The following is a 144179-nucleotide window of genomic DNA, read 5'->3' as shown; positions in this document are numbered from 1 at the left end:
GAAAAGACTGGAGGATCCATGTTGTATTCTGCTGAAATTGCTGATGCATGAATCTTAATGGAGGAGTAAGACAGACCATTGTGGAAAAGCTCTGCTAAATATTCCAGGATGTTAGCTATGTTTGCCAATGATGCATCTACTCCTTTTGTTGCATTCCAAATGAGATATCTTTTCCATTTTGCTGAATAAGTTTTTCTTGTTGAGGGTCTGCGAGCCTCCAAGATAATGTCTTTAACCCTTTGAGATAAATCTGGGTTATTTTGTCTTATGCAATGTTCCAGGCAGCCAGCTGTAGTATTTTCAGGTTTGGATGCAGGGTTTTGAAGTTGTTCTGTGTTAACAGTAAGGGAACTAGGGGCAGAGGCCATATTTGTTCCCGAGACATGCTCCTCAGTAATGGGTACCAATGCTGCCTCGGCCAGTCTGGAGCTATCAGGATGATCCTTGGACGGTCTTCTTTGATCTTCAATAGCACCTTGTGCATCAAAGGAAGTGGTGGGAATGCATATGCTGTCAGGTTTTTCCAGCTGAAAGATAGGGAGTCCACCTTCCAAGCAAGTGGGTGGTATGCCCTTGTGCAGAATTTTTTCAATTGGTGGTTGTGTGGGGATGCGAATAAGTCTATTTCTGGTAGTCCCCATTTCCCTGTAATGGATTTGAAGATGTCTGGATGTAGCATCCATTCGTGGGCATCCGTAGTAGTTCTGCTTAGGATGTCTGCTAGTATATTTTCTTTTCCTGGTACAAATATTGCTTGTAACTGAATGTTGAAGCTCAGGGCCACATTCCAGAGGTCCATTGCCATCCGGCATAGAGGGTATGAATGTGTGCCTCCCTGTTTGTTGATGTACCACATAACTGTGGTGTTGTCCGTCCTTATCAGCAATTGACCCTGTCGAAGAAATGGTCTGAATGTCTGAATTGCCAGTTTTACTGCCAGCATCTCCTTTTGATTTATGTGTAGGTTCAGCTGGTCTTGAGTCCATAAGCCTTGTATGCACTTGTCCAGCATGTGTGCCCCCAACCGAGGTTTGAGGCGTCCGTGGTGATAGTCTGGCTTGGTTGAGGGCTGTGGAAGGGCAGTCCTTTGTTCAATTGACAGGCCTGAGCCCACCATTGGAATTCTTGCTTCAGGCATGGAATTATTGGAATTTGGGTTTCTAGGCTGTGCTTGTGCTGAGACCATAAATTCCTTAGGTACCATTGCAACTTCCTCATATGTAGTCTGGCATGTGGAATCAATATTATGCAGGATGCCATGTAACCCAGGGCTTGCAGGACTTTCCTTGCTGTTAGCTGGTTCTGCGTTGTTAATGCCATGAAATAGAGAGGAAGGTGCTTTTGTTTTTCTGCTGTGAGGGATGCCATTTGATTTGATGTGTCCAGCTCTGCACCCAAGAAAGTTATCCTTTGGGATGGTATCAGCCTTGACTTTTTTATATTGACTGTGTATCCCAGGGCTTGCAGTAAATGAATGACCTTTTTCAAATCTTTTTCTAATTTGTTTTTGTTGTCCGCTTGTAACAGGCAGTTGTCCAGGTAAGGGTAAATTTGAATTCCCTGAAGCCTGCAATGAGCAATTACTGATGCCAGGCATTTTGTGAATACTCTGGGCACAGTAGATAAGCCAAAGGGCAATGCTGAGAATTGATAATGCTCTGATCCTGCAAGAAATCTGAGGTATCTTCTGCAATTTGGTCATATGGGGACGTGCAGGTATGCCTCCTTGAGATCTAGAGTTACCAGCCAAGACTCCTTGCCCAGCATGGGAAGAAGCTGCTGTAGGGTCAGCATTTTGAATTTTGGAACAATGAGGTATGTGTTTAGAGCGGACAGGTCGAGAATAGGTCTCCATTGGTTTTCTTTTCTTGGCACCAGGAAAAGTCTGGAGTAAAATCTTTGCCCTTGTTCCATAGATGGTACCCTTTCTATAGCTCTCATCCTTAGTAAGTGGTGTATTTGTTCTAGAGCTTTTGTCTTCTGATTTGGAGGTAGGTTTGGCATTCCTCTCTTCCTTGGTAGAGTATGGAAGTGAAACCTGTAACCTTGGTCTATTGTCTGTAAAATCCATTTGTTTCCTGTGATGTGATGCCAGTTTACTGAAAATAAGGCTAGCTTTCCGCCTAAGGGTGCTTCTAGTTGTTCCCTGGTAGGCGGTCTCAGAGCCAAGTCACTGTGATTGTCCTGTGGAAGTGGTGGTGGCTGGATCTGTGGCAGTACTTCGCTGGTTGTTAGGCTGCCACTGACGTCCCCTGTAGGCACCTCTGGATTGACCCCTGCCTCTTGGGCGCCTATTCCTGCTTCTCTGAGCTCTGGAGGTGTCTGGAAAGGACCAATTCTTGGAAGGCCAGTTCCTACTAAACCTTGGAGGCTGGACCTGTAAGAAATCCTTGACTGTTTGGACAGATTTTGCTTTCTCTTCCACCTTCTTCAGCACCTGATGTGCAGGGGAGCCAAACAAATTGAGCTTATCCATGGGAGCATCTAGGAGCTTCGATTTAACATGGTCTGGTAAGGACTGCTCTTTTAACCATGCATGCCTTCTGATCACTGTACCAGTCATAGCGGATCTAAAGGAAGCCTCCAGTGCATCATAGCCGCATTTTAAGGAATGATTACTGACCTGCTGAATGTTATGTACCATTTCCTGAACAGATTTTTTGTCTAATGGTTCAGACGAGGACAGTTTTTTAGTTAACTGATCTAACATAAATTCCTGATACTGAATCATGTGGAATTGACAGCTTAAGGCCCTAGCCGAAAGAGTAGCAGAAGTGTAAACTTTTTTACCCCATCTCTAAGGCCCTAGATTCCCTTTCAGAGGGGAGGGGGGTTTTGGCAGAGGTAGCTGCTACAGCCTTGGGTCCCTGAGAGATAGTTTCAGGATCTGCAAAAGGAGCCTTATACAAATGATAATGTGTGTCCGGAACCCTGTAGTACCTGTCGGGCTTAGCAGGGGCCGGAGGAAGAGAATCAGGAGCAGTACAAGCATCATTAAATGCATCATCCACAACAGTGAGTACTGGAGGAATGGCTAAAGGCCTATGCTGTGGCAAATGCAAAAAGGTCCTAAGCCTTTTCCTAGAGTCTGAAAAATCCTGGCCCTGCCATTGAAATTTTTCCCTCATAGCATGCAAGGTTTCCCCAAAAGAAAATCCTCAGGCGGAGAGGCAGAAGGAATGGAGTCTTCTGCATCAGAGTCCTCATAAGGAGAATAAGGGCCCTCTGGAGGGTTTGTATTATCTGAATCATCAGAGGAGTAATCTGAAGAAACTAGCTCAGGGGGCTCTGCTCTAGGCCTCTTCTCTGGAGGTGGGTGAGAGGCCCTGTCAGGGTGAGGTTGGGATCCCCGGATCAAAGAAATGAGATCCTCTGCTAGACTAAGCATTTGAGAACTAGAGCTAGGCCTGTGAGAGGGGGTCTTAGCAGGCACAGTTTTGGTAGATTTTGCTGCTTTAGCCCTGGCAAAAGCCTTAATCGACATGGATGCAGGGGGCCTAGCAGCTCCACGTGCAGGAGTAGATATATCTAAAGATATAGTATCAGATAAATCCTGTGAACCTGCAAGAGCAGGTGGGATTTCAGTAGCAGATTCAGCCATACTGGATGAGGCCTCGGTAGGAGGCAAGCTTTCGGCCGAAAGAAGAACCGTGGACTCGGTTTCAGCTGAAACCGAGACACTCGCGGTTGACTTAACCGCGGTTTCGGCCAAGACCGCAGACCGCGAGTGTCGGTCCTTTTCCTTGCGCTTTTTAGTTAATTGCGAAGTCGGAGTTTCCGACGGCATACTGTAAGCAAAAGTGGAGCCAAAAAACTCCTCAGCAAATTCCGACCGACGTCTAAGCGTCCGTCAGTTGAAAGAAGCACAGGCTAGACAAGCTGCTACGTCGTGGTCTGGGCCTAAACAAGGTAGGCAGTAAAAGTGGAAATCTTTATGAGGTATTTGTTTCCCAAAAGTTAAACAGTTATTCACTTTTTCTGACATCGGCTGAGGCAAGAAAGAGTCCCCAACGGGGTATTTAGCTTTATAGAAGTCTTCGGTAGTAGTAATCTCTGGTTCTGACCGACCGGCACTTGCGAACAGCTTCTGCTTCGGGCGCCACGCGGCAAGAAAGACTGAGGAAAATGGCGTTGGTTGATGCCTTTATACCCGCTGAACTGCAGCTATGATGTCGGGTGAAGTGCGACATCAGCCGAGGCCAGACCCAGACTTTGGAATCCGGCCGACCGAAGGGCTGCCTGAGACCAGGACAACCCATTTGTAAGGACTGCAGATGCATCCTTGAAGGACATCTACTTTTCCTCCAATTCTGTGGGCAGGTGAAAGGGGCATGCAAATTATAAGGAAGACTAACACCTCTGAAATGTTTATATTGAGACACAACCATTTAGCCCCACTTTTTGTCTCTGCTGTTAATAAATCCTGGAATATATGTTTTGAGCACCAAACAAAAGAAAAATCGGGGAATAAGCCCAAGGTTGTGTACAGCAGAGGCAAAAATATAAAGAACATCCTAGAGGGTCCTAACATCAAAAGATACAACTCTTTAATGTATAAATATGGTGCGTGCAAATATTGCAAATTTGTAATTGATGGACCATATGTTTCAGTATTGAATTATGAATATGCCCTTTCTTGCCATGGAAGATGCAGTTGTAACACTACAATATTAGTCTATGTAGCTACATGCACAAGCTGCCAGGGGTTTTATGTGGGCAAAACTATATGTAGGCTTTGCGATAGAATTGCTGAACAGATGAGGGCAATTAAGAATCAAAACAAGCACAATGCACTGTTTATAAACAGCACTAGATGCACCAACTTTAAAAGGTTTATTTTCTTTGTCATTGACCAAGTTTTTCATAATGATAAAGGGGGTGATGACAAGTTGGAAGTTGAGATCAAAGTGTATATGTGGCAGTTAAGGCTAAATGCCATGTTTCCTTATCATTGGTTCCTGTGTTGAAGCAAAGGTCAAACATTATTTAATTATTCTGTTTTTTTAACTTGAATATCCTTGGTACAATATTTAGATGGAAAATTTAATTTTCATAAGCAGCTTTTAAACACTGATTTTTTACAAAGATATTTTTTATATAAAATTTTTTAGATAGTTTGCTAATATGGTTTATGGTAGATTGAGCCTCTTATTTGAGAAGGCTTAATTATGGTGTAATGTTTTTTAACCATTTTGATTGGTTATAGAGTTACAAGATCACTGTATTTAAATACTTTTTTTTGTTTCCAAATGACTCTGATTTTATTTATTTATTATTTAACATTTGTTAACCGGGAAAGTCCGACTTGGAACAAAGCCAATTTTCAGCAGTGGCTCGGGGAGAAATGCTCCAGATGCATGTCTTTTTGTAAAGTGGGAGGAAACCGGAGGACCCAGAGGAAACCTACACGAATGCAGGGAGGACATGCAGACTCTACACAGAAGGTACCCCAGCTGAGAATCAAACCGGAGAACTTCTTGCTGTGAGGTGACAATGCTACCGCTGCACCACTATGCCATCTAAAGCCTAATGAAGCCATAATACTCACTGGTGAAAGCGCTCAGTCATTTGGGACTTTACCTCATTATTAAAGTGGAGTTTTTCTTTCCGTGGTTTGGTTTTTATTTTTACATCTCCTTTTTATATTATCTGGTTCCACCAACATACAAACATTAACAGCCTCAGTACTGTCTGTGTTTTTCAGTTTCTGCTTCATTGTTACTATGATTCAGCTAAAATGAAACCTTGATAAGCAGCCATGAGGAGCAGAGGGATAAATCCTTTACTGCTCTCCAGATGACCTGTAATTGATTACCGGCACTGGCTCCGGGGGGGGGGGGGCAACTTAGGCTCACTGTAATGAGTAATGTTAAGACCCTGGTTACTTCTGGGTTGCATATGTGGTCAGTCACTTAGGAGGACGTGCATGCACCTCCCAAAGGCAGCAGTTGTACAGCTCACAAGTTTGCCATTGGGGTGGCCGAAACCAGGGCACACTCCCTGGTAACAGTATGATGTTACACTAGTGTTCTTGAGCTCCACAATGGTCCTGGATGTGGGTCGACTTGAGCCCGGTGGAGCCTAAGGCAGGTCCATTAAACCCAGTGAAGAAGGAGAAGAGCTGGTGACAGCAGATGATCAGCTGCAGGGAGGAAAAACAAAAGTAAAGCATAATAATGTTTTAAACTACAATGAGGTGATGCTTTTGTATGCATGATCTGAAAAACATTCCATAAACTGATATAATACTGATTCACTGTGAATTAAAAAAAAACAGGATCAGCTTGTTTACCAATATAGTGTCAGGGTTTCCACTATGATCCCTGTGAATAAACTTGGGAGCAGATAAGAGCTGTTGGGGACACTGAGCACAGAGGAGGAGTCAGACAACAGTTCTGGTTTTATGTGGGGAAGCTACTGAGTGCATTCATCAGAGGTGTGTAGACACAAAGCAATTTTAACACAACTTGCTGAGGATGGACCACTGAATGAGGTACAGCAAAGGCCAATGCTGCATTTTGTCTTCCAAATTCTACTTGCTCAGAGTATTACATGTTTTACTGATCACTGTATGATATTTTGCAATCACCCTAATGGTTATGGACATCAGATGGGTACGACAACCCTGTGTTTCCAAAGGTTAGCCAAACAGTCCACTTATGCTGTGCTGACGAGGCCATAAGAAGTTTGAAACATGCATGTCCACAGCTAGTGGGGTTTGGTTTTATTGGCCTGAATTTGTCCGTAACAGACTTAAAAAAGAAAAAAAATCACGTACATTCAGAACTGTCATATAGCTGAAACACCTGATGTCCTTAAGGGGTTATTTGCATTGATCCCATATTACCTCTAATACCAAGAGGTTTCAAGGAATTAAACAGTGAAAAGTCTAGCATGATTAGATTTTTCTTTTAGTTTTTATTGATTTTTTTTTCTGTTTGACATTGGTACTCATTATTTTTTGTTTTACTGATCACTGAATGTAGTCAGTATATTTACAGGTATTGTAGCCATTCATACATCTCTACTGCAAAGTCTGTAGTGTGTTTTATTCCTGACTGCTTTTCTTCTCTTTTTCTTAGATCAAAGTACTACATTTGTAAGAGCAACTGCTTAATGACTTTAGATATATTTAAAACTGTTGTATAGGTATCTAATATTGATTTTGCTAGTTATGTATTACTAACGCATGGCAGCACACCATACCTGTTTCTGAAAATGTTCCAATACACTGTACAACTCATGGCTTCACAGTAATGTCATACCATCAGTCTAATGTGAATGTTTAATGTTTTTATCATAACATTGCCTTGGACCCGTATCATGTTTTCAAAAGAATCTATTGAATCAGACCACTAGTCCAGTTAATAAATAATACATACATCCATAAATAAAATGATTTTCAGCTAAATGAAAACAGTCAAAAGTCAAATCACCAACATAAAACTCATGCTGTGACCTTTGCCATCTTAAAATACAATACATAAATATATAAATAAAATGGTATTTGGTTAAATGAAAACAGTCAAAAGTCAAGTAACTAACATAAAAGTCCTGCTGTGACCTTTGTCATCTATATCATTCCCTTGGGGAGGAGTTTCACCAGACTTGCCACCTTCTTCTTCTTTCGGCTTACTACAAAGTCACATTAGACCCTAATGGAAAAGAAATACTATTTTACTTATCAGTGGTGACTGATTTTTTTTACATTTTCACGTAGCCGCACCACTGAACATCAACATAATTTCCTTTGCAGTCACGTGGGTTCTGGCTTGGTGCAATTAAAAGTTAGGCCTCCATTTAGAACATTTTGGCTGTACTGGTACATAACACTATTTGGGGAAGCACCTTTATCACTTACATTTCACCCCGGCTGGTATGTATCAGTTGATCAGGAGAAAACTGCTGAGTAACTGAAAGATGGGTTTGGTAATAGGTGTGGTACAATGGCATGCCTGGTAGCCATTTGAGAAGTAGCAGTCAAGAAAGAGGGAAAATAGCTACAAATATGACCTAGGGGTGGAGGGTATTTAAGACCTCATACAAGGCATGCAAAATTTTAGTTACATGGGATATGCTACCATAGTACCCAAGAAATAAAAGTCAGCTTCAGAAAATGCAAACAAATTAAAACAGTGAGCAAAAATAGAGTTCCATAAAAATCTTTGACTGTAGTTACTATAACACAGGAAAGAAAGTAGTAGGTACTAGCTACCTACCAACGTCTCCACTCTAACCTTTGCCGAAGTACATGCAAAGCATTTTAGCTCTCAAGATCCCATATCATTATGAAAGGAATCAGTGAGTTTAGCAGTCACTTTGTGTTAATGCTAATGTTAATTCCTGTTATCCGTGTTTACTCCCATTAACAGTCATTTGCAAGCAGAAGCAATAAAACCATCAGAGTCTTTGCTGTAAATGCTCTTTGAACAGTAACCTTCACTGAGAGCACACACAATCATGGGGGCAGGTTAATGGAAACTCATGTTATACAGGAAAAGTGACTTTTAGGTGACCTTTTCTCAGCTAGACTTTAAAAGGAAAATAAATTGTTTTAGTGCACTATGTTAATAATAACATAAACATTGCACATGTTCTCAGACTGTGTTGCTCTATTAGAACAGAATACAACAGTTCTAAAAAGTCTTATCTATGGCATTACATTTAGGCATGCCTTCCCCACCCCAAAATAAAATCATATTGTTTCCTTGAAGCAGTTAAGAGGAGGAGAACACTATTGTTCTGGGATGAAATAATGCCTGCAGAGTTTTATTGTTTGGTCAATGCCTACTTACTAGCATTAGAATACTGAAATAGAAACAGATGTATGGAATCTCTTCTAATTGTCTCCTCAGCAAAAGACAAAACAATTTAATTAGAAATGAATGTGACAAAAAAAAAAATAATTAGAAATGAATGTGTACTCATCTCCTTTGTGAGTATACAAAAGGAAAAAGAATGAATGGAATATTACAGTCATAAAGCTAAAACCTAAGTTAAAACAAATCAGCTTGTTTATTGCTACATTTATTACCATAATAATAATAACATATGATTACTTTGTAACTGCTTGATTATCATCTTCCATTGTCACATATCAATGGAGGGGAGATAAAAATGCACTGCCAGCTGTGTGATAGCCTTATATTTCTCTCTCAGGATATGACAGAGGGGTTTTATGGCAACAATAACCTGGGGGTTATTAAAAATAGAACAATGTACTTCTCTAAAACATGATGTGACTGGACTCAGTATGTTATTAGTGCTAATGCACCTGATATGCTGTTCATATACACTTTGATTTTTATAGGTTTGACGTAAAAGCAGCAAACCACAAAAAAATCTAAATAAAAAGGAGATGGGCACACACATGCATTATTGTGCTCACTGTTACATGCACTGTTAAATTTAAAACTCAGGCCATTTATTTGTCATTTGTTCCCCTGTACAGTATGTGAACAGACACTACATACACATGGTTCAGTGTCAGACCCATTACCTGCATCTAGTTCTCCAAACTCTTAACCTTTGAAAACAGCAATATTAACATTATCTCCACAGTTTTATATGAAAATAACAGCATAGACTGGGGTACAGCCTTTAAACTGGACCAGAGTGACAAATGTGAGGTTCATAATTGTGAATCCTGCAACTTCAAAAATTAAAGTGCAACTGCTTAAGAAATACAGTGCATTTTAAAAGTCCTCACTGTAATGCAGTCTAAACATGTTTTATCAGAGCTGCCTGCCCCTCCACCCCCATACACACACACTAGCATTACTTAAATATCTCAAACTCATAGGAACTTTGTGTAGTGGGAATACTCAGACATGTCACAATATCAGAGTTAGTATATAGTTCCACAAATATGCACTTTCAGTCAGGGCCAGTGACAGCATTTTGGCGGCCCCCAGCAAATGTCAACTTGAGGGCCCTTGGGCACTTCCAGACTAAGTATCACCTTATCACTGTCATCCCTCCTAAGCAACCTTTTACTTTGTGCTGCAAAGTGTTAGGAGTAGTACGCACAAACAATGACCTGTAGCTACAATGCACTTACATTAAAACAGGCCTGTGCACTACGCTATGTTGGCCCATCTCACAAAGGAACATTCAACGTTACTGGCATTTAGTTGCAATGAAGATACATTATGATAGTTCTATGCAAAGGGCTGGACTTAGGTGAAAAGGCACCATAGGCATTGCATACTGTTTCATCCCTCATACACTTAAACACATCCACCAGTGCTCTCCTCCGTTACCCCCATCATGGGTTCTCCACACGATGTACATTGCTTTTTTTCTTATTTTTCTCAGATTTTGCCTTACTCTTCAGCTTTTTAAAGAAACCATAACTTTTCTATATACCATGAACTACATTTTAAACTTTTTTTTTTACACATCCTTTTCATCCACTGATGGCTTGAACAGAAATTATGATTAAGGAAAGAAATTCAGTGTTGCTGTTCAGCTTTAGCTTTCCTTGCATCAGCACACCTTTTCTGACCAAAACAGTATAAAAATAACCATTTAGGAAATAACTCAGTTAAGCAGGTGCCCCCCCCCCCCCCAAGAAGCCATAGGGTTAAAGATGCTCTGAGATGCATTTTTCCAATGTTTTAATCCAACAGTGGCCTAAAAAAATCATTTGTAAGAAAATAATTGCAGTCTTATTTTTTTCTTTCAAGGAAGACACAAGATGCCCCCATGGCTTAATCAAAGCTGACAAAAGAGTAGCTCACAATAAACTAACAAGCCAATTGTGGGAATACAGAGACCAAATCTGGGAATACTGCCTGCCTCCCTAAACCAAATAAAAACAAAATTCACTGCTTGTGCAGGCCTCTGGTTCAAATGGTCACAGTCATCTATATCAAGTGACTGCTGACATACATATACAAAGCATGCCTCCTCACAACTCAGCTCTAATCCTAAAAAGGCAGCCTCCTATATACATGCCTGATGTGTGATTGTCAGGAAAGTGAAAAATAATGATTACAGTAATGTATTTTACTTTGTTGATCTTAGACAGTACACTGTCCCTACACAAGCTATAGTAACCTTCTTTGTACACATCTGAGGTCTGTGAGAAAAGTAAAATAAACAATGACTACACTGTCCTCAGCACAAATATATAATGATTTCCTGTACACACATCTAAGGTTTGACTGTGATGAAAATTAAAGAGGTAATGACCACACAATTGCCAGCCCCCCACATGACCTACAGCAACATTTTTATACACACACATCCGAGGAGGGTTGGTTTTAGAATGGGTGTGGTTGAGTGTAGATGCCACCATTAAGTCCAAGTCACAATCCATTTATACAGCCTGGGAAGTGGGGGCACCAAACTCCTAGAAGATCAAAGTGCCTGAATGTTCTATGATGTATTTTATGCCTTACTTTAGAAGCATAATCACTTGTTAACTGCATTTATTCTGATATCCAGAAGAGTAATGTAGGTGTCCTGGCATTATTGGGTGTGTGACACACACACACACACACACACACACACACACACACACACACACACACACACACACACACACACACATACACTATAGCAATACTAATTTTGTATTTATTTCAACAAATATCAAAACATTGTGCAACACTTGTACTACCACATAACATCAGTAACTGACGTTTAGCAGTCTTCAACCAGCAGCAGAGGTAAGTAACCTTTATTTACTTCAGTGAGGGGTAATGCACACCTGTCACTGTTCCTGAATGCATGGACCATCCCTGATTTTGTCTCATCATTTGCTCTGTCTTTCATAAAAAGTTTGATTTGCTGGTTAATCATTCAGAATTACAGGCAGTAAGTAAATCTACACATCAAAGTTTTACACTACTTATTATTGTTCAAAAAATGCAGGTTGATGAAAAATGTGTTATTCTGTTAACTTTTTAAAAGAAAACTCCACCTTAAAACTAAAAAAAAAAAAAAAAAAAGACGTTTTACCATTGCATCTTTGTTTTATTGAGCTATTTTAATGCCTCAAAATCAATCCAAGTGCTACTTTTACAATTTTAATGTACTTCCCACAAAATGGTGGCTGATGTAATCTAATATTGTTTTCTTGCTTTCCTTCCTTCTCCCCAGAATAATTTCAAGTCCTCCTTATGTAGGGTTGCCACCTTTTCAAATGCCCAAAGTGGGACTTTTTTTATAGAAACGTCAGATTTTGCAGGGCAAAACATACCCACGGCCAGTATAAAGGACAGAACTTCAGATTTTTGCCAAATTAAAAGCTTATTCTTGTAGCATTTGAGTTGCTTATTCTGTTCCTTATAACATTTAGGTGTTTCAGATACAAAATAACTGTTTTGTGCAAGTATTAAAGAAAATATAGGAAATATTTTTGTCCTAAAATCTCAGGACATTTGCCATTTTCTCAATTTTTTTTGCAGGACACAACTGCCCAAAGAGGAACTGTCCCTTGCAAAGTGGGACAGGTGGTAACCCTACCCTTATGTGAGTCATGCTAGACATAAAGACGTGGTGGTTTCTCATGTCATTAGAAGGAGGAGTGTGAAGCATTGTCACCAAACACACTTTCTGTAAGAGAACTGATACCATGTTTCTCTGACTGAGCCTCATTTATGTGTCTGCCAGAACTTGTTCTATGCTACAAACAGCTGTTTGGTACTTCCTGCAAAATAAAGTAGGTAAATAGCAGGCTTTTGTAAAGGGATTATTTTGTAGTTCTAAAGGAATTGACAGACCTTCCCCCACACTCTCATGCTGAGGTGTGAAAACTCTCACTGCAGTAAATCATTCTTGCTGTATATGTACAGGTGAAAACTACTACTGGAAAGGATCCAAAGTAAGTCTGTCCCCTATTTCCCATTGCCTACACTGGGAATTTTTTCTCTCTTTCTCTCATGAATGATGCAGAATTGAAATGTGTTTTACTAGCTCATTCATTATTTCTGTCATGTTCACCCTCCTTTTTTCTATTTTTTATTTATTTAGTTATACTTTGTTGACCAGGAAAGTGAACTGGACTCAGGACCCTTTCTAGCCATGACCTGGGTTACATTGGCAAAGATAATAACAAATAATAAATGCACTTAACAATACATAGAAAAAAAAAATATTGCCACAAAGACATTTGACAAAGATTGCATGTACAACACATAGCCATGGTGTGACAGTGAATAAGTAAAACATTAAACAACATTTACTAGAATGTATACATTAATAATGCTTAACTTGACTATGTTAACTCTACTATAAATAACAAATTGTATGCAACCCATATTGCACAACTCACAGCCCTGTAAGATGATAGTGCTCTCTAAATGACTAGGAATCAGCAAGTTAATATTTTATGGTTTGACAAATGAAAAGGGTAAGGGATAATTATATCTGCATCACTTTTGTTGTCCTAAGATAGTATGAAAACATACTAAACTTACAAAGTTTGGAATGGAACAACCATTATAGTGGAACCTAATAACCGGTAAGGTGAAAAAGATTTGGGATACGTAGAACGTAGGAAAAAGGAGGTTGATTAGGATGATGACAATTATATAATATGCAAATGCATGCACACACCACATTTGTGTGCATCTGTATATATATATATATATATATATATATATATATATGTGTGTGTGTGTGTGTGTGTGTGTGTGTGTGTGTATGTTATGTATGCACACACACATGCACACACATACACGCACATCTATCTATATGTCAGTGCATGTGTGGCTACTTACAAAAATATCTATTGCATATTGCATATTTCTCTAGATATATTCACATGGTACTGCATCCCACATATAGTATTGCACACACTATATAAATAGAGTTAATACATACATACATATATAAAAAAAAAAATATATATATATATATATATATATATATATATATATATATATATATATATATATATAATCTGTGTGTATTTATGTGTATGCAAACATATACAGTTACACAAAATTTCCATTATGAATTACACACACATAGGCATAAAATTTATTTTTATGTTACACACACACACACACACTCTCATATATTTTTGTACATATATGTAAGATGTGTGCTACACACGTACAATGTATATACACATTCATACACAAAACAGAGACAGTCAGACATGCATTTAAACGCAATTAAAGTACTTCTGATTTTGTTTTCTTAATGTTTTAATACAAGGGTACAAATATATGTTAAAGTAAATTCAGCTGTATTTTATGGTTGCCATCAATGCTCACATTTCCTTTGTGGACTGAAAAATGCCCTTGCACTCTACTACTGTAAGAACTATCTCATAGTCAGTGGAATCTGTGTACCAAATATGCATCACATATGTCACAAAGAAGCATAAAAGACATTTTTATAAGCAGTATCAGTGCACCTAGTTGATAGGGTTGCCACCTGTCTCTGTTTCTGCACTTCTGTCTTGTGCGTGGTGGGGGGGGGGGCTTGAAAATGGTAAATGTGTTGATACTTTACATGAAAAAATATTTTTTGACTTTTCTCTAAATGTCACAGAAATCTTTGATTCTACATTTAAGTTACCTTAACATATAAACTAAATAACCAATATTTAAAGCTTAGAATTTCAATATTGTAATGCTGCTTATGTTAATTTGTCAGAAGAGGTGACAACTGCCTTTAAACCCCTGACTGATCTAATTGCTTTGTTTTGCTATGGATGGGGAATGTTAAGTTCTCCTCTTCTCTGCAGTAAAAACAGTGGAAAACAGTTTCACAGTTTTCTGCCTATTTATAGTAACTGCTCTGCTCCTGATATTAGTAGGATTAATTGTCCATCTAAGATTGACAGCAGTACCTGACAGGGCGAACTACAGATTTAACTGTCTATAGTATGTCATGTAGGTGGAGACACATTCCCCTGCAAAGTATGGGAGAAGTTAAGCTTAAAAAGTAGGTGGGCTTTCCCTTCCCTTGATTCCAAGGCAAGAAAATTAAAGTTTGGAAAAGTACAAGCAGGTTTTTTTGTACTTGCAGAATACTGGAACAATATTGTAGGGAGAAGCAACCTAAGGATAGAGTTAAACTCTGTTAAGGATGGAGTTTTCCTTTAAGTGAATTAGAGTAACATTAAAAACATGTTCCTGATTTTGAGCCTTTATTCTGCTATCATTTTTAGCATTGCCAAGCATTCTTGAGCAAACAAGTTGATAGTTTTAACATCTGGTATTTTGACAGTATTTATAAAACTCCCTGAAAGAGAAAACCATACATGAAGATTGGAAGCATTAGGTCTTCTTAAAATCCAAGGTGTGCACTGACATCAATCAGCTCGGTTGCTGATCTCTCTCTAGTGCTTACCTTGCTCATATTCATTATCAGGTCATATCACAGCTCTGTTCAGGTTAAATAACATAATCAGAAAATTAATACATTTTTTCTCCTGAATTTCCCTCAACCAGTAGCAGCTTTTGTGGGGCTGATAAGCCAACTAGGCACAATTGCCTCTTTTCATGGGCAACATGGGCACTGTCTGGTTAAGTAACTTGCTTGAGTTACTCAGTTTACAAGAGGAGACTGAGGGGTGAAGATCAAAATCAGGACTAGAGGATTAAGTCTGTTAGCAGCTCATAGTTCACATTAGTTAAAGAATACCACTTTTCTAATAATCACTTTTATATTATATGTTATTCTAAATTTATACTAGCCTGTTATATCTTTGGACGTGCATGCATTCTCTGTATGGAAGATATTTATTAAGTAGAGAGAATGGACATATTCCCTAATGCAGAAATGTTTTCAGTGATTTGAAATTCATACAAAAAATCTTACTTTTGGTATTGTCACTGTGCCTTTCTGTTAGACACATCCATATAATCATCTGTTCTGTCTGTTTCATATATAAATTTAACTACAAGTATTGTTAAGAGATTAAAAAAAACAAACTTCTTTGTCTAGGACTTTTAGAAATGCATAAAAGACACCAATGAAACAAATACAAACTGCAATGCCTTTTTGAAAAGTGTGGCACTGTAAACAAATACGTGCACAAACTTTTGGAGCAAATCATATGCCCACTGTTGACTTTACCTGTAAATGATAACTATAACTAAAGAAACATAATATGTGTTAAACAAATTTACAATGGGCAAGAAAAACTGAGCAGTCATATTTCCAGCTATGTGTGCATTAAATGTTTTCGATGTACCAAAGAAGGCTAGTGAAGTCACATACACTTCACATTCAGTCACAGATCCCTACTCCCATACAGACTTCAAAATCCAACATCCCAACACCATCCTGATATTCTTTCCACTATCTGGAAGAGTCATTTAATAGGAAAAACTGTCAAACACATAAATGCTCCTTAAAAAAAGAAAAACAGTAAATCAATAAAAAAAAAATCAAACACCAAAAACACACATCTCCAACTCAAACACTTACTATTTCTGCATAATAATAATAGAAACAGAGCAAAAGAACCATGAATGTAACACAAATTAAACACACTCTACAGTAATAAAAGCACTAAAACTCAGATTTAAACATTACATATTACAGGTAGTAAAATACATTAAAAATATTCTATAGAAAGTGAAAGAATAAACTCCTCAAACTGAAAATTGTGTAGTCTAGTAAGAGACAGAAAAGTGAATCTCATGAAGAAAAAACAGTCACTACGGCAAAAGAAAATACCACTACAACTTAGGAGTGAAACTACATACACACACAAATCCAGTAGTAAAATGTGTCAAGCATTGTTTGACCTAAGAAGTACAAGACACAGTACACAAAAGTAAAACAGCACATGAATAGAAATATTTTATTTATTTATTTTATTTTACATTTGTTGACTGGGAAAGTCCGATTGGACACAGGTCCATTTTCAGCAGAGGCCCGGGGAGAAAAGCTCCAAAAGAAACACAAACATTTGAGTGTAATACAGTACAAAACAGAAACAGAAACAATATTATACAATGCATTATAATATAGGAGAGAGCATTAATAGCTTTTACATACATCAGTGAAAAACAATGTAGCAGAGATTATCACGTTATACAGTAATCCATGTGATACTATGTAATAACTTTTACATACATCAGTGCAAACAATGTAGCAGAGATTAACAAGTTATGCAGTAAACCATATAATATATATTTTTTTTTTTGTTCAGTAAGGTATATATCAGTGGGCTGGCTAGCTTTCAGGAGAAAACTGTCTATACATAGCTGAAGTTCTGAAACAATTTCTTGGTGTGGATTATCCTGGGGAGTTGCATGGACATAGCCAGTTATTTAGATTGGGAGTTTTTTGAAATGCGAAGTGGAGGTGGTAGAAGTTATTTCATTTGGTAGTGAGTTCCAATTGTTGGCAATGGTACTGGCAAAAAGGGATTTCCCAGCATCGTTTTTGTGTTTGATGACAGTTTTGAAGTACTGATTACTAGAGCGTAAGGCTCTAGAAGGAAAGTTGTCGAAGTGCTGGGGTTCTATCAGGAAAGCAGTAAAGTTTATGTGCTATATATAGTTGATTGAGTACTAGGATGTGAGGCAATTCCAGCCAGTTCAGCTGCTTAAGGGATAGACAGTAGTGGAACCTATATGAGGCATCAATAACAAACTTGGCGATCTTGTTATAGCAAGATTTCATTTTATTTAGATCATTAGTCGGAGATTAGCCAAGATGGGAGAAGCATATAGGAGGATGGATAGAAGATGAGCTCTTGCAATGGTTGCTTTGGTAGATTTAGTAATGAAGTGTTTGCTCCTGTAAAGGAGTCCGAGTTTTTTGTTTACTTTTTTTTTATGGTTTGTGCAATGTGGATGTCGAATCTCAGGTTATTGTCTATTACTACCCCTAGCAGTTTGGTGTGTGTGGTTGGACTGATTTGAATGTTATCTTTGGAGTTGATATGAATATTATTATTAAGGGGAGGTGGTCTGCCTGGGCCAAAAAGAATGAGTTTTTTTTTTTTTTGGGATTAAGAAGAAGTTTGATGTTTCTGAACCAAGTTTCAGCTAGGGTGAAGTTATTTTGGGTTAGGGATTGCAGTTCATCTAGAGTGGGGGGGCGGCACAAATAAGGGTGGTGTCATCTGCATATTGTACTACTGATGCAGAGGGTGAGGATAAGGAGATCTGGTTAGTAAATAGAAAGAATAGCAAAAAGCCAAGAATAGACCCTTGAGGGACTTCTATGGTTACTGGTAACAGGGGGGACAGCTGGTCATGCCAGAGAACTGCTTGCTGATGGTCTGATTAGCTGTTGAACCATGATATAGAGGGGGAACTTATGTTTAGGGTAGTTAGAGTTTCAAGTAGTATACTGTGATTTACCATATCAAAGGCTTTTGATAAGTCTTAAGACTATAGAAGATACGAACAGACCCTTGTTTCTGTGGTGGTTGACTGTGTTGGTGAATGATAGTAGTGCTGTAGTGGTGCTGTGGGAAGGTCGAAATCCATGTTGTGATATGGAGAGAAGGTTGTTAATTTGGAGGTATTGCATTAGTTGAGTGTGAACAACTCTTTCTAATATTTTGGACAAAGGTGATAGGATTGTTATTGGATGATAATTGGTGAGCTCTAAGTAGTTACCACCTTTGTGCAGTGGAATGATATGTGATGTTTTCCAAGATTTGGGTACTCTACATTCTGATAAAGATCTATTTATGAGAATAGAAACTGGATAGACTATGGTATCAGCAGATATCTGAAGGAACTCTGCTGGTAGGTTGTTTGCTGCCAGTGTGGTTGGTTTAAGTTTTTTAAGGAGTTTGTTAATTACTTTGGCAGACACTGAATGAAGGTTGAACTTGGGGGTATTATCTTGAGTATTGGGGTGGGTTGGGGTATGTATTTATATTAAAATATAAATAAAACGCATATGAAAGACTATAAAACCCAGTTAAACAAAAGCAACAAGCACACCATCAGCTAAACCAACTTAAGAAAAATGACAGCGGTGGGAAGCATTACTGTTTAGGATTTTTTTTACTTCTTGGGAAATGCCATCAAAATAATTATCCTTGTAAGTATCATCAGATAAATTAAATCAACTTGAAATAATGGGGGAGCATTACTACTTGCATATATGTTTTTCAGTTCTTGGAGTTGCCAATAAAATGAATATTTTTGAGGCTGTGTTATCTGGGAAACAGTATATATATATATATATATATATATATATATATATATATATATATATATATATATATATATATATATATATATATATATAGGTCTAGGACTTATGAACGAATGGCCGTTTAACCGAATCCTAAATGGCCAGGCATACTTCTGCGAAAGTGCTTTTCACTGAAGAAGCACTTTTGCGGAAGTATGCCTGCAGGTAGAGGGAGTTGTGGGCGAGTGACTGTTGCGGACATCGTACTACGGTGCGGATAAGGGAATTTTTTCCTTTTCTCCACTGCAGTGCGATCTCGGAGTGAGAATATTAAAGTAGGGGGGTCTGGAGGGCACAGCCCCTCACATGGGGGGTGCAGGGGGGGCTTGTCCCCCTGCATAAATGCTTTATTCTTGTTTATTTATTTTTAACATACTTTAGCGAAAGTGCTTTTTCAGTAAAAGTACTTTCGTTAAAGTGTGTTCGGTGAAGTTGGATTTGGACTGTTGAAGTTTCGTTCAACAGTCCTAGATCCATATATATATATATATATATATATATATATATATATATATATATATATAGATATGATACAAAACGTTCCTCAACTGGACTGCCAGAATTCAGGTGAGGTATTGCATAGTGTTGACATCTGTTTATGAACTGCACTGTGCAATAGCCCACAGCAGTTCAACACAAGAGTCCCTTAAATGACTAGTCTGAACATTCTAGCCTACATTCTCTACAGTTCAAAAGTTATAACCCTGCACAGCTATCACTTTGTTAAAATGAGTGGAGGAACTACTTTACATTAAAGTACAGTAAAAAAACATTATCACACATAAATTACTAAATGTAAGTGTAGTATGTCACTTGTGGTGTGCATGCTATAGATGTTACTACATACCCAGACATTGTAAAGGCTTTTTGCTTATGGCTCACAATATCTGTAATATCTGTACTGTGCACACCCTCAAGTGTTTTACTGCATACATATAGCAATGTAATTATGCCGCTGATTTTGGGACCTGAAAACACAAAGTATTCAGTCATATGCAAGTTTATTATATGACAATCACTTACTCTTCCCCCTGATGACACCATCACTGTTTTCAGTTGAGTAAAACAAGTTCTAATCATTTTCTTTACTTTGTCAAATAAGACAAAGTTTATAATCATGTCCATACCTCATAATATTTGGGGCGTACTATATCTTATTTACCATTAATGCTTTGTTCTTCTACAGGTGTTTTTTTAAGATGTCCTCATCCTTAATGAAGCTTGACTGCAGAAAGGCTTGTTGTTTTGTACTTGATTTTTTTATTTTGTTTTTTTTATTATACTGGTTCTAAACTTAGTTAAAGCTGGGATGACTGTCAAAATGATACTGAAAGAATGATTAGATATGATATAGTGGTATACCTCCACAGGGTAATCAACAAGATAATACACTCTGTTTATAGCATTGTGTTGTTATGATTATCAATTTGATCATTACAAAGTCCAGTGTGCATTCTCTGGTTAAGCCTGCAGGTGGAATGCCTAAGCATGAGATGAAAGAGAATTACAGAAATCAAAAAATGATCCAGAAATATCAATAAATAAAATTACAGAAATCAAAAAATGATCCAGAAATATCAATAAAGAAAATTAGAGAAATCAAAAAAAGATCCAGAAATATCAATAAAGAAAATTACAGAAATCAAAAAAAAAAAAGATCCAGAAATATCAATAAAGAAAATTACAGAAATCAAAAAATGATCCAGAAATATCAATAAAGAAAATTACAAAAATCAAAAAATGATCCAGAAATATCAATAAAGAAAATTACAGAAATCAAAAAATGATCCAGAAATATCAATAAAGAAAATTACAAAAATCAAAAAATGATCCAGAAATAGCAATCTTACATGCTGAACGAAGCTCTTCCAGTGACTCTTTAGAAATTTATATTTAGGTACTGATATGCATTTAGCTACAAAACATGCAGGAAATTGTACAGATTTCTAGCTGTGTTTTTTCAGGAGGAATTCATGTTTGTATTATACCAACTTACTTTTAATTTCTCCATAAACTGGGTACAATTTCTCTAATTATTAAATTATCATAGAACTTATATATATATTCTTAACAAATGTTTTCATATTATGTCTAATTTGGTATAATTATTTAAATTGTAGTTGTTTTTTGTATTATTTTTAAAGACTGTAAAATTATTGTTCTTAAAATGTTTTGTAATCCTTGGGAGCCTTTCTCCATGGGCGTCAGCTGAACATGGGCTCCTAACCAAGTCGGACATTCCTTGCAATCAAATGTCAATAAAGAAATAAATTAATAAATTTAAAAAGACTTCTTACTTTAATTCATGGATACTGATCAATAAGCAATAATTGCTCATAAATCCACTTCCATTGTATATGGAATATCTCAGAGGCTTGAAGACAGACTCCCTAGTTCTAAGGTAGATTCTTCCTGAGCAGAGCCTGGTCAGCTTCTTTCACTACAACTACAGGCAAATATTTTTCATACTGTACTGCTGCCATTATGTCACCTGTTAAAGACAAGCTTTCATCTATTTAAGCATTAGGATTCTTGGTATCATTTTTATAACCACTCCTTTGGGAATAATGACTGGGACATAATAGTTATTTCTGCAACTGCATCAATCACCACGCTCACTTTTCATTGATCAGAATGCTAAACACAACCAATTCCTTTCTTTCCTAATTACTTATGAAGCATTGACAGTTCAGTTTTATTTTCACATGCTTTTACTTTCCCTAAATATTTAATATTTTGCCACAAAAATCTGGTTTACTCATCTTAAAATTGTACTTTGCTATGACATGCTCTTTTTGTATGTCCCACTTTTCTTTAACTACGGCATTAGCCTCTTTATAATTATGGACTTGTCAGAGGTAGGTTTTAAAAATAGCTGTTATTTTTTAATCAAGTCTGGCTCTTTTGACCTCAAGTACTTCAGCACACCAGGCTTTTCTGTCAGCATCAATAACTGTTTCTTTAAGTTCTTGCAAAATTATGTTCATTACTTTACCAGTGCTTTCGTCTTCCATGGTGGTGCAGTGGTAGCGTTGTTGCCTCACAGCAAGAGGTTCTCCCGTTTGATTCTCGGCTTGAGTTGGGAGTGCCTTCTGTGTGGAGTCTGCATGTCCTCCCCGCAGTTGAGTGGGCGTTCGAAAGACATGCGTTGAATGGGCATGCCTTCATTGAAGGTTGGGCATCGGGCTGGCAACTCGACGCCATAAAAACTAACTGTCAATCATTAGCGGACAGGAGTTCCACTGTGGCGACCCCTAACCGGGAAAAGCCAAAAGACAAACAACAACAACTTTACCAGTGCTTTCAATCTAGCTTAGCCTCTGCTGTTCCCTTCTTCTTTTGCCTTCAATCTTGCCTGGCATGAATGTCTTCTCTAATGCATCCTGACTTCACATTATGTGGCCAAACTATTTGAGATTTAGTTTTACTGTCAGACCTTCCAGTGAGCGGTCTTGGTTGATTTCTTTAAGTATTGGCTGGCTTGATCGTTTTACAGTCAAAGCAATTCTCAAAAGTTTTCTTCAACACCACAGTTCAAAAGCATCAATATTCCCAATGAATAGCCTTACACATAGTCCAAATCTCAAAGCCATATGTTATTGCTAGGAAAACCATAGCTTTGACTGCATGGACATTTACTGACAATATGATACATTTGCTCTTTAAATAGTATATGGATTTGTAATACATTTCCTTCCAAGAAGGAAGCACCTTTTGCTTTCCACATCCACTTGCAAAGAAAGGATGAGGAGTGATGACTTAATTATGTATTATTTTTAATGTGTTGGCACAACAAGCCAGCTTTGTGAGATCTACTTTCACCTCTATCAATAGCCTCTTCAGTTCTTCCTTACTTTCAGCCGAGTGGTATCATCTGCATAGCTGAGGCTGTTAAGATTTCTGCCAACAATTTTGACTCCATCTGATTTGTTTAGCTCAGCATTTCACATGATTTACTTAACATATACATTAAATAAATGCAATCACAATATATAGCTTTATCACACTCCTTTCTCAATTTTTGGACTAGTCAGTGAATTCATATTTGGTCCTAACTGTTGCTTTATGTTCTGCATACATATTTCTCAGGAAGCTTTAGAGAAGTTATAAAGCAGAGATAAATATTTTTTTGCAGTTCCTTTGCTTTCTCTGTTACCAAATGTATGTGGGTAATTTGGGGTTTTTTTATGCCTCTAACCCTTCATAAAGCAGCCACATCTGTCAGTTCTCAGTCCATACATTGCTGGACTTCAGCTTGCAAGATCTGGGGTATTGCCTTCCTAGCATGTGAAACATTTACTATTTTATCAGTATTAATTTCAGATTCATGTACCATGCCGACAGGTATACTATGCTTCATTGACTGTTACATATTTCTGTCTATGGTCGGCATACTTACTGCAATTTCAAATCCATTTGAAACATTAAAGCAATTATTCTGAAATAAGCATTCTCTTACATCCTTCACTGCAAATACAAGTGATGAATCTATCCCTTAGTGCTCTGTCGAAAGGTGTAGCCATTCACAGTTTGCAGTACATGGTTTCAGTTCAGCAGTATCCTTTACCACGTCTTAGTGATCTAGCTGCAGTGATTAAAATAAAATCTGCAGTTGTCAAGGGTTTTTCTCAAGTATATTCCTTTAATATTTCTGTTACTTCTGCAGAGGTTTTATGTTTAGCATTTTTGTAAACAAACTAGATTCCAAACTAAACCATATATGGCTGCACCCATAACACTGAGTAATGTTACTACGTGGTCATCTGAAGGAATACTGTTTATAAAAATGTATTTTTCTATATATGCAGACTATGCTTGGTGCCAAGGTTCATTTATTTTCTTCACTTCTTCCCTGGTTAGTCATTTTTCTAATAGGTTAGCATTTTTTTTAAATGTCAAAAACCTATTTGCCACTATTTAATTTTCATAGGTAGTATTCTGAAGAAAAACACGACAACATACTTAACACAAGGATAGACTTGCAATAGTTGGCAGGCTGATAGCCTAGTATTTACCTATTTATCTATGACACCAAGCATCGAGTCTGAACCACTTCACCATTTGAGCACATTCTTTACATGTAGTATCCTTCTATAGTCATGTAAAGACTTGCTTATATGCAGCCCAATGCTTTATGCTCTCATTGCTCTGTAGGAACTTCCATGCACTGAAGACCACTATGACTCCTACTGTTTAATGATTAGTGTATATAACTTCAAACTCCAAGTCTTACTCAAGGTCTTCTAGAAGCTTGCTATCTAAGAAAGATGGATCATATGCCCTAATTCCAATAACCCCATCCAATATCCTTTTAAATATTTGTAAACTGTCTGCGTTTCTGATTCTCAGTGGAAAAGCCTTCCATAAATACACTGATCTTATATGAAAGCACTTCTTCCTTAACATATTCCTGGCAGTTTGACAAATACACCATAATTCCTTGTATTCTGATGATGATTATTGAATAATATGCTCATTGTCACTGCCATATTAGGTTTTTCCTTACATTTATAAATCAAAATGAGGTCCCCTCTTTCCAGCCTATAACATATTATAAATAGACTTGAAGTCTATTTTATAACATAAATGCCTTATTTTGTTTGTTGAACTCTACAACATATCGATAACTATCAATAATCAGTAGTACAGCTGTCTTCTTGTGCAATAGCTACATCAAGCTGCTTTAAATGTGCAATCAGTAGTGACTGAACATTCCGTGCAATATACTTGTGCTAGTCAGTATATTCTGTATACTCTGTGCAATAACTGCTTTTGCACATGTGCAGTATTTGATGAAGGCTGCTACCGGTGTTATACAGATATATCAGATGTTGTCAGTCTTGTTTAGTGTATGTATATGTTACTGTACTGTTATATGTCCTTGTTATTCTCTGTAGTTGTATGTGATATATGCACTTGGTACCAGTGTTATAGGGCTATCTCAGACCTTGTCAGTCTTGTTTAGTGTATGTATATGTTACTGTACTGTTATATGTCCTTGTTATTCTCTGTAGCTGTATGTGATATATGCACTTGGTACCAGTGTTATAGGGGTATCTCAGATGTGTCAGTCTTGTTTAGTATATGTGTATGTTACTGAACTGTTATATGTCCTTCTTATTCTCTGTAGTTGTACGTGATATATGCACTTGGTACCAGTGTTATAGAGGTATCTCAGACCTTGTCAGTCTTGTTTAGTATATGTGTATGTTACTGTACTGTTATAAGTCCTTGTTATTCTCTGTAGCTGTATGTGATATATGCACTTGGTACCAGTGTTATAGAGGTATCTCAGATCCTGTCAGTCTTGTTTAGTATATGTGTATGTTACTGTACTGTTATATGTCCTTCTTATTCTCTGTAGTTGTACGTGATATATGCACTTGGTACCAGTGTTATAGAGGTATCTCAGACCTTGTCAGTCTTGTTTAGTGTATGTATATGTTACTGTACTGTTATATGTCCTTGTTATTCTCTGCAGCTGTATGTGATATATGCACTTGGTACCAGTGTTATAGGGGTATCTCAGACCTTGTCAGTCTTGTTTAGTGTATGTGTATGTTACTGTACTGTTATATGTCCTTGTTATTCTCTGTAGTTGTATGTGATATATGCACTTGGTACCAGTGTTATAGTGGTATCTCAGACCTTGTCAGTCTTGTTTAGTGTATGTATAAGTTACTGTACTGTTATATGTCCTTGTTATTCTCTGTAGCTGTATGTGATATATGCACTTGGTACCAGTTTTATAGGGGTATCTCAGACCTTGTCAGTCTTGTTTAGTGTATGTATATGTTACTGTACTATTATAGCCCTTGTTATTCTCTGTAGTTGTATGTGATATATGCACTTGGTACCAGTGTTATAGAGGTATCTCAGATGTGTCAGTCTTGTTTAGTATATGTGTATGTTACTGTACTGTTATATGTCCTTGTTATTCTCTGTAGTTGTATGTGATATATGCACTTGGTACCAGTGTTATAGGGCTATCTCAGACCTTGTCAGTCTTGTTTAGTGTATGTATATGTTACTGTACTGGTATACATCCTTGTTATTCTCTGTAGTTGTATGTGATATATGCACTTGGTACCAGTGTTATAGGGCTATCTCAGACCTTGTCAGTCTTGTTTACTGTATGTATATGTAACTGCACTGTTATATGTCCTTGTTATTCTCTGTAGTTGTATGTGACATATGCACTTGGTACCAGTGTTATAGGGCTATCTCAGACCTTGTCAGTCTTGTTTAGTGTATGTATATGTTACTGTACTGTTATTCGTCCTTGTTATTCTCTGTAGTTATATGTGATATATGCACTTGGTACCAGTGTTATAGGGGTATCTCAGATGTTGTCAGTCTTGCTTAGTATATGTGTATGTTACTGTACTGTTATATGTCCTTGTTATTCTCTGTAGTTGTATGTGATATATGCACTTGGTACCAGTGTTATAGGGGTATCTCAGACCTTGTCAGTCTTGTTTAGTATATGTATATGTTACTGTACTGTTATATGTCCTTGTTATTCTCTGTAGTTGTATGTGATATATGCACTTGGTACCAGTGTTATAGGGGTATCTCAGACCTTGTCAGTCTTGTTTAGTATATGTGTATGTTAATGTACTGTTATATGTCCTTGTTATTCTCTGTAGCTGTATGTGATATATGCACTTGGTACCAGTGTTATAGAGGTATCTCAGACCTTGTCAGTCTGGTTTAGTATATGTATATGTTACTGTACTGTTATATGTCCTTGTTATTCTCTGTAGCTGTATGTGATATATGCAATTGGTACCAGTGTTATAGAGGTATCTCAGATGTGTCAGTCTTGCTTATTATATGTGTATGTTACTGTACTGTTATAAGTCCTTGTTATTCTCTGTAGTTGTATGTGATATATGCACTTCGTACCAGTGTTATAGAGGTATCTCAGACCTTGTCAGTCTTGTTTAGTATATGTGTATTTTACTGTACTGTTATATGTCCTTGTTGTTGTATGTGATATATGCACTTGGTACCAGTGTTATAGGGCTATCTCAGACCTTGTCAGTCTTGTTTAGTGTATGTATATGTTACTGTACTGTTAAATGTCCTTGTTATTCTCTGTAGTTGTACGTGATATATGCACTTGGTACCAGTGTTATAGCGGTATCTCAGATGTGTCAGTCTTGTTTAGTGTATGTATATGTTACTGTACTGTTATATGTCCTTGTTATTCTCTGTAGCTGTATGTGATATATGCACTTGGTACCAGTGTTATAGGGGTATCTCAGACCTTGTCAGTCATGTTTAGTATATGTGTATGTTACTGTACTGTTATATGTCCTTGTTATTCTCTGTAGTTGTATGTGATATATGCACTTGGTACCAGTGTTATAGGGGTATCTCAGACCTTGTCAGTCATGTTTAGTAAATGTGTATGTTACTGTACTGTTATATGTTCTTGTTATTCTCTGTAGTTGTATGTGATATAAGCACTTGGTACCAGTGTTATAGGGGTATCTCAGACCTTGTCAGTCTTGTTTAGTGTATGTATATCTTACTGTACTGTTATATGTCCTTGTTATTCTCTGTAGTTGTACGTGATATATGCACTTGGTACCAGTGTTATAGAGGTATCTCAGATGTGTCAGTCTTGTTTAGTATATGTGTATGTTACTGTACTGTTATATGTCCTTGTTATTCTCTGTAGCTGTACGTGATATAAGCACTTGGTACCAGTGTTATAGAGGTATCTCAGATGTGTCAGTCTTGTTTAGTATATGTGTATGTTACTGTACTGCTATATGTCCTTGTTATTCTCTGTAGTTGTACGTGATATATGCACTTGGTACCAGTGTTATAGGGGTATCTCAGACCTTGTCATATTGTTTAGTATATGTGTATGTTACTGTACTGTTATATGTCCTTGTTATTCTCTGTGGTTGTATGTGATATATGCACTTGGTATCACTGTTATAGCGGTATCTCAGACCCTGTCAGTCTTGTTTAGTATATGTGCATGTTACTGTACTGTTATATGTCCTTGTTATTCTCTGTAGTTGTATGTGATATATGCGCTTGGTACCAGTGTTATAGAGGTATCTCAGATGTGTCAGTCTTGTTTAGTATATATGTATGTTACTGTACTGTTATATGTCCTTATTATTCTCTGTAGTTGTATGCGATATATGCACATGGTACCATTGTTATAGGGGTATCTCAGACCTTGTCAGTCATGTTTAGTATATGTGTATGTTACTGTACTGTTATATGTCCTTTTCATTCTCTGTAGTTGTATGTGATATATGCACTTGGTACCAGTGTTATAGCGGTATCTCAGACCTTGTCAGTCTTGTTTAGTGTATGTATGTTACTGTACTGTTATATGTCCTTGTTATTCTCTGTAGTTGTACGTGATATATGCACTTGGTACCAGTATTATAGAGGTATCTCAGACCTTGTCAGTCTTGTTTAGTATATGTATATGTTACTGAACTGTTATATGTCCTTGTTATTCTCTGTGGTTGTATGTGATATATGCACTTGGTACCAGTGTTATAGGGGTATCTCAGACCTTGTCAGTCTTGTTTAGTATATGTGTATGTTACTGTACTGTTATATGTCCTTGTTATTCTCTGTAGTTGTATGTGATATATACACTTGGTACCAGTGTTATAGCCGTATCTCAGACCTTGTCAGTCTTGTTTAGTGTATGTATATGTTACTGTACTGTTATATGTTCTTGTTATTCTCTGTAGTTGTATGTGATATATGCACTTGGTACCAGTGTTATAGCGGTATCTCAGACCTTGTCAGTCATGTTTAGTATATGTGTATGTTACTGTACTGTTATATGTCCTTTTCATTCTCTGTAGTTGTATGTGATATATGCACTTGGTACCAGTGTTATAGCGGTATCTCAGACCTTGTCAGTCTTGTTTAGTGTATGTATGTTACTGTACTGTTATATGTCCTTGTTATTCTCTGTAGTTGTACGTGATATATGCACTTGGTACCAGTATTATAGAGGTATCTCAGACCTTGTCAGTCTTATTTAGTATATGTATATGTTACTGAACTGTTATATGTCCTTGTTATTCTCTGTGGTTGTATGTGATATATGCACTTGGTACCAGTGTTATAGGGGTATCTCAGACCTTGTCAGTCTTGTTTAGTATATGTGTATGTTACTGTACTGTTATATGTCCTTGTTATTCTCTGTAGTTGTATGTGATATATGCACTTGGCACCAGTGTTATAGCGGTATCTCAGACCTTGTCAGTCTTGATTAGTGATTGTGTATGTTACTGTACTGTTATATGTCCTTGTTATTCTCTGTAGTTGTGTGTGATATATGCATTTGGTACCAGTGTTATAGAGGTATCTCAGATCCTGTCAGTCTTGTTTAGTATATGTGTATAATAGTGTACTGTTATACATCCTTGTTATTCTCTGTAGTTGTATGTGATATATGCACTTGGTACCAGTGTTATAGAGGTATCTCAGATGTTGCCAGTCTTGTTTAGTATATGTATATGTTACTGTACTGTTATATGTCCTTGTTATTCTCTGTAGCTGTATGTGATATATACACTTGGTACCAGTGTTATAGAGGTATTTCAGATGTTGTCAGTCTTGTTTAGTGTATGTATATGTTACTGTACTGTTATATGTCCTTGTTATTCTCTGCAGTTGTATGTGATATATGCACTTGGTACCAGTGTTATAGAGGTATCTCAGCTGTTGTCAGTCTTGTTTAGTGTATGTGTATGTTACTGTATGTTATATATCCTTGTTATTCTCTGTAGTTGTATGTGATATATGCACTTGGTACCAGTGTTATACAGGTATCTCATATGTGTCAGTCTTGTTTAGTGTATGTGTATGTTACTTTACTGTTATATGTCCTTGTTATTCTCTGTGGTTGTATGTGATATATGCACTTGGTACCAGTGTTATAGGGGTATCTCAGACCTTGTCAGTCTTGTTTAGTGTATGTATATGTTACTGTACTGTTATATGTCCTTGTTATTCTCTGTGGTTGTATGTGATATATGCACTTGGTACCAGTGTTATAGGGGTATCTCAGACCTTGTCAGTCTTGTTTAGTATATGTGTATGTTACTGTACTGTTATTTGTCCTTGTTATTCTCTGTAGTTGTATGTGATATATGCACTTGGTACCAGTGTTATAGCGGTATCTCAGACCTTGTCAGTCTTGTTTAGTGTATGTGTATGTTACTGTACTGTTATATGGCCTTGTTATTCTCTGTAGTTGTATGTGATATATGCACTTGGTACCAGTGTTATAGAGGTATCTCAGACCTTGTCAGCCTTGTTTAGTATATGTATATGTTACTGTACTGTTATATGTCCTTGTTATTCTCTCTGGTTTTATGTGATATATGCACTTGGTACCAATGTTATAGAGGTATCTCAGACCTTGTCAGCCTTGTTTAGTATATGTATATGTTACTGTACTGTTATATGTACTTGTTATTCTCTGTAGTTGTATGTGACATATGCACTTGGTACCAGTGTTATAGAGGTATCTCAGACCTTGTCAGCCTTGTTTAGTATATGTGTATGTTACTGTACTGTTATATGTCCTTGTTATTCTCTGTAGTTGTATGTGATATATGCACTTGGTACCAGTGTTATAGGGGTATCTCACACCTTGTCAGTCTTGTTTAGTGTATGTATATGTTACTGTACTGTTATATGTCCTTGTTATTCTCTGTAGTTGAATGTGATATATGCACTTGGTACCAGTGTTATAGGGCTATCTCAGACCTTGTCAGTCTTGTTTAGTGTATGTATATGTTACTGTACTGTTATATGTCCTTGTTATTCTCTGTAGTTGTATGTGATATATGCACTTGGTACCAGTGTTACAGGGGTATCTCAGACCTTGTCAGTCTTGTTTAGTATATGTATATGTTACTGTACTGTTATATGTCCTTGTTATTCTCTGTAGTTGTGTGTGATATATGCCCTTGGTACCAGTGTTATAGGGGTATCTCAGACCTTGTCAGTCTTGTTTAGTATATGTATATGTTACTGCACTGTTACATGTCCTTGTTATTCTCTGTAGCTGTATGTGATATATGCACTTGGTACCAGTGTTATAGAGGTATCTCACACCTTGTCAGCCTTGTTTAGTATATGTATATGTTACTGTACTGTTATATGTCCTTGTTATTCTCTGTAGTTGTATGTGATATATGCACTTGGTACCAGTGTTATAGAGGTATCTCAGACCTTGTCAGTCTTGTTTAGTATATGTGTATGTTACTGAACTGTTATATGTCCTTGTTATTCTTTGTAGTTGTATGTGATATATGCACTTGGTACCAGTGTTATAAAGGTATCTCAGAATTGTCAGTCTTGTTTAGTATATGTGTATGTTACTGTACTGTTATATGTCCTTGTTATTCTCTGTAGCTGTCTGTGATATTTGCATTAGGTACCAGTGTTATAGAGGTATCTCAGACCTTGTCAGTCTTGTTTAGTATATGTATATGTTACTGTACTGTTATATGTCCTTGTTATTCTCTGTAGTTGTACGTGATATATGCACTTGGTACCAGTGTTATGGCGGTATCTCAGACCTTGTCAGTCTTGTTTAGTATATGTATATGTTACTGCACTGTTACATGTCCTTGTTATTCTCTGTAGCTGCATGTGATATGTGTACTTGGTACCAGTGTTATAGAGGTATCTCAGACCTTGTCACTCATGTTTAGTATATGTGTATGTTACTGTACTGTTATATGACCTTGTTTTTCTCTGTGGTTGTATGTGATATATGCACTTGGTACCAGTGTTATAGGGGTATCTCACACCTTGTCAGTCTTGTTTAGTGTATGTATATGTTACTGCACTGTTATACGTCCTTGTTATTCTCTGTAGTTGTATGTGATATATGCACTTGGTACCAGTGTTATAGCGGTATCTCAGACGTTGTCAGTCTTGTTTAGTATATGTATATGTTACTGTACTGTTATATGTCCTTGTTATTCTCTGTAGTTGTATCTGATATATGCACTTGGTACCAGTGTTATAGAGGTATCTCAGATGTGTCAGTCTTGCTTAGTATATGTGTATGTTACTGTACTGTTATAAGTCCTTGTTATTCTCTGTAGTTGTATGTGATATATGCACTTGGTACCAGTGTTATAGCGGTATCTCAGACCTTGTCAGTCTTGTTTAGTGTATGTGTATGTTACTGTACTGTTATATGTCCTTGTTATTCTCTGTAGTTGTGTGTGATATATGCACTTGGTACCAGTGTTATAGGGGTATCTCAGACCTTGTCAGTCTTGTTTAGTATATGTGTATGTTACTGTACTGTTATATGGCCTTGTTATTCTCTGTAGTTGTATGTGATATATGCACTTGGTACCAGTGTTATAGAGGTATCTCAGACCTTGTCAGCCTTGTTTAGTATATGTATATGTTACTGTACTGTTATATGTCCTTGTTATTCTCTCTGGTTTTATGTGATATATGCACTTGGTACCAATGTTATAGAGGTATCTGAGACCTTGTCAGCCTTGTTTAGTATATGTATATGTTACTGTACTGTTATATGTACTTGTTATTCTCTGTAGTTGTATGTGACATATGCACTTGGTACCAGTGTTATAGAGGTATCTCAGACCTTGTCAGCCTTGTTTAGTATATGTGTATGTTACTGTACTGTTAGATGTCCTTGTTATTCTCTGTAGTTGTATGTGATATATGCACTTGGTACCAGTGTTATAGGGGTATCTCACACCTTGTCAGTCTTGTTTAGTGTATGTATATGTTACTGTACTGTTATATGTCCTTGTTATTCTCTGTAGTTGAATGTGATATATGCACTTGGTACCAGTGTTATAGGGCTATCTCAGACCTTGTCAGTCTTGTTTAGTGTATGTATATGTTACTGTACTGTTATATGTCCTTGTTATTCTCTGTAGTTGTATGTGATATATGCACTTGGTACCAGTGTTACAGGGGTATCTCAGACCTTGTCAGTCTTGTTTAGTATATGTATCTGTTACTGTACTGTTATATGTCCTTGTTATTCTCTGTAGTTGTGTGTGATATATGCCCTTGGTACCAGTGTTATAGGGGTATCTCAGACCTTGTCAGTCTTGTTTAGTATATGTATATGTTACTGCACTGTTACATGTCCTTGTTATTCTCTGTAGCTGTATGTGATATATGCACTTGGTACCAGTGTTATAGATGTATCTCACACCTTGTCAGCCTTGTTTAGTATATGTATATGTTACTGTACTGTTATATGTCCTTGTTATTCTCTGTAGTTGTATGTGATATATGCACTTGGTACCAGTGTTATAGAGGTATCTCAGACCTTGTCAGTCTTGTTTAGTGTATGTGTATGTTACTGTACTGTTATATGTCCTTGTTATTCCCTGTAGTTGTATGTGATATATGCACTTGGTACCAGTGTTATAGAGGTATCTCAGACCTTGTCAGTCTTGTTTAGTATATGTATATGTTACTGAACTGTTATATGTCCTTGTTATTCTTTGTAGTTGTATGTGATATATGCACTTGGTACCAGTGTTATAAAGGTATCTCAGAATTGTCAGTCTTGTTTAGTATATGTGTATGTTACTGTACTGTTATATGTCCTTGTTATTCTCTGTAGCTGTCTGTGATATTTGCATTAGGTACCAGTGTTATAGAGGTATCTCAGACCTTGTCAGTCTTGTTTAGTATATGTATATGTTACTGTACTGTTATATGTCCTTGTTATTCTCTGTAGTTGTACGTGATATATGCACTTAGTACCAGTGTTATGGCGGTATCTCAGACCTTGTCAGTCTTGTTTAGTATATGTATATGTTACTGCACTGTTACATGTCCTTGTTATTCTCTGTAGCTGCATGTGATATGTGTACTTGGTACCAGTGTTATAGAGGTATCTCAGACCTTGTCAGTCATGTTTAGTATATGTGTATGTTACTGTACTGTTATATGACCTTGTTTTTCTCTGTGGTTGTATGTGATATATGCACTTGGTACCAGTGTTATAGGGTATCTCACACCTTGTCAGTCTTGTTTAGTGTATGTATATGTTACTGCACTGTTATACGTCCTTGTTATTCTCTGTAGTTGTATGTGATATATGCACTTGGTACCAGTGTTATAGCGGTATCTCAGACGTTGTCAGTCTTGTTTAGTATATGTATATGTTACTGTACTGTTATATGTCCTTGTTATTCTCTGTAGTTGTATCTGATATATGCACTTGGTACCAGTGTTATAGAGGTATCTCAGATGTGTCAGTCTTGCTTAGTATATGTGTATGTTACTGTACTGTTATAAGTCCTTGTTATTCTCTGTAGTTGTATGTGATATATGCACTTGGTACCAGTTTTACAGGGGTATCTCAGACCTTGTCAGTCTTGTTTAGTGTATGTGTATGTTACTGAACTGTTATATGTCCCTGCTATTCTCTGTAGTTGTATGTGATATATGCACTTGGTACCAGTGTTATAGGGGTATCTCAGACCTTGTCAGTCTTGTTTAGTATATGTGTATGTTACTGTACTGTTATATGTCCTTGTTATTCTCTGTAGTTGTATGTGATATATGCACTTGGTACCAGTGTTATAGCGGTATCTCAGACCTTGTCAGTCTTGTTTAGTGTATGTGTATGTTACTGTACTGTTATATGTCCTTGTTATTCTCTGTAGTTGTGTGTGATATATGCACTTGGTACCAGTGTTATAGGGGTATCTCAGACCTTGTCAGTCTTGTTTAGTATATGTGTATGTTACTGTACTGTTATATGGCCTTGTTATTCTCTGTAGTTGTATGTGATATATGCACTTGGTACCAGTGTTATAGAGGTATCTCAGACCTTGTCAGCCTTGTTTAGTATATGTATATGTTACTGTACTGTTATATGTCCTTGTTATTCTCTCTGGTTTTATGTGATATATGCACTTGGTACCAATGTTATAGAGGTATCTCAGACCTTGTCAGCCTTGTTTAGTATATGTATATGTTACTGTACTGTTATATGTACTTGTTATTCTCTGTAGTTGTATGTGACATATGCACTTGGTACCAGTGTTATAGAGGTATCTCAAACCTTGTCAGCCTTGTTTAGTATATGTGTATGTTACTGTACTGTTAGATGTCCTTGTTATTCTCTGTAGTTGTATGTGATATATGCACTTGGTACCAGTGTTATAGGGGTATCTCACACCTTGTCAGTCTTGTTTAGTGTATGTATATGTTACTGTACTGTTATATGTCCTTGTTATTCTCTGTAGTTGAATGTGATATATGCACTTGGTACCAGTGTTATAGGGCTATCTCAGACCTTGTCAGTCTTGTTTAGTGTATGTATATGTTACTGTACTGTTATATGTCCTTGTTATTCTCTGTAGTTGTATGTGATATATGCACTTGGTACCAGTGTTACAGGGGTATCTCAGACCTTGTCAGTCTTGTTATTATATGTATATGTTACTGTACTGTTATATGTCCTTGTTATTCTCTGTAGTTGTGTGTGATATATGCCCTTGGTACCAGTGTTATAGGGGTATCTCAGACCTTGTCAGTCTTGTTTAGTATATGTATATGTTACTGCACTGTTACATGTCCTTGTTATTCTCTGTAGCTGTATGTGATATATGCACTTGGTACCAGTGTTATAGAGGTATCTCACACCTTGTCAGCCTTGTTTAGTATATGTATATGTTACTGTACTGTTATATGTCCTTGTTATTCCCTGTAGTTGTATGTGATATATGCACTTGGTACCAGTGTTATAGAGGTATCTCAGACCTTGTCAGTCTTGTTTAGTATATGTATAAGTTACTGAACTGTTATATGTCCTTGTTATTCTTTGTAGTTGTATGTGATATATGCACTTGGTACCAGTGTTATAAAGGTATCTCAGAATTGTCAGTCTTGTTTAGTATATGTGTATGTTACTGTACTGTTATATGTCCTTGTTATTCTCTGTAGCTGTATGTGATATTTGCATTAGGTACCAGTGTTATAGAGGTATCTCAGACCTTGTCAGTCTTGTTTAGTATATGTATATGTTACTGTCCTGTTATATGTCCTTGTTATTCTCTGTAGTTATACGTGATATATGCACTTGGTACCAGTGTTATGGCGGTATCTCAGACCTTGCCAGTCTTGTTTAGTATATGTATATGTTACTGCACTGTTACATGTCCTTGTTATTCTCTGTAGCTGCATGTGATATGTGCACTTGGTACCAGTGTTATAGAGGTATCTCAGACCTTGTCAGTCATGTTTAGTATATGTGTATGTTACTGTACTGTTATATGACCTTGTTTTTCTCTGTGGTTGTATGTGATATATGCACTTGGTACCAGTGTTATAGGGGTATCTCACACCTTGTCAGTCTTGTTTAGTGTATGTATATGCTACTGCACTGTTATACGTCCTTGTTATTCTCTGTAGTTGTATGTGATATATGCACTTGGTACCAGTGTTATAGCGGTATCTCAGACGTTGTCAGTCTTGTTTAGTATATGTATATGTTACTGTATTGTTATATGTCCTTGTTATTCTCTGTAGTTGTATCTGATATATGCACTTGGTACCAGTGTTATAGAGGTATCTCAGATGTGTCAGTCTTGCTTAGTATATGTGTATGTTACTGTACTGTTATAAGTCCTTGTTATTCTCTGTAGTTGTATGTGATATATGCACTTGGTACCAGTTTTACAGGGGTATCTCAGACCTTGTCAGTCTTGTTTAGTGTATGTGTATGTTACTGAACTGTTATATGTCCCTGCTATTCTCTGTAGTTGTATGTGATATATGCACTTGGTACCAGTGTTATAGAGGTATCTCAGATGTGTCAGTCTTGTTTAGTGTATGTGTATGTTACTGTACTGTTATATGTCCTTGTTATTCTCTGTAGTTGTATGTGATATATGCACTTGGTACCAGTGTTATAGAGGTATCTCAGATGTGTCAGTCTTGTTTAGTATATGTGTATGTTACTGTACTGTTATATGTCCTTGTTATTCTCTGTAGTTGTATGTGATATATGCACTTGGTACCAGTGTTATAGGGGTATCTCAGACCTTGTCAGTCTTGTTTAGTATATGTGTATATTACTGTACTGTTATAAGTCCTTGTTATTCTCTGTAGCTGTATGTGATATATGCACTTGGTACCAGTGTTATAGAGGTATCTCAGACCTTGTCAGTCTTGTTTAGTATATGCATATGTTACTGTTCTGTTATATGTCCTTGTTATTCTCTGTAGTTGTACGTGATATATGCACTTGGTACCAGTGTTATAGAGGTATCTCAGATGTGTCAGTCTTGTTTAGTATATGTGTATGTTACTGTACTGTTATATGTCCTTGTTATTCTCTCTAGTTGTACGTGATATATGCACTTGGTACCAGTGTTATAGAGGTATCTCAGATGTGTCAGTCTTGTTTAGTATATGTGTATTTTACTGTACTGTTATATGTCCTTGTTATTCTCTGTGGTTGTATGTGATATATGCACTTGGTACCAGTGTTATAGCGGTATCTCAGACCTTGTCAGTCTTGTTTAGTGTATGTATATGTTACTGTACTGTTATATGTCCTTGTTATTCTCTGTAGCTGTATGTGATATATGCACTTGGTACCAGTGTTATAGCGGTATCTCAGACCTTGTCAGTCTTGTTTAGTATATGTGTATGTTACGGTACTGTTATATGTACTTGTTATTCTCTGCAGTTGTATGTGATATATGCACTTGGTACCAGTGTTATAGCGGTATCTCAGACCTTGTCAGTCTTGTTTAGTATATGTTCCGGCCCCAAAATCTGGACAATACCAAGAAAGGAGGGGGGTATCCATATTCATCAAGGACACCCACACCTCAAGACTGGTGGCAACGCACGATGCATCGGAGACCATCCAGGTGCAATTAACCATAGGCAAGACTGCTCTGCAAATTGTAGCATGTTACAGGTCACCCTCACAAACTCAGGAACCTCACATGGCCTTCCTGAAAACACTAGAGGGGATAAATGTATCACCAAACACCATCATACTTGGTGACTTCAATTACCCTAATATAGACTGGGAACACTACTCAAGCCCAAACACCCTAGCCCAAAAGTTCCTGGAATTCATAAACTCAAATGCCATGGAACAACTAGTCACCATCCCCACAAGAGGAGATAACATACTTGATCTCATCATCACGAACATGGGAGCACAATGTTCAACACCGGAGGTGTACCCCTCACTGGTGAGATCAGACCACAAACTAATCTCGCTGGAGGTCCGCATCCCACCCGCACCTGGAATAGAAAAGACCACAGTAAAGAACTTCTCAAAAGCCGACTTCACACTTCTAAAGACTAGTGTGGTCTCCTTTAAGGCCCCCGAGCCGGTGGAAAACAGTACTCAAGCCGCTGAATCACTTACAAATGCCTTCTACCAGCACCTGCAGGACTGCATGGATAAGGCAATCCCAAGCAAAACAAAGACTCTTTGTACCAAAGGCAAGCGTCCAGTCTGGTGGACCCCAGCCATAAACAAACTCTACAACAAAAGGAGGAAGCTACTACAAGATAGAGCAAAATCCTTAAAAGGTAAGACACCCTTGATCACTATAAGTAAAAAACTAAGAGCTCTCATAAAATCATCCAAAGCAAATTTCGAGAAAAATAGCTAAAGACTCAAAAGACAATCATAAGGCCTTCTTTAGCTATGTTAGAAACCTGGGAGGAAACTCCCAGATATGCTCAAAGCTAGTTCAAAATGATGTGAAGATTACTGATCCTACAGACATTGCCAACATACTGGCTGACAGGTTCAGTGCAAACTTCCCTCCCCCAAAAGGAGAGATATCTATACCAAACGATTGCAGCCCCCAAACATCTCCAGCCCAAGTGAGAACTGCTCTCCAAAGCAAAAAACACAGCATCCATGGGACCTGATGGTGTCCCCGGCTGTGTGCTCCATGAACTCAATGAGGAATTAAACCCACAGCTAGGACAGCTGTTTAATCAAAGTCTTACCTCTGGATACGCACTCCAGGGAGTGGCACACTGCAACTGTGGTACCACTTCACAAAGGCGGTGCCTCCACCGACCCTGGAAATTACCGCCCATTAGCTTGACAAGCCTTATCTGCAAAGCCATGGAGAGGATCATAATGGACCTCATAAATAAAGACATAGGGAATTTGCAGACTTTGGATCCAACCCAGTTTGGCTTTGTCAAAGGCAGATCATGCCTTTTAAACTTGGTTGACTTTTTCAAACAGTCACCAAAGCCATTGATGAGGGAAAGGCAGTCCATACAGCCTACCTCGATCTGGCTAAGGCCTTCGATACAATACCCCATTCGGGTATCATTGAAAAACTCATCAGCTTAAATGTCAACCCATACATCACAAGATGGGTTGCAAACTGGCTGAGTGACAGAACCCACAGGGTCAGAGCTGCTGGCGCCATGTCAGACTCAAAGCCTGTCACAAGTGGTGTCCCACAGGGCTCAGTCCTGGGCCCACTCTTGTTTGGCATCTACTTTTCAAGTACAAGCAAACACAGGAGGGTTATGGCTGACAAAGTTTGCAGATGACTGCAAACTGGGGCCATAGTAGAAAACACATCTGACACAGATATCCTTCAGAAGGGTCTCACAGAAACGGATAACTGGTGCCAGAGCCACGGCCTAAAGTTAAATGCCAAAAATGCATAGTCATACCCTTCGGGAAAAAACAAGGTTACCCCTAGCTACCAAATAGGTGGCAATCCACTGAGCACAGAAGAAGTTATCAGGGACCTGGGGACCCAGGTTGATAGTAGTCTGTCATTCGACACCCATGTAGCTAAAGTAGTTAGGAAGACTTTCTACATTGCCCACCTTATCATGAAGGGATTCTCATCTAGATCAAGGGAGGTCATAGTCTCCCTTTACTCATCACTCATCAGACCAATGATTAAGTACAATGCCCCATTGAATGTATCTGACCCGACACTTGCAGCAGCTGGAGAGGCCACAAAAGTTCCTCACCAAAAGGATAAAGGGTCTCAAAAATCTGTCCTATGCTGCCCGACTGAAAGAACTCCAGCTCTATTCAGTCGCACCGCTTGCTCAGAGGTGACCTTTGCCTAACATACAAGGCCATGTCAAACCCAGATTTGATGAATATGCTTCACCTCAAAAATCTAGATCCATCAGAGCCACAAGGGCGGGAGACTTAAACCTTGACACGGCTATTAATAGGACGTGCTGGAGGGATAGATTCATCACCCAAAGGCTCCCTATGCTGTGGAACAAAATCCCGGTACATGTGAGGCAGAGCACCTCGCTGGCCTTGTTCAAGAGAAATCTTGACCAATGGATGGGAGATCGCAGATATACCCCAGGGATTACCTCAGTGTCACTGCTCGACAGAGGCACAGCAAAATAATGGGTATAGTTCCCCATACTAAAGGGGTGGCGTAAGCCACAAAACGATGGGCTAGGCTTGTAAATGCCCTCGGGCAGATAGCCTAGTATGAACCTATGAACCTATGAACCTATGTATATGTTACTGTCCTGTTATATGTCCTTGTTATTCTCTGTAGTTGTATGTGATATATGCACTTGGTACCAGTGTTATAGAGGTATCTCAGACCTTGTCAGTCTTGTTTAGTATATGTATATGTTATTGTAGTGTTATATGTCCTTGTTATTCTCTGTAGTTGTATGTGATATATGCACTTGGTACCAGTGTTATAGAGGTATCTCAGACCTTGTCAGTCTTGTTTAGTATATGTATATGTTATTGTAGTGTTATATGTCCTTGTTATTCTCTGTAGTTGTATGTGATATATGCACTTGGTACCAGTGTTATAGAGGTATCTCAGACCTTGTCAGTCTTGTTTAGTATATGTATATGTTATTGTAGTGTTATATGTCCTTGTTATTCTCTGTAGTTGTATGTGATATATGCACTTGGTACCAGTGTTATAGAGGTATCTCAGACCTTGTCAGTCTTGTTTAGTATATGTATATGTTATTGTAGTGTTATATGTCCTTGTTATTCTCTGTAGTTGTATGTGATATATGCACTTGGTACCAGTGTTATAGAGGTATCTCAGACCTTGTCAGTCTTGTTTAGTATATGTATATGTTATTGTACTGTTATATGTCCTTGTTATTCTCTGTAGTTGTATGTGATATATGCACTTGGTACCAGTGTTATAGAGGTATCTCAGACCTTGTCAGTCTTGTTTAGTATATGTATATGTTACAGTACTGTTATATGTCCTTGTTATTCTCTGTAGTTGTATGTGATATATGCACTTGGTACCAGTGTTATAGAGGTATCTCAGACCTTGTCAGTCTTGTTTAGTATATGTATATGTTACAGTACTGTTATATGTCCTTGTTATTCTCTGTAGTTGTATGTGATATATGCACTTGGTACCAGTGTTATAGAGGTATCTCAGACCTTGTCAGTCTTGTTTAGTATATGTATATGTTATTGTACTGTTATATGTCCTTGTTATTCTCTGTAGTTGTATGTGATATATGCACTTGGTACCAGTGTTATAGAGGTATCTCAGACCTTGTCAGTCTTGTTTAGTATATGTATATGTTATTGTAGTGTTATATGTCCTTGTTATTCTCTGTAGTTGTATGTGATATATGCACTTGGTACCAGTGTTATAGAGGTATCTCAGACCTTGTCAGTCTTGTTTAGTATATGTATATGTTATTGTACTGTTATATGTCCTTGTTATTCTCTGTAGTTGTATGTGATATATGCACTTGGTACCAGTGTTATAGAGGTATCTCAGACCTTGTCAGTCTTGTTTAGTATATGTATATGTTATTGTACTGTTATATGTCCTTGTTATTCTCTGTAGTTGTATGTGATATATGCACTTGGTACCAGTGTTATAGAGGTATCTCAGACCTTGTCAGTCTTGTTTAGTATATGTATATGTTATTGTACTGTTATATGTCCTTGTTATTCTCTGTAGTTGTATGTGATATATGCACTTGGTACCAGTGTTATAGAGGTATCTCAGACCTTGTCAGTCTTGTTTAGTATATGTATATGTTATTGTAGTGTTATATGTCCTTGTTATTCTCTGTAGTTGTATGTGATATATGCACTTGGTACCAGTGTTATAGAGGTATCTCAGACCTTGTCAGTCTTGTTTAGTATATGTATATGTTATTGTAGTGTTATATGTCCTTGTTATTCTCTGTAGTTGTATGTGATATATGCACTTGGTACCAGTGTTATAGAGGTATCTCAGACCTTGTCAGTCAGTCTTGTTTAGTATATGTATATGTTATTGTACTGTTATATGTCCTTGTTATTCTCTGTAGTTGTATGTGATATATGCACTTGGTACCAGTGTTATAGAGGTATCTCAGACCTTGTCAGTCTTGTTTAGTATATGTATATGTTACAGTACTGTTATATGTCCTTGTTATTCTCTGTAGTTGTATGTGATATATGCAATTGGTACCAGTGTTATAGAGGTATCTCAGACCTTGTCAGTCTTGTTTAGTATATGTATATGTTACAGTACTGTTATATGTCCTTGTTATTCTCTGTAGTTGTATGTGATATATGCAATTGGAACCAGTGTTATAGAGGTATCTCAGACCTTGTCAGTCTTGTTTAGTATATGTATATGTTATTGTAGTGTTATATGTCCTTGTTATTCTCTGTAGTTGTATGTGATATATGCAATTGGAACCAGTGTTATAGAGGTATCTCAGACCTTGTCAGTCTTGTTTAGTATATGTATATGTTACAGTACTGTTATATGTCCTTGTTATTCTCTGTAGTTGTATGTGATATATGCACTTGGTACCAGTGTTATAGAGGTATCTCAGACCTTGTCAGTCTTGTTTAGTATATGTATATGTTATTGTACTGTTATATGTCCTTGTTATTCTCTGTAGTTATATGTGATATATGCACTTGGTACCAGTGTTATAGAGGTATCTCAGACCTTGTCAGTCTTGTTTAGTATATGTATATGTTATTGTAGTGTTATATGTCCTTGTTATTCTCTGTAGTTGTATGTGATATATGCACTTGGTACCAGTGTTATAGAGGTATCTCAGACCTTGTCAGTCTTGTTTAGTATATGTATATGTTATTGTACTGTTATATGTCCTTGTTATTCTCTGTAGTTGTATGTGATATATGCACTTGGTACCAGTGTTATAGAGGTATCTCAGACCTTGTCAGTCTTGTTTAGTATATGTATATGTTACAGTACTGTTATATGTCCTTGTTATTCTCTGTAGTTGTATGTGATATATGCACTTGGTACCAGTGTTATAGAGGTATCTCAGACCTTGTCAGTCTTGTTTAGTATATGTATATGTTATTGTACTGTTATATGTCCTTGTTATTCTCTGTAGTTGTATGTGATATATGCACTTGGTACCAGTGTTATAGAGGTATCTCAGACCTTGTCAGTCTTGTTTAGTATATGTATATGTTACAGTACTGTTATATGTCCTTGTTATTCTCTGTAGTTGTATGTGATATATGCACTTGGTACCAGTGTTATAGAGGTATCTCAGACCTTGTCAGTCTTGTTTAGTATATGTATATGTTATTGTAGTGTTATATGTCCTTGTTATTCTCTGTAGTTGTATGTGATATATGCACTTGGTACCAGTGTTATAGAGGTATCTCAGACCTTGTCAGTCTTGTTTAGTATATGTATATGTTATTGTAGTGTTATATGTCCTTGTTATTCTCTGTAGTTGTATGTGATATATGCACTTGGTACCAGTGTTATAGAGGTATCTCAGACCTTGTCAGTCTTGTTTAGTATATGTATATGTTATTGTAGTGTTATATGTCCTTGTTATTCTCTGTAGTTGTATGTGATATATGCACTTGGTACCAGTGTTATAGAGGTATCTCAGACCTTGTCAGTCTTGTTTAGTATATGTATATGTTATTGTACTGTTATATGTCCTTGTTATTCTCTGTAGTTGTATGTGATATATGCACTTGGTACCAGTGTTATAGAGGTATCTCAGACCTTGTCAGTCTTGTTTAGTATATGTATATGTTATTGTACTGTTATATGTCCTTGTTATTCTCTGTAGTTGTATGTGATATATGCACTTGGTACCAGTGTTATAGAGGTATCTCAGACCTTGTCAGTCTTGTTTAGTATATGTATATGTTATTGTAGTGTTATATGTCCTTGTTATTCTCTGTAGTTGTATGTGATATATGCACTTGGTACCAGTGTTATAGAGGTATCTCAGACCTTGTCAGTCTTGTTTAGTATATGTATATGTTATTGTACTGTTATATGTCCTTGTTATTCTCTGTAGTTGTATGTGATATATGCACTTGGTACCAGTGTTATAGAGGTATCTCAGACCTTGTCAGTCTTGTTTAGTATATGTATATGTTATTGTAGTGTTATATGTCCTTGTTATTCTCTGTAGTTGTATGTGATATATGCACTTGGTACCAGTGTTATAGAGGTATCTCAGACCTTGTCAGTCTTGTTTAGTATATGTATATGTTACAGTACTGTTATATGTCCTTGTTATTCTCTGTAGTTGTATGTGATATATGCACTTGGTACCAGTGTTATAGAGGTATCTCAGACCTTGTCAGTCTTGTTTAGTATATGTATATGTTATTGTAGTGTTATATGTCCTTGTTATTCTCTGTAGTTGTATGTGATATATGCACTTGGTACCAGTGTTATAGAGGTATCTCAGACCTTGTCAGTCTTGTTTAGTATATGTATATGTTACAGTACTGTTATATGTCCTTGTTATTCTCTGTAGTTGTATGTGATATATGCACTTGGTACCAGTGTTATAGAGGTATCTCAGACCTTGTCAGTCTTGTTTAGTATATGTATATGTTATTGTAGTGTTATATGTCCTTGTTATTCTCTGTAGTTGTATGTGATATATGCACTTGGTACCAGTGTTATAGAGGTATCTCAGACCTTGTCAGTCTTGTTTAGTATATGTATATGTTACAGTACTGTTATATGTCCTTGTTATTCTCTGTAGTTGTATGTGATATATGCACTTGGTACCAGTGTTATAGAGGTATCTCAGACCTTGTCAGTCTTGTTTAGTATATGTATATGTTATTGTAGTGTTATATGTCCTTGTTATTCTCTGTAGTTGTATGTGATATATGCACTTGGTACCAGTGTTATAGAGGTATCTCAGACCTTGTCAGTCTTGTTTAGTATATGTATATGTTATTGTACTGTTATATGTCCTTGTTATTCTCTGTAGTTGTATGTGATATATGCACTTGGTACCAGTGTTATAGAGGTATCTCAGACCTTGTCAGTCTTGTTTAGTATATGTATATGTTATTGTAGTGTTATATGTCCTTGTTATTCTCTGTAGTTGTATGTGATATATGCACTTGGTACCAGTGTTATAGAGGTATCTCAGACCTTGTCAGTCTTGTTTAGTATATGTATATGTTATTGTACTGTTATATGTCCTTGTTATTCTCTGTAGTTATATGTGATATATGCAATTGGTACCAGTGTTATAGAGGTATCTCAGACCTTGTCAGTCTTGTTTAGTATATGTATATGTTACAGTACTGTTATATGTCCTTGTTATTCTCTGTAGTTGTATGTGATATATGCACTTGGTACCAGTGTTATAGAGGTATCTCAGACCTTGTCAGTCTTGTTTAGTATATGTATATGTTATTGTAGTGTTATATGTCCTTGTTATTCTCTGTAGTTGTATGTGATATATGCACTTGGTACCAGTGTTATAGAGGTATCTCAGACCTTGTCAGTCTTGTTTAGTATATGTATATGTTACAGTACTGTTATATGTCCTTGTTATTCTCTGTAGTTGTATGTGATATATGCACTTGGTACCAGTGTTATAGAGGTATCTCAGACCTTGTCAGTCTTGTTTAGTATATGTATATGTTACAGTACTGTTATATGTCCTTGTTATTCTCTGTAGCTGTATGTGATATATGCACTTGGTACCAGTGTTATAGAGGTATCTCAGACCTTGTCAGTCTTGTTTAGTATATGTATATGTTATTGTAGTGTTATATGTCCTTGTTATTCTCTGTAGTTGTATGTGATATATGCACTTGGTACCAGTGTTATAGAGGTATCTCAGACCTTGTCAGTCTTGTTTAGTATATGTATATGTTATTGTACTGTTATATGTCCTTGTTATTCTCTGTAGTTGTATGTGATATATGCACTTGGTACCAGTGTTATAGAGGTATCTCAGACCTTGTCAGTCTTGTTTAGTATATGTATATGTTACAGTACTGTTATATGTCCTTGTTATTCTCTGTAGTTGTATGTGATATATGCACTTGGTACCAGTGTTATAGAGGTATCTCAGACCTTGTCAGTCTTGTTTAGTATATGTATATGTTATTGTAGTGTTATATGTCCTTGTTATTCTCTGTAGTTGTATGTGATATATGCACTTGGTACCAGTGTTATAGAGGTATCTCAGACCTTGTCAGTCTTGTTTAGTATATGTATATGTTATTGTAGTGTTATATGTCCTTGTTATTCTCTGTAGTTGTATGTGATATATGCACTTGGTACCAGTGTTATAGAGGTATCTCAGACCTTGTCAGTCTTGTTTAGTATATGTATATGTTACAGTACTGTTATATGTCCTTGTTATTCTCTGTAGTTGTATGTGATATATGCACTTGGTACCAGTGTTATAGAGGTATCTCAGACCTTGTCAGTCTTGTTTAGTATATGTATATGTTATTGTAATGTTATATGTCCTTGTTATTCTCTGTAGTTGTATGTGATATATGCACTTGGTACCAGTGTTATAGAGGTATCTCAGACCTTGTCAGTCTTGTTTAGTATATGTATATGTTATTGTACTGTTATATGTCCTTGTTATTCTCTGTAGTTGTATGTGATATATGCACTTGGTACCAGTGTTATAGAGGTATCTCAGACCTTGTCAGTCTTGTTTAGTATATGTATATGTTATTGTAGTGTTATATGTCCTTGTTATTCTCTGTAGTTGTATGTGATATATGCACTTGGTACCAGTGTTATAGAGGTATCTCAGACCTTGTCAGTCTTGTTTAGTATATGTATATGTTACAGTAGTGTTATATGTCCTTGTTATTCTCTGTAGTTGTATGTGATATATGCACTTGGTACCAGTGTTATAGAGGTATCTCAGACCTTGTCAGTCTTGTTTAGTATATGTATATGTTATTGTACTGTTATATGTCCTTGTTTTTCTCTGTAGTTGTATGTGATATATGCACTTGGTACCAGTGTTATAGAGGTATCTCAGACCTTGTCAGTCTTGTTTAGTATATGTATATGTTATTGTACTGTTATATGTCCTTGTTATTCTCTGTAGTTGTATGTGATATATGCACTTGGTACCAGTGTTATAGAGGTATCTCAGACCTTGTCAGTCTTGTTTAGTATATGTATATGTTATTGTACTGTTATATGTCCTTGTTATTCTCTGTAGTTGTATGTGATATATGCACTTGGTACCAGTGTTATAGAGGTATCTCAGACCTTGTCAGTCTTGTTTAGTATATGTATATGTTATTGTAGTGTTATATGTCCTTGTTATTCTCTGTAGTTGTATGTGATATATGCACTTGGTACCAGTGTTATAGAGGTATCTCAGACCTTGTCAGTCTTGTTTAGTATATGTATATGTTACAGTACTGTTATATGTCCTTGTTATTCTCTGTAGTTGTATGTGATATATGCACTTGGTACCAGTGTTATAGAGGTATCTCAGACCTTGTCAGTCTTGTTTAGTATATGTATATGTTACAGTACTGTTATATGTCCTTGTTATTCTCTGTAGCTGTATGTGATATATGCACTTGGTACCAGTGTTATAGAGGTATCTCAGACCTTGTCAGTCTTGTTTAGTATATGTATATGTTATTGTAGTGTTATATGTCCTTGTTATTCTCTGTAGTTGTATGTGATATATGCACTTGGTACCAGTGTTATAGAGGTATCTCAGACCTTGTCAGTCTTGTTTAGTATATGTATATGTTATTGTACTGTTATATGTCCTTGTTATTCTCTGTAGTTGTATGTGATATATGCACTTGGTACCAGTGTTATAGAGGTATCTCAGACCTTGTCAGTCTTGTTTAGTATATGTATATGTTACAGTACTGTTATATGTCCTTGTTATTCTCTGTAGTTGTATGTGATATATGCACTTGGTACCAGTGTTATAGAGGTATCTCAGACCTTGTCAGTCTTGTTTAGTATATGTATATGTTATTGTACTGTTATATGTCCTTGTTATTCTCTGTAGTTGTATGTGATATATGCACTTGGTACCAGTGTTATAGAGGTATCTCAGACCTTGTCAGTCTTGTTTAGTATATGTATATGTTACAGTACTGTTATATGTCCTTGTTATTCTCTGTAGTTGTATGTGATATATGCACTTGGTACCAGTGTTATAGAGGTATCTCAGACCTTGTCAGTCTTGTTTAGTATATGTATATGTTATTGTACTGTTATATGTCCTTGTTATTCTCTGTAGTTGTATGTGATATATGCACTTGGTACCAGTGTTATAGAGGTATCTCAGACCTTGTCAGTCTTGTTTAGTATATGTATATGTTATTGTAGTGTTATATGTCCTTGTTATTCTCTGTAGTTGTATGTGATATATGCACTTGGTACCAGTGTTATAGAGGTATCTCAGACCTTGTCAGTCTTGTTTAGTATATGTATATGTTATTGTACTGTTATATGTCCTTGTTATTCTCTGTAGTTGTATGTGATATATGCACTTGGTACCAGTGTTATAGAGGTATCTCAGACCTTGTCAGTCTTGTTTAGTATATGTATATGTTATTGTAGTGTTATATGTCCTTGTTATTCTCTGTAGTTGTATGTGATATATGCACTTGGTACCAGTGTTATAGAGGTATCTCAGACCTTGTCAGTCTTGTTTAGTATATGTATATGTTACAGTACTGTTATATGTCCTTGTTATTCTCTGTAGTTGTATGTGATATATGCACTTGGTACCAGTGTTATAGAGGTATCTCAGACCTTGTCAGTCTTGTTTAGTATATGTATATGTTACAGTACTGTTATATGTCCTTGTTATTCTCTGTAGTTGTATGTGATATATGCACTTGGTACCAGTGTTATAGAGGTATCTCAGACCTTGTCAGTCTTGTTTAGTATATGTATATGTTATTGTAGTGTTATATGTCCTTGTTATTCTCTGTAGTTGTATGTGATATATGCACTTGGTACCAGTGTTATAGAGGTATCTCAGACCTTGTCAGTCTTGTTTAGTATATGTATATGTTATTGTACTGTTATATGTCCTTGTTATTCTCTGTAGTTGTATGTGATATATGCACTTGGTACCAGTGTTATAGAGGTATCTCAGACCTTGTCAGTCTTGTTTAGTATATGTATATGTTATTGTACTGTTATATGTCCTTGTTATTCTCTGTAGTTGTATGTGATATATGCACTTGGTACCAGTGTTATAGAGGTATCTCAGACCTTGTCAGTCTTGTTTAGTATATGTATATGTTATTGTAGTGTTATATGTCCTTGTTATTCTCTGTAGTTGTATGTGATATATGCACTTGGTACCAGTGTTATAGAGGTATCTCAGACCTTGTCAGTCTTGTTTAGTATATGTATATGTTATTGTACTGTTATATGTCCTTGTTATTCTCTGTAGTTGTATGTGATATATGCACTTGGTACCAGTGTTATAGAGGTATCTCAGACCTTGTCAGTCTTGTTTAGTATATGTATATGTTACAGTACTGTTATATGTCCTTGTTATTCTCTGTAGTTGTATGTGATATATGCACTTGGTACCAGTGTTATAGAGGTATCTCAGACCTTGTCAGTCTTGTTTAGTATATGTATATGTTATTGTAGTGTTATATGTCCTTGTTATTCTCTGTAGTTGTATGTGATATATGCACTTGGTACCAGTGTTATAGAGGTATCTCAGACCTTGTCAGTCTTGTTTAGTATATGTATATGTTATTGTACTGTTATATGTCCTTGTTATTCTCTGTAGTTGTATGTGATATATGCACTTGGTACCAGTGTTATAGAGGTATCTCAGACCTTGTCAGTCTTGTTTAGTATATGTATATGTTATTGTAGTGTTATATGTCCTTGTTATTCTCTGTAGTTGTATGTGATATATGCACTTGGTACCAGTGTTATAGAGGTATCTCAGACCTTGTCAGTCTTGTTTAGTATATGTATATGTTATTGTACTGTTATATGTCCTTGTTATTCTCTGTAGTTGTATGTGATATATGCACTTGGTACCAGTGTTATAGAGGTATCTCAGACCTTGTCAGTCTTGTTTAGTATATGTATATGTTATTGTACTGTTATATGTCCTTGTTATTCTCTGTAGTTGTATGTGATATATGCACTTGGTACCAGTGTTATAGAGGTATCTCAGACCTTGTCAGTCTTGTTTAGTATATGTATATGTTATTGTAGTGTTATATGTCCTTGTTATTCTCTGTAGTTGTATGTGATATATGCACTTGGTACCAGTGTTATAGAGGTATCTCAGACCTTGTCAGTCTTGTTTAGTATATGTATATGTTATTGTACTGTTATATGTCCTTGTTATTCTCTGTAGTTGTATGTGATATATGCACTTGGTACCAGTGTTATAGAGGTATCTCAGACCTTGTCAGTCTTGTTTAGTATATGTATATGTTATTGTAGTGTTATATGTCCTTGTTATTCTCTGTAGTTGTATGTGATATATGCACTTGGTACCAGTGTTATAGAGGTATCTCAGACCTTGTCAGTCTTGTTTAGTATATGTATATGTTATTGTAGTGTTATATGTCCTTGTTATTCTCTGTAGTTGTATGTGATATATGCACTTGGTACCAGTGTTATAGAGGTATCTCAGACCTTGTCAGTCTTGTTTAGTATATGTATATGTTATTGTACTGTTATATGTCCTTGTTATTCTCTGTAGTTGTATGTGATATATGCACTTGGTACCAGTGTTATAGAGGTATCTCAGACCTTGTCAGTCTTGTTTAGTATATGTATATGTTATTGTAGTGTTATATGTCCTTGTTATTCTCTGTAGTTGTATGTGATATATGCACTTGGTACCAGTGTTATAGAGGTATCTCAGACCTTGTCAGTCTTGTTTAGTATATGTATATGTTATTGTAGTGTTATATGTCCTTGTTATTCTCTGTAGTTGTATGTGATATATGCACTTGGTACCAGTGTTATAGAGGTATCTCAGACCTTGTCAGTCTTGTTTAGTATATGTATATGTTATTGTAGTGTTATATGTCCTTGTTATTCTCTGTAGTTGTATGTGATATATGCACTTGGTACCAGTGTTATAGAGGTATCTCAGACCTTGTCAGTCTTGTTTAGTATATGTATATGTTACAGTACTGTTATATGTCCTTGTTATTCTCTGTAGTTGTATGTGATATATGCACTTGGTACCAGTGTTATAGAGGTATCTCAGACCTTGTCAGTCTTGTTTAGTATATGTATATGTTATTGTAGTGTTATATGTCCTTGTTATTCTCTGTAGTTGTATGTGATATATGCACTTGGTACCAGTGTTATAGAGGTATCTCAGACCTTGTCAGTCTTGTTTAGTATATGTATATGTTATTGTACTGTTATATGTCCTTGTTATTCTCTGTAGTTGTATGTGATATATGCACTTGGTACCAGTGTTATAGAGGTATCTCAGACCTTGTCAGTCTTGTTTAGTATATGTATATGTTATTGTAGTGTTATATGTCCTTGTTATTCTCTGTAGTTGTATGTGATATATGCACTTGGTACCAGTGTTATAGAGGTATCTCAGACCTTGTCAGTCTTGTTTAGTATATGTATATGTTATTGTAGTGTTATATGTCCTTGTTATTCTCTGTAGTTGTATGTGATATATGCACTTGGTACCAGTGTTATAGAGGTATCTCAGACCTTGTCAGTCTTGTTTAGTATATGTATATGTTATTGTACTGTTATATGTCCTTGTTATTCTCTGTAGTTGTATGTGATATATGCACTTGGTACCAGTGTTATAGAGGTATCTCAGACCTTGTCAGTCTTGTTTAGTATATGTATATGTTATTGTACTGTTATATGTCCTTGTTATTCTCTGTAGTTGTATGTGATATATGCACTTGGTACCAGTGTTATAGAGGTATCTCAGACCTTGTCAGTCTTGTTTAGTGTATGTATATGTTACTGTACTGTTATATGTCCTTGTTATTCTCTGTAGTTGTATGTGATATATGCACTTGGTACCAGTGTTATAGAGGTATCTCAGACCTTGTCAGTCTTGTTTAGTATATGTATATGTTACTGTACTGTTATATGTCCTTGTTATTCTCTGTAGTTGTATGTGATATATGCACTTGGTACCAGTGTTATAGAGGTATCTCAGACCTTGTCAGTCTTGTTTAGTATATGTATATGTTATTGTACTGTTATATGTCCTTGTTATTCTCTGTAGTTGTATGTGATATATGCACTTGGTACCAGTGTTATAGAGGTATCTCAGACCTTGTCAGTCTTGTTTAGTATATGTATATGTTATTGTACTGTTATATGTCCTTGTTATTCTCTGTAGTTGTATGTGATATATGCACTTGGTACCAGTGTTATAGAGGTATCTCAGACCTTGTCAGTCTTGTTTAGTATATGTATATGTTACAGTACTGTTATATGTCCTTGTTATTCTCTGTAGTTGTATGTGATATATGCAATTGGAACCAGTGTTATAGAGGTATCTCAGACCTTGTCAGTCTTGTTTAGTATATGTATATGTTACAGTACTGTTATATGTCCTTGTTATTCTCTGTAGCTGTATGTGATATATGCACTTGGTACCAGTGTTATAGGGGTATCTCAGACCTTGTCAGTCTTGTTTAGTATATGTGTATGTTACTGCACTGTTATATGTACTTGTTATTCTCTGTGGTTGTATGTGATATATGCACTTGGTACCAGTGTTATAGAGGTATCTCAGACCTTGTCAGCCTTGTTTAGTATATGTATATGTTACTGAACTGTTATATATCCTTGTTTTTCTTTGTAGTTGTATGTGATATATGCACTTGGAACCCTAGCATTGTAATGTCATTTGACTCGCACTGTCTGGGGGTCTGAATGACAATAAAGTTTACTTTGACTTTGACTTATAATACGTTTGAATTCTCTCTAACCTTTGTATCTGAGTCACCTTGTAATTGCATACTGCCATCAGTTTTCGATGTTTGGTCTCACCACTGCTTCTGTTATAATGCCAGATGTAGGGGATTCAGGAATTCATGATTAATCGAAAATATCAACCTGTGAGACTATTTCAGCATAATTTTACACAAATACATTATGAATGCTGCACAATACAAGAAGTAAAAGCAAAGCACACCTTTGTCAGAGCTGCCAGTATAAACTAGTACCGGGTGTTTTTCATAAAAAACAAAGTATTTTGCCAGCTGGTGCCCTTTCTGCTGGGTTTAGCTACTTTGTATCATGCAGTTTCTATTTTTTTTTTTTTTGGAAATGTATTATTCTCTAAAAATAAAGATTTGTCAGACCTGATTTTTGGTAGTATGCATTGAGGAAGTAAGTTAGCATTCTGATCTGAAGATATGTAGGACATGTCACAGAAAAGTGTCCTCAACTACTTTAAATAAGAAAGGTGCATTGTATTACAGAGACTGACTTTTTTTCCAGTTCTGTAAAGGAAAACTCAGTTTTGTTTCACATAAATTTAAGTATACTGCAAGTGATTAAGGCTATTAGCTGCAAACGATCTTAACTGTCTAGTCTTCAATTTGATTTCTTCTTATTTAGTTTGTCTACTGTGCAACTCTGCCCTAGTCATTTAACCAGTGCTCCTAGGTCACCCTTAAAACTGAAAGTTATACATAGTGTGTTTAACCACTTAACCAATAAATAAAAACAGGTTAGCTCCATGATATGGAGTACACTATTTTTTTGTCCACCATGCATACTCAGGAAGAACTTTATTCTTTCATTCACATTTCTTCTGAATCACCTTCTCTTGCATCTTCACACCATGGCTTTTATATCATATATCAGTTTTGTGACACCCATGCCCTGGCCCAGCAATAAAGGAGCCTCAGTTCCCACCACTAACACCAGAGAGGGCATCTCATATATGAGGAAAGGATAACAAATAAACAGAGTAAAGTGCAATTTCCCTTAAGAGCACACAGAGATCACAGTCAGTCTGGGCCTGGTCACTCCCTTGCTCTCCAGGTCCCCAATAAGACTCCCCACTGGCACAGCTATAGGGTTCAGATCTCAGCCTAGTGGGCAAGCTAAAGTCTTTAGCACCCTCTCTGTCCAACCAGTGCTTTGTGTCCCTGCCCAAGTAGCTGACACACACACACACACACTTTGAGAAGTGTTTATACAACCACACAGACACTCCTGGGGAAGGCTAGCACAGGTTCTCCAGCTGTGCCCCTTTTTCCCAGACCATACAGTAGTACCAGCTGCCACCACCCACTAATAATTATCAGCTACTCAAAGGCCCTTAAAAGGGTGTCCAATTATTACTGTGCAATATTATTATTCAATTGGTAAGTGTGACTAAACAGTCAAAGCTTATTTGGAGTGACTTGGACAGTAAACTCTATAAATATGCAATGTACTCTAGAGCTTAAATTATCTCTACACAAACCAGCCACAGTTAAAAGGTTTTAAAATATTTAATAATAAATAATTAAAACCACAAGACAATACTTTCTACTACACAGACAGTGCTAGTCAAGAGTTCAGAGATCACACAGAAATACTTAAAATAAATCAGTAGTACAGTTCTGACATCACAGAAAAACACTTAGTCTAATCTTTCTAGTTCCTAGCTATTTCTAAAAGAAAACACAAATCTAAGATAACCTACTTATAGAGCAAGAAAGTGCTGTGAGTTGGATGATCAAGACAAAAATGCTTAATGCCTTCTGATTCTGTCTGTTTAAATTGGTATTTTCAGTCCTGATTCTCATTACATCATTTTTTTACACTTTCCTGGTGTTCCCAGGCTAACAGAAACTACATAATTGTTATCTTGCAGCTGCAGGAAACTGCAGCCATAAAATACATTCCATATGTAAACTCTAGTAATTATTCATTAAGTTAAAACAATAGGCAGGAAGCCTTCATCTAGCCTGGCCGGAGCTGATTTGCAAACATCAAAGACAGCCATGAAATAATTTGAACTTCAAAGGACAAACAAGAAATAGGTTCATAGGTTCATAGGTTCATAGGTTCATACTAGGCTATCTGCCCTAGGGCATTTATAAGCCTAGCCAGAATGTGTTTGGCTTTCGCCACCCATTTTAAATTTATTTTGCTATGCCCTTTTTCGAGGTTAGTATACTGTGCCTCTGTCTAACATTGACACAGAAGTGATACCCAGGTTAAACCTACTATCTCCCATCCACTCATCAAGATTCCTCTTGAAGACAGTCAATGAGGGACTCTGCCTAACCTGGACTGGGATTTTATTCCAGAGTGAAGGGAGCCTCTGGGTTATGAATCTGTCCTTCCAGCATGTCCTATTTATTTCAGTGCTGAGGTTCAAGTCTCTCGAGTGCGTAGCTCGATGGGATTTGGATTTTCTGAGGTGCAGCATATCCATTAATTCTGGGTTGGACATGGCTTTATACGTCAGGCACAGATCACCTCTGAACAGGCGGTATGCCACTGAGTAGAGCTGGAGTTTCTTTAACCGGGCAGCATATGGCATCTGTTTAAGCCCTTTGATCCTCTTGGTGAGGTACTTTTGGGGTCTTTCCAGTTGCTGCAGTTGTCTGGTAAAGTACATCCCAAAAGGGGCATTGTACTCAATTATGGGCCTGATGAGGGATGAGTAAAGTGGCACGATGACCTCCCCTGATCTAGATGTGAATCCCTTCATGATTAGGTGGGCTATATAAAATGTTTTTCTAACCACTTTGGCCATGTGGTTGTCAAATGAGAGATTGCTATCAACTTGGGTCCCCAGGTCCCTAATTACTTCTTCTGTACTTAATGGATTACCACCTATGTGGTAATTTGTGGGCACTTTGTTTTTGCCAAAGGGGATGACTATACACTTTTTGGCATCTAGCTTGAGGCCATGGCTCTGGCACCAGTTGTCTGTTTCTATGAGGCCCTTTTGGAGGATGCTTGTGTCGGCTGGAGAGTCGATTATGGCGCCCAGTTTGCAGTCATCTGCGAACTTAGTCAGCCACAGTCCTTCCGTGTTGGCCTGTACCTCTGAGAAATATATACCGAACAAGAGAGGTCCCAGGACTGAGCCTTGTGGGACACCACTTGTAACTGGTTTGGAGTCTGACATGGCTCCAGCAGTTCTAACCATGTGGGTTCTGTCCTTGAGCCAGTTTGCAATCCATCTAGTGACATAGGGGTTTATATTTAAGCTGGTGAGCTTATCTATAATGACTGAGTGGGGTATTGTATCGAAGGCTTTTGCGAGGTCCAGGTAGGCTGTGTGGACCACCTACCCCTCGTCAATGGCCTTGGTGACTGTTTCAAAGAAATCAATCAGGTTTAAGAGGCAGGATCTGCCCTTAACAAAGCCAAACTGGGTAGGATCCAGTGTCTGTAGGTCCCCAATATCTTTATTTATGAGGTCCATGATGATCCTTTCCATAGCTTTGCAGACCAAGCTAGTCAGGCTTATGGGGCGATAGTTTCCAGGATCCGTTGAGGCACCACCTTTATGGAGAGGGACCACTGTTGCTGTACGCCACTCTTTGGGTACATATCCCGTAGTAAGGCTGAGATTGAACAGTAGTTTTATGTTTGGGTTTAGCTCTTCTTGGAGTTCATGTAGGACGCAGCCCGGGACACAGTCTGGTCCCATTGATGCTGTGTTTTTTGCTTTGGAGAGGGCGGCTCTTACCTGAGCATCTGAGATGTCAGGGGGGCAGCACTCTGCTGGGACAGATATTTGCCCTTTTGGTGGGGAGGGGAGTTTGTGCTGAACCTGTCAGCTAGGATGTTGGCAATGTCTGTGGGTTCAGTGTATTTTTTGTCATTTTGGACTAATTCTGAGCATATCTGGGAATTACCACCCAGGTTCCTAACATAACTAAAGAAAGCCTTGTGATTATCCTTAGTGTCCTGTGCAATTTTTCTCTCGAAGCTAGCCTTAGGCAATTTTATGAGTGCCCGTAGTTTTTTGCTAATACTGATCAGTGATGCCTTCCCTTTTTGGGATTTTGCTCTATCATTTAGTAGCTTCCTCCTTCTATTGTATAGTTTGTTTATGGCTGGGGTCCACCAGACAGGATGTCTGCCTTTGGAGGATTGGATCTTGGTTTTATTTGGGATCGCATGACCCATGCATTCCTGAAGGTGTTCATGGAATGCGTTTATAAAGGATTCTGCGGTCTGGGCCATATTTTCCACAGGCCTGGGGGCTTTGAAGGATTCCACCTCGGTTTTGAGGAGTGTGAAATTTGCTTTAGAGAAGTTTTTCACTCTGGTTTTCTGGGCAGGGGGTGGGGTCAGGATGTGAGTATCCAGTGAGATTAGTTTATGGTCTGATCTTACCAGTGAGGGATACACTTCTGGTCTGGAGCATAGAGTCCCCATGTTGGTGATGATCAAGTCCAGTATGTTTTTCCCTCTTGTGGGAGTGGTAACAAGTTGTTCCATAGCATTTGAGTTTATAAATTCTAGGAACCTTTGGGCTAGGGTGTTGGAGCTAGAGTAATGCTCCCAGTCTATGTTTGGGTAGTTGAAGTCGCCCAATATAATGGTGTTTGGAGAGACCTTCATTTTTTCCAGTGTTCTCAGGAAGGCTGAGTGGGGTTCCTGGGTTTGGGAGGGTGGTCTGTAGCAGGCTATAAACTGGAAGGCAGTTTTACCCACTGTTAGTTGCACATGGATAGTCTCTGATGCTTCGTGCTTTGCCACAACCTGGAGGTGTGGGTATCTTTGATGAATATCGATACTCCCCCTCCTTTTGTGGTTCGGTCCAAGTTTTGGGGCTGAAAAGCATGGTATGAGGTATAACCTGGTAGTGCTGGGGTGCTCTCGGGAGCCCTGAACTAGGTTTCTGTTACTGCACAGATATCGATGTTCTCCATGCTAAGGAGAGTTTTGAGTGTGTGCATCTTGAGGTTTAGACTTCTGGCGTTGTGTAGCATTACTCTTAGTTTCTTATCCCTTGTGATACCTATGGAGGTGGGTTTGTCTTTTGAGCCTTGCCTAAAAAAGGCACTATGGGGGTAGCAAGAGCCTTTGCCAATATCCGAAAGCCCAGGGGTGACAGGTGCAAGCCGTCCTAGTGAAGCATTGTGGCTTGTCGAGCATGTCATCCCAAGCTGACAGGCATTGGATCCCCTTTGAATGACACCAGTACTTAAGCCAATTGTTGAAATTGATCATCTTGTCTTCATATTGTGGCATCATTCTTGGTGAGGGTAAGATGCTACTCAAGGTCAGGGTCATACCGGCCTGGGCTACATTCCCAGAGAGCTCCTTTATGTCTCTTTTCATGTAGTCCAGGGAGATACGTCTCAGGTCATTCACACTAGCATGGACAATGACTGAGTCATATTTGTACTTGCCTTGGAGTGACCTGAGTGCTTGTGTTATGTGGCGGATCCTAGCGCCTGACAGGCTGCTCACCGTGACCCTCTCCTTGTTCAGCCTGGTGAGCGGGACGTCAGTGTGCCTGATGATAGAGTCACCTATTACAAGTGTATCAGGTGTGTTGTTTAGTATTAAGGGCTGTGACTGTTCGGCACACTGGCTTTGTGAGATATGTGTTGCACGTGTTTTGTTTTGGGGTAGCGGTTGCTTGGGTGTCTGCTTTGGAGGTCTCTGCTGCTTAGGCAGATCTTTATTTAGAGCCTTGTCTTAGCTTTCTTTACAGCAGAGGGCAATGTTGTTATATTGTTTTAAGTTAACATTTCACAGCATATTCTTTCATTTAAGAAAACAGGTCTGTAGTTCAACATTCATATTTACAAATGATAGAATTATCTGCACAATTCTATCTGGCTAGGCTGGCAGCCTTCACAAGTTTCATTAGAAACAGTGCTTTCCTGACCCCTACTCCTTATTGCATGGCAACTATATTGATTGGTCATATTTGGTTAGTTCCTTTGTTCATCTTCTCCATAAACTACATGTTCAGATCCTACAACATGTCATCATATAATTTGTAATATAATAAATTTACCAGCTTTGTTGCCCACCTCTGGACATTCTTTTATCCAGTTAATGACATTGTGAAAGTAAGCTTTCTTTTCAGAGAATGGCTTCATCATTAATACCTGTAAGAGGAATGGTGGACTCAATTTTTCTACCAGCAAGGCCCTTACCTATGCATCCCAACATCATAACTGCGTAAATACTTGTCTTGCTAAACACTAGCAGCTACAGCTGGATCATGGTCCAATGGGGCCCTAGGCATGGTAATGGACCAGACTCCCCCCTATGCAGCCATTTCAGTGTCACATTACTAGATTTTCTCTCCCAAATGACCTTAAACACAGTTCAAACTAGTCAGAGTGCATATTTTCTTATGAATTTTTACAATTATTACAGAAGTTTGGATTTAATTTAAAACTTATTCCAAATTTTATAACACAGACATGGATTGTCATTTGGAAAACAAGACAGTCTCACACTGAAAGCAGACTTAGCATGAGCAAAAGTAAACTTCTCTTACTTTGAAATTCACATTCATTGAAAATACATTTGGTCACAAGGGCACCAGAACCATAGAGTAAGGGGGTGGGAGTGCCCCCCCACTTTTACAGCTACAAGACCTGCCTCTTGGGAAAAAAATTAATCAACATGGATTGCGTGCATCGCACGCTAATGTGGAAACTGCACAGAAGGTAATACTCGTTGTGTTCAGTAAGTATTCTGCTGACCCCCCTCCTGAGTGCTGATCATTGCTGGAGTTATGCTGACCCCCCCCCAAGTGCTGATCATTGCTGCCATACTTCCTACGGTATGGAGAGTTTTGCTTTACTGATTTGTTCACAAGTGGCTCATTTGGTACAGTTGCTTCCTCATTGAGTGGTTTGTTTAGTACAGTTGCTTCCTTACGTTTAGGTACAGTTTCAGTTTTTCAGGAAAGTTGTGTGTGTCATCAGTTTTATTACTCTGGTTCCCAAGTAGTGTGAGTCAGTTTTTAAGGAGAGGTGTGTGCAATTCAGTTTTTAAGGAGAGGTAGGTGTGTGTGTATGTGTGTGTGAGATTCAGTTTTTAAGGAGAGGTGTGTGTGTGTGTGTGTGTGTGTGTGTGTGTGTGTGTGTGTGTGTGTGTGTGTGTGTGTGTGTGCGTGTGATTCAGTTTCTAAGGAGAGGTAGGTGTATGTCATTCAGTTTTTAAGGAGAGGTTTTGTGTGTGTGTGTGTGTGTGTGTGTGTGTGTGTGTGTGTGTGTGTGTGTGTGTGTGTGTGCGTGAAATGCCCCATTTAGATATACCTTAGTGGTTAGTGTTAGTCAAACTCAAACCCTGGTATAAGAAACAAGAGCCTGAATTCTCTACCCATACCACCACTTGTGATTCAGTGAGTTGTGTCCATAGGTCTCAACTGTCCAGATTTTTACAGAATATTTGTCTCGTACCTTTGTTCTGTTCCTCGTAAGATTCATGTTTTTTTGGCAAATCAGTGAGAACTGAATTCACTAAATAGTGATAGCCCTTTATGTTTGAGTCTTCCTGTCTTTCAGGAAACACATGGTAACACAAAACACTTTATTTTAGCAACTTTCTAAGATTATACAAGCAATATTTAAAATGTGTCCCTGGTTTTGCCCCCCCCCCCCCCCCCACACACACACATATACATTTTCGCTTTTTCCAGATTTCTTGTATTGCTAAGTTGAGAGATTTAGTTGAGTGTCAAGTGGACTTTACAAGGAGTTCAGAGCTTCAGGGGAAGAGTAGTGTTGCTTATACTAAGTTGTTTACATTGTTAATAGCACAACAGGTAGTATACTTGCCTTTGATGCAGAAGGCTGTGGGTTCTACTCCCACAGTATGCAGATGGATCGCTGATACAGAACTGTGTTGTACTTTAAAGGGGTTGATGCTGCAATCCTGTGAATGTCCTCCTTTGGAGGAGTTACCTAGTAACTATGAACCTGCTATCAGTTTACCATCCATTCCCTATTGCAATATTACTAGCTTACCATTTTTTAATGTAACATAGGCAATTTATTCTTCAAGGTCAACAGGCACTTTATTTGTAGATGTTTGCTAGCAGCAACCTCTTCATTAGTTACAGATCCCTTTAATGTGGAATTATTTATAGGACTTACTTCTGCAGAGATTTTGCATATTTACTAATAATGGTGGATTGTAATGACAGAAATTTGAGTGGCCTTTTATGGTTGAAATTTTCTGAAATGGGTAGTTTTGTCATTATTGGTTCATACATTTTTCATTGTTCTAACAAGTGGTGCTGTATTATAAAAGGAATATAATTTAATGAGTCTAATTCACATCACTGAAATCCCATTTCACTGACTTTCATTTCACCGAGACCAAATCATCTAAATTTCACAATATTGACAACTCATTTCACTGAACCTTATTTCACCGATTTCAGCTTACTATACTAAATTTCAAAAGACTAAACGGGAAACCATAGACAAACACACTCACAACACTAATGACTACCTTCCTGCACAACTTATAAACTACTTACTTATCCTCTTAACAAAAGCCAGACAATATAAAACCAAACTAAGTGGGGGGCTACACCACCCACACCCCCCAACATGGGGGGCTGTGCCCCCCCCAACTATATATACTAACTACAGGATCAAACTACAGTGGGTAAAAGTGCATATATATACCTTTTACTTGCCTCACAGTACTTTACACGCTGCCACTACTGCTGGGAACGCACAAAACATCCGCCATATTACTTTAAATACTTCCCATACAAATGTAAAGAGACATACCCACATTTAAAAACACTACAACACCACTTTCTACATTACTATCAGTATTCTGACTCAGCACTGTAAGTTACAGAAATTCTTTCTATTACAAGCAGTTTAAAGGTGAATAGAAACCCATATCAGGTCTATACCTTACAATGCAGCGAAATGAGATTCAGTCAAATTAATTTTCAGTATTTTGAAAATTAGGTGATTTGGTCTCGGTGAAATGAATTTCAGTGAAATGGGATTTCAGTGATCTAAATTACATCCAGTTTAATACAATCAGGAAGGTGAATTAAGGAACGCATACATGTATGCATGGCCCTAAAAATGTGTAAGAAGCCTATGGTTTGAAAATAGCCCAGAGGTAAGCTTAGTCTTCCACTGGCCAGATGCAAAATGAATGGGTTTTCATGTTGTTTTAATGACTGTGAGTTTTAATGGCAGTGAAGTTTACTGCTCATGCAAAGTCTGATTTCATTGTGAGACAGTATTGTTTGTTTAGCAAATGGCTCAGTGTTTGTCTGAATCTCAAGTGTCTGTCATTATTTAAGTTTTACAGTCCTCATAAATTTGCCAGAAAATCACACATATGAGGAACAGACCAAAAATATGCCACAAAATTAGGGGCAGTCAAACATATGCTCTGAGTTCTCGACCTCTTAGGGCAATAATCGGGAGAAAGTGTGAAAGGTTCAAAATCATGGGTAAATTTTAAGCTTTACTCTTGTCACCAAAGCAATGGATGAAGGTAAAAAAAAAGTAAAAGGAAATACCAAAGAGCTTTGGCCAACTAAGTTTGAGATGACTGCAAGCTAGGAGCAATTATTGAATCCCCAAATGACTTAACCATCATGCAGGAAGGTTTGTCCCAAACAATAACTGGTGCCAGAATCATGAATTGAAACTAAACTTCAAAAAATACATTATCGTATCCTTTGGGAAGTCATCTATTTCAGGGAACTGCCACATTCACAATGCCCCCTGAGAAATGACCCAATTGTTTGGCATTTGGGAACTTTTGTGTACAGTGACCTAACATTTGACCAACATTTACCCAGAGTCATAAGAAAGTCTTTCTATATTGCACAGCTTATAAACAAATCGATTGTGACTAGATCTAGAGATGTTATTGTCCCCCTTTACAAAGCCCTCATTAGGTCAATTATTTTTATACAACGCCCACTTGCCTATGAACAACTGGAAAACCCACAGAGATGCTTTACTAAAAGGATAAAAGTCCTAAACAATAGGTCTTGCATGGACAACCTCAAATATTTATCACTACACTCAGTACCCTACAGAATGCTTAGAGGTGATGTGTCTGGCATACGAGGCATCCTCCGAACTAATACAGATGGACCTACTGAACATCAGCAAGTCAAATGGCATCAAAATAATCAGTCCAGAGATCTAAACTGAATGTTGTGGAGAGATGGATATATATATATATATATATATATATATATATATATATATATATATATATATATGTATATATATATATATATCAATCACAGAGACTACCACTGTTCCAGAACAGACTATCCATCCAAGTAAAACAAAGCTCATCCCTGTCTGTATTCAAATGCAACTTGGATCTACGGATGAGCAATAGAAAATGTACTCCAGGACTGCACCTTGTGCCACTAATGGATAGAGGCAGTTCCTAAATGCTGCATCCCTTACATGGGTCCCCTCAAATTACCCATGCTATGATCACAGTTATTCTCACTAGGACTAATATACAATTATCAGCCATGGGATAGGTAAGACCAATCAGGAAATGTTAACTGAAGCACCAAAAGGGAAATTGGCTAAGCTTAAAATGCCCTCCAAGTGAACACATGTTGTGGTAATAAATAGTTTTAAAAAAATGCCCTTTTTAGATCACTAAGTGCCCCTCTAAACCACTGCTCCCCCAGTCTTCAACAGCTTCTGGTGCCTCTGTTTGGCCAGTTGCAGATTAACTGTACCCTGTGCCCCAGGCTGTTTTCAAACAATAGGCCCCCCCACACACATTTTTAGGACCATGCATAAATGCACTTTTTCTCTGATTTACATTCCTGATGGTTTTAACTTATAGTTCTTGTTTAATGCAGTGACATTTGTTACAGTGTGTTTTAATTTTTTTAGTTTTGAACATTTTTTCTCTGGTAAGCAGTGAAACAAAATGTATGAACCAATGACAAAAGTGCCCATTTCAGAAAACAAAATGTATGAACCAATGACAAAAGTGCCCATTTCAGAACATTTCATAGGTAAATACTTGGCTATCAGTCTGCACACTGTTATAAGGTTAGTCAATAACCAGAGGTCAGAATCAAACTCTGTACTTTGTATCTGTGAGGTAAGGACCTTAACTATCATGTCACCCCCCTTAAAGGTCAAGCAGAAATCTTGATGAGATATGAATTCACGACCCCTGGTTTACTAGACCAATGTTCTAACCCTTGAGCTATAAGGCCACAAAATAAATTTTAAGCAATCAGTCCGCAGACTATTGCATGCTTAGCTATTATTCAGACTGTGATCAAGGGTAAGAATCAAATGCTGTACCTTGTGTCTGTGAGGTAAATACCTTAACCATTATAACAACCCCTAAACCTGAAGTGCAATCATTCAAGACCACTTAAACTGCCATCATTATAATCCACCACCATCCATCGTTGACAATTATGGCCATTTTATCCACTGTGTGCACATCACATCGCACCCCCCTCCCTCAATAGCAGTTATTGCCATTTATTTGACTGTGTACAGCCCTTATTATTATAAAGAAATACATTTCATGCACTTTATTGATAACTTTGGATAAACTACATGAAATTGTATAAAGATAGCTAGCATCATACCATAAGATCCATCTACATGTAACACAGTTTAAACAAAAGAGTATTTATGAGAGGATAAAAATATTAACCAACTGATAAAATATGCTAAGTCAATATGTACAAACTCTGCAGAAGTAAAAGTCACCTGAAGAATTCCATATTAAGTTGTACTATTACTAATGCAGAGGTTGCTGCTGGCAAATAACTTTGCATTTCATTGCTTCATCTACAAATGCAGTACCTACTGCCCTGGGAAGAATAAATTACCTATGCCATATTAAAAAATCGGTGTATTGATGATATTCATGACATTTCTTGAACTAGATCAGCTATGCAATAAGGAATGGAAGCCATTGAAGAACCTAGCCCCAAATTCCCAGTTGCTCCAAAGCCCTGCTGTGATTTGTTCAATGTCACACAGTAGGTAAATGAAGGTAGAAAGATTCAAACCCTGCATCCTTGTCACAATAAACAGCTCATTAACAAGGCAGAACTTTAGTCCTCTGCACTAACTGTCAGAGTTAACAGTTTAAATACGGAATTCCTTTACAATCTGCTGTTGTAGAGAGGATAAAGACAAAAACACAGGTACCAGATGAACAGCTCGGTCTTCACCTCAGAGCCAGTAGTATGTATAAAAAGTTGAACTGCCACAATAGAAGGAAAATTCTTTATTGCAAGGACAAAGTGAGTGCTTTCACGACCTTCCAGGTCACTTCATCAGACTTAATAAATCATCCCATGCCTTCCTTGATATATATACTTTCAAAGTGACCAATCAGTTAAGACAAACAATTAAATATTTATATCAGGCTCAATTAATTTAAAAATAGTAGAAAAAAACATAAATAAACATAAAACTATTAAAAACAGTATGCATGTTCAAATGTGAATGCCTATAGAACCATGTAGAAGGAAATTAGTGCTTTAAGGCTCTTGCCTTTAAAAATGGTTTCAAAGAAACAGTTTCATTAATGCCTGGGGGTTTGTCTACATTTAGTTGCAGAATCCATTTTTGCTCAGCCTCTTCTGTTCTATTTCTAATGTCACCACCTCTGATATTTTCTTCCAGAACTTTTAAAACTAAGAATTTAAAAACATGGTGCATCCCTTCAGCTTCCACATGTTTAGCTAGAGCACTACTCTCCTTTTTGTTTACTATGTCTCTCATTTGTTCTAAAATGTGTTCTTTGAGCATTCTATTAGTCTTGCCCACATTAAAAAAACTTTACAATATTGGCAAAAACTAAGATACACTATATTTCTAGTCCTGCTGTCTGAATAGAAATTAAATTCAATTCTAAACTTTTGCTGTGGATGTACAAAAGTGCTACATGAGAAAATGTACTTACAAGCTCTGCAGTTCCTGCACATATATGTCCCTAGCCTATCTGATGTGTTCAGGGACTTATGTGTTTGGGTTTTATAACATAGCTGCCTTTTAAGTGATTTTTGTTTATAAATGAGAAGTGAGGTCCAGAGTCTACGACGCCTTCAAGTTCTTTAGTGGCTAACGTTATGTTCCAGTTCTTCCTAAATATATCACAAAATTGACTGACACCACTTGCATATGTAATGGGGAACTTGAGTCTCTCATCCCTGGAGTTGGGTTCAGGGTTATCTCTTGGAGTTTGTTCTGAGAAGTAAGGTCTACCCTTCTCTTGACGTCCTTGATATACTCCTCCTATGTTGGTGTCTCTTTCTGTCTGGTTATATCCTCTATCAAGTAGTTCTCCTCTTAACACTTCCATGGATCTCTCCAGCTCATCGTTTTTACTATGTAATCTTAAGGCTCTCAGGAACTGCCCTTTCATAATGTTTTTGCTAACATGTCTTGGATGCATGCTGTTTTTATGTAATATGGAATTCTTTCTACTTGGTTTTCTATACAGGTTAGTAGCCGTCTACCCCATTTCTGATTTTTTTCACTAGAACATCAAGAAATTCTGTCTGTTCATTTGAGTATTTACAGGTAATTTTTAAAAATGATGGGATAAACTGGGGATAGTAGTGGGGCCAGTTGCATTAAGTACTGATCTCTAGTCTACTGAATTGAGATTAAGGATTAATATATTCTCTGAATATTTAGTTACTTTCCTGCTGAAATGTAAGCAGGAAGAAAACTGACAGATTTTAATGACCATGTGGAGAATATTGGATGGTGGTCATTTAGGGCATAAGGAAGTAGAGAAGCTATTTGCATATGGTCAGTTATATTGGCAAGTAGTATAAATGGAGAGAGAAATCTGTAGGTGATTAGATTTCAGCTATCAGTGTATTGATAGGATAAGGTTAAAAGCTGCTACTCAATTCTTTAGTTTTGGCTTTAATTTGCTGCTCTGGTCCTGATTAATGTCTCTTACAACAATTAATTTATGATGCTTATCTATTTATAAAAACTCTATAAGTGTATTTAATAAGCTTAAAGGGGGTATGTATATAGATGCCAGTAACAATTTTAAATGGTTTCAGAGGTGTATGTCTCTTAACTGCCTATTGGGATCTTTATCAATGAGGGAATTATTTGTATTGAGTAGTTTTAGTGATTGATTACAGCTTTTATATACAACTTGTCTGTTTCCTGGTTTGTCGTCTTTCAATAAATTATTATTTTGAATGACTGATGCAGAGCTTCAGGACAGTTCATTTATCCATGATTCTGCATTGCTCATAATTTATAGCTGATACTATCGGAGACATATTTTGATTAAATATCATTTATTCTTATTAATGCCAATATTTAGGCATCTAATTGATAGGTGTTTCTAATTTATAATGTGGTTATGTGGAACTGATGGTGATATTTTGGGCAAGCTCAGGGCTGAGATGAATACTTGTTGTGTCTTTCAGCTTTTCCCAGTTAGGGGTCACCACAGCAGAACTCCGGTCCGCTAATGATTGGCAGTAGATTTTTACGTACCGAGTTGCAGGCTCTGACGCACAACCTTCAACGAAGGTACGCCCATTCACGCATGTCTCCACACAGAAGACGCTCTAGCTGAGAATCAAACAGGACAATGTCTTCCTGTGAGGCGACAACGCTACCGCAGCACCACCACCGCAGTAGAATTCATGATAATGGTATAACAACCAGAAAGGTTTTATGGATTTTGTACATGGTAGCAATGGTGAGTACATTTGAAATAGATAGCTTGCTATTATTGGATATTTTATATTTATGCAGATAAAATTTTGTACTTTTTCCATCAAATGAAATAATTGCACAGATATAAAGTGATTTGAAGTGAGCATTGGTTACAGGTATATTCAACTTTGTTTCATTCTTACTGGTATTCAAAGGAATGTTTAAGATTAAGAGAATTAGTGCATGACGTAGTGTGTGTGTGTGTGTGTGTGTGTGTGTGTGTGTGTGTGTGTGTGTGTGTGTGTGTGTGTGTGTGTGTGTGTGTGTGTGTGTAAAATGCCCCAGTTTTGGTGGGTAGAGAATACCTCAGGCTTGAACCCTGTACCTTGGGTGCAGGTAACAAGAGCTTGAATTCTCTACCCACCACTTGTAAATAAATTTGCAGATTTTTGCCTCATATTTGTTCTGTACCTCATAAAATCTGTGGTTTCTGTATTTTGTTTTTTTTACATAGTTGATGGGAAACAATGCTACCACTGCACTAACAGCTGCAGGTTCTCTGGGTTGTTTCTTGGCTGGGGTGCCTTCTGTGTGGAGTCTGCCAGTCCTCCCTGTGTTTGTGTGGGTTTCCTCTGGGTGCTCTGGTGTCCTCCCATGTTACAAAGGCATGTGTCTGGAGTGATTCTCCCTGGGGCTCTGCTGAAAATTGGCTTTTGTTGCAAGTCAGACTTTCCTGGTTAACAAATGTTAAATAAAAATGAAAGGCATTTGAATTTCAGATTTCATATTCTTCAGAAAGTACATGATAACCCAAAACCTTTTATTCTAGCAATTTTCATAGTTTATAAGATGGATATTTGAAATTTGTCCTTATTTTGGGACTGTATTCCCCAATTATTGGCTTTGTCCAGGTTTTATGTGCTAAGGTTGAAAGCTACGGTGAGAACTGAATTCACTGAATATGTTTGGGGGCTGTATTCCCCCATTATTGGTTTTGCTCATGTGTTTTGTGCTAACAGGTTGACAGCTATGGTGAGAACTGAATTCACTAAATGGTAGCCATTTAAATTTCAGTCTTCCTCTCTTTCACAAAACAGTTGATTTGGCATAGTGATATGTTGCTCTAACTGTTTTGCACAGGGTCCTGGGTTCAAGACTTGGCAATGAAATATATGGTGGTAACACAGCATTTTATTCTAGCAACTTTCCAACATTATACAAGCAATGTTTAAAATGTGTCCCTGATTTTTTGGGCTTTTGCCCCCCCCCAATAAATTTTGACTTTTTCCAAATTTCTTGTGCTGTAAAGCTCAGAGATACAGCTGTGTCGAGTAGATTTTACAAGGAGCTGAGAGCTGCCGGGGAACAGAAGTTTAGTGGTGCTTATGCTGAGTCTGCTTGCATTATTAATAACACAAGTAGTGTACTTGCTTTTGATGCAGAAGGCTGTGGGTTTTACTCCCACAGTATGGAGATGCATTGCTGATACTGTACTGTGTTGTAAAGGGGGTAGATGCTGCAGTCCTTTTTGGCAAAGATGTCTAGTAACTATGAACCTGTTATCAGTTTGCCATCCATTCCCTACTGCAGTATTACTAGCTTATCATTTTTAAATGTAATATAGGCAATTTATTCCTCAAGGGCAGCAGGCACGTTATTTGTAGATGAAACAATTAAATATAAAGTTGTTTGCTAGCAGCCACCTCTTCATTAGTTACAGATCTCTTTAATGTGGAATTATTTAGATGACTTTTACTTCTTCAGAGATTGTGCATATTTATTGATACTGGTGGACTGTAGAAGTTTGAGTAGACTTTTATGATGGAAATGTTCTGAACTGGGCAGTTTTGTCATTATTGGTGCATGCATTTTGTTTCATTGTTTACTGGGAAAATGTTCAAAACAATAAATTTAAAATTCCTTCTAACAACTGTACTATAATGTACAAGGAATATCATTTAATACAATCAGGAAGGTGTATCAAAGAGCATATGCATGTTTCACGTGCAAGGGGCCTATGATTTGAAAACAGCCCAAAGTTAATCTTATCTGCCACTGGCAAAATGTATTTTCTTTGAATGTGGGTTTCAATGCTGTTTCAATAAATGTGAGTTTCAAGGGCAGAGAAGTTTTAATGCTGTCTATTTTCACTGTGAGACTGCATTGCTTTGTTTAGCAGATGTCTATTAGTGTTTGTGCTGTAAAATGCAAAATAAAATTGTCAAATGAAATCCAAATCATCGCAGAAGTAAAGCAGTATGCACATTACAGTGTTTGTGGTAAATGGTGTAAAATAACCAAGGAGTGGGACATTGGAATGGCTGCAGGGGGAAGGCTCCATTCGACCATGATTTTGTGAGGGGGAGGGCAGCAAACTCAGCCCCGGCTGAACTATACCTTTCAACTGTCCAGTCTTTTGCAGAATTAATAGATTTTTTGCTTATTTTTGGTTTGTTCCTCATAAAAGGTGTGGTTTCCTGGCAAATCATTTAGGAATGAAGTCACTAAATAATGGCAGACATTGAGTTTCAGACTTCATAACCTTCAGAAAAATGCATGCTAAAGCAAGACCTGTTTTTCTATCAACTGTCTAAGGTTATACAAGAGCAATTTTTAGTACTATTTGTATGTTCCCCCAATATATTTGGCCTTGTCCAAATTTCCTGCATTAAGAGGTTGAGAGGTATGTGCAAATAAATTGCTTTATATAGTTAGGAATAACTCTCCCCAAAACTGTCCCCAATTTTGGTTCAAAATGTTGCTCTCCCCCAATAATCCCTCTGCAAAATGGCAATTTTGGAAGAAAACGTGGAGGGTTTACCATTATAAATAACTGTAATGATCAGAGTTATAGATTACTTTTATTTCAGAAATGCATGTAGAGTCCCTTTATTTGTCAGCTGCTCAAGTTAACAGTACTAATATTAAAAAAGTGTCCCTTCTTTGACAGGTTCCCAGATGTATTATGTGGCAATTTTATATTTTTGCATCACATTTTTGGTCCGTTTTTCATAAAATTGTGGTTTTCTGACAAATTAGTGGCAAATCATTAGAGACTGAAGTTAGAAAATAATGACAGACATTTGAGTTTCAGATTTCATACACTTCGGAAAATTCATACTAATGTAAGAACTACTACTAAGTTTATAAGAGCAATATTTAAAACTTTTCCTTATTTTTGTCCTTTGTCCCACTTCTGTGTATGGCTGTGTCCAGATTTCTTGCTCTGAGGTTGAGAGGTATGAGTGTCAGAGCCATCACTGTCAGCCAGAGACATTTCAAATTGTGACATACTTGTTGCACCCCACTCCCCCATGTAGTGATTCTGGATGTGTACAAGCAAGGCAAGGAGCAGTTATGCAGTGTAAGTGTGGAGTATTCCCCCATCCAAGGTAGACACAAGTATGACAGTGGCTTTTCATCTGTCCTTAATTTTGCAGAATGTTCTAATTTTCTGTCATATTTTTATACTGTTGATTTATGCTTCTTATTATTCAGAAAATGCATGCTGTCGCAGTGTCCTGTTGCTCTGTGGTTAAATAGCAATGCTTTAATGACCATCAGGTAAGCTTGTCTGAGATTGTAAGATGCAAGTAACCTTTAATAAGCATACTGTTAAAAATTTACCAACACTGAAAGCCTTTTTGTTGTTGCCATGCAGAGAATATTTACATAACTAGATAACATATAAGCCTTAGGTATTGAAATGCATATGACAGTATTTGAATAAGGGACAGGATTACAGTATTTTCAGAAGCTCATTACATTTGTTGGAGACTTGCAATCATCTTTGCAGGCTTTACCCGTAAACTAAACAGAATGCCAATCTATCATGTATGGTCCATAACCTGTGCAGTAATCCTTTAAGCAATTTATCTTGAGCTTGTTTCTTGTTTGCTGTTCATTTTTTACTTTGCTCATGTTTTTCCCCATAAAACAAGTAGATAGTTGCTGTCAGGCAGCAGGTCTTTTTTGGATAAGAAACATTTTTACAAGTGGGGGTATCACAGAGATTGCTACTTTCAGCATGTTACTTGGTACTTTTATAAAGCTGAATATAAACTATAATTAGAACTGCAGTGCAAAGAGAAGTGGTTTGAGCTGAGTGCTGCTTGTGATTTTGACTGGCATTCCAGTAATGTATTTAAAAAGTAATTTATTTTTTCATGCCTCACAACCTTTTTGTTTCCATCTAGATATTAAGTAAGCTGTCATGTAGCCAATACATTGAAATATTTTTTCTTCTACACGTCATATTGTCTTGATTTGACAGTTTGGCACCCAGGGCAGCGTATATAATTAAAGTTCCAGTGGTTGTGGTTTTGAGCATAGCTCCACCCCTTTCTAGTTGGCCACACCCCTTCCCATTGAACCACCCACTCAGCTGTTGCCTGCAGCACCCCTTTAATTTGAAGTCACCAGCTGCCACTGCTAAAACTCTAACAATCGTAAGGTGTGTTTCTGGGGGGGGGGGCAACAGAAAGTGCAATACATGAAACTTCTGTATTTCTTCGATTTTTTTCTGGTTGCTTAAGTTCCAGTTAACTGAGAGTTTACTGCATGCAACAATGACTGCATAAAGGATTCTGAAATTCAGACATTTCTGATCATCACTCCAAATAATAAAGACTACAAGAATTGATAAATGTCACCCCCTTTGCAGTTGCTGGAGGCTGTAAAGAAGGCACTGCAAAAATATATTACTAAAATGCAACATGTTTCAAATTCTGAAAAGCAGCATGTTTAGACTATATTACATATAATCTAGACCTATTTTTGAATTCATTCATTGTTTAGCACAATAAATAAAGCATAACAATTAAAGACAATATAAATGCTGCTGCTGCTATTGTTCAACAACCCACAAGTCATATCAAACTCAGAAATATTACTGCATACATTTTTTTTTATTTGGAGGGGAGGGTTCATCCCTGCAGGACACCTGCATCTCATTTTGATCACCCTTTTTCTTATCTGTCATCAAGAATAGCTGTCTCCTCTGACATCTCTCAGTACAGGTCTGACCTACTTGAATGGCTAATAATGTTGTATTGTTGCAGCATACACCTCCAGAGTCTACAGAGCTGGATCATGGGAAAATGGGGCCTTATGCAGGATAATGAATCAGGGTCCCACCAGCCACACTGATATTCCGTTACTTACTTGTCTGTCTCTCCCCAGTTGCCATAAAGACTCTTCAAACTTGTCATTTTCAATACTATTTTCTTCATTTTTACAATTATCACAGAGATATAGATTTTGCTTAAAACTTTTATTTCAAATTCTACAGAAAAAGCACTGACAGACATTTTCTAACCAAACAAAAACACTTATTTATTTATTTGACATTTGTTAACTGGGTTAGTCTGACTGGGCTCCAGAGCCGTTTTTCAGTAGAGAACCAAGGAGAGGAGTGCCACAGAAAGAACAGTTACATAATAAGCAAGACTTCAGCCTATTAACATTAAGATTCACACATAACAGGACAAGAAAAAATACATCATAAGAATACAACAGCAATCAATGTGGTTCCAAACATGCATACATATTTATGCTGAAGAGAATGTATCTTGTATATGAACATGTAGAAAACAATAACAGTTTTGTTTTCAAGCAGGTATATTGCAAAATAACAATTAGAATGAAATGTGAATAGTTAGATTCTGAATGGCAGTTGCCTTCAGAGATGAATTATGGAGTTGGGAGATTATATATGAATAACGAGTGAGAAGATAGTGGGAGAGTGGGGGGTGCAAAGCAGAGAGTACTGGAAGTGGAAAGGGAGTAGTTTATGTAGGAGAGGGGCAAAAAAAATAGTTTGGGCCTGCAGACCTCAAACCCACATACCTGTACTTGGGAGCCTGGTGCTCTACCACTAAACCAGACCAGTCCGTTGAACATTGCACATTGAAAACAAACTTAGCATGAGGAAACAGTAAACTTCCCTTCCCTTGAGACTCACATTTAGTTCAAATACATATGGCAACCCATTAAACTGCAAGAGACATGATGGGATTCACATTCAAATGCCATATAGTGAAGCACAAATTAGTGCCTACGTGAAGAGTGCAGGAATTCGAAAGACAACTGTGCAACTCATTTGCTAACAGCCTGGGGCAGTCACTGGACACAAGTATCCCTTTTCAGGAGCAGCCCATGAATACTGTCAAGTGAAGTAACTTGGCAGAGTCACGTAGAAAACAAATGAAGGCTGAGGGAATCAAACCATGAACTACAGGAATAGCTCTTTGATGACTGATAGCCTTACTCATCTGCATTAAGTGCTAGATAAGCTGTTGTAGTCCAAACACAATATGCCTTCCAAAGACAAGCTAAATTAAAATACACTTATAGTTAAAATATTAACATTTAACTCTGATTTTATGCTGTCCAGTTTATTCACATCTAAATAATAAGCACACTATCAACATTGCACAAAATAAGGAAGTGATGGATCACATACAAAGATCATGGCTCATATGATGATATTCTTGTTTACTACAATCAGTTTTCTGCATTTATACCAAAACTACTCTGGTGTGGAGGAATGTGTCTTGCTTCCGGCAGCACATGTACAGCCTTGGACTCTGAGCATGTTACTTCACTAAACAGCCTCCTCTAACTGGAGAGTTACACACACACACACACAGACCTCAATACTTGTCTTGCTGTAGCATACCTGGACTTTGATCTCACCTCACACTTTTTTCTTTTTTTTTTCCTCTGCTGTAAGAGAAATGCACACCCCCTTTCTTTATAATGGTGTCTTGTCTGCATTGTACCCATTTACTAGACATCTACAAAACTCCAGTATCTTCTCATTGGCATTTTCATATCTACAGCAATGCCTCCATCATGCTTAAACAACTATGGGACTGACTCACTTGCATATATGCAAAATTCCACCCTCTCTGCTTTAACAATTGTACCAAATTCCCGGATGTCTGAATGTCTCTCATTTGCTCTGCATTCAGTGAGGGATGAAGAGATGGAGCAGCAACAAATCTCAAAGAGCTGAGCAGGTTTTTCTTTAAATTGCCAACTCTGTTTTTTTTTTTTTTTTAAATAATTTAGGTGGCCTAGCTGTTACACCCCAGCCAGCAGCAGGCGCTAGGTAGCTGCTTAGGTCACCTTGTGCTGGATCCGGCACTGCTAGTAAAAGCTTGTGATGGTGATGGAGGCATCTCTCAAAGCCTTCTCTTAATTTAAGAATAATACTTAGTATTAAATATGCTAGAGTTTCCAGCTCTGATACCATGTCCTCAATCAGTAATCTGCAGGAAGCAGCAGTCTGTCTGTACAGAAAGGGATCTTCTTGCTGTTAGCTGCCCTCATCTTCACAACAGTCCCTGAAACTGTACCATATTCAACATATTTATTTAATTTAGACTGTTTACAAACAGTATTGCTTCTTTACTTAAATTATATCTGTAGTAATGTACTGCACACATCCCAGGTTGTCTATTTACATGTATTACTTTACCATACAATATATCCATCTCACTTGGTTTACTTACATTCACATAGTTTCTGCATATTGCACCCATTACAGCTTATATTCTTATTTATAGTCACACAGACTTTATATTTCTTAGTTTAGTTACTTAAGGAATAGGGCAAACATTTCATCTTCCAGCAGGGTGCTCATTTTTCTCCAATGACAATTTATTATGTGGACTATGAGATAATTTTCTATCATGTACAAACTGGTAATCTCACACGGATACGAAAAACCGCTAAAAGTACCCAATTCGAAAGAAACCAGTGACACACCATGAAGTAAAACTATTTAATATCCACTATTCATGTGAAATACAATGTTAAAAAGCAGAGTTAAGCACTTTCATTCCTTGTTATTAGGGACTTCATTAGAACTAAAAACTTTAATATGCTTTTAAAAAGACCACACTGAGACAGCACATGCTCATAAAAACCAATAGTTGCACATATACAATTAGCTAATCAACATGTGAAAATGTTTCAGCTTTAGTATCGGACTGATAGACACAAAATCATTCAAATCTGGAAAACAAGTAGAATTGAACCTTAACTGACATCTGAGTTCACTTCTATTAAAATATTAATTAGTGTACCAACCCCCTAGGATAATTAAAAACGTTTTCTAATACTAAAAATGGATTTTGTGGTCGAGATTCTGAAGGGATGGGATGGATGTAAAAGGTCAGGACTAAACCAATACCCTTTAGACCTAGTGTCCCAGACCAACTCTTATACGAGGCTATCTAAATAGAAATGGTCAGGGATATCGAAAGAGTGAATGAGGGCACCTTTCTTTGATCTGATTCCAAACCTCTCAGGGGTACCACTGGCAGGGTAGGAAAAAAGGCAAATTAGACTTAGCAGACGCACTCACAAATCCACGAGAGGGCAGAATTGGCAAGACCCCCATCTGGCTTTCAGCTGCAAAAAATTTCACATCATCTTATCCACATCCTGAAAAAGTTGAACGGGAAGGGAAAATTGGAAGGTAAGGAACTAATCACCAACCGAGCCGAGCCTTTCAGATCTGAATAGGACTTAGGATCTGAAGGCTCTAAAGGTTTTGCATCCCAAGAGTTTGAATATCAAATCTTTCAGATTCTGTGGAATAAAATTTTTATCTGTCAGATCCGAAGGCTTAGGATCCAATAAAGAAGTAATAGCAAACACGCCAGATCCAAGGAGGACTTAGGATCCATAAGAAGCACTAGGGCTTTGGATTCAAAGTCTTTCTAGCTTTTTTAGAGTTAAAACTTGTGTGTTGGAGCGAAGGCTTAGGATGCAAAGGAGGGTCTACAGGCTTTGGATCTGAAGAGCTTGGATCTGAAATCTTTCAATTTCTCTGAAATAAGACTTGTCTTTTGTCAGATCCAAAGACTGAGGATGCATTGTAGAAGTAACTTCCAAACATATTGGATCTGAGGAGAAATTAGGATCCGAAGAGGACCCTATGGGCTTTAGATTAGAAAAAACTTTCTAGCTTCTCTGTAGTCAAAACTTCTGTCTATCAGATCTGAAAGTTTAGGTTCTGAAGGAGGCTGTAAATGCTTTGGATCTAAGAGCTTGGATCCAAAATCTTTACATTTCTCCTTAATAAGACTTATGTCTGTTGTAACCAAAGGCTTAGGATCTAATGCAAAAGTTCACAGGGTCATAGATGTGTACTAGGCTAATGGCCCTGGAGCCTTTACAAGCCTAGACCATAAAAGTGACCTAGCCTCGTGCCACCCAATGTTAATTCCCAGTGCCTCTATCAAGTAGAACCACTGGAGTGATCCCCGGGGTGAACTTTCTATTACCCATCCACTCATCAAGATTTCTCTTGAAGAGGGACAGTGAGGTGCTCTGCTTGACATGTATGGGAAGTCTATTCCAGAGCATGGGCAGTCTCTGGGTGAGGAACCTGTCCCTCCAGCATGTTCTGTTGATTGTGGTAATGAGGGTGAAGTTTCTGGAGTATTGGTGTGGAGCGATAGGGATTTCTTTAGATGTAGCATTTCTAACAGAGCTAGGTCAGACATGGCTTTGTAAGTCAAGCAGAGATCGCCTCTACGTAGGTGATATGAGACAGAATAGCTGGAGTCTTTTGAGTCTGTCTATGTAGGACATGTGTTTAGTGCCTAGGATCCTCTTTGTGAGGTACTTCTGTGGTCTTTCCAGCTGTTGCAGGTGTCTGGTGAGGTACATGTCAAATGGGCATTATTCTTAATGATTGATTTAATGAGGGAAGAGTAGAGAGAGATGATGACCTCTTTCTTCCTGGATGCAAAACCCTTGCTAATGAGATGTGCCACATAGAAGGACTTTCTGACCACAGTGGCAGTGTGGTGGTTGAAGGAGAGGTTGCTGTCATCCTGCGTCCCCAGATCTTTTATAATGCCTTCAGTGTTCAGTGGGCTCCCATCGATGTAGTAATTAGTGGGAACTGTGTTTTTACTAAAGGGGATGACTAAGCATTTTTGGCATTAAGCCATGGCCATGGTTTTGACACCAGTCATTGGTCTCAGTGAGGCCTTTCTGTAGGATGTCTGCATCACTTGGGGAGTCAGTAATGGCTCCCAGCTTGCAGTTGTCTGTGAACTTGGTCAGCCAGAGTCCCTTTGTGTTGGCCTGGACTTCTGAGAAGTAGATGCTGAACAGGAGAGGACCCAGGACGGATCTCTGTGGGGCTCCACTCATAACTAGTCATCAGTCTGACTTGGAGTCTGCTACTTTTACACTATGTGTCTCTCTGTGAGCCAATTAGCAACCCACCTAGTGATATAGGGGTTGATGCCTAGTTTGGCGAGTTTATCAATAATTCCTGAGTGAGGAATGGTATCAATGGCCTTGGCCATATCGAGGTAGGCTGTATGCACTGCCTTACCTTCATCCACAGCCCTGGTGACTGACTTAAAGAAGTCAGCCAGGTTGAGCAGGCATGATCTCCCTTTCACAAAGCCAAATTGTGTGGGGGTCTAGAGTTTGGAGATCTCCTATATCTTTGTTAATCAGGTCCATGATGATGCCCTCCATAGCTTTACATATCAGACTCATCAGGCAAATGGGGCGATAATTCCCAGGGTCAGTAGTCACTCCCTCTTTATGGAGAGGGATGACTGTAGCAGTGCTCCATTCATTTGAGACAAAGCTTGAGGTGAGGCTGTGACTGAACAGGGCACACAGATGGGGTGCCAGTTCACTTTGTAGTTCATGTAGAACAAAGCCAGGAATATTATTGGGTCCCATGGAAGCTGTATTCTTGGCCTTGGACAATGCAGCTTTAACCTGTCCTGCAGTAATGCTGGGTGAATGGCATTCTTCTGGTGATTGGTCCTTTACAGGGGGGTAGAGGGGTAAAGTTGGTACTGAATCTGTCGGCCAGTATGTTGGCTCAGTATAAGAGGTACCACTGTGCAGCAACTCAGAGCAAATCTGGTATTGCCATGGAGGTTCTTGATATAGCTATAGCAAAGGTCTATATTACATTCTCGAAAGCCGACAATGCCGAATCTAAAATTGTCAACATGAGAATAGCAAAACTGCAGAACAATGAACAAGTAAACTGAAATCTATGTAAGGGGATATTTCCATTTACTTCAATGTAGTGTGGTCTCGGAGTTGGTATATTGAAGTAGCGGGGGGGGGGGGGCACAGGGGGCTTGCCCCACTGCCTACACCATTTAGGTTTTTTTTTTTTTGTTGTTTTTATTTTTGTTTTCTGAACATTCGATGTTTTAACAGTTCAATCACTAAAGGTCGACCTTTAGTGATTCAAACTGTTAAATATTCAATGTTCTAATATAGACCCATCAGAAAGCTTTGTGAGTGTTTTCAGTGTCTACCGCAATTCTGCCTTCATAGCTGGCTTTAGAGGATTTGATGAGGGATCTCAACTTTTTGTTGATGCTAATAAGGGAGTTTTTCCAGTCTTGTGACTTCACCCTTTTCTGCAACAGTTTCTTCCTTCTGTTGTAGAGTTTATTAATGGCAGGGAACCACCAGATTGGCTTCCTTTTTTTGGAGGAGAGTGTCTTGGTTCTGTTGGGTATGGCTAGTTCCATGCATTTATGTACATGTTCGTACAGTGCATTGGTACATGATTCGGCAGTCATGCAGCTATTTTCCATTGGCATGGTTGCCATGAATTAGCCAGCTTTGAAGAAGTTTTTCAAGGTGGGTACCTTTATGGGGGGGTGTGGGTGAGATGTGGATTTCCATGGTGATTAGTTTATGGTCGGATCTGACCAGGGAAGGATTGACTATTGGTTTAGAGCTACAGTTGCCCATGTTAATAATAACCAGGTCAAGGATGTTGCTTCCTCTAGTGGGGGTCAGAGTGAGCTGGTTCAGGGCACTGGAATTGATGAATTCCAGGAAGCGTTGGGTCAGTGTATTGGTGCTGGAGTAGTTTTCCCATTTGATAGAGGAGTAGTTGAAGTCTCCTAGTAAGAGAGTGTGGGTTGGACCTTGATAGATTCCAGGGTGTTTAGGAATGTGGAGTGAGAGTCTAGGGACATGGTTGGGGAACTATAGCAGGCTATGACCTGGATCGTGTCCTACCCAATGTTAGTTGTACCTGAAGTATCTCAGATGCGTTATGCTGGGCTACTAGTCTGGAGGTGTGCATATCCTTTATGAATATGGAGACACCACTGCCTTTGGAGCTTCGGTCCATGTTTCAGGGTCAAAAGGAATGGAATGAGTTATAGCGTGGTAGTGCAGGGGTGCTTTCTGACACATTAAACCAGGTCTCTGTTACAGCACAAATGTCGATGTTCTCCAGTTTGAGGAGTGTTTCGAGCTAGTGCATCGTGAGATTTAGACTTCTAGCATTGAGCAGCATGACCCTCAGATTGCATTTATTTATACCTGTTATGGTGGTAATTTGGTCTTTGGAACACCACCTAAAAAAGGCACTATAGGGGTGGCAAGAGCCTTAGCCAGTACCCAGAAACCCAGGGGTGACAGATGCAGGACATCTCAGGCAAAGCATTGAGGTCTGTCAATCATGTCATCCCAAGCAGACAGATACTGGCTCCCCTTCGAATGACATCAGAAACTTAGCCAATTGTTGAAGTCAATCATTTTGTTTGTACTGCTGCATTATTCTGGGTGATGGTAGGATACTGCTCAGGGCTAGTGTCATACCTGCCTGAGCCACATAATCCGAGAGCTCCACTATGTCTTTCTTCATGTAGTCCAGGGAGGTGTGTCTCAGGGCATTGACACCCACATGGACAATGACCGAGGCATACTTGTACTTGTTGTGGAGTGACCTGAGTGTGTGTGTTTTGTGCCGGATTCTGGCACCTGATAGACAGCTGACTGTTACCTTCTTCTTATTCAACCTAGTGAGTGGGACATCTGTGTGCCTCACTATTGACTCACCTATAATTAGTGTATTTGGTAAGGTTTTTAGCCTTAGAGCCTTAGGTTGAAGGGCACACTGTGGAGGTGAGCTATGTATCCTGTGGTTTGTGCTGTGTTGAGGTGGTCAAGTGCATTTCTGTCTTGGAGATCTCTACTGTTTGGGTAAATTTCTATCGAGAGCCTCAGCGAAGCTGGGTGTGTGGTTTGTGTTTTTATGTGAGAGCTGTGATAGTGGGTGCTCTGGAGGGCTATGTGTTCCATATGGTGTGGTGCAGGTGTTGACCTTCTCCTCTTGACCAGTCTTGGCTGGAGAGTGCATAACTTTCAATTTGGTGATATAAGTGCATCTCTCACAAGTCTGTGTTGGGAGATAAGAGGAGAGGGTTGTCTGTGTACATGAGGCAGTTGCTACACTGCCTCATAATGACCAAGTGCACCAGGTTTATAGGAGAAAGCACAGGGAACTGTCCTTTAATCATGCCAGGAGGGGTGGTCATAACTGCTAAGTACTGGAGCAATTTCCGTGAACAACCACTAGTGCTGGTGGCACTTAGGTGTGCCACAATAATTGCTAAAAAGCTGTTGAAGTGCAAAATGATTAGGCTATCTGAAGTGCAAGAGAGAAAGAACAAGCAAGATCTAAGGAAAAAAAACTGAAGAGCAGACTTTTTGGCATCAGTAATAGTTTACCTCAGCTCAGCGCCGCTGCATGGAGCTTAAAACAAGTGAAAACCCATGCAAATGGGAGCTTTCAAACCAGAAAGTTGAAAGGGATGGAAAAACTGCCCAAACAGCCAATAAACTACATTTTCTGGGACAGAAACCACTCCTCTTGTGGTAGATAGGCTACCTAGTACTTACCACCCCCACTGATAAGCTAGAAAGCTTCCCTCCAAAACAGAAAGGCTTGGGGGGGCTCAGAAGCTTACAAACAGTCCTGGATACAGCAAATCTGTATCTGGACTAGACTAGTTACAGGAAAGACAGGAAACAAGCTTAGAACTTTTTTTATTTTTTTTTTTTTTTTTTTTTTTTACAAAAAATCAGCTATAGCAGCAGTAAAAACAATTCAAATGCAGTGCAAACTAGCACACTTGTGTAGCAATATTAAAGCAAATGCAGTTTAAATAAATGCAATTAAATTTAAAAAAATGACTAAAAACAAGTGGAGAAAGCAGTAAATTAGGAAAAAAACAAGATGGAGGCACTTGGAGTATCAAAAAACAATACCAGAAAATATATAAATAATTCAATCAAGCAAAAATAGACAGTGCAGAACTCTGAACAGTTAAAAAGTGCCAAAAAATATACTTATCAGCTCTATATTTCCAGATTGTTTGAGAAGCACACTCAGTCAGAACACAAGGAGATTCTAGCAATGGTAGATTCTACAGCCAGATCTGTCGGATCAGAGGAGAACTTAGGATCGGAAGAGAGCCCTAGGGGGCTTGGATTCATAAGATTTCTCTGGAGTTAAAAATTATGTCAGTTGGATCTGAAAACTTAAGATCCAATGATAGTAGTCAGACCTATCAAATCCAAGGAGGACTTAGGATCCTGAGGAGATCTTAGAGATGTCGTATCCAAGGTGGCTGGATCTGAACTCTTTCTGAATCAATATCTCTCTCTCTCTCTCTCATTTTTTTTCCTTCAGAAGGAAGTTGAAGCCAAAGAATTTGAATAACTGAACCTTTTGAAGGGTCCTCGAAAATTGAACTCCAGCAATGTTCTGAAAAAAAGGTAGTTAGCAGTAAACCTTTCAGTATTAAATTAATTCTTCTTTGGTTCAGGTTCTGAAGAAATGTGTGGACGGATCCGATGATGGTTGTATCGCACATAGCTTAATTTCCAGTTTTTGCTCTTTCTTTTCAGTTCTGAAGAAGCATGGACTAGAGAAGCCAAGAATCTAGACTTTTTGATGGGTCTTTACATTTTGTTTGGGGGGGGGGGGGGTTGAACCCCAGCAAAGGCTTCAGAAAAATAAGATGGTAGGAAAGCCTTTAACATTACCTTATCCTTTCCTGTCCACTGAAACTCACAATAAACATTGCAGTCCTAAACAATATACACCAAGATTGTACACAATGGTATGTTAAGAACTACAATAAAACCTTGTATATAAAAGAACGCTATCGACAGTTAATACAACAGACACCAAAATGGAAAAATAAAGCCCCTTACTGAATGTCCATTTAATAAAGTTCTCTTTGCGATTTTATTTCATTTCAGACATTTTCACCATTAATAGTTATAAAACAGTTTAAAAAGGTAAAGAGAATGAGATTTTTCTCAGTAGTATAGGAGAAAATCAATAAACTTGACTTCAGATTAACTTTGAAGACAAAGTTATTTGTTAAAGTTAGAAAAAATAGGAAGAAATAACTTACCTTTCATAGAAAACTCAAGAGCTGAAGGTGACCACATCTGAACTCTAAAGCTGCAAATGAGATCTGGGGGATATTACGGGTGGTTCATTATGGGTAAGGAAGGAACTCAAGAGTTTGTTGGTGGCCACAAGCTAGAATAATGGCCGAGTCAGATCCAAGCATTGGATCCAAACTCATATGCTGAGGAAGAATGAAAATTGACATCAGATATAATAGACACTGACAATAAATCAAGACTACTAGAATGACAAAAATGCTCAGCTACTGGAGTTTCCTTTCTAGGAAATCTAATGTCCCTTAAATCTTCATAAATTATGTATTTAAGCTTCTTTTTTGGTTTTTTTTTCCACTATGAAAGATCACACAAACATTTTAGTGCATAGACAACACCCAAAGAATCACTCTTATACATATCCTCATTGTCAATAGTAATACCATTAATTGTTAAAAATTGCTCACAATCACTTTTCAACAAAACACATCTGCCAAAAGGAACTATTCCTTGTGTAGAAGTTGTACATAAATTTGGTCATAAAGAACGTGTACAGAATAACAATGTATTAATCTATTTCCTAAACTTTTGCCTTTTTCTAAGAAATCTTGGGTTTATTACAGATATATTTCAACCATAATCTTTTAATAGAGAATACCAATCATTATAAAAGCATGTTTAAAAGCAGCTGTGAGACCACATTTGTTAGGAAGCATGAATCTTTCACCTAAAACTTGGCGCTCTGAGATCCATTAAGTAGAGGACATGTACACCAAGAAAAGCATTCTTCCACGAGACAAACTTCAGAACTGCTGAATAAACCAGCTTACCTGGGATATGGCCAAGCCTGTCAGTCATAAAGGAAAAAGGGTTCTTCAACGGTAGACAAAGATGTAGACTTCCCCTCTCAATGAACTGCATGAAAAGCCGGTGTTGGGACATAGTTCTGCCCTCCAAGAGGTCAAGATACATCAAAATGGTAGAAACATGCAGCCTTACTATGTAATAACTAAGAACAAAGTCAAAGAGGTGTAACAGGATAGATCAGGATCACAAACAAGTTAGATGGGTAAGGTGGACTATGACATCTCTACATTATCCAGAAGAAAGAATTTTTTACTTGATTACCTCTGTGATTTGCATCAGAAGATGAGGTGACAGAAACAGTTCTAAAAGATCAACTGCCTTGGACATATAGTGGGTGGGTCATAGCTCTAATGCAGGAGGACTTAGTTGGTCTGTATTGGGATGTCTTTCCTTTACTGCCAGGGACTTGAGAATCTAAAACCTGATTCTTTTTGCCCAATATGGATTGATAGAGATGATGGTCACTCTTTCTTTTTTGAATTTTGTTAAGAGCAACAGATTCGGAAGAGTTAAGAATCTTCCTTTCCACAGAAGGAAGAAAGCATCCAACAGTTCACGTTTGCCCTGAGCAGAAATGGGAGAGGACTACATCCACATGTGTATTGAAAAAGCTAATACCTGAATAGCCCTATTCCTGAAAACTCTTAACTGGAGAAGCCTCCATTATTTATTATCAGCTCCAAGGACTGAAACTTCCATGGGGAGAGTCTGTCAGCATATTTACTTCATATGGGATGTGAATGACTGTTAGAAAGTTGTTTCAGTGTAATAGCAAATATGTATTGCCTCTGCAAAAGACAGGTCAGGAGTACATGCCACCTTGCATGTTCTACTACTAAATATGCTCCAACTCCCTGCTGAGGGGTTGAGTGTATCACACAACAGCCTACATATCTGAACATTGCAGGAGATGCTCTAATCTCAACTCCTTTTCCAGAACTTGGAGGGTTAAGAATATTGCTGTTAGTTCAGAAATGTTAATGTAAAATCCCCTTTTATTAGATTTCCATTTTTGCTGCACTAGAGAGACACCAAGGTGGGCTCTATATACCGCTCAATTATCTGTTATTAGGGAGAGTGATGGTGGGGTTGAAGAAATAGTGACTATCCAACTCAGGCTGGTGGGTGAGCCCATCACTCAACAGCAGACTGACAGGGATTTGATGCTAGCAGGAGGTCAATGAGGACTTTGCAGCTACTGATGCCTCACCATGCCTCACCATCCACTGACACACCCTTATCAGGAAGAAGATGAAGAGGATGTTATGAATAGTGATGATAGTGTGAGGCTTGACAGCCATATAAGAGTAATTCCATATCTGTAACACCACCAAAGTTGCTGAGGGTATGACTTCTTGGCACCCTCTTTGGACAGGAATATCCAGCAATGAAAAGTACACAAGTACAATCTGCTGAAGGAAGTGAAATGAGATGGGGCAAGAGAAGATTTACTCCAGTTTTGGGTTAATCCTAGGGTCTGCATCGATGGAGAAAACAAACATAACTCATATGAAGGGTTACATTTGCTGAGCAATAAGGAGCCAAATGTCCAGGTATGAGAACTCAGGAATCTCTTCCCCTAAATCATCCAACAGTATAGCTAGCTGTTGCTAAAACCTCTGGATGTACAGGGGAGACTAAAATCAAAACACTGTAATGAAAGTGGAGACCCTTTTCCTAGAGTACAGCAATGGAATCTATGCAAAGATCCTAGGCACTAATGCCCCAAAGTACATTCATTATGCCAGAAGCAGCACAGAATAATCATAATCCACTGGTGAGTCATCATCCAGAATTTGACATACTGGATTTGACATTCAGAATGGGACAGAATCCTCTGTATTCAGGGGGATACAGGAAGTGGAAAAAATAAGACCTTTGCTTGTGTAAAGGAGACACAAGCTCTACAGGTTCTTTGAACAGAGTTTGTGCCTGTTTAAAGGGTTGCTTGGAAATGATTTGCTCTTTAAAGCAGTTCATTATTGGAAAAACTCATCTCCAATGCATGGTTGTTTAAGATTACATCTATAATCTACCAGTTCTTGGTTATGGTTCTCGAAGATGCAACAAACTCTGAAAAAAATGGCCTCCCATGGACTGCCCTGTTAGGTATTTTGGACTTTTGTGGAAATACCTGTTCAATTGACCTTCTTCAGTCTCTGCAGAGAGAGAGAGAAGCAAGAGAAAGCAAAAAAATGCTTGATTCCTTGGTATCCTTCTTCAACCTGTTAGGCTGCATATCTTCCTGGAGAACAGAGCTGAGCAAAAAGAAAAAGCTCAGAAAGATGACAATATGGAGTATATTAGTTTCAAGTTTTAGATACAGGTTCATACATATATACTAGGCTAGCAACCATTGAGGCTGTTATAAGCTAGGCATCCCAATTGTTTCACACAAGTTTATGTGCCATAGAGGTTATTTTAAGGGGTATGTGTAAGCTAGTGACAAGATTTAAAGGCTTCTCTGTTCATTAAACACATGGGTGCTAGACTCAGGGTGTAGTTCTGATTTCCTATCCAATGGTCCAGGTCTCTCTAGCTCTTTCAAGTCCCCCTGTATAAAACCCACTTTGGCGGGGTTTTTGCGCTTGTTACTACTCAGCCAAGCTCCTTGTGGTCCTGCAGAGTGGTGCTAGCAGCAGAAAGGCTAAAAGAGTGACTGCTAACCTGATAAAAGTGTTTTTTTTTCTGCTAGTACCTGGGCGACTGTCCGATCTAACTAAACTGCAAGTATTTCTGCTTCTTGAACTGTTTTAAACTGTTTAAAGTTGTTTTTGCACCTACACTTTTAAAGTTTGTTCTGTTTGTTGCATTTACCTGTTGAGGCTACACACTCAAGTGCGCTAGCCTGTGTTACATATTTATTGCATTTTCCTGCTGTTTGTTGCAAAAAAGAAAAAAAAAAACAAAAAAATTATCCTTGTTTCCCATCTTTCCTGACCTAGAGTAGTCCAAATACAGGCTTTGCTGTATTCTGGACTTTTGGAAAGTTCCTGTGTTGCCCATTACCTTTGGATAAAGGGAGGCTTCTTTGTTCATCAGTGGCAGTGGGGAGCTTAGAGCAGCCTATCTATCCCTGGAGGAGTGTTCCCCGCACAAGAATCTAATAGTCTATTGGCCGTTTTCGGCCAATTCTAGCTCTTTCAAGTCCCCCTGTATAAAACCCGCTTTGGCACGGTTTTTGTGCTCGTTACTACTCAGCCAAGCTCCTCGTGGTCCTGCAAAGTGGTGTTAGCAGCAGAGGGGCTAAAAGAGCAACTGCTAACCTGATAAAAGTGTTTTTTTTCCTGCTACTACCTGGGTGACTGTCCGATCTAGCTAAACTGCAAGTATTTCTGCTTCTTGAACTGTTTTAAACTGTTTAAAATTGTTTTTGCACCTGCACTTTTAAAGTTTGTTCTGTTTGTTGCATTTACGTGTTGAGGCTACACACTCAAGTGCGCTAGCCTGTGTTACATATTTATTGCATTTTCCTGCTGTTTGTTGCAAAAAAGAAAAAAAACAAAAAAAATTATTGTTTCCCGTCTTTCCTGACCTAGAGTTGTCCAAATACAGGCTTTGCTGTATTCTGGACTTTTGGAAAGTTCCTGTGTTTCTCATTTCCTTTCTTGGATAAAGGGAGGCTTCTTTGTTCACCAGTGGCAGTGGGGAGCTTAGAGCAGCCTATCTATCCCTGGAGAAGTGTTCCCAGCACAAGAATCTGGTAGTCTATTGACTGTTTTGGGCCAATTTCTAGCTCTTTCAAGTCCCCCTGTATAAAATCCGCTTTGGCGCGGCTTTGCGCGATTTTGCGCATAGCACAACATCGGGCAGCTCCGCTTAATTGGGTTTAAACCATTCTCGGCTCCACAAAGTCTGCTCTTCACTTTTTCCCTTAGAACTGATCTAGTTCTCATAATAAACACTCTATTCCTACTCTAAAGCCTGGCACTTGCTCACTAAAGCAATTATATAAGTCAGCACTAAAAAATTAAAAGCACTACACCCTCACAAACTCCCCTTGAGTACCTTGTTCCCCACTGGCCCTTTTTTCCAATTATAAAGGAACTCCCCATACTATTCTAGCATGTCTAAAGGTCAGTTGTCAATCTCCTCTCCGGTCCAGCTGGTGAATCTGGGAATCTTGAAGCAATGTTACAACTGCCTCATGTACACAGACAACCCTCTCCTCCTCCCAACAAATTCCAACACATGTGAGAGATGCAACCATATAGCCAAACTGGAGGCTAAGCTCTCTCAACTCAGTACTGGCGTAACCAGTCAGGAGGAGAAGGAAACCACACTCACTACAATTCCAGTCTCACATAGACCTACCACGACAGCAGACCAAACACATAAACACACAAAAACATACTCGGAGGCTCTAAATAAAAATCTGCCTAAGCAGCAGAGACCTCCAAAGCAGACACCCAATCTACCGCTACCCCAGAACAAAACACGTGCAACACATAGCTCACAAAGCCAGTGTGCCGAACAGTCACAGCCCTTAAGGCTAAACAACACACCTGATACACTTGTAATAGGTGACTCTATCGTAAGGCACACTGATGTCCCGCTCACCAGGCTGAACAAGGAGAAGGTCACGGTGAGCTGCCTGTCAGGTGCTAGGATCCGCCACATAACACAAGCACTCAGGTCACTTCAAGGCAAGTACAAATATGACTCAGTCATTGTCCATGCTGTTGTGAATGACCTGAGACGTACCTCCCTGGACTACATGAAAAGAGACATGGAGGAGCTCTCTGAGCATGTAGCCCAGGCTGGTATGACCCTGACCTTGAGTAGCATCTTACCCTCACCAAGAATGATGCCACAATATGAAGACAAGATGATCAATTTCAACAATTGGCTTAAGTATTGGTATCATTCAAAGGGGATCCAATGCCTGTCAGCCTGGGATGACATGCTCGACAAGCTACGATGCTTCGCTAGGGACAGCTTGCACCTGTCACGCCTGGGCTTTCAGATATTGGCAAAGGCTCTTGCCACCCCCATAGTGCCTTTTTTAGGCAAGACTCAAAAGACAAACCCACCTCCATAGGTATCACAAGGGATAAGAAACTAAGAGTAATGCTACTCAACACCAGAAGTCTAAACCTCAAGATGCATACACTCGAAACTCTCCTTAGCATGGAGAACATCAATATCTGTGCATTAACAGAAACCAGGTTCAAGGCTCCTGAGAGCATCCCAGCACTACCAGGTTATACCTCATACCATGCTTTTCGGCCCCAAAATGTGGACCGAACCACAAAAGGAGGGGGGGTATCAATATTCGTCAAAGATACCCACACCTCCAGGTTGGTGGCACAGCACGAAGCATCAGAGACTATCCATGTGCAACTAACAGTAGGTAAAACTGCCTTCCAGTTTATAGCCTGCTACAGACCACCCTCCCAAACCCAGGAACCCCACTCGGCCTTCCTGAGAACACTGGAAAATATGAAGGTCTCTCCAAACACTATTATATTGGGCGACTTCAACTACCCAAACATAGACTGGGAGCATTACTCTAGCTCCAACACCCTAGCCCAAAGGTTCCTAGAATTTATAAACTCAAATGCTATGGAACAACTTGTTACCACTCCCACAAGAGGGGAAAACATACTGGACCTGATCATCACTAACATGGGGGCTCTATGCTCCAGACCAGATGTGTATCCCTCACTGGTAAGATCAGACCATAAACTAATCTCACTGGATATTCACATCCCAACCCCACCCCCTGCCCAGAAAACCACAGTGAAAAACTTCTCTAAAGCAAATTTCACACTCCTCAAAACCGAGGTGAAATCCTTCAAAGCTCCCGGGCCTGTGGAAAATACGTCCCAGACCGCAGAATCCTTTATAAATGCATTCTATGAACACCTTCAGGAATGCATGGATCATGCAATCCCAACTAAAACCAAGACCCAATCCTCCAAAGGCAGGTGTCCTGTCTGGTGGACCCCAGCCATAAACAAACTATACAATAGAAGGAGTAAGCTACTACATGATAGAGCAAAATCCCAAAAAGGGAAGGCATCTCTGATCAGTATTAACAAAAAGCTACAGGCACTCATAAAATCGTCTAAGGCCAGCTTCGAGAGAAAAATTGCACAGGACACTAAGGATAATCACAAGGCTTTCTTTAGTTATGTTAGGAACCTGGGTGGTAATTCCCAGATATGCTCAGAATTAGTCCAAAATGACAAAAAATACATGGAACCCACAGACATTGCCAACATCCTAGCTGACAGGTTCAGCGCAAACTTCTCCCCCCCTCCCCACCAAAATGGCAAATATCTATCCCAGCAGAGTGCTGCCCCCCTGACATCTCAGATGCTCAGGTAAGAACCGCCCTCTCCAAAGCAAAAAACACAGCATCAATGGGACCAGACGGTGTCCCGGGCTGCGTCCTCCATGAACTCCAAGAAGAGCTAAACCCAAACATAAAACTACTGTTCAATGTCAGCCTTACTACAGGATATGTACCCAAAGAGTGGTGCACAGCAACAGTGGTCCCTCTCCACAAAGGTGGTGCCTCAACGGATCCTGAAAACTATCGCTGCATAAGCCTGACTAGCTTGGTCTGCAAAGCTATGGAAAGGATCATCATGGACCTCATAAATAAAGATATTGGGGACCTACAGACACTGGATCCTACCCAGTTCGGCTTTGTTAAGGGCAGATCTTGCCTCTTAAACCTGGTCAATTTCTTTGAAACAGTCACCAAGGCCATTGATGAGGGGAAGGTGGTCCACACAGCCTACCTGGACCTCGCAAAAGCCTTCGATACAATACCCCACTCGGGCATTATAGATAAGCTCACCAGCTTAAATATAAACCCCTATGTCACTAGATGGGTTGCAAACTGGCTCAAGGATAGAACCCACATGGTTAGAATTGCTGGAGCCATGTCACACTCCAAACCAGTTACAAGTGGCGTCCCACAAGGCTCAGACCTGGGACCTCTCTTGTTCGGTATATATTTCTCGGAGGTACAGGCCATCACGGAAGGACTGTGGCTGACCAAGTTCGCAGATGACTGCAAACTAGGCGCCATAATTGACTCTCCAGCTGACACAAGCATCCTACAAAAGGGCCTCATAGAAACAGACAACTGGTGCCAGAGTCATGGCCTCAAGCTAAATGCCAAAAAGTGTATAGTCATCCCCTTTGGCAAAAACAAAGTGCCCACAAATTACCACATAGGTGGTAATCCATTAAGAATGGAAGAAGTAATTAGGGACCTGGGGACCCAAGTTGATAGCAATCTCTCATTTGAAAACCACGTGGCCAAAGTGGTTAGAAAAACATTTTATATAGCCCACCTAATCATGAAGGTGAATCATGTAAATGAAACTAGATGATGTGAAGACCCTATCTAGGGAGGGGACCACTTCTCCAAAGCCATGCAGAATCCAAGATGTGCTTCCCAACCTGCTAAGGCAGGCACCATTAGAACCTGCCACATGACTATTCATAGGTTCATAGGTAGATACTAGGCTATTGGTCCTAGGGCCTATATAAGCCTAGTCAAAAAGGTACCCTGACTTTCGCCACCTAAGAAAATTATTTTCCTGTGGCCCTGTCGAGCAGAGCCACAGAAGTGATCCCCGGGGTGAATTTTCTTTTTCCCATCCAGTCATCAAATTTTTCATGAAGAGTGCTAATGAGGAGCTCTGTTTGACATAGATAGGTAGTCTGTTCCAGAGTATGAGAAGTCTCTGGGACAGGAATCCATCCCTCCAGCATGTTCTGTTTATTGTGGTGACAAGGTGTGGGTCCCTACAGTGTGTAGTTCAGAGGGATTGAGATTTCTTTAAGTGGAGCATGTCCAACAGCTCTGGGTTTGACATAGCTTTGTATGTTAGGCATAGATCGCCTCTGAGTAGGCGATATGCGACGAAGTAAAGTTGGAGTTTTTTGAGACGGTCTGCGTAGGATATCTGTTTGAGGCCAGTAATCCTCTTTGTGAGGTATTTCTGTGGCCTCTTCAGTTGTAGATGTCTTGTGAGGTACATACCAAAAGGGGCGCTGTACTGTATAATGGGTCAAATGAGTGATGAGTAGAGGGGAACAATGACCTCTTTTTTTCTGGACGAGAAACTTTTTGTGATGAGGTGCGCCATGTAGAAGGATTTCCTGACCACTGGGGCGATGTGATTATCAAAGGAGAGACTACTGTCCACCTGTGTCCCAAGGTCTCTTATCACACTTTCGGTGTTAAGTAGACTACCACCTATGTGGTAGTTCATGGGTACAGAGTTTTTACCAAAGGGGATGACAATGCACTTTTTGGCACTGAGCTTCAGGCCATGGCTTTGACACCAGGCATCTGTCTCAGTGAGGCTTTTTTGTAGGTTGTCCACATCATTAGGAGTTTTTATTATGGTTCCCAGTTTGCAGTCATCTGCAAACTTCGTTAGCCAAAGACCTTCTGTGTTAGCCTGTACTTCAGAGAAGTATATACCAAACCTGAACCCTGTGGTACTCCAATTGTCACTGGTCTGAAGTTGAATTTGGAGTCTGCTACTTTCGCAGTGTGGGTTCTCTGTCTGTGAGCCAGTTGGCAACCCATCATGTGACATAGGGATTTATACCTAGTTTAGTGAGTTTATCTATAATTCCAGAGTGGAGGGTGGTATCGAAAGCCTTGGCGAGATCTAGATAGGCTGTGTGAACTACCTTACCCTCATCTATGGCTTTGGTGACTGCTTCAAAGAAGTCTATCAGGTTTAGGAGACATGATCTGCCTTTTACAAACCCGAACTGGTTGGGGTCCAGAGTTTGGAGATTACCAATGTCTTTGTTTATAAGTTCCATGGCCTTGCAGACCAGGCTCGTCAGGCCAATGGGGTTGTAGTTCCCGGGGTCCATTGTGGCTCCCCCTTTGTGGAGTGGGATAACTGTCACGATGTGCCATTTAGTGGGCACAAAGCCTGAGGTGAGGCTATGATTGAACATGGTACATAGATGGGGTGCCAGTTCTTTCTGTAGTTCATGTAGAATGCAGCCTGGGGTATTGTCAGGTCCCATGAATGCTGTGTTCTTGGCTTTGGAGAGTGTGTTTTTTACCTGTGCAGTCGTGATTACAGGAACTTTACATTCTTCCGGTATAGAGATGGGCCTTCTAGGGGGTGAGAGGGGGGTAAAGTTAGCACTGAACCTATCTGCCAGGATGTTGGCAATATCAGTTAGTTTTGTATATTTAGTGCCATTCTGCTGTAACTCAGAGCAGATCTGAGTGTTGCCACTGAGATTCTTGACATAGGTATAGAATGCTTTGTAGGCGTCTTTAGAGTCAGTGGCAATTTTGTTTTTGTAATTAGCTTTGGAGGATTTTATGAGGGATCTCAGCTTCTTACTGAGGCTGACCAGGGAGCTCCTCCAGTCATGGGATTTTACTCTTTTTTTGAAACATTTTCTTTCTTCTGTTGTAGAGTTTGTTTATGGCAGAGGACCACCAGATTTTCTTCCTTTTTTTGGAGGACAGCATCTTGGTTCTGTTAGGGATAGCACGATCCATGCACTTGTGTAAGTGCTTATAAAGTGCATTTGTGCAGGATTCAGCAGGCGTACCTCTATTGTCCGTCTACATGGGTGTCATGAAGTTTGCCACTTTTGTCTTAAGAAGTGTGAAGTTGGCTTTAGAGAAGTGTTTTACAGTGGTTTCCCTAATGGGGGGGGGTGGGGGCGGGATGTTGATGTCTACGGTGATTAGCTTGTGGTCAGATCTGACCTACAAGGAATTGACCTCTGGTGTGGAACACTGGTCACCCATGTTGGTAATGACCAGGTCTAGGATATTGCTGCCCCTGGTGGGGGTGTGAATAAGTTGATCCAAGGCATTGGAATTTATGAATTCCAGAAAACGTTGAGCAAAGGAGTTGGTACATGACTAGTTTTCCCAGTTAATGGTGGGGTAGTTGATATTGCCCATTATTAGGGTGCTGGGTTGTACCCTAATATTTTCCAGTGTATCAAGGAATGAGGACTGGGAATCCTGGGGCATGGTGGGGGGTCTGTAGCAATCTACAATTTGGATTGCGATCTTGCCCAGAGTTAGTTGCACTTGGATAATGTCGGATGCATTATGCTGTGCAAATAGCCTGGAGGTATGGATATCCTTAATAAATATGGACACTCCTCTGCCTTTAGTGCTTCAGTCTGGGTTAGGTGGCCGAAAGGTGTGGTATGAATTATAGCCTGGTAATGCAGGGGTGCTCTCTGGAGCATTGAACCAGGTCTCTGTCACTGCACAGATGTCGATGTTCTCCATTTTAAGGAGTGCTTTGAGTGAGTGCATTTTGAGGTTTAGACTTCTAGCACAGAGTAGCATTATCCTCAGATTTTGCTTTCTAGTACCTGTTACGATGGTGAATTTGTCATTTGAACCTTGCCTAAAAAAGGCACTATAGGGGTGTCAAGAGCCTTAGCCAGTATCCGGAATCCCAAGGCCGACAGGTGCAGGCCATCTCTGGCAAAGCATTGTGGTCTGTCGATCATGGCATCCCAGGCAGACAAATCCTGGATCCCCTTGGAATGACACCAGAAGCTTAGCCAATTGTTGAAGTCAATCATTTTGTCCTTGTACTGTGGTATCATTCTGGGTGATAGCAGGATGCTACTGAGGGCTCCTCCATGTCTCTTTTCATGTAGTCCAGGGAGGTACATTTCAGGTCATTCACACCAACATGGACAATGACAGAGTCATATTTGTACTTGTTGTGGAGCAACCTGAATGCATGCGTTATGTGGCGGATCCTGGCACCCAACAGGCAGTTGACAGTGACTTTCTCCTTGTTTAGCCTAGTCAGTGGAACATCAGTGTGCTTGACTACAGAGTCACCTATGACTAGATTGTTGGGTGCGTTGTTGTGCCTTATGGGCTGTAGTTGAGTGGCACACCGAGATTGTGGGCTATGTGTCGTTTGGGTTGTGTTGGGGGTGGAGTTTGCTTGCATTTCTGCTTTGGAGGTTCCTGTTGCTTGGGCAGGTTTTTATTGAGAGCCTCTGTGAATGTAGGTGTGTGTTTTGCGTTTCTATGTGTGTGTTTTGGTGGTGTAGATTTTGAGCAACTATGTGATGAGTGTGGTGTGGTAAAAGTGTTTACCTTCTCCTCTTGACTGTCTATTCCAGTCTTGGGTCTAGAGAGCTTTGCTTCCAGTTTGGCTATATAAGTGCATTTCTCACAGGTTTTAGTGTTGGGTGGTAGGAGGAGAGGGTTGTCTATGTACATGAGGCAATTGCTGCATTGCCCCAAGATGCCCAGATTCATCAGGTAGACAGGAGAACACACAGAGAGCTGACCCTTAGACATGCCTGGATAGGTGCGTATTTATTAAGTACTAAAAACTGCTTTCCTCTAGACAAGTGGGGAAAGTTCAGTGTTGTACTATTTTGTAGCTTATTTAGTGCTTACAATGAGTTCTGAACAAGTGCTGAGCTCAAAGAAACAGATTTGAGTGCTGAAACTAAAAAACTGGCTAGTTTTAAAAAACAAAATTAAGCTAGAAGGCTTCTCTCCAACACAGAAAGGTTTGAGGGCTCAGAAGCTTACAAATAGTCCTGGATACAGCAAATATGTATGTGGACTAGACCACTTACAGGAAAGGCAGGAAACAAACTTAGAATTTTTTTTTTCTTTCCCAGATGCTCTCACTGCACTCAGTTGACTGAGCAAATGAGATGGGCCCAGAAGGAGTATCCAAATACAAATTTACAAGAGGGGCGTGCAATTTCAAAGTCACCAAGATTAACACCAAAACAAGAACAGGGAGGGGGGAACACCAAAACAAGAACAGGGAGGGGGGTGGGAACTAACTGTAGAGACAGAGAGCCACAATTTTCAGTTCAATTAATATTCAGTAAGAAACAAAAACACAAAATGCAGTACTATATGAAAAAGTGCAGATAAAAGTGTACTTAAATTCACTTATACCTCCATTTAATTGCAGGCAGATCTTAGCTGGCCAAAGCTCAAGTATTTAGCAGAACAAAAACAAAATGTACCACTTATATAAGGCAGGACAGCCCCTCAGCTGAAGCACTGACTATCAAATTGAAACTACCCCCACTGCTATCACTGGCTACACTTCTAAAAAGATCTCTGTAGAAACACAAGCTCTCTGAAGAGACAGAGAGCCACAATTTTCAGTTCAATTAATATTCAGTAAGAAACAAATATGCAAAATGCAGTACTATATGAAAATTGTGCAGATAAAAGTGTAGTTAAATTCATTTATACGTCCAGTTGATTGCAGGCAGATCTTAGCTGGCCAAAGCTCAAGTATTTAGCAAGACAGACCAACTTGTAGAATGATGGGGAAATTCCACCACTCCAGGGTCCTGCAACAAGGCTCTGATGTAAGAGAACTTCTGTGATTCCCAATTCTGTGAGTGTACAGAAACTTTTCAACTGGGACCTTACTTTCCACTGCAGCACTCCTATCTTCATCCATGAGGAAAGGCAATGGTGACTATAAAAGTCAAAGCCTGACAGTGCAAGACGGTGAAAGCCTGGACCCTAATTTGTGCATTTTCCCAGGCTGCCACAACCATGGTTTCCTCAGCTCTTATCTACATGGCCAGGAATCAGATACTGATGAGGGTCTAACTCTACGTTAATGAAGGAAATCCTGAAAGATGGTATAATGGACTTTGGCCCAACTTTGGTCACCACCCCAGGAAGTGTAGCTATGGCTGCTTCTTATTTTTATTTGTTTAAAGTTGTTTACTGGCTAAGAACAACGGTACTGTACAGTTACAAGACATGACCTAAACCTTAGGTAAAACAACTGCAATAACACTGAATACAATCTGCACTGAATTTGGATTATACATTCAATTAAAAAGAAGTTTTAAATGGTTATACAGGATGAGAAAAAAAATGCATGTCTATATGTGATGGCAAGATAAATGTGTATACATATATGCAAAGACAAGACTCTAGGGAGAGTGAATGTAAGTTACATATAAAAAGCACATCGCAGTAAAGAATTAATGTCATACTTACAAGCCTGCCTGTAATGGGAATGTTCACTTCATTAAAGTGTGGAATGTTTGGAGAGAGGAAAGGATGTAGGTGTCAAAGAATGATGTAACGGAGAGTGGCATGGTCTAAGAAGGAATCAGGAAATAGCGACATGCAGAGAGCTATGAAGGTAGAGTGGATTAGGAAGGAAGGGAGCTGACATTGGTAAGAATATTACATATTACAGCATTATGGTGTGCATTTTATTCTCGTTAGGCCTCTGCTAAAAAAAAGGGTTTTCTTGCTTAGACTAGCCTGGTCAACATAATAAATAACTAAGAGACAAAAACAAAGTGGTATTGGTAGACAGGAGTGTTAGAACAGATAAAAGAAGGAATAAGTAGCAGTAGCAATTAAAAAACAAATGTGAAGAACGCTAAAGGATGGGAAAGGAAATTTCAACAGAAATCATGAAATGCTTAAGGGACTCACAAAGTGGATGGATCAATCCATTAACCCACATCCCTGAAACATTTACATTTGTTTATTTTGTGTAGGTATTCTTTTAGTTTGTACCCAAAACAGTACTTTCTGTTTACCCTCTCAGTTCCTTAGGTAGATTATTTCAATTTGCTGGAATAACTTTGTAGAAGGATTTTTCTCCAATTGATTTTTTAAAGTGAGTTCTAAAATATTACAATGGCTGTTGAGGAATCTCTAAGGTCATATGAAGTTACTTTTATAGGAAGATCACTGGACAGTATGGGACATTAGCTGCAATTAAGCATTTTACAGCTGAGATGGGACAGTAGAAACATGGCTGCAGCTATGATGGGAAGTCAGTTGGTCCTTTCTAAGACTATACAATGGTGCTTCCTGCTAGGAGAAAAGCTAACTGAAGTGTCACATTTTATGCAGGGTAGGCTGAAATTTTTTGTGTTGCGTGATGAATTTTGGGCAATTAGTGGAAGCCGTATTCCAGTCTATGTATATGTACTCTCTCAGCTAAAGCTGATCTGTTGTCCAGACTAAGGGGACTAGAGACAGAATAGCAGGCTTTAAGCTGTTTGAGGACTTTATCAGCTGTGGATTTGGTTGGAAAAGAAAAGTTAAGTGAAGGATCAAGATATAGTCTTTATACGAGTTGGTGGACTGTTGTGGTATTTTGATGTTTTCAGGATTGAAGATGTTGATGGGAGGCTATTTTTTTTATTCAGATAGGGTGCCAAATAACATTACCTTAGATTTGAGGTGGTTAAGTTGAAGGTTGTTACTCAACAAGTAGGAAAAAATTGAAGAGAAGTCTATCTGAACATTTATTTCTGTGTCAGTCAGAGCAGAGGAAGATGTCATCTGAGTAAAGTACAATGAAAGCAGGAGAAATGATATTTGTGAAGTTAGCAACTGAGTGAAAATATTCGACCTAGAACTGACCTTTGTGGGACTCCCTAAAGAAAAGGTATCAGTAGATGGAAGTTAGCCACTATTCAGAATGGCAAAGGTACATTATGGACAGAAAGTTGAGAACAAATGGCACAAAAGCCAGTTTTTGCAGCTTTTGTATTAAGAGGTGGTGGTCAACACCCTTAAAGGTACTTTCTGGTCTATGAACAATTCAACATCCAGGTTACTTTCCTCTAAAGTAGATATGTTGAGTGGCTACATAAAGTGTAAATAATGTTATCCCCTTCCCTAAAGCAATGTTATGGGTCTATTAAAATTCCATAGTTGTTGACATGTTCAATGATTTCATTACACAGAAGCTTTTTGACAATTTTTGTTAGATGGAGCAAGATGGTTATGAATGTGTAATCCTGTGGTCCAGAAGGTGACTGTCTTTGGAAAAGGGGTACAAAGAGCATGTTTAGGTTTATGTTTTGTAGCAACAATTCCAGCAGTAATATAAAGGCTGAAGATATGGTAAGTGGTTTTGTGAGACTGTCTGCAAAAAGTTTTAGAAAGTAGGGATTAAGAGCATTTGGGTTTGGGTTTTGCTTATGTCCTAGTTCTTGAAAAAGCTGTTTAACTAATTTGAACATAATATGTTGGAAGCAGAAGTGAGAGAGATTCTGAGGGTGCAGAGGTGCCGGAGTATGTCAAAATATTGATCAATGGTACACCAAACCTAAAACATCAGAACCCAAAATTCCAGAACTAAAAAACACATTAATCACCTTTTTTTGCAGGAGGGAATGCCCCATGCAAAATGTATGTACTAACTTAGAAATCACACTACAACAGAGAAGAGGCTAATTACCTAATGCCTGCTGTTCTTAGAGCTCATAAACAATTGGTTTTCTGTCTTTTTGTATGGTTTGGTATTTCCGATTTTTACCTTTTATATTTGACCATCTGTTGATCTGTATTTTGACATTTTGGAGAAATAACATAAACCCAATTTGCAGGGCGAGGGGTGTTTACTAGAGGAGGGAGAGGTGACACAAGAAATTTAGTCTTTCAACTGCTACAGCAGTTGTTTTAGAGATTTTAATTGTTTGATTAGGAGTTTGCATTTTTCCTTAAAATATTGGCAATACACCCCTAAGAGCTGACCCAATTGATCATGATTTGGGAACTTATGTGGACAGTAACCTAACTTTCAATCATGTCCATTTTCATAAGAAAGTCTCTTTGTATTGAACAGCTTGTAAACAAAAGGATTGTGTCTGGATCTAGAGATGTTATACAACTGAACACCCACAGAGATACCTAACCAATAGGATACAAGGCCTAAACAATAAGTCCTGTATAGTCTGCCTCAAAACCCTGTCACTGTACTTATTATACTACAGACTGCTAACAGGTGACCTCTTTCTGGCACACAAAGCAGCCTCTGAGCAAATACGATGGATTTACTGAACATCAGCAAGTCAAATGATGTAAGAAATAGTCTAGGGATCTAACCTCTTTGGCAACATCAACAGAATGGTTTGGAGGGACAGGTATATCTCATAGTGGGAACTGCTGCTCTGGAAGAGGCTTAAAAAAAAAAAGCTCATCCCTGTCCATATTCAAGGACAGCCTGGATCTATGTATGAGAAACTGAAAATTTAGGCCAGGACTGCCCCTGTACTACTAATGGACAGGGGCAGCTACTAAATACATTATCTTACGCACGAGTACCCTCAAATTATCTATGGTATGATCCCATTTTTCCTCACTAGAGGTAATATATAATTATTGCCTATGGGATGGGTAAGGCCAATCTAACATTAAATGGGATAGGTTAATTCAAGCACCAAACAGGAAACTGGCTAGGCTTAAAATGGCCTGCAAGAGCAACTAGTCTAGAACTTACCTATGAATCTATGAATGTATAAAATGAGAAAGGTGTTCTGGTCTTTCTGGATAGAAGACATTGTCCAGACTTTCCAAGCATTAACTCCTGCTTGTCTGACACAGGAGGGGAGCTGGGGCAGTTACTTCCCTTAACTTTTCTGCTTTTAAGGGAGTCAGTTTTAATGAGAATATGTGTTAACATGCTTGTAAAGAGCTCTACAGCAGGACTAATATCAGCTTTCTGATAAAAATTGGAACCAGTTAATAGTCCGAAATAAGGTGACAGGACTTGTTTCTTTGACTCTGGAAATCCCCTACAATGAATAATCTTTAAATGACGCTTAGGTGATTTGCGTTATAAGATTCTTAAGATGGGAGAATGGCCACTGAGTAGGTAAGCATTCTGATGCTGTGGATCTTATAGAGAATGCTTGTATTTGGTCAATGAATGTATGTTTTATTTTTTATTGGGACAGAATTTAGATGGAAATGTTATGCTTCAAGAAAGAAGGATAGGAGCCCTTCAAAGAGACCATCAGAAGTCCGTTGCCCTGGGCAAGGGAACACATGGAGTAACTTCTCCTGAAAGGTCCCTACCGCTATCAGCAGCACCTTTGTGAGCACTCTGGGTGCATAAGAAAGACCAAATAGAAGCACTCTGCTCTGAATGTGGTACCCATGCAGTATGAATCAAAGCTTCCTTTTGTGCAAATCACAAACTGATGCCAAACAGCATGCATTCAGCTGTCACACATCAGTAGAGGTGAGGTCCCCTGCAGTGTCACAATCTGAAGCTTAATGCAACACCAAATCCAAAACATCAAAACACAATATTCCAAAACTTTAAAAAGATATATAACACATCTTTTTTTGGGGGGGGGGGGGCACAGTTGACTTTAGGTGGTCACTGAACTGAAATAGGTCCTGGAAGGGATAGAAATCATAACTCCACTTTAGAAGAAATGGAAGCAGTACCTTTAGACTATAAGGACAGAACACATCTATGCCCCCAACAAGCATTAAAATCTAAGCCTGTACCAAGAGTTCTGCAGTGACATCCTACTCTCCAAGAAAAGCACTTTTGGAACACCAAGGAGCTGTAAGGTATATTTGATCATCCTACAATCAATACCCACTGGTCCTTGCTGTTGGCCTTCCCAGCTGGTGATAAAAGTAAAGAAAAAAAAAAACAGCTCTCAAATTAGTCAGGATTGTGACTGCTAAACTAATAGGGTTTTCCTCCTGACCTGAACTACTAAACTGTCACCACTGGAGTGGAGGTAGGGGATCTGTCTAATGCTCGAGAGCTCTCCTTCAAAGTGGGATTCCTCTTCTTCTATGTCTAACTAAACTCTTATGAAAAAGGGAGGAGTTCATAAGGGGTTCATAAATATCTTCCAAAGCAGTGAGAATGTGATTCCTTTTCAGAACATCATAAATGAGACACAGAGCACTGTTGAAGCAGCACATTCCCTCCCCAAAAGGTATGCAGGGTGGCCTGAGCTCTTCCTTCAGGGTGGAGAGCCTCAGCCATGATATCATGCACAGATGCAACTGAGCATGCTGCCATACACATAGCCAAAAGCCAACATACAGTAAGATCACTGTAGACACTTCAGATGGAGCTTGGTCAGAGTTGTCCTTCAGCACAGAGTCTGGATGAATTGAAACCTTTTCCACTAGAAAGGACTGAAACTGTTTGGCAATGAGGAAGACATGCCTGGTCAACATATCTAATGCTTCAGGCTCTTTGTAAGGCGACAAGGTGGCAAAATGTAGAAGTGTCTGGGTCCTAAAGGAGATCGCATAGTTAATTTTATGTGTAAAGGCCCTCACTTCACTAAATTTACTCAGGGGTTTATAAACAGTATCCATCTTCTTATGTGCCACAGAAGGAGACCCCTGGTACATAGTATACTTAACGACAGGCTCCATTGTGGAATGACCCAGCACAATTACCCCTCCCTCGGATGGGCAATTAAGGCATTTTTGGACAACAGAAATGAAGACACACACATCATTTCATGGGGGACATCATGAGCCTCATGCTTTCACCATAGAAATGGTCAACTGGAGAGGAGCAATATAGGAATGGAGGTCTCACTATCTTTAATGCTGTCAGGGATATCCGTTGCTGGTTCTCTGAGTCTTCACAGGAAGCAGAGAGGGGGGTGGAAATCATTGCCCAGTGTCAGCACCATGCTAGCTGTGTGCCTGTTGCACACAGATGATGTGCAAGGACCTAAGCAATACAAAAATGGATGCCAGATGTCAGTTAAAGGGGTCTCAGCATTCAGAGACATGTCTGCTAGCAGTGATGAGGTGGCACAAGAGACATGAATTGGGCCAGGTGCTGTATCAGACAATGTTCCCAAAGGGTGTTGACTACATTCATGAAGACAGGCCCTATTAAGTCTCCAGTTATTTCTTTTATTTAGGTGTTTTATAGCAGCATCAGCTTTGTACTTACAACAATTTTTTCAATAGTATCTCTTTATTGCTTTTGCAGCAGTTTAGACTGGGAACTATGCACACGTGTACCTCTGTGGAGTTGCCTGTATGACTTTGATGATAAAAAAAAAAAAATTCCACGTGTCCTGACAACTCAGCTAGTTTAATCTTATTACTAGTAGCAAAGAATGGTTTCCAACTACAAAATTCCACCAGAGTTTAAAGACAGTAAGCCCCATGAAAGCTGAAAAATTGATATTATGATTTTGAGTCTGGTTGCTGAGCTAGAAAATGAAAACACGGGTTTTCAGTTGCACTATCACTTATTGCAAGAGCAAAAGATACTGCTATAATGAGTTTAGCATGGGATTTGAACACACATGAATATGGGTTGACTTACTAGAACTGATTTTATGTGCTTGAGAGAGGAAAATGCCAGGATTAATGAGCAAATTCTGTTTGAAGTATTAGAGAACATGCGGTTTGTCTGACAAATTAAATAGTTGCTTTTAGAGAAAAGATATAGGGCTTCCAAATTTAATACGGTGCTCTGAGATTCACTGCTTGGTTTAAGTGGTACGATACAGCCTGTATAGCCCTAAAACACATTTTCAGAGACAAGACATCAGACATCGCATTGGGCATTTAATTCAAGGCACAGCATATTTCACAAGCTAGAAATGATGTAGCAAGTTGGATGGGATAAAAGAGCTTAGCAAGACCACCGCTTCTGGCCATGATTCCACTAGACAACTTCATGAGATTGCCACTACTAGGTATGAAGACACCACAGAAGTATGACAAGAGGCCCAAGTGTGCTGTATGTCAAAATGTCTGCCCCTAGGTTAAAGACAGTCCAGAGGTAAACTTGTTAAAATAATGGAGGAAAGCAGGCTATCTGAAGATGCACAAAACGCAACTCAACTTTATTTGTCAAAAAGCTAGGCCAGAACTCATAACGAAAACCACAGGGCGGGGCTGATTCAGACAGAGACAGGTAATGAGGAGGAGCAACCTGGAGAAACTGTGCAGTTTGCATCTTATGCAAATGACCATATAATTATATGTAAATGAGTTCAACTATGAATTCAAATGAGGCTAAACAACAAGGCACAGTGATTCAAAAACATATCGATTAAGCAATGAACCATGGCCACCAGCAATAATTTATACATTATCATTTCATGGTGTACAGGGTCATTGACTGTGCAAAGATGCTACAAGTACCATCCACATTACCTGAACAGTATGTTAGGGGATGTTCTTATAGCCAGTGCTGATGGCAGTTGGCACTATTGCCCTCCATGCCACAGAAGGCTCCAAACATGCATAGCATACCATCACCCCATGACATGGGCATTGCTGGACCCCATCATGTGGACAGAGACACCATGTGGGAGCTTGTAGACAAGTGCTGTTCTCACAAGGAATCCCATGAGATGCATTGAGTACTAATCTCTGTGAAGGTGCATGTAGCATTGGCTGCCATTGTTACAGTGAACTTTCAGCAGCCATCAGAGGATGCAAAAGATACATCACAGGCATCACCCTTGTGAATGTTACACCAGTTTCTTAGTGTTATACTGCTGCATGTGGAGAAGAATATATAGTTCCTATGGACTACATAGGGTAGAAACAGAAATATGCAGGCATTCTGTGAAATATGCTGTTTCGCTGAGGATCTAGGGGCCACTTACAGTACCCACATCACCAACAAGGCCCCACCTGATCCACATAGATTCTAGTATATCAAATGTAAGAGGTTCCACTCCATTGTACAATGTGTCTGTGCACAATCCAAGCAGTCTCCACAATATCCATACCTGCCACAAATCCAAACTCTGCCAGCTATCTGTGTGAGAAGCCTTCCTACAAGAACATTTTATTGGCAATGCTAGTCATTCCCTTCAGCCATGACTCACAACACAGATACCCAACCCAGACATCAAGGCTAACATGCAATGCAATACCACACTGTCACAGATCCACATCATCACTAAGTTTGTGTTTAGATTGCTGAAGGCCTGATTCTGCTGCCTACATTCCTCTGGTAGTGTGCTACACTATACTGTATGGACCTGAAACAAGACATCTTCTGCCTGTGCAATTCTACACAGCATGGTAGTATGCAGACAGCTGAAACATGGGACGGCCATTGGAAGACTGGAATGACCAGAGCCAGTAGAGGAGGAGCAGGTTGAGGAACCAGCTGCAGGAGAAGACCATGCAAGATGGATGAAAGCACAATACACTGCAGCACAGGCAAAGAGACGGTGTTTGGTCTGTAAATAGAAGCCAGGTAGATACAATAAAGTTTATAATAGATACATGCAGTATAATATTTAGGCTCTATTGTGTCATGTACTGAATGGCCACACTGTGCATCGTATATAACCTACCCAATGTAGCACAGAAGTAAGGTCAGAGCACAGCTACCATCATATGTATAGGTGGGGAGGAGTACAACGAAAAGGATTAGCAACAGATGCATTGATGGAAGGGGACTAAGCATATTGGAAAGAGGTAACATGGCTGGGTAACTGGGGGGCCTGGGTATACTGTGCAGAAAAGGGTGGTGCTTCCTGATGGAGCTAGGTGTCCAGATGTAGTGGGTACTTGCACAATATGGGTTATAGGAGATGCAGCTTCTACAGTTGTGGTTAAATTGTGTGCACGTGGATGGCACAGCTGTTATGAGACCTCAGGGTTAGAATGACACAAACTGTAAACATTGCTGGCCACAGCTGGATTCTTTATGAGGAATGGCACAGGTAAAAACATCCGCTGGCAAGCATGAAGGCAAACCACAAGACCATGATTGCCTCACCATGTCACATGTGACTGCCATGTAGGCTACATCTGCATGGGTAGTCAAGCCATGTTGCATCAGGCAAACCACCTGTGGGTAGTATGGAGCAGTTAGCAGTACGTGACCTTGACTCACCTGTCTTGTGGGGTGTAACCACAGTCAAAACAAATATGCGGTGGCCATAGCCCTGGTGCATACAGGCAGACAGCCCTATGGAAGCAGAGGAGGCACCCTGTTTAATCTCCAACAAACCAGTCAGTTGGGCCAAGCCATCCACTTATATCTTCATGCAGATTGCACAATAGATTTATCATCTCAGCTGTGGCGGTGAGGGCATGCACCTGCACTTGGATTACTGCCCTGCACATCTGTTGTGTATTGCATATTGTGGCACATAGCTTAGGCAGTGAGTGCCATGGCACTGACAGCTGCTGGCCTGCTGCTGACTGCTGTTCTGACACTTTGTGGTAGAGACACTACCCATTGCTGGTGCATGAGCAGGGGATAATGGTTTTCCCTGTGTAGAGGGGTCAGGCTTGACCTGCTCTTTTACAGGCTCTGGAAAAGTGGATGCAGGTTCCACAACACAAGTGTGCCACTGGACATGGATGGTATTATACCCTTCACAGTGACTGTTGCCAAACGTGGCACTATGCCTTTAGACTGTGCTAGTGTGATGATTATTATTGTCATTGTCCAATGCAACACTGACCTTAGGCAAGACCTGTAACACAGCAGAGAAACACTTCTGCATGGCATTGCTAATTATGTGATAATCCCAATTCCTTGAGCTACAACAACAGTAAAAAAAAGTTATTGAAAGAATGCAAATAAACATGCTTTGTGTGGCATGCCTTTGTGACTGCAAAGGATTTATGGCTGTGTTGAACATACCTGAGCTCTGAGGATTGGTGTCCCACAAAAATGAATTACTGACAAAGAAATACCAGTCTGGTACATCCCAACATCCAGACCTCCACCAGGTAACAGGAGTTTTTTTTACTCTCCCCTGACAGGGACACCAGCAATTCATTTACGGCAGTGGAACTGGTCTGCAACAGTGGACCGCCACAAGTAGCAATCCTCTCCCATGTAATGGTGTGGGCCTTTTGTGCAGGTATGCAGAATATATCAGTGACTCTGTGACAGAACTGCTGGGATGATCTGTTTGGCCACTGACTGCAACAACATCTACAACAAGATTGCACATCTCCTTGTCAGCAGGTAGTTTATGAGAAACTCCCTCCAAAACATGTTACAAAAATCTGTCACCCCACCATCCACCATGCCACTGACCTATGTACCCTTACCACAACATTTGTAGAACTGCTCTTCAGTTTGTACACCATTGTAGTTATTCATGATTCACTGGCTGTGCTATAGAAGACGATCAGATAGTGTGATGAGCACCACAGCGGGGGGCTATTTATATCATTCTGTTTTGGGGCTTATAGCACAGCATAGCTATTTATGCTAATGAAGCAATTTAGGGTAAGTGTCTCTGAATCACACATTTAGTGCAATACATACAAAGACAACTGCACAATAAGGTGCATGCCTGCCTGTGTGCATGCATTGTAGACTATGAAGTGGCCTGTGACTGTGACTTTGACATGGCCATTCATCTAACTTGCAGCCCCTGGGAGCACCTTGCCACTACAATGTCATGAGTTGTCAAGTTACTGTACACCAATGTGGAATGTACATGCCTGTTACCTTGTGTGCGCAGCATGTCCAGTCCTCCACCCCCAGCACATGTTGCTGCACAACCTTGTTGTGGAACTGGGCTATGTTGCTGTACCAAACTGCTTACTGATGCACAGCACACGATTTCAGCAATGTATACTGATGTGAATCTATCATTTTTCTCCTGCTATCAACCTATGAAGAGGTCATGGTTTATGAAAGGGCTGAGTTTGAAAGGGCTCCATTGTGGTGCAGGACACGGATAAAAAATATTTCACCATCTCCTGCTCTTGCACCACTGCAAGCACCTACTGAGGAAAACCTATGAGGGTTCCTAGTACAAGGTAAATGCCCATCACTGCTTTCCAGGGTGGTGAGTGATGCTACTGGCATCACTTGCTCTGGTGAGCAGTATCAGCACTGGTACAACAACTTGAAAAGGTCACTTCCTGACCTTTTCTGCCAATGGGAGGAAGAGGGTAGTCAGAGGGAGTCAGAATTCTACAGTATCTGTCACTTGCTTATACATGGGGATTCTTATACAGCATTATTATTATTATTCATAGCTGTATACTAGGCTAGAGACCACTAAGGCCCTCATAAGCCTACCCATACAACCCAAATGTGACCCATCAGAGACATAGGTGCCAGACCAGAGATGAATTTCCAATTACCCATCCACTGGTCTAAGTTGCATTTAAAAATGGATAGGGAGGATCTCTGGTTCACATGGATAGGCAGCCTGTTCCACAGAATGGGAATTATCTGAAAAATCCAAAACGAAGGTTATACCAGGTACCAAAAGAACTAAGAATGAAAACCAAAAGTACTTGGGGAAAGTCCAAGCCAGCACTGGTGTTCACAAACTTTCAAATCCAGCCACGTAAAACACAGTACACTCAACACATACACTGTATTAAATAGCATTTTCATTAAGGTTCCATAGACTTCATCAGATGCAGAACTGCTTCAGTAATTAGAAAAAGAAAAACTGCAGCCTGCACAACTGACTATCTCTAGATTTCAGAAACAAACTGACATGTGTTGTTCTCCAGTCTTGTCTTAGAGGAGGTTCGTTTTAGCTGGTGTGGCTCAGCTATGGAAGGGTCAGTCATTAATGGTGAGCTTATGGAGTTGTTACAGCAGATTAATCAGCAACTAGCTGAACACTCCACTCAAATAAAAGTATTGATGGACAAAACTACTAGTTCGGCAAACATTTTTGGTAGCTTAAGCTACCCCTTGACCCAGCCAACACAACATTCTCAACCTGAACAGGCGGTTCAGGTAGTACAAGACTCAAATTCAAGTAATGTGGAGAATTTGAGCAATAAGGACAGTGCTGTCATTAACAATGAGTTGGTGAGTTGGAAAAACAATGGTTTTGATTTTCGCTTTGAAAGAGGGAGTGGTGGATCCACCCAACAGGAATCCTTAATGGAGAAATTGAAGCGGTTTGAAAAAGATATGCTGGCTTTTAAGAAGCTTCAGATGGAGACTGCATGTCTGGAAAGGAACATTGAGTTGGAGCAAATACCACAAGGTTTACGGATATGTAAATATCCAAATGGTGCAGAAGGTAACCCTGACCTCCTCAATGAATTACATGGCTTATTTGATCGGATGGGAACAGAACTTATGAAGTTGATGGTAAAATATAACATTCAAGCAATGGACAAACTATCAAAAGAACTAGAAGAGAAAAATAGACAAATACAGGGTGATTTGTCTTTTGAACGACACAAAACCAATTATACCAATGTTTTTGCTACTGTGGACAGTGTTTGTGCTACTACTTTTGTAAGAAAGATGAATAAAATCAAGAGGGACATGAACAAGTATTCCAAAAAGAAGGCGTACCCATATTCAATAGGTTCCCATGTCAACAGTCATGAAGGGGCCAATAGCAAGGCAGCTGAAGAAGAGGAAGTGATCTCAGAGATGAGATTACATCATCAGCAATGCACGCGTCCCCAGCAGTTCAACCAAGTTGATGATGGAGTGAGACATTCCGAAAGGCTGAGGAGTAAAGAAGAGCAGCCCCATTTTTTGGGGAAAACATGCAGAGACTATATAGTACAGGGGGCCAGGTCGAAGAGCGGAAGGAGCCAGAGTCAGCAGCGGAACAATTAATGGACATGGCTTTGGCACTTATGAATACTGCAAGTGTTAATAATGACTATACAAGCATTAATTGTGACGTTGGACTTGTTTAGGGAACTAACAACTGTTGTTTTAACAACAAGGCTTATGTTTTTGGTGTTACTGAAGGTATGTCTAATACTGACGAAAATATTGTTACAGCAAGTGATAACAATGTGGAATACAATGACAATGTGAATGTGAATAATGTTTTAGGCAATGTTTGTCCGGATTGCGATGCAGCAATTCATCCCTTTGAAAATTATGATGAACTAGTAACTGTCTTTGAGCCGTGTATAATTTTGAATGAAGCCCAAGATTTTAAAGTGTACAACTATTCAGGCAGGGTAATAGGTGTAGTGCATGCTAATCTCTTGGCTAAAGGTTTCACTTTTGTTCTTAGTAGGAGGGGGAAGGTAGCTAACACCTTAATAGATTTGAAATGTTTTGCGCACAGACTTAATTTAAAAGTATGGTTCAACAATAGTGACCATGCTTTGGGGACAAGGGGTAAAGGCTTAAAAAGGCAAGTGTGTTTAATCCCCCCTTGAATAATTTAATAAGAATGTATGAAAAAGTGTGTGAAAAGGAAATTAGGCAGGTATATAAACAAAGTGATAAAAAATATGTCAGTAACCTTACAAAAGTAGAGGAAGAATTATTTGACTTGGTTAGGGACTCTAATATTCGAACAATGAAGCCTGATAAGGGTAATGGAGTGGTCATTATGGACAAGGGGGATTATCTAAATGGAATGAATGTTATATTAATGGATGGACCCTATGTGGAAGTATCTTTGAATGAGATTCACATATCATATAAGAAAACAGATTTATGTTTGGATGATATGTTGTATCAAGGACAAATAAATGAAGAGGAATATAGGTATATGATGAATCAACACCCCATGATACACAATATATTTGGGATATCCAAGATCCATACAGGACTAAATAACCCTAAGCTTAGACCAACAGTGGACGGAAAGCATTTCAAAACCTGCTTTATTAGTAAATTCTGGACTTTTATTTACAAAAATGGCTGATGTCCTTGCCTTATACAACTAGAGACTCATGGCAATTTTTGGAAAGGTTAGACAAGATGATGACAGATGAAAACATCATTATGGTTACTATAGATGTTTGCAACCTGTTTTCTGTTATACCTCACCAGGAAGGTTGTGAATGGCTTGAGGCTCAGTTAACAAAGACAGGTATATATATATATATATATATATATATATATATATATATATATATATATATATATATATATATATATATATATATATATATATATGATCAAGATGAAATAAAGAAATATGTTACCCTTATGGAGGTTGTGCTAAAAAAACTATATTTATTCTGAAGGACAATATTATAAACAACTAAAAGGAGTTGCAATGGGGGCAAGCTTGTGGCCCCATTTTTGCTAACTATGTTATGTCCCATTGGGAACAGCGGTATATAATGGAAGGGGTGTATTCATCTAAGATCCAGTATTATACTAGGTTTCTGGATGACCTGTTTGTTGTATGGAAGGGAACGGAGTCAGAACCTAAACAATTCTTTGAGTATATAAATACTACAGTTAATTTTTTAAAATTCACGTATACTTATAGTGGAACACACATTTCCTATTTAGATGTGAATTTGACATTAAATATAGAAGAGAAAAAGCTGATGTCGGCCATCTATATGAAGCCTACCTTCTCAAATTCCTATTTGGAGTACAACAGCTGGCACCCGTCCCATCAGAAAAAATCGATAGTAAAAGGGCAAATGGTTCGGGCTGCCAGGATGGTCACCTCTGATCATGAATTTATTGACGAGTTGCATTTGATTATGCAGCTCTTCAGTATGAGGGTACCCACAGGAATTGTTGAGCCAAATCAGTGAAGAAGTAAAACAGAAGCGTATGGTAGGCATATACAAGCCAATTTTGGCAGGTGGGGACGGTATTGGTGTAATGTCTCATACTACTAGAGAATTAGGACTAAATAATGATTTTTGTTTTTGTTTTATTACTACATTTAACTTGGATACCAGTAATATAGTTGATATTATTAAAAACAACTGGGAAATTGTGAAATATGATTCAAACGTAGGGCAGAAAGTGGGTAATTTACCCAAGATAGTTTATAGAAAGGATAATTTAAGAATATTCTGGAGACCAGTGTCAATGGAAGTAATAGTTACAACTGTAGAATTAAAAGGAATTTTAAGTGTAGGATGTACACATTTTGTCCCTACATTTTGGAAACAGGTGATTGTTACAAGTTAAATGGTACACCTATATTTATTAATGGGCATTGTAATTGTTGCAACCTTAATGTGGTATATGTAGTGAAGTGTCAACAACGTCCCATATTTTATGTAGGGAAAATGAGTAGGTATTTTAAGAATAGAATTGCTAAACACCTACTGGATATTAGACATGACAGGATGACCAACGCATTATGTAGGCATATCAGAGAACACACTGACCATGAATTTAAGTTTTTGGTAATCCAACAAATTATTAAGGATTCCCAGGGAAGAAGTTTGGATATACATTTAGACTTAAGTGAGTTAAAATGGCAGTTGTGTTTAAATGCAACTGAGTATCCAGGTATTAATGAGGCCACTGCCATCTCATGTGTTTTAAAACTGAAAAATATTTTAGGATAAAACAAACATATATATTATACATATTTTATGATTTATTACATGCATATGTATTTGTTTCAAATATTTTTTTTATGCATTAACTGTTTTTAATGTTTGATTGAATTTATGATTTTTGCATAATTAATTGGTTGATTGATTAAATAATGTGTTATTTAAAGGCTGGGTGGGGGTGAATAGATTGTTCTGAGGAAGTCCCTACGAAGTGGAAAGAAAGCGCTAAACGTGGTCATTAAAGGTTGTATTCTTTCAGTTGGTGTGCTGTGCTTTTTTGGTTCTACAGTCTTGTTTTAGAGGGACTTTGACATTGACTTTGAGATCAAGAAGTAGATGCCAAAGAGGAGTGGGTACAGCACAGACCCCTGAGGGACTCCAGTGGTGACCAGTCTCTTTGTGGAGGTGGCCTCACCAGTTCTAACTTCCTCGGTCCTATCAGTGAACCAGCTAGCTATCCAGTGTGTTATAAAGGGGTTTATACATCATCATCAGCCCCCTTTTTTTCCCATTTTTCTACACGGGGTCAGGGTATTGTGTTAACTGTTGCCATCTCTCCTGATTCAGTGCCATAATCGTGCCTTCTTGAACACTCATGGTAGACTGTCACAGATCTTCTCTCACACAATCCATCCACCTTTTTGCTGGATGTCCTCATTTCTTCTTAACTTTTTCCTAGCTCTCTCAAGTCTTCTTCAACAAATTGTCTACTGTTTTTTCTGAACGAATCCAAACCACCGTAATTTGTTCTCTTTGATCTTTTCTGCAATTTGAACTAATTTGGCTTCTGTTCTTATGTCCTCATTTCTTCATCTGTCCCACAGTGTGCATCCTACAACCCTTCTCAGACACTTCATTTACATCAGCTGTAGCTTTCTCATCTGCTCTGCCTTTACTGTCCAAGTTTCTGTGCCATACAGTAGTACTGGTCACACCCCTGCCTTGTCCACCATTACTTTTTAGCTTCTTTGGCATTATTCTGTCATACTCTACACCTGAGACACTTGACAGTTGGCTGCATCCCCCCTGATTCTAGCTTTGACTTCTTCATTCAGACTTCCCTTCTTCTCAACAACCCCTCCCAGATACTTGAAGGTATTAACATGTTCCACTATCTTTCCCTTCTATCTCAATTCTCAGCTTCTTCTGATTTCCCCACTTTGCTGCCATTACCACCATTTTATCTGTGCTTAGTTTCATCTCATGTGCCATGTGCCTTCAGTTTTGAATTCTATTCTTCTAGCCATTGCTGAAGTTCCTGCTTAGAGTCTGCCTGTAATGCCACATCATCTGCATACAGCAACTTTGTTGATCTGTCCCCTCTGACCTATTTCCTAATGTAGTCCATCACTAGCATGAACAGCAGTTGGATCAGAGCTCCCCCTGAGAACCCATGTGTGAGTCCAAAGACTGTTCATACTTGAGTCGTTTGGTCCTTGTACATAGCCTGCACTAATTCTACCAATCTTTCTTGAACTTTGAACCACAGCAGTCCTGTTCAAACTTCTTGGGACCTTGTCATATGCTTTCTCCAACCTGATATAGTTTCTTTGTGCCACCTACTAAGTCACTTTCCAGAAGATGGCAGTGGGCCTCTGATGTCCCGTTCTTTGCTCTTCTTTCTTAGCTTCTTTGGTAGCCAACTAGTACTTCTTCCTAGCCTGGTCAGTCTAGGAATACCAGTTTGGGCTCTTTCCTCATTTCTAGCCTCTTCTCAACTATCTGTCTCACTGCATCCTGATCTGAATCCAAACTGCTCATCTCCCATGTTACATTGTACTATGTGTATCTGTTTATCAATCACCCTCTCCAGAATTTTCATGCAGTGTGACAGGAGTTTGATGCCTCTGTACTGCCCAGAATTGTAGATGTCCCCTTTGTTCTTGTGCACTGACATGAGTATGCTTATTCTCCAGTCATCAGGGATAAGCCTTTCTCTCCACACCACTATGTGTACCCTCCTTACTAGCCTGGTCAGTCTTTTCTATATCCGACTTTTTCCTGCACTATTTCTTTCTTTTGATGACTTCCTGGACTTCTGCATTCCACCACAAGCTTTCCATATGTATGTTATTTCCATACCTGGCTGGACCACATTATCAGTTCTGTTTAGTGGCACTCCCATTCTTCACAACCCTGATGTGGGGCATAGGCTGAAATTATGAATACTGCTCTATCATTAGGCTGGAATCTGATTGCCATGTGTCTGTCACTAATTCTGATGATATCCCTAGATGCCTTCTGAAGCTCCTCTCTCACCACAAAATTCACACACATTTTCTAGCCAGTCCTCCCCGAGTAGTAGACTCGAGCTACCAAGTCAAGTGGCTTCATGCACTGCCCAGCCATCTTGTCCCTTGGATACATAGGATGTCCAGCCTGCTCCATATCATCATGTCATCCACTTCCAAGCTGCGTCCTGTCAGTGACCCTACATTAAGTTTAGCAATTGTCAGTTCACGTTTGGCAGGTTGGTTTTCTATCCAGCTTTTGCTCAACAGAGCTGTTCCAAGTAACTCAGCTGGGCAACTAGACACCGGCTGGCCAGTAGCTTACTGGCTATTCACCCAAGGCTGCTGGGCTTTTATGGTGGGCACCCACTGGCCAACAGGGGCACACATACCCCTTCCACCATTAGCATGGGGTCCTGGAGTAGGTCAGAGTAGGCTGTGTCCTCAAACCACTTATCACTGGTAACCACCCATTCTCATTTTGGTGACATTAGTCAACATGACCGCATTGTCTAGATCCATATTCTCCTATCGTAAGGGTATTGCACACCACAGTAGATGCCCAAAGTGGTTGGTGTGTACAACTCTTCCTTCTAAAGGGCACCATATAGAGTCTGTGCTGCTCCCTACAGCTAAACTGATTAGAGAGTTTCAGATGGAAGCACTCGGCATATTTCTTGGAGGTGGTAGGAACCACTGAGGCACAGTGAGAATATGCAAACTCCAAATAGCACTGGCTGGAGGTCAGGATCGAACCTTGTACCTTCTGGATGGGAGGCAAAGACCTTAACCATTATACCAACTGGTCTCTAATATATAAATGTATAAATGGGTTTATACCCAATTTCATAAGTTTGTCGACAATGCCCGAGTTGGGTATTGTATCAAATGCTTTAGCCAGATCTAGACAGACAGTATGCACTATTTCCCCTCATCCATTGCCTTATTAACCTTTTCAAAGAAGTCCACCAGATTCAGTAAGTATGACCTTCCTTTGACAAAGCCAAGCTGGGATAGATCCAGTGTCTTGAGGCCTCCTATGTCCTTGTTGATAAATTCCATGATAATTCTTTCCATGGCTTTGCAAATAAACTAGTCAGACTAATGAATCTAGTTACAAGGATCTGCTGAAGGTCCTCTCTTATGAAGGAGGGATGGTCATTGCAGTTCTCCAGTCATGTGGCACAAAGCCTGTTTTAAAATTACAGTTAATGATTCCAGGGATCCTGATAAGTCTGCCTCCAGATTTGAGGCTATGTATGATTCCCAGTCTATACAGGGGTAATTGAAGTCTCCCATGAGTAGGGTGTTATGGTGTATGGTATCTCCAGTAGGTTCAAGTATGTATTGCAAGCTTCTTTGGACATGGAAGGTGACCTATAGCTGCCTAGGATATGGAACAGGATTTTGTCTATGGTGCTCTCACAAGAAGCAACTCCAGCACATCAATCAGTTAGACCACCTTAGACGTATGCTTGTTGTTGTTGCTGTGTCTTTCGGCTTTTCCTGGTTAGGGGCTGCCACAGCGAAACTCCAGTCTGCTAATGATTGGCAGTAGATTTTTTTACGTGTCGAGTTGCCAGCCCTGACGCACAACCTTCAATGAAGGTACGCCCATTCACGCCCGTCTCCACACAGAAGACGCTTTAGCTGAGAATCGAACAGGACAAGTTGATGTATATTGAGACACCTCCTCCTTTAGCTCTTTTCTGTGCAGCTACTGGTCTAATAGTGTGGAAGGCACAGAAACCTTACACTGCTCATAGGAGGTTACTAGGTTATTGGTCATGTTATACCCTTGTTCCTTTGATCAAGTTGTATGGTCTATATTTGCAGCACAAGTTTATGATCAGCACAGACTGCCCTTATCCAAGAGGGACATAGGTGACACCCCCAGGGTAAATTTATGGTCTCCCATCCAGTTGTCTAAGTTACACTTAAATAGGGTCATTGAGGAGCTCTGTTTTACATGAATTGGAAGTTTGTTCCAGAGGTGTGGCAATCTCTGGGAGACTATCTGCCTCTCCAACATGTCTTGTTAATGTCGCAGGCTAGGTTAAGATCCCTAGAGTGAGTAAATCTTGTCCCATTTGACTCATGGATGTGCAGCATTTCCATTCGGGCAGGATCCGAGGCAGCTCTGTAGGCCAAGCACAAGTCGCTTCTCATCAGTCTATATGATACAGTGTACAGTAACAGGGCCGTCAGTCTATCCATGTAGATCATGTGTTGAAGGCCATGAATTTTCTTGGTGAGAAACCTCTGATGTCTCTCCAGCTGCTGCAGGTGTCTGGTGAGGTACATACAGAAGGGAGTGTTGTAGTCTATTAGTGGTCTAATGAAGGATGAGTACAGGGGACGTTACAACATCCTTAGCTCTGGATCTGATGTCCTTACTTATGACGCATGCAACGTAGAAGGCCTTCCTTACCACTGTGGATATATGGTGATCGACATTAAGGCTGCTCTAAACCTGTGTTCCTAAATCTCTCACCACATGGTTTGAGCTAAGGGGGGTACTGTTAATATTGTAATTTGCAGGGACTTCCACTTCACAGAAAGGGAGATGATAGACTTTTTTGCACTTAGTTTAAATCTGTGACTTTGGCACCAATCATTTGTCTGTGAAAGCACTTTTTGTAGTATGTCAACATTGGTGAGGGATTCAATGATTGCATGAAGTTTGAAGTCATCAGAGAACTTGGTAAGCCACAGGCCATCTGCTTTCACCTGAACTTCTGAGAAATAGATTCTAAACAGTAGGCGGCCCAGCACAGATCCTTGTGGTACACCACTGGTAACTGGTCTGCTGGTAGAAGTAGAATTCCCAACTTTGACTGTATGCGTTATGTCAGTGAGCCAGATGGCTACTCATCTAGTGACACATGGGTTACTTTCCAGCAGGGTGAGTTTCTCAAGGATGTCTGAGTGGTGCATTGTGTCAAAATCCTTGGCTAAGTCAAGATAGGCTGCATGTGCTGTTTTGCCTTCATCCAGGGCTTTGGTGCTATTCTTGAAGTCCACCAGATTTAATAAGTATGATCTACCCTTAAAGAAGCCAAACTGGGTCATGGTCAAGAGTTTAAAGGTCACCTATGTCTTTCTTGATAAGGTCCATGATGATTTTCCCCATGTTCTTGCAGATGAGGCTGGTTAGGTTTATGGGTCTATAGATCCCAGCATCAGTTGATGGACCCCCCTTTGAGCAAGGGAACTACTTAGACTGTGGTTGAAGAGAGTGCCAAGTGGTTCTGCTAGGCCCTGTTTTTAGACCATTTAGTAGGCAGCCTGGGATGTTATCCAGTCCCATAGAGACTGTTTTTGGCCATGGAGAGTGCAGTTACTGACCTGCTCTTTAGAGATACTAGGTAGAGGACTGGTAACAGGTATGCTCTGGGGTATGTTTGGTGAGAACGGGGGTGTGGTGGGGGGTGAAGTACTCTCTGCAGATTTAAACCATGTTTTGCTATCTGCACAGTAGTCTGTATTCCTGAGTGTGAGGAGGGCTTGGAGGGAATGAAGTTTTTTTGTTTGGGCTCCTGGCATTGAGCAGTAACACCTTGAGGTTCAGTTGCATTGATTTTGCTATGTTCGTAAGTCTGTTAATTTGGCATTACCTCTAAAAGGCACTAGGGGGCTGGATAAAATTTTAGCCAGGATTCAAGAGCCTAGAGGGAAGAGGTGCAGACCATCCTTGGTAAAGCCACATGGTCTGTTAACCATGGCCTCCCAAATGACAAATATTGGATCCCCTTAGAATGACGCCAGTTGTTGAAATCAATAATTTTTTGCTTATACTGTCGCATCATCCTTGGTGATAGTAATATGCTGCTGAGTGCTAGTCTAATACCAGCCTGAGACATAGTCAGAGTTCTATAATGTCTCTTCATATAGTCCAGAGAGATGCATCTTAGGTCATTTACACCTACATGGACTATGATGGAATCATACTGGTACCTGTGGCATAATGACTTCAGTGCATGCGCGATTCGGCAGTTTCTGGATCCAGATAAACAACTAACAATTCTCTTCACCTTGGTCAGCCTGGTTAGAGAGGCATCAGTATATCGTTTAACGCAGTCCTGGGAAGTGTGTTTGCTTGCCTTAGGGGCTTAGTGTTTGGGAGTCCACTGACAGTGACAGTATATGTGGTATTAGGTGTTGTTTTTTCTGAGTGCCTTTGGGCTTGCTGAGACATAGCTTTAACAATGAGTCATCTTTTGTTTAGGAATATTGCTTTTAAGTGCCTCGGCATAGGTTAGTCTGTCTGTGTGTGCGCGTTGTGTATTTTGTGGGGTGGGTGTTGTCTGCAAGGTTTCAACAACCTGATGTGCACTTGTATGCAACAGTTTATCCACCAGTGTTGTTTTGTTAAGTACACCCCTTGCTTAACATCTTTCATGATTAAGTGATTGTCAGTAATCATGAGGCAATTGCTACATTGTCTCAAGATGCCCATATCCACCAAGCTGGCTACAGAGAAGTTAGGAAATTGCATATCCATACTGTTCAGTCCTTCGATTTGTGATCTGGAAGGGGGTGGTGTATTGGGGTTAGAAGGCTATTAAGAGTGCTTTATTGGATCAGACAATGCTAAACAGTATTAAATTCTACTAACTTTAATGACTACACAATACTGAATTCAGCAAAGTCTGTAAGTATTGCACTTGACTTCCAGCTCGCTGCTCTAAGCTTGCTGGCACACAGTGTATTTGCACTATTGTTGCTTTGCAGGGTACATTTTTATGAATCATACTTTCTAGGTGTTTGCTACTGTACAGGGCACTGTTAACCCATGCAAATGCGCAAAATTTATAGCAGCACAGAAAAAACATAAAACTAACTAATAAGACCTATGGTACATAAAATAACTACACTACAAGTCCTTCTACACACTTCCCTACTCAGGCCAGGGAAATATCTCTGGTCAAAAAATGAATAAACCCAGTCCTCCTAATTTAAAACCACAGTCGGAGAGACCCACAAGTGAAATGCTACCACAATCCACTTAAATGGCATTTCAAAACAGTCTTAGAACTGTAACAGGAAGAGCATTTTTTTTTTTTAACAGAAAAAAAAAAATCAGTGAAATGCACGCATAAAAGCAGGAAACAGTAGCAATCGCTCAAAATAAGTTAACTGAGATTTAGCAATCAAAGGTACTGAACTTTGCCTTGATGGCACTGGATACAACTAAGACACTTCTGGAATGCAGGCTAGGACTCCAAGCTTTGCTGAGCTCCTGGAAAATAAGGACACAATATGTAGTAAAGGAGGCTCATTCTAGAGCAATACTGGTTTGCTGGGTGGGCACACAAAATTATGGATCTATGGAAAACAATGGGTGGGGAGAGTACATAAATACCCTACACGTCAGTCTGTAGTAATGAAAAGAGGGGAGGGAGGGACTTTGGAAATTAGATTATCATAAGGGGTGGAGGCCACAGACAGCCTAATTAAAAAAACAACAGCAGCAATAAGGATGGAGAGAGATCAGGGAAAAACAAGCAGGCTAGCTAGAGAGGCATAAAATCAAATAAAGACAATACTTGAGCTCGTTCGGAAACTTTAGCTTAATGTGTTAAGGGATGGGGCAGATACAGACTGCAACTTTAAGCAGGTAAAACATAAACAAAATATAAAAGCAATGAAGCACAAACAGAAGCAGAGACAATTCTGTCACTACTGATGTACTACAGTTTAAGGAACTAGACTATGCACACATTTACCAGTAACACTGTTTGTGGAAAAAATGCAGTAATAAACTACTACGGCTCAAAATCGAGTACACAGTTCTATCACAACTGTGAATTAAACTACAAGACTATGGGCCAGCAGAGTTTACAATACAAATGGATAGCTTTTACAAATAAATCTACTTGTAGAAATAGAAGTGTGGAATAAAGCAGGAACACAATCTTCCCACAACTGCTAATAAAAAATACAAGACTAAGGTCCAAGAACAAACTTAAACATGCAAACAGATGGAACAGCGCAGAAAATTACAAAGTATTATTACCAGATTGGGAAACTGAAATATTTAAGCAGAACTGAAATAATTAAAATAGTTTAATTCTCTCTTTCCTTTTTTTTTTTTTTTTTGAAAAGCTAGTAACTCACAGTTCTACACCTCTCCAAGTCTTGGTAAAATACACCGGGTGGGATAGCTCTGTGCTGGATGGAAATAAGAGGATAGCTAGAGAGCAATCCAATCAAATAAAGGCAACATTTAAGCTTTTTCCGAAACGTTGGCTTAATGTGTTATTGGTGGATAGATCAGAAACAGAATGCAACTTTAAACAGGTAACAGATAAGCAGAATATACAAGCACTGAAGTACAAACTGATGCAGAGACAGCTCTCTCACTACTGACCTACTACAGTTTAAGGGTTCAGACTATGCATGAATTTACCAGTAACACTGTTTATGGAAAAATACAATAACAAATTCTAAGGTTCAAAATCTTGCAGGAGTACACAGTTCTGCCACAACTGTGAATTAAACTACAAGACTATGGGCCAGCAGAGTGCAAATGGATAGCTTTTACAAATAATTCTACTTGTGGAAACAGAAATGCAGTATAATGCAGAAAAACAATCTTCCCACAACTGCTAATAAAAAATACAAGACTAAGGTCCAAGAACAAACTTAAAAATGCAAACAGATGGAACACAGCAGTAAAGTAAAAAGTATTATTTACACACATTGATATTCATGGTCGTGTTTTCTTTTTCTTTTGCTTGTTTTTCTACCTGTTGAGATTGTGGAAAATTGTATGATTTGCCAGAGAAAGCTTCAGCCTGGCAGTTAGCTGTCGTCCCACACTATCCTCATCATGGCACTGCTTATCCTTTCATTTCCGTCTTCAATTTGCAGACCAATCCATCTCATCACTAACTCTTCTCCGTCTATGTCTCTCCTTTGCACCCCCCATTTGTGTCAACACATCCCCTGTCAGTCTTTGTCTGCCATTTGTGTTAGCTTGCTCCTGCTGCCATCCTTATACCTTCTTTCCTACCAACACAGCCTAATGCAACTTTCCCCTCTACCCTTCTTGAAAATATAATAAAATGGGCACTTACCCCAAAATATTATACTCTTGCCCCCCCCCCCCCACATTCCTACCACTTGGTCTCCCCTTGCCCTTCTTTGTGATCCTCTGCTTACCCTTAGACCTTTCTGCCTATACCCATTTCCTTTCCATTTATAATACATTAGGAGCTTTGTTATGTAGCCCTTATCTGGGCTCTCAGCTGTGCTCAAAGTAGCGCATCACATGTGTGTGAACATCAGTTGTTGTGATCATGCTGCATGCAGAATTTTGGGCTAATGAGGTCACGTGACTCACTAAGGAACCACTTTGCTCATTGCTTGATTTGTTCTCTTTTCACCAATTAACTGCCTATTTATTCTGACTCCATCATGCCGTGTCACTTATGTACTTAAGTGATAGCCTGACTGCATTATTTTGCCCTTAGGTGCAAAATATGCAATTTTTTTGAATTCCAGCCCAAGCAGAGGCAGAGATTTTTTGTTGTAGAATCCTTTGGGCTAGTTGTAGAAAAGAGTGATTTTAACAGCTATATTAGCAAATTAAGTGAGAGTGAGGAGAAATTATGACAACTGATACTCTAGTATTAGGACTTCCAGGTTCGGAGATGAAAGAGTAGTGCACCCCACTATAATCCTGAAAACACCAGCAAAATAGGACAATTTAAGTGTGATACCGAAGCAGATGTTATTCAAGTAGAGGTATCTTTGGTGAGTAAGATGTCCTTAAAAAGCAACAAAGAAAATGACAACCCAGTAGTGTTTACACAATCAGAGACACTTGAAGTTACTAGCTAGGGACATTAGTGTAGCAACATTCTAGATGGGGACCACAAGGAGAGTTGCATGAATGAGGTCCTTACAGTTTTAGAGAACATGACCAGGGAAGAAAACCAGAAAGTTTTAAAGAAACCCCATTTTCAATGCATACATGTTTCTGTACAGAAGGAAATAAAAACTTTGAATTGACATTTCTAGCTTGATATAGATTACTGACATTTGACTTATGTGAACTTGCTTTCTGTATATTTCATCGCTCATAACTCAATATGTAAATGTAAGCAATGCTCTCATTTAACAATTACAGTCTGTAAGAATTAATGCCTTGTTCATACACCATTGTTAAATTATTCTTGTCTACCTTTGCCTGTAATTCCCAGGCTGTGTCTAGAATGGGTCATCTTTGGATCTGTCCACTAGCCCGGTCAACAAACCTGAATAAATTAAAAAAGCATAATAAAACTAAAGCTAGGTCCATTTTTACATGATTTTTTTACATGACTCTAGCCTCAGAGTACGGCAAGTAGTTTTCTGTGGGCTAGCATGGACTTCATCTTCCCGTTTGGTACCTTAACATCTGTGATCTACTTATGTGTTTCACTGCTGGAAGCAAAATCGACACAAAGAGGCTATTAGAAATTGTAAAAAATGTATGCAAATGGTGGATATGCAAGTATAATTCACCTCATTAGTTATTAGGGTTCAAGCAATGGTATAATTATAGATATGGCACAGAACTTCATTACTGAGACTACAATTATGGTGGTATACAATTCTTGGAGTAATGGTCTCCAAGACCAAGACAATCAGATAAACAGAAATAATGTTTAAAGTAGAAGTTAGTAGTGGGTATAGCTAATAAATAGTACTAGACTGGCGACTGATGGAAAAAAAATATAAAATACAAAATAATTATAGATATGGCACAGAACTTCATTACTGAGACTACAATTATGGTGGTATACAATTCTTGGAGTAATGGTCTCCAAGACCAAGACAATCAGATAAACAGAAATAATATTGCATATTTGCTTGAGGCATGAGGCCAGAGTCATGGAAAGTATCAGGGTACAACCCAACACCCTAATAATGGGCGATTTCAACTACCCCACCATTAACTGGGAAAACTACTCGTGTACCAACTCTTTTGCGCAACATTTTCTAGAATTCATAAATTTCAACGCCTTGGATCAACTTATTCACACCCCCACCAGGGGCAGCAATATCCTAGACCTGGTCATTACCAACATGGGAAACCGGTGTTCCACACCAGAGGTCAATTCCTCATTGGTCAGATCCGACCACAAGCTAATCAGCCTAGACATCCACATCCCACACCCAGCCCCAATTAGGGAAACCATCGTAAAAACTTCTCAAAAGCCAACTTCACACTTCTTAAGACAGAAGTGGCAAACTTCATGACACCCATGCAGACGGACAATAGAGGTATGACTGCCGAATCCTACACAAATGCACTTTATAAGCACTTACACGAGTGCATGGATCATGATATCCCTAATAGAACCAAGATGTTATCCTCCAAAAAAAGGAAGCCAATCTGGTGGTCCTCTGCCATAAACAAACTCTACAACAGAAGAAAGAAACTGTTGCAAAAAAGAGTAAAATCCAATGACTGGAGAAACTCCCTGGTCAACCTCAGTAAGAAGCTGAGATCCCTCATAAAATCCTCCAAAGCTAGTTACGAAAACAAAATTGCCACTGACTCTAAAGACAACCACAAAGCATTTTATAGCTATGTCAAGAATCTAAATGGGAACACTCAGATCTGCTCTGAGTTACAGCATAATGGCACTAAATATACAGAACCAACTGATATTGCCAACATCCTAGCAGATAGGTTCAGTGCTAACTTTACCCCCCTCTCACCCCCTAGAGGGCCCATCTCTATACCAGAAGAATGCAAAATTTCTATAATCATGGCTGCACAGGTAAAAAATACACTCTCCAAAGCCAAGAACACAGCATCCATGGGACCTGACAATATCCCAGGCTGCGTTCTACATGAACTACAGAATGAACTGGCACCCTACCTAAGCACCATGTTCAATCATAGCCTCACCTCAGGCTTTGTACCCACTGAATGGTGCACCGCGACAGTTATCCCACTCCACAAAGGGGGAGCCATGACGGACCCCGGGAACTACTGCCCCATTAGCCTGATGAGCCTGGTCTGCAAGGCCATGGAACGTATCATCATGGAACTCATAAACAAAGACATTGGTAATCTCCAAACTCTGGACCCTACTCAGTTTGGATTTGTAAAAGGCAGATCATGTCTCCTAAACCTGATTGACTTCTTTGAAGCAGTCACCAAAGCCATAGATGAGGGTAAAATGGTTCACACAGCTTATCTAGATCTCGCCAAGGCTTTCGACACCATCCCCCACTCTGGAATTATAGATAAGCTCACTAAACTAGGTATAAATCCCTATGTCACAAGATGGGTTTCCAACTGGCTCATGGACAGAACCCACACTGTGAAAGTAGCGGATTACAAATCCGACATCAGACCAGTGACAAGTGGAGTACCACAGGGTGCAGTCCTGGGTCCTCTCCTGTTTGGTATCTACTTCTCTGAAGTGCAGGCCAACACAGAAGGTCTTTGGCTAACAAAGTTCGCAGATGACTGCAAACTAGGAGCCATAATCGAAACTCCTAACGATGTGGACAAACTACAAAAGGGCCTCACTGAGACAGATACCTGGTGTCAAAGCCATGGCCTGAAGCTCAATGCCAAAAAGTGTATTGTCATCCCCTTTGGTAAAAACTTTGTGCCCATGAACTACCACATAGCTGGTAGTCTACTTAATGCCAAAAATGTGATGAGACCTTGGGACACAGGTGGACAGTAGTCTCTCCTTTGATAATCACATCGCCACAGTGGTCAGGAAATCCTATGTGGCTCATCTCATCACAAAAGGATTCTCATCCAGAAAAAAAAGAGGTCATTGTTCCCCTCTACTCATCACTCATTAGACCCATTATAGAGTACAACGCCCCTTTTGGTATGTACCTCACAAGACATCTACAACAACTGGAAAGACCACAGAAATACCTCACAAAGAGGATTACTGGCCTCAAACAGATGCCCTATGCAGACCGTCTCAAAAAGCTACAGCTTTACTCCATCGCATATCGCCTACTCAGGGGCGATCTCTGCCTAACATACAAAGTTATGTCAAACCCAGAGCTGTTGGACATGCTCCACTTAAAGAAATCCCAATCCCTCCGAGCTACACGCTCTAGGGACCTTAATCTTGTCACCACAATAAATAGAACATGCTGGAGGGATAGATTCCTGCCCCAGAGACTTCCCATACTCTGGAACAGACTACCTATCTATGTCAAACAGAGCTCCTCATTAGCACTCTTCAAGAAAAATCTTGATGATTGGATGGGAAATGGGAAATTCACCCCGGGGATCACTTCTGTGGCTCTGCTCGACAGGGGCACAGGAAAATAATTTTCTTGGGTGGCGAAAGCCAAGGTACATTTTTTGGCTAGGCTTGTATGGGCCCTAGGGCCGATAGCCTAGTACCTACCTATGAACCTATGAAAATGTGTATGGTTAGTTTGTATCAGCTTGTGTTTGGTCAGAGCTCCTCTTCCCTTTGTAATCTCAGATAAGTTGCCTGTTCTACAGAGATCCACAAGCAGCATGGCGGTAAGAAAACACAATTCATTACAACTGATGAAGCTGAAAGTTTCTACATGATTCAGAAATCACTACAAAAAGCAACTTTGTACCAAAATGTTTCTACACAATTTAGAAATCACCACAAAAAGCAACTTTGTGCCAAAATGTTTCTACACAATTTAGAAATCACTACAAAAAGCAACTTTGTACCAAAATGTTTCTACACAATTTAGAAATCAATATAAAAAGCAATTTTGTACCAAAATTAAAGGTTTGAAATGACAGACAAGATATACTACAAGATGACAGAATCTGTAGCCTAGAAACAACTCAAGAGTCTTCATTGGCCAGGCCAGGGCAGAGTTCTGGTATTTTTGAGGCATGGTGGTGTTTGTGTAAGGTGCATCATTCCACGCTGTATGAAGTCAAGGCTAAAGCACAGGGCTGATACATCAATAAAAATGGCAGCGATAAGGTGACAGGCTCCCCAAAAATGATACCAAAGAAAGTACAGTTTTGTACCTACCATAAATGTAGATGTTCAAGTGCTAATACAGCTGCAGTCATTACAGATGGGTTCTCCTGCCGTCAGGCGGGTCCTCGGTCGGCCGAATTCCAAAGTCTAGGTCCGGTGTCGGTTGTTGTCGCCTTCTTCCCTGACGTCAGTGCGACAGGGGTATATAAGACACAGCCGACGCCATTTTCTTCAGTCTTTCTTGCCCCAGATGTCAGGTGCCCCCAGAAGGAAGGCAATACATAATTTATATATCTATGTATAGTCATGCAATGCAATATAATCAAAATTCAGTAGTTGCAAGCAAATACACCATAGAAGGATAACCCAAACAAGTTGTATGAGGAGGAGTTAGCCACTAGGCCTGTACCAAGAGGGGAAGGAGGGAGGGAAACCTGGACTGCAGCTGTATTAGCACTCGAACATCTACATTTATGGTAGGTACAAAACTGTACTATGTTCATCGTGCATACAGCTGCAGTCATTACAGATGGGTAGAATCCCAAAGCTACGCACAGGGTGGTAGGCACTAGGTGGAATTAGGAGGAGCCAGAATGCCCTGCAACACAGCAGTGGCAAAGCCTGCTCTTGTTTTGGAGTATAAAGGTAGGTGGTAGTGTTTAGTGAAGGTATGCACCGAACTCCAAGTGGCTGCCTCCAAAATATCTTTGGTAGGAACTCCTCTGAGGAAGGCTGCAGAGGTAGCTGTGGCCCTTGTGGAGTGGGGTCTGATGCCTGCAGGCACAGATTTACCATGAAAGGAGTAACAAAAATGTATGCAGTGGCCTATCCATTTTGAAATTGTCTGTTTGGAAATCGGCTTCCCTTGAGCTCCTACAGCATAGGACACAAAGAGTTGTTCTGATTTCCTGAACGGCTTTGTTCTGTCCAAATAGTAACACAGCTGTCTATGGATGTCTAAGGAATGTAGCAGCCTTTCCCCTTTGTTTTGAGGATTGGGGTAAAAGGTAAGGTAAGTGTATGGCCTGATTTAAAGCTACCCTGGATACTACCTTAGGCATAAATGACGGGTTGGTTCATAGGGAAACCCTGTCCTGATGGAAGATGAGAAAGGGCTGCACAGCCATGAGGGCTTGTAATTCCGAGACCCTACAAGCTGAGGTAATAGCCAGAAGGAAAGCTGTTTTCCAGGATAAATATTGCAAATCTGTTGAGGCAGCTGGTTCAAAAGGAGGCAATGTTAATTTTTCTAGAATGTAATTAAGATCCCAGGCTGGGATTGGTTGTTTCCTTGGAGGTCTTATGTTCTTAGCCCCTCTGAGGAACTGTCTTAATAGTGGGTGAGAGAATAAGGGTGGATCAGTGTTGTATTCTGCAGAAATGGCTGAGGCATGGATTTTGATGGAGGAGAATGAAAGTCCACTGTTCAGCAGCTCAGTTAGATACTGTAATATCTGAGGCAAATTCAGTTTTCTAGGATCCTGGTCCTTTTTCTCATTCCAAGCGCAAAACCATTTCCATTTTGCAGAGTAAGCTTTTCTAGTAGATGGCCTTCTGGCTTCCAAAATGACATCCTGTACCTCCTTGGAGAGTAGGGTCTGTTGTGGTGTTAAGGAATTTTCCATGCAGCCAGATTGAGTGTTTTCAGCTGACTATGAAGAGTTTTGTAGCTGTGCTGAGTCAGAAGAAGAGGCATTAGAGGTAGGGTCCAGGGAGGAGAATGTGTAGGGCTCCTCAGGAGTGGGTACCAGTGTTGTCTTGGCCAGTCTGGAGCAATCAGTATCATCTTTGGTCTGTCTGCTCTTACTTTCAAAAGCACCTTGGGCAGTAGAGGAAGAGGTGGGAAGGCGTAAACTGTCCGTGCTGCCCAACTGAAAGAAAGGGCCTCCACTCTCCAGGCCTTTGGATGAAATGTCCTTGAGCAGAATTTTGTCAATTGGTGATTTTTGTGGGAGGCAAAGAGATCTATGTCTGGCCTTCCCCAGGCTTGGATTATCTTTGTAAACACTTGAGGATACAACTTCCATTCGTGAGGGTCTGTCATATTTCTGCTTAGATTGTCTGCCAGTGTGTTTTCCATACCTGGCACGTACTGTGTTTGAAGCTCGATTTGCCATTCCAGAGCCCTGTTCCAAAGTGACATGGCCAGCCTGCACAGGGGGTATGAATGTGTTCCTCTTTGTTTGTTTATGTACCACATTACTGTGGTGTTGTCTGTTATTATTAATAATTGCCCTGGATGCAGGAGGTACTTGAAAGCTGTAATTGCATTTATCACTGCTAGCATTTCCTTTTGATTGATGTGAAGGTGCTTTTCCTTTTGGGACCATTTGCCCTGAATGCACCTGTCTGTCATGTGTGCCCCCCAGGCATAGTCTGAGGCGTCTGTTGTGATGACTTGATTTGCTTGAGGTTTGCAGAATGGTAGACCTGCGTTTGTTTGGCATGCTTGAGCCCACCATAGAAATTCCTTTTGCAAACATGGAATTAGTGGTATTATTGTTTCCAAACTGTGGCTGTGTTGAGACCATAGGTTTTTTAGGTACCATTGAAGTTTCCTCATATGCAACTTTGCACATGGGATTAGAAGAATGCAAGATGCCATGAATCCCAGAGCCTGCAGGATTTTCCTTGCAGTTAGCCTGGTACAATTTGCTAGTATCTTGAAGTACTGAGTTAGTTGTCATTGTTTTTCTAGCGTAAGATAAGTCATCTGGGTGTTTGTGTCCAAGTTGGCACCCAGGAAAATTATTTTCTGAGATGGTGTTAGCCTGGATTTCTTTTTGTTGACTGTGTATCCCAGAGAATTCAATAACTGTGTTACATAAGCCAGATGGTCCAGAAGTATGTGTTTGCTGTCCGCTTGGATCAGGCAGTCATCCAAATAAGGGTATATTTGTATCCCTTGAAGTCTGCAGTAGGCAATTACTGATGCCAGGCATTTTGTGAATACTCTGGGCGCAGTAGATGAGCCAAAGGGCAATGCAGAGAATTGATAGTGGATTGAACCTGCAAGAAATCTGAGGTATCTTCTGCAGCTTTGTCTGATTGGGACATGCAGGTATGCCTCCTTGAGGTCCAATGTTACCAGCCAAGACCCCTTGCCCAGCATGGGAAGAAGCTGCTGTAAGGTGAGCATCTTGAATTTTGTGCAGTAGAAATGTGTTTAGGATGGATAAGTCCAAAATGGGTCTCCAATCGGTTCCCTTCCTTGGTACCAGGAATAGTATGGAATAAAACCTTGACCTTGTTCGTGAGTAGGTACCTCTTGAATAGCTTTCATGTCCATGAGCTTTGAAATTTGTATTTGAGCCTCTGCCCTTTGATTGTGTGGCAGGTTCGGCATGCCTCTCATTTTTGGAAGAGTGTGAAAATGAAATCTGTAGCCTCTGTTTATAATGTCCAGGATCCATTTGTCTTTTGTGACAATATGCCAATTTTTTGAAAATAATGCCAGCTTTCCTCCCAAGGGTGCTGCCACTTGAGCCTTGCTTGGCATGCAAAGGGGAAAGTCTTTGGGTTTGTTTTCTGTATTGCTGTGCACGGTCTTCGCCACCTCTTGATGCTGGAGGTTGCCATTGTCTGCCTCTATATGATCCTTGAGATTGTCCTCTGCCCCTTGCACGTCTGTATCTACCTCTTTGGGGCTTGTCCGTGGCTGGAAAGGACCAGTTTTTTGAAGGCCAATTTCTACTAAAACGTGGTGGTTGTACCTGTAGAAAAGCCTTAACAGTTTGCATAGATTTAGCTTTTTCTTCCATTTTCCTTAGTATTTCCTCAGCATTAGTACCAAATAATACATCCTTTTGTAAAGGAGCATCTAGTAATTTAGCCTTGGCATGATCAGGCAAGGTTTGTTCCCTAAGCCAGGCATGTCTACGAATGACTGATCCTGTAACTGCAGCTCTACTTGAGGCCTCTAGCGCATCATAACCACATTGTAAGGTGTGCTTACCCACTTGTTCTGCACTATGCATCATATCCTGCAACTCCTTCAGATCTGGTTGTTCAGGTTGTGACATTTTATTCTTTAATTGTGATAACAGAAACTGCTGATATTTAAGCATATGGAACTGGCAATTTAAGGCCCTCATGGTTAGAGTGGCCGAGGTATATACCTTTTTTCCCCACCTTTCTAAGGATCTAGACTCTCTTTCGGAAGGTAATGGATTCTTAGCAGTAGAGGCCTTCATTCCCTTGGGGCCCTGAGAAATGGTTTCTGGGTCAGCATTATGGCTTTTGTAAAGAAACTGGTGTGAGTTAGGAACTCTGTAGTACCTATCAGGCTTGACTGGGGCTGGAGGCAGGGAATCCGGTCTAAGGCAAGCCTCCGAAAAAACATCATCAAGTATGTCCAAGACAGGAGGTATCGCCAGAGGTCTGTGCTGAGGTAGCAGAAGAAATTCCCTAAGCCTTTTCTTTGAATCTGAAAAATCCTGGCCTTCCCAATGGAAGTGTTCCCTCAAGGTATGTAAGGTTTCCCCGAATGAGAAATCATCTGGGGGGGATACAGAAGGAATGGACTGTTCTGCATCAGAATCTTCAAAAGGGGAGTACGAATGCTCCTCTTCATCAGAATGTTCTGAAATAATGGAGCCCTGGTCAGAAGAGGGAGATTCTTCCTCCACTCTGGGTCTCTTGTCCGGTGGGGGTTGGGAACCCCTGATAAGAGTAATTAAATCCTCAGCCATTTTGAGCATCTGCTTTTTAGGCATGGGGCCTGAAGATGGGCCCTGTGCAACAGGCCTCTGGGAGTGCATGGCTGATTCAGACTTAGTAAAGGCCTTGATGGAAAAGGAAGAAGAAGGTCTGAAGACACCATGGGTGGAAGTAGACCTGTCCACATTAAGAGGCTCAACACTCACAGTGGCTTCGGTAGCTGTAGTCAGTGTGTGGGCCGAGGAACCTGTGGTCTCGGTTACAGAGGACACCGCCAGAGAAGTGTCGGTAGTCAGGGGCTGCGTAGGCGCCTCACTGAGAACCGGACCATGTGTAGCCGGTTTTGGCGTGGTGTCGGTGGAGACCGCGGACCTCGCGTGTCGGTCTTTGTCCTTGCGTTTTTTGGGCAAAACGGTAGTCGGAGTCTCCGATGACATTTTATAGTTAAAAGCTTTACCAAAAAAGTGCTGGGCGAACTCCGCCCGACGCTTAATAGTGCGTTTATTAAAAGTAGCACAAAAGCGACAGCCCGCGACGTCGTGGTCTGGGCCTAAACAAGGAATACAGAGGGAATGGAAATCCTTATGCGGTATTTGTTTCCCACAAGAAATACAATTGTTAACTTTGTCTGACATCGGTCTGAGGCAAGAAAAGTTTCCCCAACGGGGTACTTAGCTTTAAAGAAGACTTCGGTTTCCAAATTTTCGTAATTTCAGGAGCTGGCCGACCGGCACTTGCGAACTGCTTCTGCTTCAGGCACCGCGCAGCAAAAAAGACTGAAGAAAATGGCGTCGGCTGTGTCTTATATAACCCTGTCGCACTGACGTCAGGGAAGAAGGCGGCAACAACCGACGCCGGACCTAGACTTTGGAATTCGGCCGACCGAGGACCCGCCTGACGGCAGGAGAACCCATCTGTAATGACTGCAGCTGTATGCACGATGAACATCACCAGAAAGGGAAATAAAGATGACGTACAGAATTTCAAAATAAGAATTTTTGAAGTGAAGTCACTACAACTGCTGCAACAAGATAGTGGTGTTATTCTCACAAAAGATCAAACCATAAGATTTGTGGACATAGAATAATGATGCAACATACAAGCTAAAAACTTGGACAGGCTGTAAAAGCTATAGGAAAACAGAATAAATTTGAAATTCATAAAGCCAGCTGATACTGCAGGCACAGAAGGGTCTGCTGGTAAGTCACATAACAAGGATACATTGAAGCAAGGCGTCATCAGATACAGCCCTCACATTCACATATGGAATATTTATTTACTACTATTTATTGCCATTAGTTTACCAGGTTAGTCCAGCTGAGCCTAAAAGACCATTTTTCCCTGAAGGCTAAGGGAGAAAAGCTCATGCAAAGAAATACAATTTACAACTAATGATTACACCTGTTAACAGTTATAAAACAATACACAGTCATGAAAGATAACAGTACAAAGTGTAAAAGATAGAAGTATTATATAATGCTATACAATACAAACCAGTTTAAGCAGCAAAAAACTTGATGAGATATTGACTGGAAAGATAATGATGTTTGGAAGGTGATGTCTGCCAAAAATGCATTTATACTACATGGGTTTGTACCTTCAAAGAAACTCCAAAAGGAATAACACCCAAAGCATGTCTTGGGGCTAGTTTGAAGAACTTTCCAGAAAAAAACTTCCAGCAAAATTCACCAACATGTGAATTATAATATTTTTCAACTTTTGGCTATCAAAAGTAGTAGAAAGTTAATTCTATGGATATTATGTCTGCATGATGTTTAAGTTTATCCCTATCATGAGGTAATATGTATGGATCGACTGTGGAAACTAAAGAAACGGGCTTATGATATGGCCCAACCATCACTACACTAGTCTAACATAATGAAATAATTCATTTTTAACTCTGGAAGGAGGATCTCATAGGTTGACCCAGCTGTGCTCTACACGTTAATGGGAAACATTATCATTGACAGAGTGCTTGGCTGCCATGTAGATGACTGTGAATGGGGTAGCTCACAAAATATCACCACTTCTGTTATTCCCTACCTAAAAAAACTGCCCTTCAGGATGGCCGTAAACAACAGGACCACATATGTGAGACTGGACTTGGCTACTGTTAATGGAATGGTAATAATATACCAAGAATTCTGCACAATTTATTTTATTCAGTCATCATGTAAACATCAAGAGCAGAGCAGCAATACTTGATATACACTTACTTAGATAAGAAATATGGCAAATTGTCTGATTTGCCAGACTTAACAAACCAGATGCCACTATTGATGCTTCCTGATTAATATCTAGTATAGAACAGACCATTCATGAGACAAACAAAACTTAAAAAAATCAGTTTTGCAAAAATAGCTCTACAATTTCAACCCATTGGGAAAGCTGAATCTCTAAAACTAGTATTCAGAGATAATTTACATGGGAAGTTACCTCATGGTATCATTCAAGGTGGGGCATTTGCTTCTTCTGATGGAAGAACAAGGAAAATTCTCAACCATTTGTCAGCAGTCAAAAGGAATTAGAGGATTGGTATGCAATAGTCTCCCAGAAGAGACTCTTGCCAAGTTAAACAGACTCAACAATGCACTCTTTTCTACCTAATGAACTCACACCTGGTGATCCAAGGCATGAGACACCCTTCAGATAATATGTGTCACAGATAACTATTCCACAGTGAAGACAGTTAACACTACAAACATTGACTCAGAAAAAAAACCTTTGCCTGGAAATCCACTTAAAATCCACATAGTCACCATCATCTGCAAGGAACATGGAGCTACTCTGGTCCTCCAGGGGGATGAGTGCCATGGAGGTAACTGTCCCCTTGTATATAGCCATTATCAGACCAGTTACAGACTACTGTGCCGTTTTGTAACCTACTCACATACCATTGATGCACTTGGAGAAGTTACAAATGTACAAATAAAGTCTTCAAGGTTTGTCTTATAACTAGACTACAGGAACTTTCACTTTCTCTCTTCTTTGCTCCTTACCAGCTTGATACAGGATACCTACACATAACATAACAAAACATTAAAGTACCCTTACTGTTTAAGCCTTTAACTTACAATATTCCCAGGTGACAAACACCAGCAGATACTCATGCTCAATAAAAATGAAAATCATGAAGAGTGTAAAATGGGATAACTTTAAACTTAAAGGTTTCTATGTCTATGGAATAAACTTCCCCTCTCAAGCTCATCCCATCAGTCTATACATTCAAGAAAGAACTAGTTAAATACATGGGCACCCGTTTGTTCCAACATGGGATCTGGGACATTAGGCTCTTTGATGGCCAACAAGTCCTAAGCTTCTCCACCAAAACCTATGAACTTAGGGCTGGATGCATGGACATCAAGGTTTGTGTTGGAAAAGGACATCTGCAACTCCCAACATAGGAGACTCAGTGAAGAAAATGCAGAAATGGAGTGGAAGAGGAAGCTAAGCCTGATCACAGTCCCATGTTTGAAGGTTTCCAGTGTTAAAACTTTCATTATCCAATTAAGACACTATATCTGGCTACTAAAAACATGAAGAATAACCAAAATTCATGGTTAGCATCAACATCATAATGTATTCTCCTTCTGTTTTTCATTTGTAGTGATATGTTACAAAATCAATCTAATGTAGAACCAATCCAATCCAAATTGTAGCTTGCTACAGATCCCCCACCATGCCCCAAGATTCTCGCTACACCTTTCTAAATATACTGGAAAATATTAAGATAGAACCAAACACCCTAATACTGGGTGATTTTAATTACCCTGCCATTAACTGGGAAAACTACTTGCGTACCAACACATTTGCCCAACGGTTCTTGGAATTCATAAATTCCAACACCGTGGATCAACGAATCCATAGTCCGACCAGGGGCTCCAATAATCTAGACCTGGTCATTACCAACATGGGAAATCGATGCTCCACACCTATGGTCACCCCCTCGTTAGTCAGGTCTGACCATAAGCTAATCACCCTTAACATCCACATCCCACCCCACCCTGCAGTAAGGAAACCTCCATAAAAAACTTCTCCAAAGCCAACTTCATGCTACTCAAGTCAAAAGTGACAAACTTCATGACACCCATGCAGACAGGAACTGAAAGTTCGACTGCTGAATCCTACACTAAGGCACTGTACGAGCACATTCACTCATGCATGAATCGTGCCATCCCAAACAGAACCAAGATGCTCTCCTCCAAAAAAAGGAAGCTAATCTGGTAGTCCCTTGCCATAAACAAACTTTACAATAAAAAGAAGAAACTATTGCAGAAAAGAGGAAATTCCCAGGATGCAAAAAAACTCCCTTACCAGCCTCAGTAAGAAACTGAGATTCCTCATAAAATCCTCCAAAGCTAGTTACGAAAATAAAATTGCCAAAGATTCCAAAGAGAATCACAAAGCATTCTATAACTATGTCAAAAATCTAAATGGCAATGCTCAGATATGCTCTGAGCTAAAACAGAATGGCATTAAATATACTGATCCCAAGGATATTGCTAATATCCTGGCAGATCGATTTAGTGCCAACTTCACCCCCCTTTCACCCCCTAAACGGCCCATCTCAATACCGGAAGATTGCCAAATTCTGGTAATAACGGCCACACACATAAAAAAATGTACTCTCCAAAGCTAAGAATATAGCATCCATGGGACCAGGTGACATCTCAGACTGTGTACCACAATATGAACTGGCACCTCACCTAAGTCTCATGTTTACTCATAGCTTCACTGCAGGTTTCGTGCCCACTGAGTGTTGCAGAGCTACAGTTATCCCACTCCACAAGGGGGGATCCACCTTGGATCCTGGAAACTACCATCCCATCAGTCTGACAAGCCTTATCTGCAAGACCATGGAGCGTACTATCATGGAACTTATAAACAAAGACATATGCAACATTCAAACACTGGACTTCACCCAGTTTGGGTTCGTGAAGGGACGATCTCGTCTCCTGAACCTGATTGACTTCTTCAAATCAGTCACCAGAGCCATGGACAAGGGTAAGGTGGTCCACACAGCCTATCTAGACCTTGCCAAGGCCTTTGACACCATCCCCCACTCTGGAATCATAGATAAACTTACTAAGCTGGGCATTAATACCTACTTCACCCAATGGGTTGCCAACTTGCTTACTGACAGAACCCACACTGTAAAAGTAGCTGACTCCAAATCCAGCTCCAGACAAGTGACAAGTGGAGTACCTCAGGGTTCAGTCCTGGGACCGCTCTTGTTTGGCATCTACTTCTCTGAAGTACAGACCAACACTAAGGGACTCTGGCTAACAAAGTTCGCAGATGACTGCAAACTGGGAGCCATTATTGAATCCCCAAATGATGTGGAAACTCTACAAAAGGGCCTTACAGAAACAGATGCTTGGTGCCAGAGCCATGGGCTCAAGCTCAATGCCAAGAAATGTATAGTTATCCCCTTTGGGGAAAAAACATGTAACCATGAATTACCACATAGGTGGTAGTACACTAAACACCAAAAGTGTGATAAGAGACTTAGGGACACAGGTGGACATTGGTCTCACCTTCAACAACCACATCGCCACAACAGTCAGGAAATCCTTCTATGTGACACACCTCATCACTAAGGGCTTTTCATCCAGAAAAAAGGAGGTCATTGTCCCACTGTACTCATCCCTCATTAGACCCATTATAGAATACAACGCTCCATTTGGTACGTACCTCTCAAGACATCTGCAACAACTGGAAAGACCGCAGAAATGCCTCACTAAAAGATTCACAGGCCTAAAGCAGATGCCCTATGCTGACCACCTTAAAAACCTCCAGCTATACTCTGTTGCATATCGTCTACTCAGAGGCGATCTCTGCTTAACATACAAGGCCATGTCAAACCCAGAGCTGTTGGACATGCTACACTTAAATCCCAATCCCTCAGAGCCACATGCTCCAGGGATCTAAACTTTATCATCACAATAAACAAAACATGCTGGAGGGATAGGTTCCTGACCCAGAGACTCCCCAGACTCTGGAATAGACTGCCCATACATGTCAAGCAGAGTGCCTCTTTGGTCCTCTTCAAAAGGAACCTTGACGATTGGATGGGAGAAGGGAAATTCACCCCTAGGATCACATCAGTTGCCCTGCTATACAGGGGTCCAGGAAAGTAAATAGTGTGGGAAGAAATAGCCAGGGAATTATTATGGCTAGGCTTGTATAGGCCCTAGGGCTGATAGCCTAGTACCAAGCTATGAACCTATGAATGTGATTATAACATCTCCATACAAAACTATTTGAGATGGACAGTCTTCAAAAGTCAAAGATCTGCATCAAATTAATTTTGATAACTACTATGCTTCTAGAATATTCTATGCTCACTCAAAAGTGCAACTAACTGCACCTGTCTTACTTTTACATAGATTCATATTTGACTTATGCACATTAAAACCTCCTTTTACTTGATATTATGCAATAATGACTTTGAATACCAGCACCCAAATGATTCCCTGCTCCCACAGATGTACAAATGAGTTTTACTTTTATAAAATGGTGGTACATGTGAAATGTGACAAGAAAACACATCAGTGCACATTCAAATTATGAACCCATCAACATGTTGCATCTTCTGCCCCACAACCATCACATTACCACTTGCAAACCCATTTTTTGCTTTGTAGTAACTGCCAGTGTTCTGTAATATTACACCCATCATCACCTGGCATAATAAGGCAGAAACACATTTGGTCTATTTCTCTAATATCTTAATTACATTTATTGTCTGTAGTATCCTAAAAAAACTTTAATCAAACAAGTGGACTTTATAAAAGGATTAACTGAAGTTCAACAACTCAAAATTTTATGATGTCAAAAACTAAGGTCAGGTTGTAAACTTTCTGTTTGTGGCTCCTCTTCTACAGTTTGGTCGCAACAGAAATTTGATGAAGATGACGTACAAACAACAAATATCACAACTTGTTTATATCACAGTTTCAGAGGAATAGTAGCTATTCATAAATATCAGAACTATGATATGGGTAACTACAAAAACAAGTCACAAATCTAATGTTTCTAAATGTCTTGAAGTGAGGTGATTAGGATCCTACTGTTCCATGGGGGAATCCTTCTGCAATAAAAAATGCAAGCCAATACTTTGGGGGTATATCAAGAATCAAAACAAACGTATAAAAATAAGTCCCACGTATTTTGTCACTCCACACTGTAAGTGCAGATGGCATCTGCCAAAATGTATATAAAAATAGCTGCCATATGATTTCAGTCTATTTGGTATATTGTAGTTATATTACTCATATTATGACAAACTCAGTATTCAAATGTGTCGCATAGCACTGTACAAACCACAATTTTTCATTCTACACTGAGCGGCCACAAAAACAAGATTAACAACAATTTTCTTGGCTTCATACGCTTTGGGGACAAGGAACACACTTGAAAAGTGGTGAAATCAGTCTGATATAATAATGGTCATCAGCTTAGATACTATTATGGGATACTTCTCAAGTGCTGTGATCAGTGCTGCAAAGCCAGGATAATCATAATGAGGAAATACTGCTAATTGTCATTCAGTTCTGACAATTAACATCCATTCTTCTACAGCCGTCAGAAAGTATTACTACTGTATTATTACAAGACAGAGTAATCCTTCTTACAAGTGATGTCACACCAAGGCATCTCGTTAGAAATGTTCAGCTAGTAAAAGTCTATACTTCACTTCTGTACTGCTCTAAGACTTTCACTGCTTTTCAGATATTATGATTTGATCTCAGGGCAGCCTTTTGGCATCAGAAGTCAGAGTCTGCATCCATCAGTTCAGTGTCCATCAGGTTAGTCCGTGAGTGAATGGGTGCAGGTTCCATCCCTCTGTGTGAAGTCCTTGGAACATATGGGAGATTCCCAACTGGCAAAAATGTGGGCTCCACATCTGTTGTGGAGTGTCGAAACATGCCGCTTTGCAATCCTGTGGGAGATCGGAACCTGCTGCCCACTACAAATCCCGATTCTATATGCTGTGCCACAGGATTCACTATGAGGTTAAGTGTGGTATATCTTTTACAGTCTGAGAAGCTGTCTGAAGTTCCAGCAGGGAATCTTCTATCACAAAAGGCAGCGCTGGGTCTGTATTCAGGAAGAGAACCTGGAAGCACCTCCTCTACCGACTCAGGCTTTCTGTGTCTGGTGACGAGGCACCTCTGGCCTGGTAACTTAGGTAACCTGGGGACAGAGCTGGCCATCTGCTCACTGTAGTGACCTACATCGTATCCATCCACTGGCGGCTGCAGTTCCTTCCTTTTCTTTCTTTTCTTTTTCTTCCCAGCTTTCGTTAGAAGCTCTGGTGGGATCTCTGCTTGTACAAGCCACATATTGTTCTTCCTGTCTTCTGGTGGCACTAGAGCATGGGAAAAGACAGGGGGGTTAGGTATCAGAAAATGCATACAGGATTGTAATTCTAGAACATTCTAAAAGGAATGCAAATATAGCAGCAAATGGAGATACAGTTTCCAATGCAGCAAGTGCAGAAAAAATAAGACAACAGCTATCCACAAAAACTGAAAAAAAAACTGCTCTTTAATCAAATCTGCTGTTCTCTGAATATAGCAAGAATAGAAAATGGATGCAAAATGTGTTAGAAAGTCTACATACTTCCATAAAACTGAAACACAGCACCAACACGTCACCAACTTTTTTAAAATTAAACTATTTTGTCAGTCGGGTTGTTATATACAATACAGACACTGTCTAAAAGACACATTATTACACCAAAGTAACTTGCCAAAATAAGGCAAGCAGGTTTTTTTTAACAGAAGTTAGCATGGTACAAACCCATTTTGCATTAAAGCAAACAGCATGATCATTTGAAGCATATTTCTTCAACTTAAAAAAGAGAACTAAGGTACAAAAAACAACTTTGCTTGATAAAATGGATCACCCCACAACCCCGCTGCAATTAAATCAGCAGTCACTTTAAACAGAACAAAAATAATCCTCATCTGAGGGGATAAACAATACTTTCATTCACTCCCTCGCAGAAACAATTCACCGCAAAGGTAACCATTTGAAATATTTAGGACCCGCTAAACCAAGTTCTGAAACATAGACAATAAATGGCCGAAAGAAAAGGACTTACGTATATTAAGTCCAAGAAGGCCATTTCTCTGAATACTCCACTTTCACTGAGGTATGGCAATGTTGGAGTTTGTATATATAAGTTTGGGAGGGTGTGGTGTGTTTTTCCCTCATAATGGAGGGTGGGTAGAGGGACTTGCCCTCCCCCCACCACAAAAAAGAAGTTTAAAGAAAAACAGCAATGTTTGAGATCCTCGCTTCTGCTGGGTTTTCAATATTTTTCTTTCAGCATGTTGGCACTCAAAATTAAAAAAATTGAAAAAGAACCCGCATATATAGTCAATGGAAGTGATATACTACTGCAAATTGACAAAATATACATAGTCCATTATTTTGTGCATAGCACAAAACGTATCGATACACAACTACATTAAACAATACAAAACAACCAAGTTAAGAAAAGACATGGAGTTTTCTAGGTCAAGCCACAATGTTTTCCAACCCTTTATTAATTTGTTAAATGGATAAACAGCTACTGGATCTCTTTCAACCACAACCTGGACAAAAGGACATGAAAACCACCAAATTCCCTTAAATGTCCCTGATTTTACCTCTTTACATTTTACTGTGCTCCTCCTAAAATATGTCATTCTTTTCTGATAAATCACTGAATATAACAGACATTAAGAGACTCATAGCAATGCCTTTCGGCTTTTCCCGCTTAGGGGTCACCACAGCGGATTACCGGTCCACATATTGATTGGCAGTGGTGCTTTTACGGTGTCAAGTTTTTAGCCCAGCACCCAACCTTCACAGAAGGCACACACATACACATACCCACCTACCTGCATGTCATTAAAACTCAATCAACCGCAGAGAGGGCATTATTTGGAAATGTGTGTTTATGCAAAATCTGTTATACCACTAACCTTTTTAAGTGATTTAAGATAAATAATCTTTAAAATAAATGTCTCCTATTTGGGCCTTTTCCACTCATTATTTTCAGTTATGACAGTGTTTCTTGAGCAGAGAAGTTGAGAGCTATGGACAAGATTATATGCAGTGGCTACCAAATTTTACACAACTGCCATAATACTGGGAGTGCCACGCAAAACACTGGCAAGGTCCATTATATTCCATTATCACCATGAGTACTACACATTAATTCTGATCTATGAAGTAAGCTTTAGGGACTTACAGGGACAAAGCCCTGACTACTGCCCTGGTGGCCCACGTTTGGACAATGGCTTGTCTGCTTGACAAAGCTGTCAGGGAAGGATGGGAGTGCTTGTCCTGAGCACAGCAGGACACACAATGATGCATTCAGTTAGAGGTGGACTGATGCAGATTCCAGGCGCAGCCCTTTGGCTCACTAAGGCACTGTTTAGTAGTGGTATTCATAGCAGGAAAATGGCAAGTATCCGCTTGTAAAGGGAAGCGATTTTATAGTTTGTTTTTGGTTTCTTTAACATCTTTATTAAACATTATTTTTTTTTAAACTAACATGGGTACACAATGTAATAAAGAAACAATTATATTAATTATTATTTTCATACAGTTTACAAGTTTTCTTTTTAACAATTTTTATTCAATTCAACATTAGGTATAATGTTCCATTCCTGCCCTTCCTTCAACCTCACTCCCCCACTTGAGCATTATTCTGCATGTATTGTTCCCACAAATTCTATTTCCATGTCATCTGCTCCTTCCTTTTTCTAAAAATCCCAACACTAAGTTCTTTCATCTCGTTTACAATATTCAGTACTTCAGCTATGGTTGATTTAGATTCTAATTTCTAGTAATTACCTTTTCGGTAAATATTATTAAACTTAGAAAAGCCTTACTACTATGTCTAGACAACTCAGATCCTATATCCCACCTCTAAAGAATAATTTCCTGTGTTATAATTATTTGCACCTACAAAATGTCTGACAAGGCACTTGGCAGGGAATTTTTAACATCCGCCAACGTGTTACATTCCCAAAAAGCATGCTCCCAATTACCATTCTCTTTCTCATAACACCTCCAGCATTTGCTATCTGCCAGAGGAAATTTTTTCTGAAGCCTGCTTGAGCTATAAAAATACTTCTGCAAACACTTCCATGAAAAATCTTAAGCCTTCTGGACTTTGTTGTGCATTTGTAAGCCATACAGATGCCCTCCAGCTGTTCCTTTGTAAATTTCTTTTCAAATATCTCTTCCCAATCTATTCTAACCTCTTCTGACTGATTCTTATAGCGCCCCACGGTCGAGTGGCGTTCGAAAGACATGCGTGAATGGGTGTGCCTTCGTTGAAGGTTGGGTGTCGGGCTGGCACCTCGGCACTGTAAAAATCTACTGCCAATCATTAGTGGACCGGAGTTCCGCTGTGGCGACCCCTAACAGGGAAAAGCCGAAAGAACAACCACAATGCAATATCTTTACATACTGTTCTGAATAAAATCTCAGCTGGAACTGGTCTTTCACTTAGCATTCTCCTATCCGTTCCTTTACTTCTTTTATACTCTGTTATCAATCCCTGGTATGGAAGGCAGTATCTAACCTGCAGTCCAAACTTTGTTTGGCTTTATCCCACTCTGTTACCTTTCTCTCCCTAGTTATTTACTTCAAATGCCTTGGGTTCCTTTGCTAATTTTCAGCAAGGAAATTTCAGCTCCTCCTTTTTTCATTTCTATACCCCTGCTTGCAGTTATCCTTACTGGTAAAATCTCCTTTTTCCATTTCTGTATTGACTAAGGTTTTAGAATATTTTCTACTGTCTTATAAATGATAAATGTAATACTGTGTATGGTTCTTAAGGCCTGCATCCAAAATCCTCTTCTGTTACTTTTTTGAATTTCTCCCCCATTTCAGACTTATTCCCTTTACTTTGATTTACAGCCTTCTGCATCCGTTTTGTACATCAGTCTAAACTGCATAGCTGTAAAGTGTCCTTTCAAATGAGGTAATCCTAAACTATCTTATTCTACAGGGTAAAACAATTTATCCCACTTACTTCTTGCCCTATTCCCTTCTTCCCCCCCTAAATAAATTCCTTCAACTCTTTATGATCACCCACAAATCCTTCAACTCTTTACCAATTAACATCCACAACTTCTCTGGTTAATAAAAATATGGGTGCCCTATACATGAAACTAAACGGACTACAAATATCTTCACTGTTTGTAACTATCCATTATCCATAACCAAGAGCTTCCAGCATCTTAGTTTGTGTTTCGTCTTGTTTCTTCTCTTCCCACATACCCTTTGCTGCCATAACAGAATCCTTTTCAATCCCTACACTTAAATACTTCATCTTATCATGTCCCCATAAATGTGTATTGCTGAACTAATTCATATATGGGTACATAGATACCTGACTTAGCCTTTCTTTTATCTGCATTTATTTTATATCCCAAAAAGATCTGAAAATGTCTCGAAATGTTCCACAACACTGAAAAAAGCCTTTTCTGGGATTTATCAAGTACAAAATAATATAATCTGCAAATAAATCTAACCTTTTAATTACCATGCCAGTTATATCCTCGAATTTACAAGTCCCTTACTTCTTTTGCTAAAGGTTCTAAATATAAAGCAAATAAAGGGGAAGCTGGATATACCTACCTTATTCCTCTTTGCAAATCCAATTATCCATCCACAAACCCTTTCTCCCATTTTGTCACATGGGGTCAGGGCATCACTTCAACACTGAATCATCTAGAGCCAAGGTTCACACCGCTGTGTGGCTATTCCTGTCATGGCTGTTCTTCTATACCACACACTTGCATGTGCATACACACACACAGGCACAGACACAGACACAGACACAGACAGACACACACAGACACACACACACAGCCAATTTACAGTGCCGATCCACTTACTGCATGCCTTTGGAATGTGGGAGGAAATAGACTCTGCAGAGAAGCACTCAGATGGTTCTAAATAAAAAAACAAACAACAAAGGGGGAAAAAGGACACCCCTGCCTGGTTCCTCTGTTCAAATACAGACTTCTAGAGAGGAAACCCTCCCATCTTAATTCTTCCCTTTAGCCCTTGAAAAATCCCCTTTCTTAACCCTATTATTCTATCAGGGAATGCAAATGTTACCACTGCCTTACTCATAAAATACTAGCTGACTCCAGTGAATGCCTTCTCTGCATCAAGACCCACCAACAACTGCA

The 144179-nt window shown here is 39.4% G+C and overlaps 1 protein-coding gene across 1 annotated transcript in view; it reads right to left on the bottom strand.

Annotated features, from left to right (window-relative positions):
* Window positions 1-137454: 137454 nt before the first annotated feature.
* Window positions 137455-144179, bottom strand: part of SMO (smoothened, frizzled class receptor) — a 558191-nt gene continuing 551466 nt past the window's right edge. Inside the window, exon 12 of the mRNA XM_044088830.1 lies at window positions 137455-139339. Within this exon, the coding sequence (XP_043944765.1) occupies window positions 138735-139339 (605 nt within the window). The 3' untranslated portion in view covers window positions 137455-138734. The remainder of the gene's footprint in view (window positions 139340-144179) is intronic.

Source organism: Protopterus annectens, chromosome 11.part0 (genome assembly GCF_019279795.1).
Source record: "Protopterus annectens isolate FY-2018-M chromosome 11.part0, PAN1.0, whole genome shotgun sequence".
In the NCBI taxonomy this organism is placed as follows: domain Eukaryota; kingdom Metazoa; phylum Chordata; order Ceratodontiformes; family Protopteridae; genus Protopterus; species Protopterus annectens.
Note: the sequence above shows the minus strand (reverse complement) of the source record. Positions and strands in the feature narration are given on the sequence as shown.